This window comes from Coregonus lavaretus (assembly GCF_964263955.1).
Source record: "Coregonus lavaretus genome assembly, chromosome: 36".
Taxonomy (NCBI): Eukaryota; Metazoa; Chordata; class Actinopteri; order Salmoniformes; family Salmonidae; genus Coregonus; species Coregonus lavaretus.
The window spans coordinates 18,515,897-18,660,075 of NC_140023.1; the positions used below are offsets into that span (position 1 = coordinate 18,515,897).

Here is a 144,179-nt window from a genome sequence, read left to right on the forward strand (position 1 = left end):
GTTGCTTTAGCAGCTTAGGGTCATTGTCCTGCTGGAAGGTGAACCTCCGTCCCAGTCTCAAATCTCTGGAAGACTGAAACAGGTTTCCCTCAAGAATTTCCCTGTATTTAGCGCAATCCATCATTCCTTCAATTCTGACCAGTTTCCCAGTCCCTGCCAATGAAAAACATCCCCACAGCATGATGCTGCCACCATCATGCTTCACTGTGGGGATGGTGTTCTCAGGGTGATGAGAGGTGTTGGGTTTGCGCCAGACATACCGTTTTCCTTGATGGCCAAAAAGCTCAATTTTAGTCTCATCTGACCAGAGTACCTTGTGCCATATGTTTGGGGAGTCTCCCACATGCCTCTGTTTGCTTATTTCTTTCTTCAAGCAATGGATTTTTTCTGGCCACTCTTCCGTAAAGCCCTGTGGAGTGTACGGCTTAAAGTGGTCCTATGGACAGAAACTCCAATCTCCGCTGTGGAGCTTTGCAGCTCCTTCAGGGTTATCTTTGGTGTCTTTGTTGCCTCTCTGATTAAGGCCCTCATTGCCTGGTCCGTGAGTCTTGGTGGGTGGCCCTCTCTTGGCAGGTTTGTTGTGGTGCCATATTCTTTCAATTTTTTAATAATGGATTTAATGGTGCTTCGTGGGATGTTCAAATTTTCTGATATGTTTTTATAACCCAATCCTGATCTGTACTTTGTCCCTGACCTGTTTGGAGAGCTCCTTCGTCTTCATGGTGCCGCTTGCTTGGTGGTGCCCCTTGCTTAGTGGTGTTGCAGACTCTGGGGATTTTCAGAACAGGTGTATATATACTGAGATCATGTGACAGATCATGTGACACTTAGATTGCACACAGGTGGACTTTATTTAACTAATTATGTGACTTGTGAAGGTAATTGGTTGCACCAGATCTTATTTAGGGGCTTCATAGCAAAGGGGGTGAATACATATGCACGCACCACTTTTCCGTTCTTAATTTTTTTGTGTATGTCCATTACATGAAATCCAAATAAAAATCAATTTAAAATACAGGTTGTTATGCAACAAAATAGAAAAAACGCCAAGGGGGATGAATACTTTTGCAAGGCACTGTATATCTGCTACATGATTTATGTTAGATTGTTTTTTTGAGATGCGTCTCTCCAACAGCACACTGGAGAGGGGCGCTGGGAATGGACAAGCAAAATATTTTGCGCCCCTACCTTTGACAAAGTGGACACTGCTTATCAAAGGGCGGCATCAGCACTCACCTAAAAAGCCCATGTGCCACTGGTTGAGAGAAATTGTAATTGTTTTTGGCCAGAATTATGTGAGGTTTTATGTTTTGTTGTTGGAGGTGCGTCTTAGTCAGTTTAGCTCAGATAGATAGATCTATTGGGGCGGTATGCAAATTGGAGTGGGTCTCGGGTTTCTGAGATGATGGTGTTGATGTGAGCCATGACCAGCCTTTCAAAGCACTTCATGGCTACATACGTGAGTGCTACGGGCCGGTAGTCATTTAGGCAGGTTACCTTAGTGTTCTTGGGCACAGGGACTATGGTGGTATGCTTGAAACATGTTGGTATTACAGACTCAGTCAGGGACAGGTTGAAAATGTCAGTGAAGACACTTACCAGTTGGTCAGCGTATGCTCGGAGTACACGTCCTGGTAATCCGTCTGGCCCTGCGGCCTTGTGAATGTTGACCTGTTTAAAGGTCTTACTAACATCGGCTACGGAGAGCGTGATCACACAGTCGTCCGGAACAGCTAATGCTCTCATGCATGCTTCAGTGTTGCTTGCCTCGAAGCGAGCATAGAAGTAATTTAGCTCATCTGGTAGGCTCGTTTCACTTGGCAGCTCGCGGCTGTGCTTCCCTTTGTAGTCTGTAATAGTTTTCAGCTACGGAAAATATTGATAAAAACTCTTGGTAAATATTGTTGTATACAGCTTATCATGAGATACTCTACCTCAGACGAGCAAAACTCGAGACTTCCATAATATTAGATTTCGTTCACCAGCTGTTGTTTACAAATATACACAGACCGCCACCCCTTGTCTTACCGGAGGCCCTAAGCGAAGTTTGGTTGGGGGTATATTCTACTATTCTTACTCGCAATAGTAAGTTGAGAACCCGACTGAATTCCTTCAAAAAAAGGGGGCACTAAGCGAGCGCTTATGCCTGGAACCGACACTGCCTGCTGTTTCTCCCCTTGGGCTGTATAATGTCTAAAGAGTGAATAACATCAGCTTTCAATGCGGTCTTCAGCCATGACTAAATATAGATGACTCATGTTCATTGTACAGATAGACACTAGGCAGTGCACAGCGGGAGTAATGTATACACACACAGAGGAACATCCTGCACCCTGTTGGCCGCTACTATAGGGGTCTTGCGTCGACACCCGATCCATCCCCAACACCACAATGAGCACACTCCAAGCAGCATTATTAATACCTGCCAAGAGGTGATAAGAAAAGTGCTTCATGGAATAAAACCAATAAGCCGGTTGTACAGTGCTGAGAGCACCAATTAAGCATCCTGTTTTCATCTGCCCTGAGGCTGTGGGAGAGAACTCTGCCTTTTATCTGGATGATAATATGCCATGCTGCGTTGCTGCTGGTGCAAACAGGAGGAGCAGGGGGACCTCCTCACTCCCCGGCGGGGCAGAGGTTTTTCAACATGCTACGTGTGTCTCAGTCCACTACTACCCATAATTCAAAGGAAGTGAGATGGGTGCTGAGACAACAGAGAGAGGACTGTATCATGCCAATATCAACTGTATTCAAATGGCGATTATATACACTGGTTTGCAAGTTGAGTAGAGTCCGTAATAATATTAGATCCATAAAATGATTGTGCGTCCAAAGTTATATGTCGGCCTACATTTTTGACATTTTCAAATTATCTCTGATATGGTTATATTGTTAAAAGATTACACAGCACATGCATTTCAGATAAATGTTCTAACGTGCTTATTAGAGTTGAATTGTCTGTGCGGCTGCCACCAGACTGATCACCCAGGGCAACTGTTTTTTCCCCAACTGTGCTCTGTGAGTTTACGCAGTTATTAACATAACTGCAATGGTGTGCATTTAATGAGATTGGTTTCGCAAAAGATGCACACAGTTACTTCCTTCTCATTCAGGCATCACAGAGACCTGAGAGGCTAAGAGAGAACATTGCAGGTTACGGACCCTATTACGAACAGAGTTTAGCATTTCCATGTATTAATAGTCCTCCTTACAGAGAGGCTAATTGATTCCAGGAAGGACAAACAGGATAATTAATTGACAATTACTGGCCTTGAGCATGATGCATTGATGAGCTTCTTGGAAACGCAGCCATTCTCCTAATCTGTTTGCTGGTCTAAGCAGATATTCTGGGTTGGCTATCAAAGTCCACATTAGATATTCCAAACGCAGAACATACATGTTCAGTTTTGGTTTCTCCTCTTCAAAGGGGTTTCCCCTCCTTTTGTTCTCTCCATTTTGAAGGAGCATGTCCCATTTTATCCCACAATACTGAACGTTATCTGTAGTGTCATGGGAATTTCAGTTAGTGGCTTGATTTTAATAAAGTGTGAAGTCTAATCCCTGTGTTTGATGGTAGACCCTTTCTCTAATAATCTCCAGGCCTAACCCGGCCACTCTCTTTTATTAATTCTGAGGGAGATTTAGCAGGGCTGCCTGACTCTTAGCTGGAGCCAGTGGTTTGTACAAAGGATTATGGACCCTGATTGATTGTGTGAGGAGGTGAAATTAGTCTCTTTACTTTTTGTTACTTAAATCAGATGTTTTTTAAAATCTCCATAGACTGGCTATACAGTATATACAGTGAGCTCCAAAAGTATTGGGAGAGTGACATTTTTTTCGGCTCTGCACTCCAGCACTTTAGATTTGAAATGATACAATGACTATGAGGTTAAAGTGCAGACTGTCAGCTTTATTTTGAGGGTATTTTCACCCATATCGGGTGAACCGTTTAAATAATCATGAGTGAGAAAGTTACAGACGCACAAATATCATACCCCCCCAAAAATGCCAACCTCCCCTGTTATTATAATGGTGAGAGGTTAGCATGTCTTGGGGGTATGATATTTATGCGTCTGTAACCTTCTCACTCATCATTATTCACGATTCATTCAGGATTATCCGTAATCATGGTAGCATCCACATTAATGTAGAAGTGTTTCGAAATATATTCTATTCTTATTTACAATAAAAGTGACTCCAAAACGACACATTTTGGTCTTGGTCTAATGTCTGCGGTAATGGTGGCTGGGCAGAAGGGTTATAGTCGTTCATCATATACTGTACATCCCAAATGTTACTTTCCAATGACGGCTGAAGGAAGGTAAAATAATCAAGCAATATTATATGTCACTTTTAACACACTCTGTTGGTGCCATGCAAAATCAATACCTCAATAACTACGATACTGTAGACCATCACTTTATATGTTGATCGTAAATTCATATGAGGCAGATGCTACAGTATCTGTTCCAGGCCAGGGAGCATATGCAAGATAAACCCAAGACCAAGAGGTGAGTTACAGAACACATGTTATACAAACAACATGCAATAACCCTTAATAAAATGGCCCTTGGCATGGCATGCATACAAGCTTCCATTCCCACTGTCACAAGGGGATTTATGGCTGATTTAACATGAAATCGTCAACCCTGTTACGGTCAACCCTGTTACGGTCAACCCTGTTGCTTTATTTGGCACTTAAAAGGCACGTACTATAGTCTTCTTTTTTTTTTTACCTATTGAGATGGGAGAACATGTTTTTATTAAGTTGAACATGTTTTCTTTAGGACAGAATGTAAAAACATTGGTGAAATAACCAAGCTATACTTCTCAAAAGGCACCGATTTGGTGGAATGACCCAGCTGCTTAAAGGCCCAGTGCAGTCAAAAAGTGATTTTCCTGTGTTTTATATTTCCACACTATAAGGTTGGAATAATACTGTGAAATAGTGAAAATTATGATAATGCCCTTTTAGTGTAAGAGTTGTTTGAAAAGACTGCCTGAAATTTCTGCCTGTTTTGATGGGATGGAGTTTTGACCTGCAAGGTGGTAAATGAGTTAATAGACCAATAAGAAAGAGAGTTCCAAACCTCCTTTCCACTCAGGCCGCTCCTTGGGGGTATGATATTTGTGCATTTGTAACTTTCTCACTCATCATTATTCACGATTCATTCAGGATTATCCGTAATTATGGTAGCATCCACATTAATGTAGAAGTGTTTAGAAACATATTCTATTCTTATTTACAATAAAAGATACTCCAAAATTACACAATACATTATTTACCATTCATTTCTATTGGGCACAAAATAATCTGAAACACAACCAAAATCAAACAGCAAATGCATCCAACACATTTGTAGAGTCACAATCTTGATGTAGTCATTGCATGCTAGGGATATGGGACCAAATACTAAACTTTTTACTTCTTTAATACACATATGTGAATTTGTCCCAATACTTTTGGTCCCCTAAAATGGGGGGACTTTGTACAAAAAGTGCTGTCATTTCTAACTGTTTCACCCGATATGGATGAAAATACCCTAAAATTAAAGCTGACAGTCTGCACTTTAACCTCATAGTCATTGTATCATGTCAAATCCAAAGTGCTGGAGTACAAAGCCAAAACAACAACAAATGTGTCACCGTCCCAATACTTTTGGAGCTCACAATTATTGAATTGCTGTTATTCAGAGAAGGAGACAACTGTGCAGTGAATAAGAAGATGGATGTGAAACAGTGTCCAAGAAATAAAGATCTGGAAGTTGTACAGCATATACTTGCACTCATGTACAGTTGTGCATATGGGAGGTCTCCATTATAGTTGATGAATTTGATTTATTGCACATTGACAATGTTACATGAGGGACTGATTGGTAACTGAAAACAAATTATTAAGTGTTGGTTACAGATGTAGGATCTTAATTTGAGCCAGTGTGCTACAGCATGAAAATAATCCTGCAGCAACAAGAAATGTTAATTGTTATGTGGATTATAATGAATGGACATTTTGTAGGGGTTGATACATTTTTCATAAGGGAAATTCAAGTCTGACATTTGAAAGTGGAAATGAAAAACTTCAGAAGCCTTCTTAAACCTCAGATACACTAGACATGTTAAATGTCCTGCATTGATCAAATTAAGATCCTACATCTGTATTGACCGCTTTCCAGAAAACTATTCAATGCACTACCTTTGCCTAGAAGTGAAAACAGGTTCTCTTGGGGCCTAATGACTGATCATTCATTACTCAGCCTTTGCCCTCCAAATCTTAGTAATTGATAGAGGAGATCAGAGATTAGTACTATGTCAGTTAGGTTAGGAAGGTTGTGAGGGGAAGGTTGTGACAACTGGTGATCAATAATCCCAACAATGCAATAATTAATAACAATGTATTACTAGAAAGAAAAAAACATGATAAATAAGAAATATGAAATATACAATAAAGTAAGTAAGTAAGCCTACTAATTTATTTAAGGAAATATTTTTAAAAAGTCAGTTCCAATACCATATTTACATGTGCAGGGATACTGGAGTGATGGATGTAGATACTGTATGTATAGGGGTAATAGGACTAGGCAACAGGATGTAAGATAAACAGAGCAGCAGCAGCTTGCATGTGAGTGGATGTGCGGGTGTGTAGAGTCAGTATAAATGTATTTGCATATTATGTGCGAGTGAGCAAATGATGGAGTGAGTGTTTGTGTGTGTGTTGGAGTGACAGTGTGTGTGAGTGTGTAGGGCCCTGTGAGTGTGCATAGAGACAGTGCAAATACTGAAATAAAAGGTCAATAAAGATACAAGTTAAACTTGGTCCATGTAGCTATTTTGTTAGCTATTTATCAGTTGTATTGCTTGGGGATAGAAGCTGTTCAAGAGCCTGTTGGTGTCAGACTTGATGCACCAGCACAATCCCATGACATGACAATAGTTCGACGATGAGAAGAAAGTTACACCTATCTCATCTTACATCCTTAACTCACTGTTCCCCTTACAGAAGGGAACAATGGCCTACTACACTGATTGGACTGGAGAATGTGTTAGGCTTCATATAGGAGCAGGAGAGCGACAGGAGATACATCAAGTGTCTGGTTTCACACACTCCTGAGTGATGGCCACTTCAAACAAGAGAGAGCTGAGGGCTTTAAATGTGACTGGGAAGAGGATCCAGGACCTGTCTGTAAAAGAGTGTGTGACATGAACACCATAGTATGACATGAAAACCATGCCAAGGGTCATTGCGTGTTGTTTCTATATAACATGTGTTCTGTAACTCACCTCTTAGTCTTGGGTTTATCTTGCATATGCTCCCTGGCCTGGATCAGATAGCATCAGCCTCATATGAATTTACGATCAACTTATTAAGTGATGGTCTACGGCAGGGCTGCCCAACCCTCTTCCTGGAGATCTACCGTCCTGTGGGTTTTCAGTCCAACCCTAATTTAACACACCTGATTCTACTTATTAGCTGCTCAACAAGACCTTAACTAGCTGAATCAGATATGCTAAATTAGAGTTGTACTGAAAACCTACAGGACAGTAGATCTCCAGGAACAGGGTTGGGCAGCCCTGGTCTACGGTATCGTAGTTATTGAGGTATTGATTTTGCATGGCACCAACAGAGTGTGTTTAAAGTGACATACAATATTGCTTGATTATTACCTTCCTTCAGCTGTCACTGGAGAGTAACATTTGGTATGTACAGCATATAAGATGAGACACTATAACCCTTCTTTCCAGCCACCATTACCTCAGACATTAAACCAAGGCCGTTTTTCACAGAGATGCACTTGTCAGCCAGTTCACATGTCAGACCTCTGATGTTTCTCTTTATAAATACCCCTCCAGCTATTTAAAAGAAGTGCCAGATTTCAAGGTGGACGGAGCAGTGAGAGGTGCTGCTGTGCTTCTCATGCGTGTTTTCCTTTGACACCCCAGCAAGGAGCCTGCGTCACCATCAGAAGATGAGCTCCTTTAATATCTGGACACCTGATACACGACTTCTGAAGGAGGGGGCAAAGATACCTCGTAAGACTGGGTATCAATCATGTGGATGGTAAAGGCAAGGGCAGGGGGCCGAAAAGAGGGGATTTGGATGACTAAAGATGACACTTGATACACAGAACAGCAACCGGGTGAACTCTCCAGTTCCCTCAAAACCATATACAGTAGACAGCTAGATGATCGCTCTCACACTGATTAATACTATGAATTTAGGATATTTAATCCTAATTAATAAATTCAACCAACCTACTGTAGACAGGCTATACTTGTTTTAACAATAAATAAAAAATTGTGAAGCTTGTATTCAATTGCCACTCCCTGTTGCACACAAGCTTCCATTCCCCCTGTCACAAGGGGATTTATGGCTGATTTAACATGAAATCGTCAACCCTGTTATGGTCAACCCTGTTACTTTATTTGCCACTTAAAAGGCCCTTACTATAGCATTTTCTTTTATTTAACCTATTGAGTTTTTTATTAAGTTGAACATTTGCTCTTTATGACATCATTTTTTAAATATGTGAAAAAACCAAGTTACACTTCTCAAAAGACACCGAATTGGTGGAATGACCCAGCTGCTTAAAGGCCCAGTGCAGTCAAAAACGTGATTTTCCTGTGTTGCATATATATTTCCAAACTATGAGGTTGGAATAATACTGTGAAATTGTAAAAATTATGATAATGCCCTTTTAGTGTAACAGTTGTTTGAACAGACTGCCTGAAATTTCAGCCTGTTTTGATGGGATGGCGTTTTGGCCTGCTTGGTGACATCACCAAGCGGTGAATTAGTTAATAGACCAATAAAAAGAGAGTTCCAAACCTCCTCCCCACTCAGACCACTCCCAAATAGTACTAACAAAATTCTTGCTTGAGAAATTGCTCTTGCTAAGAAGCTATTTTTGACCATTTTTGATTGAAAACAATCACAAGTTATTTTTTTCATTTCACTTCACCAATTTGGACTATTTTGTGTATGTCCATTACATGAAATCCAAATTAAAATCCATTTAAATTACAGGTTGTAATGCAACAAAATAGGAAAAACCCCAAGGGGGATGAATACTTTTGCAAGGCACTGTATTGCATTCCATTTTTATAGATCTCTATATTCCGTCACCTAGATGTGGGACTGGTGTTGTGTTTTCCTGACATAGAGTTTGGCTCTTGCTCCTCACATTGTCTCATGAATCGGCTGCATTCTGCAGCAGGGGAGGCATCAGCTCAATCAGTTGATGAGATCTGTCACTATTTCAAGTCAGACTTTGAAGTCTGAACTTCCCTGAGATTACACTTCTACCCGCGCTGTAATCTTCTACCACTACACATGCAGCACCCAGCCCTAACCTACACCAAACTCAATGTAGGCTAAAACCCTAGTGTGCTGTTCCATCCTTAATATGAGCATTAGAAAGAAAACATGTCACGGTTTCGGCCGAGGCTGCTCCTCCTCCTTGTTCGGGCAGGTTTCGGCGGTCGTCGTCCCCGGAGTATTAGCTATCACCGTTTGATGTTTTCGATGTCTGTTTGGTTTTGTCTGATTGTGTACAGCTGTTTCCTGTTTGGTTAATTATGTCTCCTATAAGTTTCTCGTTTGGTTAGTCTTGTGTTGTGTGTTATTGTCTGCCTGTCGATAGGAGCGGCGTGTTTTCGCTCTGTTTGTTTTGTTTAGTGTTTTTACGCATGGTTTGCGTAATCGCTCGCCTCTGTTTGTTTTTGAGGCCGTGTATTGTATTTTTGCACTTTTGACTAGTAAAGTCTGTTGGACGAAGCCTCTGTGTCCTGCGCCTGACTCCTCCACCACATCCACATCAGTTATTTTGACAAAACAGCACTGCAGACAATCGAAAATAACAATGATGTAGAAACCATAATGACAAGAGCAGCTGCTAAAGTTGCGAGTCGTTGACTAAACTAATGCACATACTTGTCATAGCTCCCATTGCTCCAGAGAGCAGAGATGGGCTTTGGCATTGTTTCTGAAACAGCTGGGGTGAGGCTGGGGCTGGGCATTGTCTCTTCCTACACCAGAATAATGGACATAATCTATAGCCCACCTGGTGCTCCTCACAAACCAGCTGCCTCACAGCTGTAAAACCTTAATCAGACAGGACAATAAAGGGAAAATTAGGAGCAGATTGACGATTACTCCCCTATTAATGACCTATTAAGGGCAATTGTGTCCTCAGGGCAGTCAAATATGTTATTGCATGGTCTGTGGGGTGGAGGGGTTCTGAGGGTATGGCACTTTGGCACACTCAAGGGCATGTTGTTAAGAAGCCTCAAGATCCATGACTTCAACTGATCGTGAATAATGATGAGTGAGAAAGTTAGAGGGTCAAGGATCATACACCCAAGACATGCTAACCTCTCACCCTTACCAATAACGGGAGGTTAGCATGTCTTTAGGGTATGATCTTTGACCCTCCGTGACGTCTCACTCATCATTATTCATGATTCATTCAGGATTATCCATAATTATGGTAGCATCCACATTCATGTAGAAGTGTTTAGAAACATATTCTATTCTTATTTACAATAAAAGTGACTCCAAAATGACACAATACATTATGTAACATTAATTTATATTGGGCACAAGAGTGTGCAAAGATGTCATCAAGGCAAATGGTGGCTATTTGAATAATCTCACTTTTTTCATTACTATATGATTCCATGTGTTATTTCATAGTTTTGATGTCTTCACTATTATTCTACAATGTAAAAAATTGTAAAAATAAAGAAAAACCCTTGAATGAGTAGGTGTGTCCAAACTTTTGACTGGTAGTGTAAGTCTGTCTGAAGTGTATGAAAATAGATTATACAAGTGGTTAAGCATTTTCATTTCTTAAAAAGACTAGAAGAGTAGCAGTCAATTTCTCCTCAACCCACAACCATGAAAGACTATCATGCATCTTGTTGATGTTAGTTCTGTGTGCAGTTAAAGGCAAGGCATGCTGCTTTGTTTGGAGCCAGCTGCAGCTTTCCTAGGTCTTTCTTTGCTCCACCTTACCATATTATCGGACAGTAATCAAGATGGGACAAGATCAGAGCCTGAACAACTAGTACAGTTGATCTTTGGGTCAAAAACGTAGAACATATTTTCATAACAGACATACAGTGCCTTCAGAAAGTATTCATACCCCTTAACTTATTCCACATTTTGTTGTGTTACAGCCTGATCCCCATTAGCTGTTGCGAAAGCAGAAGCAACTCTTCCTGGGGTCCACACAAAACATGAAACATGACATAATATAGAACATTAATAGATAAGAACAGCTCAAGGACAGAACTACATCACTTTTTAAAAAGGCACACGTAGCCTACATCTCAATACATACACACAAACTACCTAGGTCAAATAGGGGAGAGGCGTTGTGCCGTGAGGTGTTGCTTTATTTTTTTTATGAAACCCGGTTTGCTGTTCATTTGAGCAATATGAGATGGAACGGAGTTCCATGCAATAATGGCTCTATTTAATACTGTATGCTTTCTTGAATTTGTTCTGGATTTGGGGACTGTGAAAAGACCCCTGGTGGCATGTCTGGTGGGGTAAGTGTGTGTGTGTCAGAGCTGTGTGTAAGTTGACAATGCAAACAATTTGGGATTTTCAACACATTAATGTTTCTTATAAAAAGAAGAAATGATGCAACTCTTAGCCAAGAGAGACTGGCATGCATAGTATTTATATTAGCCCTCTGATTACAATGAAGAGCAAGACGTGCCGCTCTGTTCTGGGCCAGCTGCAGCCGAACTTGGTCTTTCCTTGAAGCACTCGACCTCATGACTGGACAATAATCAAGATAAGACAAAACTAGAGCCTGCAGGACATGCTTTTTGGAGTGTGGTGTCAAAAAAGCAGAGCATCTCTTTATTACGGACAGACCTCTCCCCATCTTTACAGCCATTGACTCTATATGTTTTGACCATGACAGTTTACAATCTAAGGTAACACCAAGTAATTTAGTCTCCTCAACTTGTTCAACAGCCACACCATTCATTACCAGATTCAGCTGAGGTCTAGACCTTAGGGAATGATTTTGCTCTTAGTTTTAGAGATGTTCAGGACCAGTTTATTACTGGCCACCCATTCCAAAACAGACCGCAACTCTTTGTTACGGGTTTCAGTGACTTCATTAGCTGTAGTTGCTGATGCACATATGGTTTCAATTACTTCATTAGCTGAAGTTTCTCATCAGCATACATGCTTTGTATAATGCCAGTGACAGGTCATAAAAAAATAAAATAAAAAATAAAACAGAGTAGAGGGCCTAGAGAGCTGCCCTGCGGTACACCACACTTTACATGTTTGACATTATAGAAAATTCCATTAAGTTTGAGTTTTATTAGATAGATAGCTCTGAATCCACAATATGGCAGAGGTTGAAAAGCCATAACACATCTGTTTTCTCAACAACAAGTTATGGTCAATAATATCAAAGGCTGCACTGAAATCTAATGTACAGCTCCCACAATCTTCTTATTATCAATTTCTTTCAACCAATCATCAGTCATTTGTGTCAGTGCAGTATATGTTGAGTGCCCTTCTCTATAAGCATGCTGAAAGTCTGTTGTTAATTTGTTTACAGAGAAATAGCATTGTATTTGGTCAAACACTATTTTTTCCAACAGTTTGCTAAGAGCTGGCAGCAAGCTGATAGGTCTGCTGTTAGAACCAGTAAAGGCCGCTTTACCACTCTTGGGTAGTGGAATGACTTTGGCTTCTCTCCAGGCTCAGATTTAAGATATGACAGATAGGAGTGGCTATAGAGTCAGCTATCATCCTCAGTAGCTTTCCATCTAAGTTGTCAATGCCAGGAGGGTTGTAATTATTGATCGATAACAATTTTTCCACATCTCCAACAATAACTTTACAAAATTCTAACTTGCAATGCTTTTCTTTCATTATTAGTTGTTTTAATGCATGAGTAAGATGGCTCACTGTTCGTTGTTGGCATTTCCTGCCTAAGTTTTCCCACTTTGCCAATGAAGTAAAAATCATTAAAATAATTGGCAACATTGTGATCCTCTGTAGCTCAATTGGTAGAGCATGGCGCTTGTAACGCCAGGGTAGTGGGTTTGATCCCCGGGACCACCCATACGTAAAAATGTATGCACACATGACTGTAAGTCGCTTTGGATAAAAGTGTCTGCTAAATGGCATATTAAACATAAAATGGTTTGTGATGAATAAGCCATCTGATTAAATGAAAGTTGAATTTGTCTTTCTGCCCATAATTTCATTCAAAGTATTCCAAAGTTTTTTTATATCATTGATCTTGGCTTCATAATAAAGTTTCTTCTTCTTTTTTTGAGTTTAGTCACATAAAGTCAGCCAGTCAGACTTATTAGCCACTCCTTTTGCCCCATCTCTTTCAACCATACAGTTTTCCAATTCCTCATCAATCCATAGAGCCTTAACAGTTCTAACAGTCAGTTTCTTAACAGGTGCATGTTTATTAATAATTGGAAGAAGCAATTTCATAAATTCCTCAAGTGCAGCATTTGGATGCTCCTTATTAAATACATCGACCAACAAAATGTTTTAACATCATCCACATAAGAGTCACAGCAAAGTATTTTATATGATCTCTTATACACTATTTTAGGCCCAGCTTTTGGAACTTTGGCTTTCCTGGATATAGCTACTACACTACCAGTCAAAGATTTGGACACACCTACTCATTCAAGGGTTTTTCTTTATTTTTACATAATATAATAATAATAGTGAAGACATCAAAACTATGAAAGAACACATGGAATCATGTTGAAACCAAAAAAGTGTTAAACAAATCAAAATATATTTTGTATTTTATATTATTCAAATAGCCACCCTTTGCCTTGATGACAGTTTGCACACTCTTGGCATTCTCTCAACCAGCTTCAATTAACAGATGTGCCTTCTTAAAAGTTAATTTGTGGAATTTATTTCCTTCTTAATGCGTTTGAGCCAATCAGTTGTGTTGTGACAAGGTAGGGGTGATATACAGAAGATAGCCCTATTTGGTAAAACACCAAGTCCATATTATGGCAAGAACAGCTCAAATAAGCAAAGAGAAACGACAGTCCATCATTACTTTAAGACAGGAAGGACAGTCAATACGGAAAATTTCAAGAACTTTGAACGTTTCTTCATTAGAGTTACCAGCCTCAGAAATTGTCACAGACACATCTCAACATCAACTGTTCAGAGGGGACTGTGTGAATCAGGCCTTCATGGTTGAATTGCTGCAAAAAAATGACTACGAAAGGACACCAATAAGAAGAAGAGACTTGCTTGGGCTTAAGAAACGTGAGCAATGGTCATTAGACCGGTGGAAATGTGTCCTTTGGTCTGGATTCCAAATTTGAGATTTTTGGTTCTAACCGCTGTGTCTTTGTGAGACGTGGTGTGGGTGAACGGATGATCTCCGCATGTGTAGTTCCCACCGTGGAGGAGGAGATGTTATGGTGTGGGGGTGCTTTGCTGGTGACACTGTCTGTGATTTATTTAGAATTCAAGGAACACTTAACCAGCATGGGTACCACAGCATTCTGCAGCGATACGCCATCCCATCTGGTTTGGGATGCCAAGATTGTGTAAACCAGAGAATGCCAAGATTGTGTAAAAATGTCATCAAGGCAAAGGGTGGCTATTTGAAGAATCTCAAATATAAAATATATTTTGATTTGTTTAACACTTTTTTGGTTACTACATGATTCCATTTGTGTTATTTCATAGTTTTGATGTCTTCACTATTATTCTACAATGTAGAAAATAAAAAATTAAGAAAAACCCTTGAATGAGTAGGTGTGTCCAAACTTTTGACTGGTACTGTATATTGTGATCACTGCATCCAATGGGTACGGATACAGCTTTAGAACAAAGTTCTACAGTATTAGTAAAAATGTGATCAATAGATGTGGATGATATTGTTCCTGTAGTGTTTGTAAACACCCTGGTAGGTTGATTCATAACCTGAACCAGATTACAGGCACTGGTTACAGTGAGAAGCTTCCTCGAGCGGACAGCTTGATGAAAACCAGTCAATATTCAAGTCACCAAGAAAGTAGACCTCTCTGTTTACATACACTATCAAGCATTTCACACTATTATTTAGATACTGACTGTTAGCACTTGATGGCCTATAGCAACACCCCAAAAGAAAAGGCTTTAGATGTGCCAAATGAACCTGCAACCACACCACTTCAATAACACTTGACATAAGATCTTCTCTAAGCATTACAGGGATATGGCTCTGAATATATACAGCAACACCTACCCCATAAGCATTTCTGTCTCTTCTATAGATGTTATATCCTTGTATTGCTACTGCAGTATCATCAAATGAATTATCTAAGTGAGTCTCAGAAATGGATAATATATTAATGTTATCTGATGTTAGCAAGTTATTGATTTCATGAACCTTATTTCGAAGGCTACATATATTAATATGGGCTATTTTCAGCCCTTTCCTGGGTAGCTTATCAGAGATAGGCATAATATGGGAAAAAGCAAACAAAGCAAGAGAAAAAAATATACATTCAGCAGTCCATCAATCAGTTGGTGTGTGTAAGTGTGTGTGTGCTGCAGGGTTGAAGCTACGAACCCATAGCATTGGCTCTCATCCCTTCCAGGCTTTTTGGAGGGAGGGTGGACAATGAGCCTGTCATAGCAGATGTAAGCAATGTCCCCACACGCTCTGGGGACAGTTATTTCCTCTTCTGGCGCACAGCTTCAGGATAGTCCTCGTTGAGGAAGATATCCATTCCTCTCAAGTTCTTGTCTTTTTCCAGAACAGCTACCTTGTCCTTGAACCTCAGGAACTTGACCACTATCGGCCTGGGCCTGTCACCTGGGCCAGTGGTGGGTTTTCCAGTTCTGTGGGCGCGCTCCACCTCAATCTTCCTGTGGTCCATCTTCAGTTTCTCTGAGATCATTTCCTTCACTTTGTCCTCAGACTCCATCCAGGTCTCATGTGGAGATTCTGCAATTCGGGTGAACTATCTCTTTAAAATAGGTCTGGAAGAAAATCCTGCTTGCTCTCCAGAAGGCTTGGCCACCCCTGATCTATGTTTTCCATGTGCTGGGTTTTGAAAACCTTCAAGAAAAATCTAATGAATATCAATATTCAGGTGGTTTATGCCTACTAGTTGAAGATCCTTGCCATCATCTTACTCTACATAGAAAAAAGATGATGCCTTTATGAGTTGTGAGTCCCCCTACCTTCTCTGCAGAGCATGTGCATACTAAAATGTCAAAAATTATATTTGATTCCTGGAGCATTTAATATCCAATGCTTATATGTATGACTTATTAAAGACTGTCAATGCATGGCTGCAAAAATACATAGCGTCATATCATTCATTTTCAAAGACACAAGTAGGCATATCAGATTTCAAATATGTGATTACACTGGCAAAATTGGGAAGAAGTGGAATAATAAAATACATTTGGGGAATAACAGTAGTGTTCTTGCTGACAAGCACAGCAATTACCCTAGATTTTAGCCCATTGTTAAGAATGACAATTACCAAGTGGTAAATATAATGATCCAGTCCATTACACTTACATTTTACATTTTTTTTCACTTCAGTGTTGTGATGCAAAAATTCTAACAAAATGCTTAGCGCCTAGAATTAAAAAGGTATTGTCGAATATTATTCATCCTAATTAGACAGGTTTTTTACATGGACGATACATTGGAGATAATATATGACAAGTACTGGAAACAATAGAACACTAAGAAGAATCTGGGAAACTAGGCCTGGTATTCATAGCTGACTTTGAAAAGGCCTTTGATAAAGTACGACTATATAAATGCCTGGAATATTTCGATTTTGGAGAATCTCTTATAAAATGGGTTAACGTTATGTATAGTAACCCTAGGGGTAAATTAGTAAATAATGGCTACTTCTCAGAAAGTTTTAAACTGTCAAGAGGAGTAAAACAAGGTTGTCCACTATCGGCATATCTATTTACCTGGCGCTAACACTGCAGATAGCAATACTGGATGATTTGAAAAGTCATAGTCAATCGATCAATAATATAATAATACTTTTAGCAAAAATGTTTATCTTTAATTTACAATCTGTAGAAACTATGAGAATAGAAAGGTTCAGAACTTTTGTGAAGCATCACAGCACAGTTGAAAAAGATATGGCAAATAGAAATCCAATATGGATGGTGATGAGAGATAGATGGGAGGAGTGGAATGGAGCTGAAGGGTGGGATTAATAACAACAAGATAACAAATGTAAAATATACTGTGTCTGTAAAATGTATATAGGTTTAGAACGTTTGTGAAACAGCACAGTTAAAAATATATGGCAAATAGAAATCAAACTGGATGGACATCAGAAATAGATTGGAGAGGTTGAGGGTAGAGGAAGGACAGGACTAAAAACAAACAAAATAGAACTATTGTAAAATAGATTGTGTCCGTAAAATGTATATAGTGGGTATAAGCTGGAAGTAGAAGCCTAAGGGTTGTTGTTCATTAGTTTACTCCAATTAGGGGAGGGTTGGTAGGGTTAGGGGAAGATAATGAAGGAAAATGTATTTTAAAAAGTTATGTACAGTTGAAGTCGGATGTTTACATACACTTAGGTTGGAGTCATTAAAACTCGTTTTTCAACCGCCATTTCTTGTTAACAAACTATAGTTTTGGCAAGTCGGTTAGGACATCTACTTTGTGCATGACACAAGTAATTTTTCCAACAATTGTTTACAGACAGACAGATTATTATTCACTGTATCACAATTCCAGTGGGTCAGAAGTTTACATACACTAAGTTGACTGTGCCTTTAAACAGCTTGGAAAATTCCAGAAAATGATGTCATGGCTTTAGAAGCTTCTGATAGGCTAATTGACATCATGTGAGTCAATTGGAGGTGTACCTGTTAATGTATTTCAAGGCCTACCTTCAAACTCAGTGCCTCTTTGATATCATGGGAAAATCAAAATAAATCAGCCAAGACCTCAGACATTTTTTTTGTAGACCTCCACAAGTCTGGTTCATCCTTGGGAGCAATTTCCAAACGCCTGAAGGTACCACGTTCATCTGTACAAACAATAGTACGCAAGTATAAACACCATGGGACCACGCAGCCGTCATACCGCTCAGGAAGGAGACGCGTTCTGTCTCCTAGAGATGAACGTACTTTGGTGCGAAAAGTGAAAATCAATCCCAGAACAACAGCAAAGGACCTTGTGAAGATGCTGGAGGAAACAGGTACAAAAGTATCTATATCCACAGTAAAACAAGTCCTATATCGACATAACCTGAAAGGCCGCTCAGCAAGGAAGAAGCCACTGCTCCAAAACCCCATAAAAAAGCCAGACTACGGTTTGCAACTGCACATGGGGACGAAGAGCGTACATTTTGGAGAAATGTCCTCTGGTCTGATGAAACAAAAATATAACTGTTTGGCCATAATGACCATCGTTATGTTTGGAGGAAAAAGGGGGTCGCTTGCAAGCCGAAGAACACCATCCCAACCGCGAAGCACGGGGGTGGCAGCATCATGCTGTGGGGGTGCTTTGCTGCAGGAGGGACTGGTGCACATCACAAAATAGATGGCATCATGAGGAAGGAAAATTATGTGGATATATTGAAGCAACATCTCAAGACATCAGTCAGGAAGTTAAAGCTTGGTTGCAAATGGGTGTTCCAAATGGACAATGACCCCAAGCATACTTCCAAAGTTGTGGCAAAATGGCTTAAGGACAACAAAGTCAAGGTATTGGAGTGGCCATCACAAAGCCCTTACCTCAATCCTATAGAACATTTGTGGGCAGAACTGAAAAAGCGTGTGCGAGCAAGGAGGCCTACAAACCTGACTCAGTTACACCAGCTCTGTCAGGAGGAATGGGCCAAAATTCACCCAACTTATTGTGGGAAGCTTGTGGAAGGCTACCCGAAACGTTTGACCCAGATTAAATAATTTAAAGGCAATGCTACCAAATACTAATTGAGTGTATGTAAACTTCTGACCCACTGGGAATTTGATGAAAGAAATAAAAGCTTAAATAAATAATTCTCTCCACTATTATTCTGACAGTTCACATTCTTAAAAAAAGTGGTGATCCTAACTGACCTAAGACAGGGAATTTTTTACAAGGATTAAATGTCAGGAATTGGGAAAAACTGAGTTTAAATGTATTTGGCTAAGGTGTATGTAAACCTCCGACTTCAACTGTATATACAGTGGGGAGAACAAGTATTTGATACACTGCCGATTTTGCAGGTTTTCCTACTTACAAAGCATGTAGAGGTCTGTCATTCTTATCATAGGTACACTTCAACTGTGAGAGACGGAATCTAAAACAAAAATCCAGAAAATCACATTGTATGATTTTTAAGGAATTCATTTGCATTTTATTGCATGACATGAGTATTTGATACATCAGAAAATCAGAACTTAATATTTGGTACAGAAACCTTTGTTTGCAATTACAGAGATCATACGTTTCCTGTAGGTCTTGACCAGGTTTGCACACACTGCAGCAGGGATTTTGGCCCACTCCTCCATACAGACCTTCTCCAGATCCTTCAGGTTTCGGGGCTGTCGCTGAGCAATACGGACTTTCAGCTCCCTCCAAAGATTTTCTATTGGGATCAGGTCTGGAGACTGGCTAGGCAACTCCAGGACCTTGAGATGCTTCTTACGGAGCCACTCCTTAGTAGCCCTGGCTGTGTGTTTCGGGTCGTTGTCATGCTGCAAGATCCAGCCAATCTTCAATGCTCTTACTGAGGGAAGGAGGTTGTTGGCCAAGATCTCACGATACATGGCCCCATCCATCCTCCCCTCAATACGGTGCAGCCATCCTGTCCCCTTTGCAGAAAAGCATCCCCAAAGAATGATGTTTCCACCTCCATGCTTCACGGTTGGGATGGTGTTCTTGGGGTTGTACTCATCCTTCTTCTTCCTCCAAACACGGTGAGTGGAGTTTAGACCAAAAAGCTCTATTTTTGTCTCATCAGACCACATGACCTTCTCCCATTCCTCTCAAACGGGCCTGGACATGCGCTGGCTTGAGCAGGGGGACCTTGCGTGCGCTGCAGGATTTTAATCCATGACGGCGTAGTGTGTTACTAATGGTTTTCTTTGAGACTGTGGTCCCAGCTCTCTTCAGGTCATTGACCAGGTCCTGCCGTGTAGTTCTGGGCTGATCCCTCACCTTCCTCATGATCATTGATGCCCCACGAGGTGAGATCTTGCATGGAGCCCTAGACTGAGGGTGATTGACCGTCATCTTGAACTTCTTAAATTTTCTAATAATTGCGCCAACAGTTGTTGCCTTCTCACCAAGCTGCTTGCCTATTGTCCTGTAGCCCATCCCAGCCTTGTGCAGGTCTACAATTGTATCCCTGATGTCCTTACACAGCTCTCTGGTCTTGGCCATTGTGGAGAGGTTGGAGTCTGTTTGATTGAGTGTGTGGACAGGTGTCTTTTATACAGGTAACGAGTTCAAACAGGTGCAGTTAATACAGGTAATGAGTGGAGAACAGGAGGGCTTCTTAAAGAAAACCTAACAGGTCTGTGAGAGCCGGAATTTTTACTGGTTAGTAGGTGATCAAATACTTATGTCATGCAATAAAATGCAAATGAATTACTTAAAAATCATACAATGTGTTTTTCTGGATTTTTGTTTTAGATTCCGTCTCTCACAGTTGAAGTGTACCTATGATAAAAATGACAGACCTCTACATGCTTTGTAAGTAGGAAAACCTGCAAAATCGGCAGTCTATCAAATACTTGTTCTCCCCACTGTATATATATATATATATGTACAGTGGGGAAAAAAAGTATTTAGTCAGCCACCAATTGTGCAAGTTCTCCCACTTAAAAAGATAAGAGAGGCCTGTAATTTTCATCATTGGTACACGTCAACTATGACAGACAAAATGAGGGAAAAAAATCCAGAAAATCACATTGTAGGATTTTTTATGAATTTATTTGCAAATTATGGTGGAAAATAAGTATTTGGTCAATAACAAAAGTTTCTCAATACTTTGTTATATACCCTTTTTTGGCAATGACACAGGTCAAACGTTTTCTATAAGTCTTCACAAGGTTTTCACACACTGTTGCTGGTATTTTGGCCCATTCCTCCATGCAGATCTCCTCTAGAGCAGTGATGTTTTGGGGCTGTCGCTGGGCAACACGGACTTTCAACTCCCTCCAAAGATTTTCTATGGGGTTGAGATCTGGAGACTGGCTAGGCCACTCCAGGACCTTGAAATGCTTCTTACGAAGCCACTCCTTCGTTGCCCGGGCGGTGTGTTTGGGATCATTGTCATGCTGAAAGACCCAGCCACGTTTCATCTTCAATGCCCTTGCTGATGGAAGGAGGTTTTCACTCAAAATCTCACGATACATGGCCCCATTCATTCTTTCCTTTACACGGATCAGTCGTCCTGGTCCCTTTGCAGAAAAACAGCACCAAAGCATGATGTTTCCACCCCCATGCTTCACAGTAGGTATGGTGTTCTTTGGATGCAACTCAACATTCTTTGTCCTCCAAACACGACGAGTTGAGTTTTTACCAAAAAGTTATATTTTGGTTTCATCTGACCATATGACATTCTCCCAATTCTCTTCTGGATCATCCAAATGCACTCTAGCAAACTTCAGACGGGCCTGGACATGTACTGGCTTAAGCAGGGGGACACGTCTTGCACTGCAGGATTTGAGTCCCTGGTGGCGTAGTGTGTTACTGATGGTAGGCTTTGTTACTTTGGTCCCAGCTCTCTGCAGGTCATTCACTAGGTCCCCCCGTGTGGTTCTGGGATTTATGCTCACCGTTCTTGTGATCATTTTGACCCCACGGGGTGAGATCTTGCGTGGAGCCCCAGATCGAGGGAGATTATCAGTGGCCTTGTATGCCTTCCATTTCCTAATAATTGCTCCCACAGTTGATTTCTTCAAACCAAGCTGCTTACCTATTGCAGATTCAGTCTTCCCAGCCTGGTGCAGGTCTACAATTTTGTTTCTGGTGTCCTTTGACAGCTCTTTGGTCTTGGCCATAGTGGAGTTTGGAGTGTGACTGTTTGAGGTTGTGGACAGGTGTCTTTTATACTGATAACAAGTTCAAACAGGTGCCATTAATACAGGTAACGAGTGGAGGACAGAGGAGCCTCTTAAAGAAGAAGTTACAGGTCTGTGAGAGCCAGAAATCTTGCTTGTTTGTAGGTGACCAAATACTTATTTTCCACCATAATTTGCAAATAAATTCATAAAAAATCCTACAATGTGATTTTCTGGAGAAAAAAAATCTCAATTTGTCTGTCATAGTTGACGTGTACCTATGATGAAAATTACAGGCCTCTCTCATCTTTTTAAGTGGGAGAACTTGCACAATTGGTGGCTGACAATACTTTTTTCCCCCACTGTATATGTATGTGTATTTATGTGTATGTATGTATGTGTGTATGTATGTGTATTTATATATGTGGGTATGTACAGTACCAGTCAAAAGTTTGGACACACCTACTCATTCAAGGGTTTTTCTTTATTTTTACTATTTTCTACATTGTAGAATAATAGTGAAGACATCAAAACTAGGAAATAACACATATGGAATCATGTAGTAACCAAAAAAGTGTTAAACAAATCAAAATATATTTGAGATTTGAGATTCTTCAAAGTAGCCACCCTTTGCCTTGATGACAGCTTTGCACACTCGTGGCATTCTCTCAACCAGCTTCATGAGGTAGTCACATGGAATGCATTTCAATTAACAGGTGTGCCTTGTTAAAAGTTAATTTGTGGAATTTATTTCCTTCTTAATGCGTTTGAGCTAATCAGTTGTGTTGTGACAAGGTAGGGGTGGTATACAGAAGATTTACCTATTTGGTAAAACACCAAGTCCATATTATGGCAAGAACAGCTCAAATAAGCAATGAGAAACGACAGTCCATCATTACTTTAAGACATGAAGGTCAGTCAATCCAGAAAATTTCAAGAACTTTGAAAGTGCAGTCGCAAAAACCATCAAGCTCTATGATGAAACTGGCTCTCATGAGGACCGCCACAGGAAAGGAAGACCCAGAGTTACCTCTGCTGCAGAGGATAATTTCATTAGAGTTAACTGCACCTCAGATTGCAGCCCAAATAAATGCTTCACAGAGTTCAAGTAACAGACACATCACAACATCAACTGTTCAGAGGAGACTGCGTGAATCAGGCCTTCATGGTCGAATTGCTGCAAAGAAACCACTACTAAAGGACACCAATTAGAAGAAGATACTAGCTTGGGCCAAGAAACACGAGCAATGGTCATTAGACCGGTGGAAATCTGTCCTTTGGTCTGATGAGTCCAAATTAGAGATTTTTGGTTCCAACCACCATGTCTTTGTGAGACACAGTATAGGTGAACGGATGATCTCCGCATGTCATCTTCCTGTCCGGTTTGTCGTCCACTCGGGCTCGTGCAGTGGAGGAGATCTTCGTGGGCTATACTCAGCCTTGTCTCAGGTTAGTAGGTTGGTGGTCTGTTGATATCCCTAGGGTGGTGTGGGGGCTGTGCTTTGGCAAAGTGGGTGGGGTTTTATCCTGCCTCGTTGGCCCTGTCCGGGGGTATCATTGGACGGGCCCACAGTGAGGCTGGTCTGAATGGATCATCACTTCATTCATCTAGAAAACTATAATTCACATCGCTTCCTATCTCACTCATCATCATAGCAGGTATTTTATTGATACCACATCAACATAGCAGGTATTTATAAAGTAATGATTATAATGTTACCTCATAAGCATAGCAGGTATCCATGGTAGTGTTTATAATGGCACTTCATAAGCATAGCAGGTATCCATGGTAGTGTTTATAATGGCACTTCATAAGCATAGCAGGTATCCATGGTAGTGTTTATAATGGCACTTCATAAGCATAGCTGGTATCCATGGTAGTGTTTATAATGGCACTTCATAAGCATAGCAGGTATTGATATGGGAGTGTCCATGTTACCCCATCAGCAAAGCAGCTATTTTTATGGTAGTGTTAATAATGTTAACTCATCAGGATAGCGTCACATCTCTCCTCCTCTTTACCATTAGCAAGTGTGCGGAATGACATTCACCTATTCACTTCAGCCAAAGAGCATGGCACGCTAAGGCAATTCCACCACACTTGCTGATTAACATATGGGATAATTCGTACAATAATCACTTCCCTTTCTGTCAACCAATGGGCATAAATCTAGGGGAGAATTTATGTCAACTCACCCCCTTGTCTCTCACTTGATGTTTTGCAGCAACAGTCTTCCAACGACCTTCCTCCTCCCCACCACCACCAGCATAATAACCTGAAGGCCCTTCATCGGACTCCAAGCGGGGAGGTTTCGATGCCAGCTGTCCAGCATAGGGCAACCTGTCATCAGCATCTGGCTGTGAGGAACATTCCTCAGAGACAAGGCCTACCCCAAACTATTCAATAAAACTCGATGTTGTCATTCAGTTAAGCCTGTACTCAATTGAATTAGGTTAGTATTGTTGAGTAACTACAATGTTGTTGATCCGTCTTCAGTTTTCTATCACAGCCATTAAACTGTAACTGTTTTAAAGTCACCATTGGCCTCATGGTGAAATCCCTGCAACAGAGTTAGGAAGGACACCTGCATCTTTGTAGTGACTCGGTGTATTGATACACCATCCAAAGTGTAATTAATAACTTCACCATGCTGAAAGGGATATTCAATGTCTGCTTTTTTTATTTTTACCCATCTACCAATAGGTGCCGTTCTTTGCAAGGCATTGTAAAACCTCCCTGGTCTTTGTGGTTGAATCTGTGTTTGAAATTCACTGTTTGACTGAGGGACCTTATAGATAATTGTATGTGTGGGGTACAGAGATGAGGTAGTCATTCAAAAAGCATGTTAAACCCTATTGTTGCATACAGAGTAAGCAAATGTTTATTCCTGAACTTATATAGGCTTGCCATAACAATCCAATGTCAATCCACATTTTAAATGTAGGAGAATAATTAGAAACCCATAGTAGGAGAATACATTTCTTAGCTAAGTATGTGATAGTTTTAAACACATTTTCTCTGTCTGGATCAAGAACAAAGTCCTGCTGGGCATTAAGAAGATAGAGACACGGGGTCATATCAAACTGTACATCGAATGTTTTCTGTGCAGCAGTATGTATAGATTGCCAAAATCTGGTAATCTCTCTACAACTCCAAAATACATGCATATAGGTTCCACTTTCAGAGGTACATCTTTTACAATCAGGAGAAATGTCTGTATTCATTCTATGGAGTCTCACTGGGGTGTAATAAAATGTGTACAAAAATGTAATTACATTCTTTCATTTTTACATCAGTATACCCTGTCACAAACATCCGCCCATAACTCATCACTGATAGTCAGACAAAGGTCCTTTTCGCAGATTATTTTCAAAGGAGTAAAGGAGGAGCCCACATTCTCAGAAAGGAGTCTATAGATATAGAAGATTTTGCTTTTGATGGATTGTGCTGTAGCAAGAAGGGTCTCAACTTCATTCAGCTGAGCTCTAAACCTCACCTTGGAAGTGAATGAGGAAATTACGTGTCTAATTTGAATTAAAAAAATTATTGGCACATTGAATTCACTGCAGAGCTCTTGAAAGGATTTCAGTGTAGTTGTGTTCTGATGAAACAGATCTGAAAAGGTCCTGATCCCTAGAGTATGCCAAAGATTAAAGTTGGCATCACTCAGGGCTTTTGGCAAGTCTGGGTTGCATATTATAGGCGAGTGAGAGCATATCTGGGAGGAAATGTCAAGGTATTCCTTACAGTCCTTCTATGCTAGTAGGGTGCTGTAAATCACAAAGGTTTTGGCTATGTTGCCCACTTCACTAAAGTTATTAATGAATATAATTGAGCTTAGCGGCAATGAACCAAAGGATTGGGCCTCTATCTGAATCCACATTGAGTCTTGTCTGTTTGTGATCCATGTTAGCATGTTGCGGATTTGGGCAGACCAGTAGTACAATTGAAGGCAGGGAAGGGCAAGACCACCCTTAGATTCAGGTTTTGATAAAGTGGAGAACTTGATCCTAGGTTTTCTATTGCCCCATATACATTTTGTGATGCTTTGGTTGGTTGTTTTGAAAAATGAAACTGGGAGATAGCATGGGAGTATCTGAAATAAATAGTTCAATCTAGGGAGGCAGTTCATATGGATAACATTGATTCTTCCGACTAAGCTAATTGGGAGGGAGATCCAGGTTCGGAGATGTTTTATTTATATTTAATTTTTCTCCCCAATTTCGATCTTGTCTCATCGCTGCAACTCCCCAATGGGCTCGGGAGGCGAAAGTCGAGTCATGCATCCTCCGAAACATGACCCGCCAAACCGCGCTTCTTAACACCCGCCCGCTTAACCCTGAAGCCAGCCGCACCAATGTGTCGGAGGAAACACCATTCACCTGACGACCGAGGTCAGCCTGCAGGTGCCCGGCCCGCCACAAGGAGTCGCTAGAACGCAATTTGCCAAGTAAAGCCCCCCCTGGCCAAACCGTCCCCTAACCCAGACGATGCTGGGCCAATTGTGCGCCACCCTATGGGACTCCCGATCACGGCCGGTTGTGATACAGCCTGTGAACGAACCAGAGTCTATAGTGACGCCTCTAACACTGCGATGCAGTGCCTTAGACCGCTGTGCCACTCGGGAGCCCTCGGAGATCATTCTTGATTCAATCCAGGAGTGGGAGATCATTTTCCTTGAAAAGGCAATTCAGATTTGGTGTTACAAAGAGGTATGTGTCGTCCATTGGAGTGGACAGAGTGTCTTCATAGAGCTGGTGAGTGTAAGATTGAGAGGGCAAACAATGGATTAGTTCAACTGTATCTTATATTGAGTCTAAAAACCTCCCGAGTGGCGCAGTGGTCTAAGGCACTGCATCGCAGTGCTAGCTGTGCCACTAGAGATCCTGGTTAGAATCCAGGCTCTGGCGGCGCACAATTGGCCCAGTGTCGTCCAGGGTAGGGGAGGGAATGGCCGGCAGGGATGTAGCTCAGTTGGTAGAGCATGGTGTTTGCAACACCAGGGTTGTGGGTTTGATTCCCACAGGGGACCAGTATGAAGAAAATAACAAGTAATAATGTATGCACTCACTAACTGTAAGTCGCTCTGGATAAGAGTCTGCTAAATGACTTAAATGTAAAATGGGAGGGATTTCTCAGGGTTGGATATGTAGAGCAAGACATCATCCATGTAGAGCAAAATGTTATGCTGAAGGCCACCTGCAGAAACACCCATAATACATTTTACATTTACATTTTAGTCATTTAGCAGACGCTCTTATCCAGAGCGACTTACAGGAGCATACATGGATTGCTCCTTATCAACTCCGCCAAAGGTTCCGTCCCCAACAAGTAGAGCAGGGGGGACAGCGAGCATCCTTGTCTTCTCTTGTGCCACGTCCCAAAGGGAATCTGTCAGAATTCAGACCATTAGTTGTCCCCATGACATTTGGATGAGAATATAGGGACTTAATCCATTTAACAAAGTTTGGGCCCATATTTAACTTTTCTAAAACTGAGAACAGAAAGCTCCACTCCATCCTGTCGAACGCCTTCTCATCATCCAGTGAAGCCAGAAGGACAGGTGTCTTCTGTTCGTTTACTTGTTCTATAATATCATTGGCAAGATGGCACCGACAGACATGGCAACTCTGCTTCTAGCGCATAAGCAACTTTGCAGTATTTGCTTTTTTTGTGTGTTATTTCTTAGATTATTAGCCCAGAACGTTTTTTGTGTTATTACATACAGCCGGAAATAACTTATGGATATCAGAGCAGCGGTAACTCACCAACATTACGACCAGGAATACAACTTGGATCCTTTATTCGTACCCCCCAGGGCAATTGAACTTATCCCAGAGGCTAATCCAAGACACCGCTAGAAGAGGTATTCGGAGTGGACTTCTAGTCCGACTCAGGAGGTGTGCACACCATCCACCGCTTCCGAGTATATTACTCGCTAATGTTCAGTCTCTGGACAATAAAGTAGACGAGCTCAGGGCGAGGATCTCCTTCCAGAGAGACATCAGGGACTGTAGCATACTCTGTTTCACAGAATCATGGCTCTCTCGGGATATACTGTCCCCGTCCATACAGCCAGCTGGGTTCTCAGTACATCGCGCAGACAGGAATAAAGAACTCTCCGGGAAGAAGAAAGGCGGTGGTGTATGTTTAATGATTAACTACTTATGGTGTGATTGTGATAACATACAGAAACTCAAGTCCTTTTGTTTACTTGACCTAGAATACCTCACAATCAAAAGCCGACCGTATTACCTCCCAAGAGTATTCTCTTCGGTTATAGTCACAGCCGTGTATATTCCCCCTGAAGCCGATACCATGACGGCCCTCAAGGAACTACACTGGACTTTATGCAAACTGGAAACCACATATCCTGAGGCCGCATTTATTGTAGCTGGGGTTTTTAACAAAGCAAATTTGATGAAAACACTACCGAAGTTCTATCAACACATTACATTTAAGTCATTTAGCAGACGCTCTTATCCAGAGCGACTTACAGTTAGTGAGTGCATACATTATTATTTTTTTGATTTTATATACTGGCCCCCCGTGGGAATCGAACCCACAACCCTGGCGTTGCAAACGCCATGCTCTACCAACTCAGCTACCTCCCTGCCAGCCATTCCCTCCCCTACCCTGGGCCAATTGTGCGGCGCCCCATGGGTCTCCCGGTCGCGGCCGGCTACAACAGAGCCTGGATCCGAACCAGGATCTCTAGTGGCACAGCTAGCGCTGCGATGCAGTGCCTTAGACCACTGCGCCACTCGGGAGATTGACTGTAGTACTTGCTCTGGAAAAACACTTGACCACTGCTACTCCCCCTTTCGAGATGCCTACAAGGCCCTCCCCCGCCAAATCAGATCACGACACTATTTGCTCCTCCCAGAAACTCAAACAGGAAGTACCCATGCTAAGGTATATTCAACGCTGGTCTGACCAATCGGAACCCATGCTTCGAGATTGTTTTGATAATGCGGACTGGGATATGTTCCGGGTAGCCTCTGAGAAAAACATTGACGTATACACGGACACGGTGACTCAGTTCATCAGGAAGTGTATAGGGGATGTTGTTCCCACTGTGACTATTAAAACCTACCCTAACCAGAAACCGTGGATAGATGGCAGCATTCGCGCAAACCTGAAAGCGCGAACCACCTCATTTAACCATGGCAAGGTGACTGGGAACATGGTTGAATACAAACAGTGTAGTTATTCCCTCCGTAAGGCAATCAAACAGGCAAAACGTCAGTACAGAGACAAAGTGGAGTCGAAATTCGACGGCTCAGACACAAGACGTATGTGGCAGGGTCTACAGACAATCACGGATTACAAAGGGAAAACCAGCCACGTCGCTGACACCGACGTCTTGCTCCCAGACAAGCTAAACACCTTCTTCGCCCGCTTTGAGGATAACACAGTGCCACTGACGCTACCAGCTCCCAAGGACTGTGGGCTCTCGTTCTCCGTGGCCGACATGAGTAAGACATTTAAGCGTGTTAACCCTCGCAAGGCTGCCGGCTCAGACGGCATCCCTAGCCGCGTCCTCAGAGCATGCGCAGACCAGCTGGCTGGAGTGTTTACGGACATATTCAATCTCTCCCTATCCCAGTCTGCTGTCCCCACTTGCTTCAAGATGTCCACCATTGTTCCTGTACCCAAGAAAGCAAAGGTAACTGAACTAAATGACTATCGCCCCGCAGCACTCACTTCTGTCATCATGAAGTGCTTTGAGAGGCTAGTTAAGGATCATATCACCTCTAATTTACCTGACACCCTAGACCCACTTCAATTTGCTTACCGCCCCAATAGATCCACAGATGATCCAATCGCCATCACACTGCACACTGCCCTATCCCATCTGGACAAGAGGAATACCTACATAAGAATGCTGTTAATTGACTATAGCTCAGCCTTTAATACCATAGTACCCTCCAAGCTCATCATTAAGCTCAGGGCCCTGGGTCTGAACCCCACCCTGTGCAACTGGGTCCTGGACTTCCTCACGGGCCACCCCTAAGGGTGCGTACTCAGCCCCCTCCTGTACTCCCTGTTTACCCATGACTGCGTGGCCACGCACGCCTCCAACTCCATCATCAAGTTTGCAGACGACAAAACAGTAGTAGGCCTGAATACCAACAATGACGAGACAGCCTACAGGGAGGCGGTGAGGGCCCTGGCGGAGTGGTGCCAGGAAAACAACCTCTCACTCAACTTCAACAAAACAAAGGAGATGATCGTGGACTTCAGGAAACAGTAGAGGGAGCACGCCCCTATCCACATCGATGGGACCACAGTGGAGAAGGTGGAAAGCTTCAAGTTCCTTGGCGTACACATCACTGACAATCTGAAATGGTCCACCCACACAGACAGTGTGGTGAAGAAGGCACAATAGCGCCTTTTCAACCTCAGGAGGCTGAAGAAATTTGGCTTGGCACCTAAAACCCTCACAAACTTTTACAGATGCACAATTGAGAGCATCCTGTCGGGCTGTATCACCGCCTGGTACGGCAACTGCACGGCCCGCAACCGCAGGGCTCTCCAGAGGGTGGTGCGGTCTGCCCAACGCATCATCGGGGGCACACTGCCTGCCCTCCAGGACACCTACAGCACCCGATGTCACAGGAAGGCCAAAAAGATAATCAAGGACATCAACCACCTGAGCCACGGCCTGTTCACCCCGCTATTATCCAGAAGGCGAGGTCAGTACAGGTGCATCAAAGCTGGGACTGAGAGACTGAAAAACAGCTTCTATCTCAAGGCCATCAGACTGTTAAATAGCCATCACTAGCCGGCTACCACCCGGTTACTCAACCCTGCACCTTTGAGGCTGCTGCCCTATATACATAGACATGGAATCACTGGCCACTGTTATAATGGAACACTAGTCACTTTAATAACGTTTACATACTGCTTCATCTCATATGTATATACTGTATTCTATTCTACTGTATTTTAGTCAATGCCACTCCGACATTGCTCGTCCTAATATTTTACTTTTAGATTTGTGTGTATTGTTGTGAATTGTTAGGTACTACTGCACTGTTGGAGCTAGGAACACAAGCATTTCGCTAGTCCCGCAATAACATCTGCTAAATATGTGTATGTGACCAATAAAATTTGATTTGATTTGAAAGACGCCGAATGTTATCATAAGAGTACCTGTCTCTAATAAATCCAGTTTGGTCCGCTTTTATTATTTTGGGAAGAAGAGTGTTTAGTCTTTTGGCGAGCAATTTGGTAATTATTTATGGGCCGGAAGGACGAGCAGGATAGAGAGCCCTGTCTTTTTTTAGCAACACTGTAATGCGGGTTGTGTACATAGAGTCTGGGAGAGCTCTGTTATTGCAAAATTCATCCAGCATTGGCATGAAAATAGGGCTAAACTGGGGCAAAAAGCTTTGAAGAACTCTCTGGGAAATGCGTCTGGGCCTGGGGACTTGTTAGGTGGCATGGAGATAATTGCCTCTAGGACCTCCTCAGGAGTGAAGGGGGAGTTGAGATCTTCTTGGTCGATCTCTGATAGTTTTGGTAGGGAGATTCCCTCTAGGAAGGAATGGAGTACTGCATCCGTATGTTTTCTCTCAGATGTATATAAATTGCAGTAAAAATCATGAAAAGTTAAATTGATCTTATTTGGATCATATGTGACCTTGTCATCTGCTGTTCGGATGGCCATGATTGTACGCTCTGACTGCTCTTTTTTTCATGGTAAGCAATCTGCTAGGCCTATTGCTATACTCATGGTGTTTCTGTTTAGTAAAGAAAACTTTTTTTTTTATCTCCCGAGCATAGTCCAAGTTTGGCTTTGGCTGCTTTAAGTTGGCTCCAGGAGGCGCTGTCTGGGGATTGTTTATGTACTTTTTCGCAGCGTTCCAGCTCCCTCTCAAGATCTAACCTGTGTGCTTCCATTGCTTTTTTCTTTGAGGAAGCATATGCAATTAAATGACCTCTTGGTGTGGCTTTGGGAGCATCCTATATTGTGGCTGGAGAAACAGGAGAGTCTTTGTTGTCTTGTGTGTAGTTGTCTATCCATGTAGTAACCAATGTATGGAATGCTTCATTTGATAACATGGAGGTGTTGAATTTCCAGCTCTTTGACCTCGAGATGTTTGTACAGAGGTCAAAGCGGAGACAGACAAAGGCGTGATCTGAAAGTGCTATGGGTCCGATTGAACAAGTGGCAGAATTTATGAAAATCTTTGGGATAAAAATGTATTCTATACAAGAGTAGGTGTTATTGGAGTAGTATGTATAGTCCATAGATGAGCTATTAGTCTCTCTCCAGATATCTATCAGTCCCATCTCTTTAGTAAGAGAGTTCAACATCTTTGCCGATCTAGGGTTTGTGGGGGGGAGTTGAAATGATTTGTCCAGAGTTGAGTTGAGGGTACAATTAAAATCTCCAGCCAGCACTCCAAAGGAAACACAATGCTCATTGAACAGGGTTATCATTTTCGACATTAAAGCAGGAGTATCTGTGTTAGGGGAATATATATTTAAGATAGTAATTGGTTGCCCATTCAGTGACCCAGTTATCAGAATAAATCTCCCCTCCGGATCAGATATGTTTTTGTCAATTATGAATGGAACATGCTTATGGATAAGTATGGCTGTGCCTCTACTGTTTGATTTGAAAGATGAGAAATACACCTGTCCCACCCAAGGTCTGTGGAGTTTAGCATGTTCAGAATCACAGAGGTGTGTCTCTTGTAAAGCGCAACGTCTGCTTTTTCTTCTGTTTTATTGCATGACCTAGCCCATGGCAGTTCCATGTCAGTAGATTTAAGGTATTAGTCAACGGCATCGAACAGTAATCGAACTTTAGTGCAAGTCATCTCTGGGGATAGGTGGATAATAGTTACAGCTGCGATCACATAAATGAAAAAGAAACGGTGTACATAAAATAACAATCTCGGTTTGTGTGAAATTTGATGACTATCACCAAAGTTACAATCTAAAAACATATGGCTAAGCTTCCAACATTCTAATGTCAATGGCAGAATATGGGAGATTTTAAAACAATAGTTGTAGCTGGTGCTTTCAAAGTTGGTTACCATATATTATATATAATTGAAAGGTAATTTCATGACCTTTCAGAATCACATGTCAAACAAAGTTTAAAATGTAACAGTATTTCCTTTTTAAAGCAATTTAAACAGGTAATTCTGATATGTACCCTAGAGGTCAAAGGTCAAAGTTATGTTGATCTGAACATTCCAAAAATGTGTCTGATGGATAGGTGTGAATCTAAGCTTTCCAATGACATATGATTAAAGGGATATACGTGAGCAATAACTTGTTGTATACTCACAGTGTTTGTAATAGAGTAAAATCCCTATGGGAAGAATGAATGGGATGGAGGTATGAAAGAAAGAGTGGTAACCAGAGAAAGCTCCAGTTGCTGCACTGCTATCACACATTTTCCTCTAGGGACATAGACCTTCAAAAAAATCCCTAGGAGACATCGTCACTTCACCCTAAGTGAGCACGACCGAGCCCCCATGCTCATCGACTTTTCGGAGAGGAATCGCTGTTACCTATCCTCCCCTTGTGGTTATGTCTGGGAATGCTAGATATCGAGATAAGACAGTGAATTTCCTCTCATTTATTTGAAGGCTGCATACAACTGTTGTCTCATTTAATCCTATTAGAGATGTCCAGGAGTTACAAAGGGGTTACTTTCAATCACTCTTCTGTGCAATGTAATGTCTGGGAGCTCTAAAACCTCCATTCAACAAGCTATATAGCCAATCAGTCATTGCTTATGTCGGTGAATAACAATTCCTAACACTTAAAATGTTGAGAATTGTAAATAGTTGTTTAGTGGCCTTGCCACCACTTGAGCGGAACAGGCATGTCGGTTTTGTAAACCATAATGACACTCCATCAGAAGACAACAGGGGAAAGGATCTGGCAGGCTTTGTCACTCTGCCTTGCCCACATTAGTGACATGAAGCTCTGCCACACTACACTACAGCGGAAGAGGAGCAGATTTTCCCGCTGTGCCACGAATGGGTTTTCCAGCAACCCAGAACGCTCTCCAACCAAGGAAAACAAACATAGCCGGGGGCTGAACCTGCTGGTGTGAAAAGGGGAAGCGGTGGCTCTCTCAAGGTTCATGCTGCCTCTTCTTCAATAGAATATTAGAATCAAAACATGTTTATACTTTTATGTGTGGCACACTAATAGAACCCTTCCTATCTAGTTAACACAAGTAACCATCATTGCCTATTGTGGAATGGATTCTAGGTTAGGTTTGGTCTAGTTTGATTATAATTTGTATTCTCTTTTAAACATAAAGAAAAATATTTTAAAAAACAGAGATAAATCCCCATCTTAGCAGCTTAGTTTATTTACACATAATATGCTTTCATTCTCAATGTATCCAAAATGTTGTTGTAGTAAAAACCAGTGAATTAAAGTACTACTTAAGTAGTTTTTTGGGGTATATGTACTTTACTATTCATATATTTAAAAACGTTTACCTTTCTACATTCCTAAAGAAAATAATATACGTTTTCCCTGACACCCAAAAGTACTCATTACATTTTGAATGCTTAGCAGGACAGGAAAATTGTCCAATTCACGCACTTATCAAGAGAACATCCCTGGTAATCACTACTGCCTCTGATCTGGCGGACTCACTTAACACAAATGCTTCATTTGGAAATGATGTCTGAGTGTTGGAGTGTGCCCCTGGCTATCTGTAAAGTCTGGTTTGCTTAATATAAGGAATTTGATATGATTTATACTTTTACTATTGGTACTTACGTTTATTTTAGCAAATACATTTACTTTGATACTTAAGTATATTTAAAACCAAATACATGTAGATTTTTACTCAAGTAGTATTTTACTGGGTGACTTTCACTTTTATTTAAGTCATTTTCTATTAGGTATCTTTACTTTTACTCAAGTATGACAATTGTGTACTTTTTCCACCACCGGTAAAAACAAAGCCTGTGTGATGTACAAATCAAATCAAATCAAATGTTATTGGTCACATACACGTTTGTTTAGCAGATGTTATTGCGGGTGCTTCTAGCTCCGACAGTGCAGTAATATCTAACAAGTAATATCTAACAATTTCACACACAAATCTAAGTAAGGAATGAATTAAGAATATATACATATATGGATGAGCGATGTTAGAGCGGCATGGACTAAGATACAGTAGAATAGTATAGAATACAGTATATACATATGAGATGAGTAATGCAGATATGTAAACATTATTAAAGTGACAAAGATACCGTAGAATAGTATAGAATACAGTATATACATATGAGATGAGTAATGCAAGATATGTAAACATTATTAAAGTGGCTAGTGTTCCATTTATTAAAGTGGCCAGTGATTTCTAGTCTATGTCTATAGGCAGCAGCCTCTAATGTGCTAGTGATGGCTGTTTAACAGTCTGATGGCCTTGAGATAGAAGCTGTTTTTCAGTCTCTCGGTACCAGCTTTGATGCACCTGTACTGACCTTGCCTTCTGGATGATAGCGAGGTGAACAGGCAGTGGCTCGGGTGGTTGATGTCATTGATTATCTTTTTGGCCTTCCTGTGACATCAGGTGCTGTAGGTGTCCTGGAGGGCAGGTAGTTTGCCCCCGATAATGCGTTGTGCAGACCGCACCACCCTCTGGAGAGCCTTGCGGTTGTGGGCGGTGCAGTTGCCGTACCAGGCGGTGATACAGCCCGACAGGATGCTCTCAATTGTGCATCTGTAAAAGTTTTTGAGGGCTTTAGGTGCCAAGACACATTTCTTTAGCATCCTGAGGTTGAAGAGGCTCTATTGCGCCTTCTTCACCACACTGTCTGTGTGGGTGGTCCATTTCAGTTTGTCAGTGATGTGTACACCAAGGAACCTGAAGCTTTCCATGGTTTCCTCTGCTGTTTGTAACACAAAAAACGGAATTACCAAACTGCCGTTAATTACAGGCTGCAGTGTCACCAAAAGTTTGCTTTGACTGTGCGTTTATGTTTTCAGTAATACTTCTACAGAGATTTGTGAAACGCTTTCGGCATGTTCTACCATGAAATTGCATATTGTATTTTGAAAGCACTTACCTTTTCATGCAACTCTTCAAATTATTCCTAAATAAACTACAGTAATCCGCTTCTTTCTTCTGAGGATTTAGTTTGATGAGGAGACACACGGATCACAACGCTCTGGTTTGCTGGTTTTCACAGGTGTTGGGGGAAATTATTCATGATGACTCATTGTTTTTAATTAATTCGATTTTTTTCTAGCTCCTCCACCTAAAATGCAAATGACTCACTCCCCAGCCTGCTCTCTGTCATGATATGAGGCTTGCTGGAGTGCTGGGCCAGTGGACTCTGACCCCTATGGCGTGACACGTGTTCTCTACCTTCTGTTCTTAGGTCAGCTGTCTGCTCTTCTAACAGGCAGGTAAAGTATTAGTATGCAACCTCCTGCTGGGCCTGACAGGAAAGGGCCTCCTCACCTGGTGAAACCAAAAACAACCAGCACATTAGAATATAGAGAGATATGTAACTGTAGGAGCATCGTTTTGTGCTGTTGAAAGATGAATGCAGGTTAATTAATTGTCTTACTAGAGTGTATGGCAAGGTGCTGTTGACAACATTGTTTGAAATGTTGTAGAACTAGTGATTCTAAACAATTACTTCTGAGACAACCGTAAGTGGGGGGCCCTATATCATTTACCTACGTTAATCCTATATAATCCTAAAGTGGTTCATCGTTCTAAAACATTTTTATTTGTACAAATATAGCCTATGCCATTGCCAACCCCTGTGTAATAATTGAGTCAGTGTAAAATGGCAGGGTGCCTGGAGTGAGCAATCATTGATTAAGTTATCTGAACTGGTTTTCTGCTCTGAGGAGTGCTCATCTTTGCTCATGGAGCCACAGATGTGTCAACTAGGATCTGAGACTGCCACCTGCTGCTCAGCCTCTATCTGTAACACACCAGGAGCCCAGAGGACCCTGATACACTGCGTTAACACAGGCAGCCCAATTCTGAACTTATTTTCACTAATTGGCCTTTTGACCAATCAGATCAGCTCTGAAAAAGAGCTGATGTGATAAGGTCTGATGTGATTGGTCAAAAGACAAATTAGTGCAAAAAATATCAGAATTGGGCTGCCTCTTTTCTCCCAACGCTTTGTTCTAGCTCTCTGGCTCACTTTGCCCTGTAGGCTACATTTCAGATATTACTTGAAATATTTGGGGATTGCTCTGAGTATCCTAACCTGTGAATAAAATTATGAATTATTGTTTTGTCTTCCACTCGGGATCAATGGTGAAGATGAAATTCAGATATGATGCCATCGTTTCAGCACTATCCACAGAGTTTGTTTAACTACGGGGCGCAACATGGTTCAATGCACCAATAAATCAGCACAATCTACTTTTTAGTTTTTTCAAATTGCAGCCGTCTTGGAGCTAGAATTGGAATCATGTATACTGTGCTAATTCCCATACAAAAAAAGATTAAAGGAGAGCACTGTATAAAAATATAAACATGTTTTGATTCCAATATTCTGATGCACAATGTTCCAAAAATGCACAATGTTTTTTTAAAGAGGCAGCATGAACCTCAAGAGAGCCACCGTTTCCCTGTTCAAACCGGCAGATTCAGCCCCCTGCTATGTTTGTTTTCCTTGGTTGGAGAGTGTTCTGGGCTGCTTGAAAACCTTTATGCTCCTTCGCCATTGTTTTGGATGAGTAAACACTAGTAGATTGACATCTGAACAGGTTTGTTTAATGGCTGCACTTACACAGGCAGGCTAATTCTGATCTTTTTTTCACTCATTTGTATTTTGTGAATAGATCTTATGTGATTGGTCTAAAGACCAATTAGTGGAGAAAAAAATCAGAATTGGGCTGCTTGTGTAAACGCAGTTAGCATACCTATAGCAAATTATAAACTGGGTGGTTCGAGCCCTGAATGCTGATTGGCTGACAGCCGTAGTATATCAGACCAATATACCACGGCTAAGGGCTGTATCCAGGCACTCCGCGTTGAGTTGTGCTTAAGAACAGCCCTTAGCCGTGGTATATTGGCCATATACCACAAACCCTGAGGTGCCTTATTGCTATTATAAACTGGTTACCAACATAATTAGAGCAGTAAAAATAAATACTTTGTCAATAAGGTGCCTTATTGCTTAAAAAGCCTATATTGGGCAGTAGGCCTAATTTAATTGACATCATGAAGTAGACTATTGGGCACTTAATATAATATGCCATTTAGCAGACACTTTTAACCAAAGCGACTTACAGTCATGTGTGCATACATTTTTACATATGGGTGGTCTCGGGGATCGAACCCACTACACAACCCAAGTCACAAGCGCCATGCTCTACCAATTGAGCTACAGAGGACCACTTTGCTGTAAACGTTTAACATTTTAACCTTTAACCTTTTAGCCTACTGTTAAACTAATGCACTTCAATTGATATAAAAAATAGCACCTTCACTCATTATGTCTACCATGAAACTAGTTGCCTATGAAGTGCTGCAGCTAGCACAAAGTTGGAAGAGACCACCTGCCATCCCATTTCCAGAATATCATGAACGTCAGGACGTGGGGATTCCTAGGATTACCCAGTGTACCCTGCGGGTAAAGATGGCGATTGATGAAGCGGGTAGGAGATCAACTTTGGCCGGGAACAACCATAGCTGAATTTCGGTTTTAGAGAGAATAAACCGTTAGTTATCGATTGTCTAATTCCTTAATGTTTAGCCACCTATATCATTGTCATTCGTGAGTGTAAATTACGCAACGTGATCGAATAATTACAGTGCATGAGCTTCCTTCCTTGCGACCAAACTGCAGACAGTGTCCGTCCTGAGAAGAGCGGAGAAAGTTTATTACGGATCTGACACAGATTTGTGAGATTATTTGGTGTAACTAAAACAGCAGACATTAAACAGGTAAGATTTAAGTTTCGCTGTCTATATTTGTAATAATGTAAATAAGCAAACGTTTTGTATATATGTTATTTGTGAACAGAATTCGATAGAATACCTTTTGAAGCGGGCCAGAGAACCGAATTCGATGGGGATGGACTTTCGCTATCGCTTGACCGGTCAATCATGACAACAAATCGATGGCTTTAATTTTTTAGCTAAATTCTTAACATCGATATCGGAGATATTCTGCATTTGTTTTAACTGGCTAAGTCATTTGCATCGGCTGTAAATCATTGAGTCGGACATTACCGCAGGCTATGTTGTGTGTATAAGCCAGTATCGACAAAGAGGTGCCAGTTTGTATTTATAGCGTACTCTCAATGTTTTTATGATTTGATTTGACCTGACCGATAAATGCACCGTTTACTAATATTGATGGCACTGAACTAGGGGTAGATTATTTTCGTCTTGTATCAGAAAACGTTTACCGTTTTAAGAAACCAAACGAAAGCAAACAAAGTAAACGGAACGAAATGGGGAGGGACCTACTGAATTTGTCCAATAGAAACTCTCGTTTGCGTAGCAATGTAAACGGTTGACGAAACGTTTTGCAACAGAATCTGCTTAATGAATATGCCATAGGTGTCATGCCAGTATGATGTCAATGCATCACTATCTCGTTTTCTAAAGTAATATGGCCTCAGATTTGCTAACTCTGATTCGGCCATATCGTTTGATCTAAGCATCTGTCATTTTTCACTTTCAAGAAAACCTAATGAAATGCGAGGTCGGGAGACAATTCCTTCTTTAAATGTTGAAATCAAAACATGATATGGGTAGTTGACATGACGCCCATTTTTTAAATCCATGATGGTAAACACAAATGTAATTTAAATTGGCTGAAATTGTGAAACAATACTAAAAGCGTAAAAAAAAATAAAAAACTTGAATCATGTTTTCTTACAATGAACCAACTGTGACAATTGTCCAATGGTGTGACTGTCCAGGGTAAGGTTGTGAAACTTTTAACGTAAGTAAATGTATGAAAAAATGAATGTTAGTTATAACATAGAAGTTTATTTCAAGAAACAATAGTCTCCCGAGTGGCGCAGTGGTCTAAGGCCCTGCATCGCAGTGCTAGCTGTGCCACTAGAGATCCTGGTTCGAATCCAGGCTCGGCGCACAATTGGCCCAGCGTCGTCCAGGGTAGGGGAGTGAATGGCTGGCAGGGATGTAGCTCAGTTGGTAGAGCATGGCAACGCGTTTGCAACGCCAGGGTTGTGGGTTCGATTCCCACGGGGGGCCAGTATGAAAATATATATATATATATATATATATATATATATATATATATATATATATATTTTTTAAAAAATAATGTATGAACTCACTAACGGTAAGTCGCTCTGGATAAGAGCGTCTGCTAAATGATGTAAATGTAAATAGTCTCCCAGTCTATTCATGACATTTCCAAATAGTTCTGGTTGATAAAACGTTGGCCCTAAAAGCAATGTCCACTAGGTGTGACACAATTCTGTGATTAAACATCAAGCCAGCATTTGGGCACCATTGGGCTGGGCAGGATGCTTTTATAAGGAAGTACAGACATGGCTGGAGCACATGGCTTGAACAGATTGTAAGCTTTATCAGAAATATTTATCAAAATATTGCACTTCTCTGCCATTGCCATAAAAGGGGTCAGTTTCTTAGTCCTTTGGTGTGATGCCTTTTGAATTTATATATGAAAATAATAATAATTTTTACAATTCAAGTATAAAAAGCAATGAAAACATGTTGGGGAAAATCATATGGAAGGCTTACTGTTAACAATAAGGCCCACAAAAACTGTCCCAACAGTCTGATATTTCCAAAGGTGTGACAGCTTTTTTCCCTTAGTGTGTCATGAAGATGGTGTCACACCTGAGGAAATAGCTGTCACTCCAGGGGACTTAACCCATTAATAAACCTCTATAATGACATATTTTTTTATCAAATTACACTTATTTGCATCAGACCTATTTGTATTTTGTTGCAATTTTGATCATTTCTAAGTGGTTTTGAGTGCAATTTTATGTATTCATTCTCCCACGCCTGGTTTCTCACTCTCTGCAGGTGAACATTGCTTCGGCGTCCTCTGGGTCTGTCTCTGCCCTCTGGGGAGGGTCTAGTTCTTTTACCTGGCCCTAGTGATTGTGCATTTCAGATATTGGCGTCTGGCTGTAGTGCTTCCATTCCTGGTTCTCACTCCCTACATTAGATCATCCTCTCGGTCTGTCCTATCGGTTTCACTCCTCCTGACCAATTGGTAAACGTGATCCACCCTGGGAGGGCCCCCCATCAACCGTGCCTCTTTTAGAGACTGTTCCCTCTTGCTCTACCTGGTTGATCCTGCCATATTCTTGTCTCAAAGATGAAACCATGCAAGTCTTAGTACACATGGTCGGTACAGTGAATCTGTGAATGGCTCATTAAATCAGTTATGGTTCCATTGATTGCTCCAATGTTACTTGTATAGCTGTGGCAGTTCTAGTGCTAAGATATGCCAACAAGTGCTGACCTTCGGGGACATGCGCAATTATCAGACCCAAAACCCATACGGGGTGCTATCGGCTGCCCTGCCCACTTTTGGTGACCCTTCGCGGCACTGGCGTCTCATTCAAATGTCTGCCCTATCAACTGTTGATGTGCCTACCATGGTGACCAGGGAATCAGGGTTTGATTCCGGAGAGGCAGCCTGAAAAAATGGCTACCACATCAAAGGAAGGCAGCAGGCATGCAAATTATCCACTCCCGACTCGGGGAGGTAGTAACGAAAAATAACAATACAGGACTCTTTTGAGTCCCTGTAATTGGAATGAATACACTTTAAATCTTATTACTGATGTTTAAAAGCATTTTTACAGTGGTCAGTAACTTCTGAAATTGACATTGTTTTAGCCAATGATGGAGACAGGATCCAACGTAGCCCTTTATCATGACTCTCAGTTCCATTACATTACACATAAGAGTCATTGGCATCTTCTGTACGGTGAAGTTTTGTTAAGAGCCCCGACGCTCAATCTGAACATTAACATGCATACGATTTTGGAAGCATAAGGACCTTATCTTTCGTCAGTGAGAAAAAGAAAAGAGAAAAAAAAGAGAAAAAAAAGAGAAAAAATCCCACTTTTTAAATTGATACACACCTTGTTAGGATTAGTGTTCCCACACGGCTATATCTCCATGTTACAGCGCTTGTTTACGGAAGACGAGGCGACCACCTGTGCTAATTAGCTATCTAGCATGCTCCGAACACCTGTGTGTAAGCATAACTCGGGAAGGGTATTAGAAGTGTAGTTTTGTTGGATGGAGACACCCATAGCTGTATGGATCTGTGCAACACTGCTACAGTAAGTGTACATTTTTTATTTAAAGGATTCCTTCTCGCTGATGAAAGATAAGGGCCGTATGTTTCGAAAGCTGTATCGCAAGTGATGATTATTGATGTTTCTAAACGTTAAATCACAGCATTGGGATTGTATTTCAAATGAGGTAGTCGTGGGCGAAGCTAATGGCTGAAAACTGTAGGGAGAAGGCAGAATGCCACCTAGCGTTTTTGAGAGCTATACACAACTTAGCCTAACAAACCTTGATTGGTAAGCAATTAGGCTTCACTGTTGCCCCAGTTTTTCACTTTCTCTGATGTGTTCTTATGTCAACATGAAATTAACTATTTTAAGTGATTTTTTAAAAATGTTTCCTTATGAAATATTTGGGTAGTACATTTATTCAATCATGCATGTCTCTGTAGAGAGAGCAGTAGTCTAGCTCTAGCAGAAGTCTAGCGGTGCTTTTCCATTGAGACTTACCCACACACGTGGGCTGCCAGTGTTTTATGAGCAGCCTACTAGGGGTCAATGTATTTGTTGGCCAATCATTCATCAGATAGTCTATTTTAGCTCGAAGTAGTGTAACCAACTTGTAAATATTTGTGACATTCCACATTATCCCTGGAGAAATATAGTGTAGTGAAACTTCCAGGCAGTCAAATGTGTTCCCTGCTTCTGGTTTGTAGCCACACTCTCTTTGTCCTTCTTGTGTTTCTTGACTTGTGGTTTTTGCAGAGAACGTTACTTGAATTGTGGTCTAATCAGAATGCCATTGTCTGTATTGCAAAACATCTCAGGTCGTAATGAGAGTTACATTTCCCTGGAATTGATGCTTGGGAAAAGGCAAACCCAGCCTCCCCCACCACACTGATAACATTAGTTTACTGACTGAAAAACAGGGAAGACGCTGTGATAACATGGATGGGATGCACACTAGACGTTTTCACAGATCCAGCTGTACCCGAGACCCGATCCTGGACCCAGTATCCTAAATAATATCACGGGTCTGGGTCGGATCTGATGTGACTTGTCCGGAAGGGCCTGTACAGACCCGAACGCGACGGCTGCAGTAGAGAGAGAGAAAGAGAGAAATACATCATTTATGCTGCTGCTCTTGCTTTTCACGAGAGTGGAGAGTGTAGCTTGTTGTTGGCCTATTGTGAGTCATCAAAGCAGCAATAGGCTACAGTCATGGAGCCTCGCTCCATGTGTGGCAAAAAATAGGAGATATTTAATCAATGGAAAATTGAATTAAAAGAACCAACAGGTAGGGTGCTACTTCATATTATGAATAGAGTTGTTATTTGTAGGATTAGAAAGTGCATGCACTGCAGCCTCAGTCTAGCTAGCTAACATTAGCTAGCTTAACTAGCTTCTCCTGGTTTGATACAGCCAAGACCGGTACTACGTAATCATATGTGATGATTAATAGCTGCCATAGCTAGGTTATTTATCTACTATAGCGCAAGTCTTGGTTGGTTGCTGTCTCTCATCTCTCGCTCCCTCCTCCCTCGCAGTACGGCCCCTCCCCGCCTGCTAGAGCGGCACGTCTCTTCTTCCTCTTGCGCTTTATCAGCTCTGGTTAATAAAGTAGCTTAAAAATGGACTTTTCTGCTACTTCCCTCACTGCATCTGACCAGGTATATACGGGTCTAGTTGTCCTCGGGTCTGTTCGGAACAGGTCTCTATATTAAAACAATTAATTTATGTGTATCGGGTCTGGGTGGGAAAGCCCCAGGTCAAATTTTTGGGACCTGTGAAGACCTCTAATGCGTACTCCATGTGGTGTGCTGACGGATGTAGCTGAGAGAGTGTGATTTTTACTGGATAACTAGGCTAAGGCCATACACATTTTATTAAAGGGATAGTTTACCCAAATTTACAAAATGACACATTGGTTTCCTTACGCTATTTCCCTGGCACTGTTTCCAAATGATACTGTTTTAGCATTTGTGGCACAAATCCCATTCAAGTCATGGTACTGATATTAGCATTTTTCGCGCATCATGTCCAAATCATCAGAAAGTATCTCAAATTGATTATGAATCTCAACAAAGTCACTTATAGATTATTTGAACATGATGCACCAAAAATGCTAATAGCGGTACCATGACTTGAATGGGATTTGTGCCACAAATGCTAAAACGTTAGAATTTGGAAACAGTGCCAGGGAAACTAAACTAAAGTATGGATTCCTGTCGTACCAATATGTCATTTAGTAATTTGAGTAAACTATTCCATTCTATTTTTTGAAAAGTGAGAAGTGCAAGGCCCCCCCCCAAAAAAGTGGACCTTCTTGTTAAAATATTATAGCGAACTTGTATGGCCTAACAACTGACACTAGTATGAATGCAGTGTGGACAGCACTCTTCTGTTGTCCTATGTGTCTGCTCCAGGGAAGAGAGGAGGGGGGCCACGTCTACTACACCACTGGGGCAGCAGCCTCTAAAGAGCTAGGTCTATCAGCACCGCTCGTTGTCTCCCCTGAGAGGGAGCCACTGCCAGTAGTTCCAGAAAGTTCTCCTCACTCTGGGACCCACGTGGTAGGCACACACTCATGATGTTTGTGGGTGTAGTGGTGGAATGATGAGCTTGGCGTGGTAGTTTAGAGAGGGATAAATCCAGCTTCGAGAGAAAGTTAGTGGTTTTTTTAATCAGGATGAGTGTGTTTTGGTAATATGGAGCTCTGTTTGGGTTTTGTCAATTAGGAAAGAGACTGTGAGATGTTAGGATTTGTGGCAAGATTACACTTTCAAGTATTGGCTGCTGATGGAGTTTAGAGAGTGCGATTGCAAGTGAGATTGAATAAAGATGTTGTTGGAGCTTGTAAAATAAAATGGTTCACCAATCTGTGGAAATTAAATCTTTGTTGCACTTGTGTTTTAATGAGGAGAGCTGTGCTCATCACCATGATGCCACCTCTCCTTTTTTTAAATTGAATATTTGTTGCAGAAAAACAAGTCTGTGGGGGCAGGCTTTGCAATAAAGTCATGGGTTAGACCTGGTAATAAAACTTGAGACTGATTTAGTAGCTGAGATATTAATCATCCTCTGGACACAGCGGAACCGGAATATCTGGGGCAGTGGATTTGAGCTGAAATCGAGCCAGCCCGGCTACTGCGTTACTGTTCATTATCCCCGCCGCTGAGTATCCAGAAAGCTGCTGCTAGCGCTTGGAAGTGTCGAACACAGGACGGTCCCTACCATTTACCAGGGAGCTCAGCAGACAAGTGTTGATCTGTTGTGTGTGGAGGGGGAAGAGCCAGGGGGCTGGTGAAAGGGAGGCTGCTCTCTGTGAAATTCGTAGCCGTGTGGCGTGAGCTGCCCCTCAGTGCCCCCATTTTGGTGGAATGCACTTCAGAAAGCAACAGCCAGGCGATTCTTATGCAAATGTACCCTTCAGCCACATGCTCCCATTGTCAGCCTGTCAGGACTCTCTTTCTGTTTGTTTAGTTGGTGGAATCCAATTATCTGTGACCCGCCACATACTTCCCGGTTGGTCTCAGACAGAGGTGGATATAAACAACCTGCACTGTTTGTTTGCCGGCAGTTCAAGACAAATCGTCTCTCTAAGTGATTGAATCTGCAACTGAACTCCACCAAAGCTTATTTCATACGCTTGAAAAGCAACAGCGACTGCTTCTAGAAGTCTCTACGCCAGATGTTTGACCATCTCTTACTTATCCAGCTAATTGTTTTCTCCATGCTTTTTTATTGTTCTCCGTGATCTGTATTGTTATTTTATCTGTTAGCCCCCTCTCCCTACCTCATTCACATCTTAAATGCTTCTCAGGGATTGTTGAAAGTTAATGAAGTGACTTGTTTCCTCATTATAACCTGTTCAAATGTCTAAGTGAAAGGTCATCGCTTCAGAGAAGAGGCAGTGGACTGTTGTCTTTTTATTAAAGTGCACACTCCATCTCTCTTAAAAAGCAATCTAGCCTAACCTAACTAGTATCATTCAACAGAAGCACATTCAGAGTGTTCATTCAATGTTTTGAAAAGGGGAGGAATGACACTGAGTGACAGTGAATTGATTAGGCTACATTTTGAGGCATTAATGAAACCAATCATCATGACATGTCAGGTGCATGCTTGGTACGTCACACCAAACAATTCAGTTGAACATTAGCTACCACTGGGCTTTTAATAAGCATATGCCTATATATATTTTTGGAGGGTTTTATAACTCCGTTAACTCAAAAGTAAAACAATTCTGAGGCCATAGTCTTTTTAGTCGATTTCTCCTCACTACATTTTACTGGTAAGAAGAACTGAACTAGGCTATACACCCATCAGTTTGAAAAGTAACCTTGGGAGAAGTCGCACAGTCCCTTTTGTGTCCTCCAACACAAACGCACACTCTCTCTTAATCTCTTGATTCCCAGTAAATCCAGTTTATGTTTTCAAACGGAATGATTTATCTAGGTGTTTTGCACATTTTGTGAGTATTTATAATGAATTGTCGCCTGTGACAGCCTGCTGCGGTATTTTTACAATGACATACAACCACAGCCATTCAAAACGCCCCTCCCTCCCTACCCCCTCCATCAATCCTTCTTTCTCCTTCCCTCTCTTATTCCTGTCGCTTCCCTTCCCTTGTTAGACCTGGCTCGCGGTATCTCAGTCAGTCAGAGGCTGGGAAGCCGTAATCCTCGAAACACACAGTCGCCCAGGCAGGCCGTAGCTAGCTAGGCTAAAGACGTCCGCAGGCATCCTATGCGAAACGGTTCGGAACAGTTTGTGCATATATTATGACGATTTTGTTCATATTGGTCTTCGGCAAGGGTTTTTTCATCTGTTCGTGGACAATAAATTTTTTCTTGAGGCAAGCTGAAGTTCGCTAGCCGAAGTCTACCACCCTTTCGTCTGTGATTGTTCAACAGTAGGGATTCTTCAATGAAGTGGTTGTTGTCATTCAACGAGAGGCTTCTCGTTTTCATGCTAATTACTTAAAGTTGCGCGACCTAAGACCTCCTCGGCAAAAACGTCAATTAATTACAGATTTCTTGATTCTGACTATTTTGAGGAAGTGGCTACGGCGTCTCAAGAGGGACAAACGGTACTATTGCCGCTTTCTTTTCGTTTTTCAAGTGAAGGTCTTTTAAGGGACATTCACTTTGCCTAGCCAAGTTCTGCTAGGAGCAAACCGAACCTAGTATGCAGACACCTTAACAGGCTACCTCTCTGTGCCTGCCTGCCAGCCACTGCTACCAGCTCTGCTGGCTGGGGCTTAACTCCCTGCATCCTGGGATTCTCCATGTGTGACCTGCCTGCTACTGGAGTAGTGGCAGCAACCCACGGATGAAGAGCGTAGCCTCATTACAGAGCTGCTGACTGGCCTGGCTCATTAGGCTATAGGCCTCTCTGCTGCTCTCTGGCCGGCACTACAGGCCTCTCACCCTGGCTGCCACTAGAACTACTTCTTTGCCTACACCCTCCACTGCTTTTCATTCACCTCTTATCCTAGCCCCTTTTCCTTCCACTACAGCCTGTCTTTTTTCAGGAAGAAGAAATACCGTATGACTTCTTAATGTTAATGGTGTTCTTGTTTTTGAAGGTGAAAGCTTTTGCATTCGGGATTCTCATGTGTAATTTGGTCAGATGCTTATTTTCTAGTGGATCTGGTGTTGTCCTTTTAGTTGAGGATCATCTGCAGTCACACTCGTCATGACTGTCCTCCAAGCTCATGCCAGGACATTCTTGACTCCTTTCCCAGGCGCTCTCACTCTCTCCCTGTCTCTTCCTCTTTTCACTCGTTCACCTCCTCCTCCCACTCTGTCGTTCTTGCGTCAGTGGCTGTCCTTGCCTGTGATTTTCAAGCAAACTTTTGGACACACTGTTCCAGATATGGTGAACAGGGCCCTACTATTGTCCTCTGTTTTTGGCATCATGGGTCTGGTCATTTTCAATCCTCCTTTGACATCCAGGCAAACAAGTGGTCACAGTATTTATTATTCTTAAAACAGGAATGTTTTCAAGCTCTCCTCTGAAGGTAGAATCTATTTCTGCCATTCATTCATACATATGCTGTATGCACTCATATTACACATCCCTTTGTGGTAAGTGTGGAATGTGTCCTGTGAATGAGTTAGAGACACTGATGAAAAATGTCATCAAGGTCTGAACCTGGCTCTGACATTACTACCTATAGGCTACTCATAAAATAAATGATGACGCAAAACCCATATAACCAGTCGTGCTTTGGCTGAACAATTATTCTTTTTTTTACTGTTGCTTGTTTTGGAAAGAAGTGTTACTGAACAATGTCCAAAGCACGCAGCACATCTGCATTTCTAATGTCACTGTTTTGTCTCTTCTGTTATCTGAAGATTTCAGGAGCGCTCCCAAGGTTGCGCCATGCTTGAGTGATTGCAGTGATTGCGCCGATTGCACATTATCGTCTCCACCCCCGCATGCCCAGTAAACCACTAGGGCTAAAACGGCCACATCAGCATTGTACTGACCTCTCATGGATCCGGTGCATTAAAGCAGAGGTCAGTCATTCTAAAAGAAACTTAAAGTGATTACTGCTCACTCTCAAGTGTATAGCGATGGTTTTCGTGCAGGTACACACACACACACACACACACACACACACACACACGTCAGGGAATGTCTCTGTTTCCATAGTGAATATACTTCCTCTCCTGTTTCATTCAGTCGCCTCCAGCAGTTGTTGGCCTTACAGGGAGAGAATGAGAATTGACACTCCTCCCTTGAGACAGTGCAGTCTTTTCCTGAGTCCATCTCTTCCTCTACTACAGCCCTGAATCCTGGCACTGTGGCCTCCGCTAGTATTATTCAGACAAAAAGGACAGACATCCTTACAGCTGCTACCACTAATATGGCTGAATCATTTATAGCTCAATATTTTATGAATATGATTGGCCAGGTCCACCTTTATTTTCCCTGCTACACACGTTGCTTTAACGATTTCCAGCTCCCTAGAGTGTGTGTGTGGGAGCACTTTGTGTGCAAACTGGTATTTTATTATGTATAGAGGGCGAGATGGCCAACATTAACTTAGAATGAAAGACTCCGCATGTGTTTGTTTTTGTTGAGCCTGCCTTGTAATGAAAAAGAATACCACAATTAGAGGATGTTATTTTTATCCTCCTTTTTAGGTCAGTTGGCAGCTATTACCCTTGATGATTTAACCAGAATGTTTACTGTTCAGTGTTTACTCCCTTGCCTTTTATCGCCTAGTAACGTGTGTGACTTGTTTTGTTGATTAATTGCCTGTGATGGGCAAAGCATGGGATCTGACTCCGGGTTAGAAAAATAAAAGGAAATCAACTGCAAAGCAATAAAAGCAACAGCCTTAGCGCTTTGCTCTGGATTAGAAGTGTCGATGTCCAATATTCTTGGTGGCCTCCAAGGGGTTTTCAGACCCCTACATCCTATATGAAGTGGCGGTAAAGCCTTTATGCCTCCTGGGGGTTTGCCTATGATATTGGACTACTAATGAAAGGAGCTCAGTCTTGTACTGCACAGGTGGCTTTGTATGGGGAGTCTGGACTGGCATGTCTCAACAAAGCCCCATTCCGATGGCACCATGGGATAGTTTCAGCTCGAGGGAAAGAGTCAGAGAGAGAAACTGCCAGTAGCTGTCTTTGTCTGCTCTTCCACTATTTTGTCCCCTGCAGCAGCTGTGAATTAGTCCAGTCTCCTGACTGAGTCCAGGACAGAGGTTCGAAGTTTCTCTTGGGTTGTGGAATTCTGTCAAACGTTTATTTGGAAGAGCAGAGGCTCTGTGTCGTTTGAGTCCTTCCCCGAACTTCCTTGATTCGTCTCCTCCTAAGATGCATCAAAGCACAGATTAATCCCAAGCCTTGTCCTCGAGGAAATCCCAAACGGATTAAAACCCGTTGAATGGTACAGGTTTTTTTTATTTGATTCAGAGATGGATAAAAAGGTTTGAAGGAGGAAAAACATTTGCATCCAGATTCCATTCCCTGATAATAATATGAATAACCTTATTTTGAAAGAGATGTTTATAGGCCTACATACCTAAATAACCAAACAAACGTGTGTGTGCAACAGCAGGGGTTTGGCAGGCACAGCAAGCTGTCTGACAATGTTGTATTTTAGTGTGTAGTTTGCACTCTACAGTGTGTCAAAGTAAACAATGCCTACTCTGTTGTCTCCGCCCACAGTATTCACGCCCCTACAATCTTTCTCCCTCAATCTGTTATATTCAATTTTTCCACATGCCCAAAATGCAGTCTACGCCTAATCATTTTGTCAGAGCATTCACTCATTTTACATTATGTTAGTCATTTAGCAGACACTCTGATCCAGAGCGACTTACAGGAACAATTAGTGTTACGTGCCTTGCTCAAGGGCACATGGACAGATTTTTCACCTAGTCGGTGCTGGGATTCGAACTAGGGATTGGCGATATGGCCTAAAAATTTAATCACGATATATCTATAAAATAAAATAAACATTGCTTTGTTGCATGATTAAAAGGTCAATAGACCGCATTGAAACACTTGGGAATAATCTAATGAATTCAGGACTTGTAAAATTATACTTAGGCTAAATATAAGCCTTCAACCATAAGACCCACTAATAATTTCATTATTTTATCAAAATAGTTTAACCTGCTTTTTTGCAATAATCACTGACTTTCAAGTCTGTCTATGAAAACGCCCTTTTTGTTACAAATTTAACCAGAACCATGCATGCACAATGCACATTCACTAATAATAACCTACTTCTGGTAGCAGGCATTATAGAAAATAAACACAGGTCATAAACAATCTCTCAAGCACAAGCTCACCTGCTAGTGAGTAGCCAGCTAATCTTTATACACTGAACAAAAATATTTACGCAACAATTTAAAAGATTTTACTCAATTACAGTTCATATAAGGAAATCAGAAATTCATTAGGCCATAATCTATGGATTTCACATGACTGGGAATACAGATATGCATCTGTTGGTCATAGATACCTTAAAAAAAAAAGGTAGGGGCGTGGATCAGAAAACCAGTCAGTATCTGGTGTGACCTCCATTTGCCTCATGCAGTGCGACACATCTCCTTCCCATAGAGTTGATCTGGCTGTTGATTGTGGACTGTGGAAAGTTGTCCCACTCCTCTTCAATGGCTGTGCAAAGTTGCTGGATGTTGGCGGGAACTGGAACAAGCTGTCGTACACGTGATGGCGGCGGATGAATGGCATGACAATGGGCCTCTGGATCTCGTCACGGTATCTCTGTGCATTGAAAATGTCATCAATAAAATACAATTGTAGCTTATGCCTGCCCATACCATAACTCCACCGCCACCATGGGGCACTCTGTTCACAACGTTGACATCAGCAAACCGCCATACGCGTGGTCTGCGGTTGTGAGGCCGGTTGGACATACTGCCAAATTCTCTAAAACAACATTGGAGGTGGCTTATGGTAGAGAAATGAACATTTTAATTTCTCTGGCAACAGCTCTGGTGGACATTCCTGTATTCAGCATGCCAATTGCATGATCCATCAACTTGAGACATCTGTGGAATTGTGTAGTGTGACAAAACTGCACCTTTTAGAGTGGCCTTTTATTGTCCCCAGCACAAGGTGCACCTGTGTAATGATCATGCTGTTTAATCAGCTTCTTGATATGCCACGCCTGTCAGATGGATGGATTATCGTGGCAAAGGAGAAATGCTCACAAACAGGGATGTAAACAAATGTGTTCACAAAATTGTAGAGAAATAACCTTTTTGTGCCTATGGAACATTTTCTGGAATCTTTTTTATTTCAGCTCTTGAAACATGGGACTTTTGTTCAGTGTATTTAAAGTCTAGCCAACTTGGATCTATTTGCTTGCTTACAAGTTAGAACTGTTTAACTGTTATGAATACACCTTCCTGTCAGTCTCCAACTGTTTGAACAACAGCCTGTTCACTTTGTTTCGATGTTGAAATCAAGTGGCCTACCTGGATAAGACTCTTATTTCTCAGAATGAGAACGAGTTGCCAATTCCTTATATAAATGTGTATTTTTATGGTCATTGCACATTTATAAAACATCGACTAGACAGCTAGCACATAAGTCTGGCTAAAATACTGCTAGCGCAATGCAGCGTGTGACAAACTGAGCATTGATTTTCCACATAAATGTTCATTGATACTCCCGTAAGACTGCTCTGTTCTACAAGACATAAAAAGGGTATCGTTACAAAGGTTACGTTCTCCTCTATTACAGTAAAATAATGTCTCAGTTTGTTTCAGTGTCCAGATGACCGATGATTTTGGACCAAACTTCAAATGCAAATAGCGAGTTGAAACGGCTTGTCAGAGAGGAAGAAGATCTTTCGTAGTTTTTTATGTGAGTGGCGGGGAGAGGGGCTTGGTGTCTTTGCGAGAAGAAGGAGCGAGTGAGAGGAGACCAAAAAGACCAACACTCATAAAAACGATACAAGCATTTGGAACATTGAGCTAAAACATTAATTAATTCGAACCAGCGACCTTTCGGTTACTGGTCCAACGCCCTTAACTGCTAGGCTACCTGCTCCCATTTCCCATCATGTTCTCACTTGTACCATTTAGTATGCATCGTTTTTTGTTGGCCCTGGTTGGTAGGCCTATTTGAATATGGCAGGGGTGTGGTCTGCTGCTGATTTTCTTTCTCTAAGGAAATGAGGTGATTTGTCTGGCTCTCTCCTCACGCATTGAGCCATAGCCTATAGGCTAGACTGACTGATGTTTCTCCTTTTGATTCTAACCTTTTTTTTTTTTTTTACTTTTCAACCAGTCTTTCTGTTTCTCTCTTATCCTGTGTCTCACTTTCTCTCATTCTTCTTCTTTGTTCTATAACTTGATATTTTTTGCCACTTTCCATCTGAATCCAAATGTATCATTTCCAAAATATGAGTGTCTCTTTTAGACTTTTTAACATCTGCTGAATGTCTTGAGGAAAACACCCTCCTTGCTCAGAGCAGACACTGAAGTTCCTCCAGTTCTTTATTTTTATTTCACCTTTATTTAACCAGGTAAGCCAGTTGAGAACAAGTTCTCATTTACAACTGTTCTCACTAAAGATTTAAGGAGAGGCACTAGAAAGGACAAGACGAGACGGTGGGAGAGAAGTAGAGACCGAACTCAACATCCTGTATGTAGGCCTAGCCTAATTGAGCTGAAGGCAGTGTGTGGGTGTGGTGTTTTTAGTGTGTGGTGTGTAATTAAAAAGGTACTGTGAGTACTTGTGTGTATGCCTCCACACTATTTCTCGATAATTGGCATGAGCCAGTGCCGGTAGGCAGAGTGTGTGTGTGTTGTTCACATGCATACGTGTTTGTTTGTTTGCTCATTCAGTGTTGGGTAATAAAAGAGAAACACGAGGTCTCGCCTGGATGAGAGTCACCATCTGTCCTCTGGCTTTGGGTAACATTGCTCAGCTAAGCAGGTAGATCGGCTTCCCTCCACTGCCTTTCTGAAAAGTGATACAGCCGCTTCGTCTTCTCCTCCTTTTCTCCCCCACTGCATTCCAGCAGCAGGGTTCCTCTGGGCTGGTTGCTGCTGCTGTAATATCCCTAGAAATGTGTACTGTTCCATGCCATAATTGGTTTATTTTTTCTCCCTCTTCACAGACCACCACGTTCACCAGGCTCTGATAGCCTTTGTTTATTGCTTAAAGACGTCCTCCAGCTAATTTAGAACTTTTACTGTTGAAAAGCGATATCCCAAGTATAAATACAGTAAAGTACACGCTCTATCTTCAAGGAGTAGGGCATTCATGGAGTTGGTCTGATGGGAAACTGGGATGTCATTGGCCTCCCCCCTTGCTTGAGGAACAATAGAGGACAAAATATGAAAGTCCCCCCGCTTGTGGTATGTCATTACGTTTACATTTTAGTCATTTAGCAGATGCTCTTATCCAGAGCGACTTAGTTAGTGAGTACATACATTTTTTCATACTGTCATGACTTACCTGGACGTACCTGCCACGACCCTGCCAAGCCGCACTGCTTCTTGATACACTGCTCCCTTAACCCGGAAGCCAGCCGCACCAATGTGTCGGAGGAAACACCGTCCAACTGGCAACCCGCCACAGGAGTCGCTAGAGTGCGATGGGACAAGGACATCCCGGCCGGCCAGACCCTCCCCTAACCCGGACGATGCTTGGCCAATTGTGCGCCGTCCCCCGGGATCGAACCCGGATCTGTATGGACGCCTCTAGCACTGCGATGCAGTGCCTTAGACCGCTGCGCCACTCGCCCTGACATTTCTAATATTTCTGTCTCTGGTGACAGGCAGACTAAGTTAGTGAAACGTACGCCACTGTGCGTGCCCGTCTAGCTCTGAGGGGTTATTTGGCTGGCATATCGAATGAGATGGAGTGACAGCCATGCATGGTATTAGGCTACACTCATGCCCTTTTTAGAACGTATATTTATTTATTTTTAAATTCTCCAACCTTTTTATATCATGGTCTCACTGTGTTAGTACTCACAGGTAATGACAAGGAGGGAGGTTTTTTTAATTATTGACTCTGACATTTATGTACTTCATATTATTTCTGTCAATGACAGGGCACTTCATTCGGGTGGATGATGGATTGCACGCCAGGCTGGCGCTGGCGTCTCAGACATTTCTTTTTTCCTTCCTGCAAGTCTTATCCTCCCTCAACCTAGGTTATGTGGTTAGCAGTTTACTGACACAGGACATAGACTGGCAGCCTTACAGTAAACTAAGAGAATTTCATTCAAATGTCAAAGATGGAGAATAACCCCCTTTTGGATGACGACTAAATCAGAATGGTAGACAGTGTCTGTTTAACAGCTCCTTCTGGTTGCCTGTGCTGCCCATGACCCGTTAGAATGTTCTGTCTTTGCCCAAAGGAGACAGGGGAGCAGAGGAGAGATGAACAGAGGGTGTTACTGATTTTAATTAGGACTGCTCTCTTTTATTAGCTGTCACAAACTTGAGAGATGAATTACCATGCATGCACTTAAGCACTGCTTGTGGAAATTGCCCTGTGACCGAGTGTCACTTGTTTGTGAGTCTGCAGTGTAGTCGGGTTGGGCGGTATCCAGATTGTCATACCGTTTCTGTATCATACCGGGGTATACAATATTACCAGAAGTGCACACAAGGGGCGCTATTTATAAAAATTGCTAATGTTTCTTGGCCCAAGCAAGTCTCTTCTTATTGGTGTCCTTTAGTAGTGGTTTCTTTGCAGCAATTCGACCATGAAGGCCTGATTCACGCAGTCTCCTCTGAACAGTTGATGTTGAGATGTGTCTGTTAATTGAACTCTGTGAAGCATTTATCTGGGCTGCTATTTCGGAGGCTGGTAACTCTAATGAAATTATCCTCTGCAGCAGAGGTAACTCTGGGTTTTCCATTCCTGTGGGGGTCCTCATGAGTGCCAGTTTCATCATAGCACTTGATGTTTTTTGCGACTGCACCTGAAGAAACTTTCAAAGTTCTTGAAATGTTCCGTATTGACTGACCATCATGTCTTAAAGTAATGATGGACTGTCGTTTCTCATTGCTTATTTGAGCTGTTCTTGCCATAGTATGGACTTGGTCTTTTACCAAATAGGGCTGTCTTCTGTATACCCCCCTACCTTGTCACAACACAACTGATTGGCTCAAACGCATTAAGAAGGAAATATTTGTATTTCTTCTCCCATGCATTTCAGTACAAGTCTGCTGTTATCCAAGCTGTGCCATTATAACCCCTTTTTAGACTGTCCATTTTGACTTTTTGAGTTGTGGAGATTGAGCACTATATTGGGATGGAAATGGCCCTCTGGCAAACCCTGGATCTAGTTGGGGAGGAGAAAAAAGTAGATTGTCAGTAGTGACGTCCGCCTTTCCTCGGGTTCCGTCTCACTCTCCATTGACCTTTAATGGAAGGATTGCGAATAATTTAGCAGTCTCTGATTCAGAAGTTATATGTGATAACTGTTAATCCCAAGTTGAAGTGCTGCTGATAATTTGTGTGAGAGTTTACTGGGCTCTACAGGTGTGAGGAGTTCCACATTCTCATTAAAAATAATGAGCAATGGAAGCAGCGGTGGCAGCAGCAGACCAAAGCAGAGGGAGCCGCAGGATTCATAGGCAGCCAGACCAAAGCAGAGGGAGCCGCAGGATTCCTAGGCAGCCAGACCTAAGCCAGAAACACCAAATGCTGGCTTTATTGTTTAATAGTGGTATTCCTTCAGAACATGATAGTTTTGTAGAGATTGAAAATCAGTCATTTTGATAATGTCTGAAATGCAATCTTTCAGAAAGAATGAAACTACTGGGCCTAAGCATTAGGTTGTCCAAGAGGGGATGAATCACCTGGCCTTTGTGGCCAACCTGCATTGAGCCAGTTAGATACCTTGAACCCCTGCCGGAATCCGTGGAATGGTACAATCAGATTCACGCTGTGTGGCTACAGCAATTATGGAGTGTCTAACTTTGTATGAATTCGTATTATTCATGATTAAAGGATGGTACAAAAGTATGTGGACACCTGCTCGTTGAACATCTCATTCCAAAATCATGGGCATTAATATGGAGTTGGTCCCCCCCTTTGCTGCTATAACAGCCTCCACTCTTCTGGGACTTGCTTCCATTCAGCCACAAGCATTAGTGAGGTCGGGCACTGATGATGGGCAATTAGGCCTGACTCGCTGTCTAGGTTCCAATTAATCTCAAAGGTGTTCGATGGGGTTGAGGTCAGGGCTCTGTGCAGGCCAGTCAAGTTCTTCCACACCGATCTTGACAAACCATTTCTGTATGTATCTCGCTTTGTGCACGGGGGCATTGTCATGCTGAAACAGGAAAGGGCCTTCCCCAAACTGTTGCCATAAAGTTAGAAGCACAGAATCATCTAGAATGTCATTGTATGCTGTAGTGTTAAGAATTCCCTTCACTGGAACTAAGGGGACCGAACCATGAAAAACAGCCCCAGACCATTATTACTTTTTATGCACAACGCGCTTCAGCACTCGGCTGTCCCGTTCTGGGAGCTTGTGTGGCCTACCACTTCGCGGCTGAGCTGTTGTTGCTCCTAGATGTTTCAACTTCACAATAACAGCACTTATAGTTGACCAGGGTAGTTCTAGCAGGGCAGAAATTTGACAAACTGACTTGTTGGAAAGGTGGCATCCTATGATGGTGCCACTGAGCTCTTCGGTATGGCCATACTACTGCCAATGTTTGTCTATAGAGATTGCATGACTGTGTGCTCGACTTTATACACCTGTCAGCAACGGGTGTAGCTGAAATAGCAGAGTCCACTAATTTGAAGGGATGTCCAACTTACTTTTGTGTATATATACAGTGGATTTGGAAAGTATTCAGACTCCTTCCCTTTTCCACATTACAGCCTTATTCTAAAATTGATTAAATATGGATTAAAAACCAAAACAGGTTTGTAGAAATGTTTGCAAATTTATTAAAAATAAAAAACAGATACCTTATTTACATAAGTATTCAGACCCTTTGCTATGAGACTCGAAATTGAGCTCAGGTGAATCCTGTTTCCATTGATCATCCTTGAGATGTTTCTACAACTTGATTGGAGTCCACCTGTGGTAAATTCAATTGATTTGGACATGATTTGGAAAGGCACATACCTGTCTATGTAAGGTCCCACAGTTGACAGTGCATGTCAGAGCAAAAACCAAGCCATGAGATTGAAGGAATTGTCCGTAGAGCTTTGAGACAGGATTGTGTCAGCACAGATCTGGGGAAGGGTACCAAAACATTTCTGCAGCATTGAAGGTCCTCAAGAACACAGTGGCTTCCAATCTTAAATGGAAGAAGTTTGGAACCACCAAGACTCTGCCAAACTGAGCAATTGGGGGAGAAGGGCCTTGGTAGGGGAGGTGACCAAGAACCCGATGGTCATTCTGACAGAGCTCCAGAGTTCCTCTGTGGAGATGGGAGAACCTTCCAGAAGGACAACCATCTCTGCAGCACTCCACCAATCAGGCCTTTATAGTAGAGTGGCCAGATGGAAGCCACTCCTCAGTAAAAGGCACATGACAGCCAGCTTGGAGTTTGCCTAAAGGTACCTAAAGGACTCTCAGACCATGAGAAACAAGATTCTCTGATCTGATGAAACCAAGATTGAACTCTTTGGCCTGAATGCCAAGCGTTACGTCTGGAGGAATCCTGGCACCAGCCCTACGGTGAAGCATGGTGGTGGCAGCATCATGCTGTGGGGATGTTTTTCAGCTGAAGGGACTGGGAGAATAGTCAGGATTGAGGGTAAGATGAACGGAACAAAGTACAGAGAGATCCTTGATGAAAACCTACTCCAGAGCGCTCAGGACCTCAAACTGGGGCGAAGGTTCACCTTCCAACAGGACAACGACCCTAGGCACACAGCCAAGACAACGCAGGAGTGGCTTCGGGACAAGTCTCTGAATGTCCTTGAGTGGCCCAGCCAGAGCCCGGACTTGAACCCAATCGAACATCTCTGGAGAGACCTGAAAATAGCTGTGCAGCGACACTCCCCATCCAACCTGACAGAGCTTGAGAGGATTTGCAGAGAAGAATGGGAGAAACTCCCCAAATACAGGTGTGCCAATCTTGTAACGTCATAACCAAGAAGACTCAAGGCTGTAATCGCTGCCAAAGGTGCTTCAACAAAGTACTGAGTAAAGTGTCTGAATACTTATATAAATGTAATATTTCCATTCTTTTTATTTTTAATACATTTTCAAAAATGTTTTTGTATAGATTGATGAGGGGGAAAAAACTATTTAATACATTTTAGAATAAGGCTGTAACGTAACAAAATGTGGAAAGGTCAAGGGGTCTGAATATTTTCCGAATGCATTGTAGTATATTTTCACTGGATGAAAGCGCCAGCATCTGATTGAGCTTCACAGACAAAGCTTTGAGTTGATAGACTTGTTCAACTGTCCATTTGGAGTGGTAGCTTTTAAGATTCTGCTGGTCCTTAATCGTAATGGAGTAGCAATGCTAACATTTTCACAAATGTATGTGATCAGATGGCTCAATCTGTAGTGAGTGGGCTCCTGAGTAGAATATTGAAATGTGAAGCGTTTGTATTTGAACAAACTCAATCCAATTTTGAAGAATAGCCTAATTTTAAATCTAGCTATAAATATACTGTACATTGACAGATCTGTTATTCTGTATAAGACATGTTTTCTTTGTAAACTCGTCCTGCATTAGTGTTCAATCTTTTAGGAGGAATGATTGTTTGAGACGTTACCGTGAAATGGTTTGCACAATGTGGATGTATACCTGCAGATTGTTTCAGCTTTTGTTAAGGCACTTAGAGTGTAATATCCATCTCGATTAATTTGACACTTCATTTTGGTACATTATTGACTTGACTATGAACATTGTTTTGCAGAACACTTCTACTTGTGGGCTACATTATACAATGTTCCCTGGTCAAGAATGTTTCATAATTGTATATGTTGCTTAGCTTCATTCTAAGGCATTGTTAGTCAAGTCTTATCGTGAGAAAGTTAAAGGGGCAATCTGCAGTTACTACATCAATTTTTGGACTTATAAATGAATACAATACGCTTTAGGGCAGGGGTCGCGTTAACGCAGGATTCTGCATTTTGTCACACAGAGAAGGAAAGATAAAACACAGAATTTTTTTCTTGCTGTGTTTTGTGAACAATTCTTATTGTAAATTGTGCTCGGCTTAAGTCAGGGTTCGCTCCAAATCATGAATGTAAAAGAAGTAATTTCATGCTTCAGTTGCACTTCTCCACTCGGATGAAATATATTTGCTCTCGTCATTGGATCACAGGTTTAGTTTTTCCTCCGGTAGCAAGTTAAAATGCAAGATTAACTTCAAGCAAAACATTAGGATATGTAGCTGGCTACTTTCTTTCTATGATAAACATTAGAAATATGATGGCCATGCATAATTTTTGCAAAAAAATACATTGCTTTTTCATTGAAAGCTAATTTACTTGTGTGGCTGCTAGCCAAATAGCGTTGCATTTTTGTCTGTCATCTGATGAAAACGAGTTTCTGCCGAATGTGTTGCACTAATGTATTTTGTGTGATGAAAAACGATAGTTGCACGCCCCTCTATTGAAGAAAAAAAACACAGTTAAGTTTCAATATAAAACACAGGTGAAATGGTTTAGAACGCAGATGTTTTGATGGTCTGTGTTTTTTGATTTCTGAAATCTAATGCGACCCCTGTTAGGGATGTTAATCGGTTAGCCGCCAAAAATATTTGACCAGTCATGCTTATCGGTCTGTAGGTGAATTTGCATAATTTAGTGGTATTAAATTGGTGCATATGTACAGTGCCTACACACTACCCCATAATATAAAAGTGGAATTCTGTTTTTAGAAATGTTTACAAATAAAAATGATAAGCTGAAATGTCTTGAGTCCATAAGTGTTCAACCCTTTTCTTATGGCAAGACTAAATGGACATTGACATGTTTTTTTTTTCAGGAGTAAAAATGTGCTTAACAAGTGGCATAATAAGTTGCATGGACTCTCTTTGTGCAATAATAGTGTTTAACATGCATTTTGAATGACTACCTTATCTCTTTACCTCACACATACAATGATATGTAAGGTCCCTCAGTCTAGCAATGAATTTCAAACACAGATTCAACCACAAAGACCAGGGAGGTTTTCTAATGCCTCGCAAAGAAGGGCTCCTATTGGTAGATGAGTGCAGTTATTAATTACACTTTGGATGGTGTATCAATGCACCCAGTCACTACAAAGATACAGGTGCCCTTCCTAACTCAGTTGCCGGAGAGGAACGAAACCGCTCAGGGATTTCACCATGAGGCCAATGGTGATTTAAAAACGGTTACAGAGTTTAATGGCTGTGATAGGAGAAAACTGAGGATGGATTACATTTACATTTACATTTAAGTCATTTAGCAGACGCTCTTATCCAGAGCGACTTACAAATTGTGGATCAACAACATTGTAGTTACTCCACAATACTAACATAAATGACAGAGTGAAAATAAGGAAGCCTGTACAGAATACAAATATTCCAAAACATGCATCCTGTTTGCAATAAGGCACTAAAGTAATACTGCAAAACATTTGGCAAATAAATTATGTTTTTGTCCTGAGTACAAAGTGTTATGTTTGCAACAAATCCAACACATCATTTAGTACCACTCTTCATATTTTCTTCATGTTTTAGGTATGCTTAGCATCAGCAAGGACTAGGGAGTTTTTTTTGGATAAAGTAGAGCTAAGCACAGGCAAAATCATAGAGGAAAACCTGGTTCAGTCTGCTTTCCAACAGACACTAGGAGACAAATTCACCTTTCAGCAGGACAATTACCTACAACACAAGGCCAAATATACACTGGAGTCGCTTACCAAGATGACATTGAATGTTCCGAAGTGGCCTAGTTTTGGCTTGAAAATCTATGGCAAGACTTAAATGTCTGAATGGCAATGATCAACAACCAACTTGACAGATCTGGAAGAATTAAAAAAAAGAATGGGCAAGGATTGTACAAGCCAGTGTGCAAAGCTCTTAGAGACATACCCAGAAAGACTCATAGCTGTAATCATTGGCAAAAGTGATTCTAACATTGATTCAGGGGGTTGAATACTTATCTAAACAAGATATATTAGTGTTTTATTTTCCATTAATAGCCTATCACCCTGTTAGACAGCACAAGAGCTGCTCCTCAAAAAGCTGGTACTGGGGCCTCCCGAGTGGTGCAGCGGTCTAAGGCACTGCATCGCATCGATAGAGGCGTTACTGCAGACCCGGGTTCATTCCCGGGCTGTGCCACAACAGGCCGTGGCCGGGAGTCCCATAGGACGGCACACAATTGTCCCAGCATCGTTAGGGGAGGGTTTGGCCGGGTGGGCTTTACTTTGCTCATTGTGGCGGGCCGGGTGCCTGCAGGCTGACCCCGGTCTTCAGTTGAACGGTCTTCCGGGTTAAGCTGGCAGGTGTTAAGGAGCGCGGTTAGGCGGGTTATGTTTCGGAGGACACATGACTCCACCTTCGTCTCTCCCGAGCCCGTTGGGGAGTTGCAGCGATGAGACAAGATCGAAATTGGGGAGAAAAAAATGGTACTGGAGTGAAACGTGCTTCTGTAAGCCCAGTCATTGCACAACAAATAACAATTCTAAATGCAATTGCGTGTTAACTGTTTTGATGGCCATGATTTAAAAGGACCTATTTTTATTCATAAATCTCAACTCGAAATGAAAGCGCGCCTCCCATTCGCCATTCTAGTGCATAGGCCAGGGGTCTCAAACAGGTCGATCAAGAGTTACAGTTCATATAAGAAAATCAGTCAATTGAAATAAATTCATTAGGCCCTAATCTATGGATTTCACATGACTGAGAATACAGATATGCATCTGTTGGTCACAGATACCCCCAAAAAATAAAGATAAGGGTGTGGATCAGAAAACCAGTCAGTATCTGGTGTGACCACCATTTGACTCATGCAGTGCGGCACATCTCCTTCGCATAGAGTTGATCAGGCTGTTGATTGTTGCCTGTGGAATGTTGTCCCAGTCCTCTTCAATGGCTGTGCAAAGTTGCTGGATATTGGTGGGAACTGGAACACGCTGTCGTACAAGTCGATCACCCACACAACGTCATACACGTTGTTTGCGGTTGTGAGGCCGGTTGGACGTACTGCCAAATTCTCTAAAATGAAGTTGGAGACGGCTTATAGTAGAGAAATTAACATTAAATTGTCTGGCAACAGCTTTGGTGGACATTCCTGCAGTCATAATGCCAATTGCACGCTCCCTCAAAACTTAAGACATCTGTGGCATTGTGTTGTGTGACAGAACTGCACATTTTAGAGTGACCTTTTATTGTCCCCAGCATAAGGTGCACATGTGTAACGATCATGCTGTTTAATCAGCTTCTTGATATGCCACACCTGTCAGGTGGATGGATTATCTTGGCAAATGAGAAATGCTCACTAACAGGGATGTTAACACGTTTGTGTACAAAATCTGAGAGAAAGCTTTTTGTGCGTATGGAACATTTCTAACTAATCAATGCAACATTGACATTATCTCACCCCTGGTTAGCTTAGCCACTATTGGCTTAAAAAGCCAAACCTAACACAATATCTGCCAATTAATTTCCAGAAATATTGCCTCTGTGTGGTGCGTGCATTTGTCGATCGCTCTGTGTGTAGCCAGTTGATGTGATAACCCTCTTGTGGGTTGACAGAAATACTTCCCCCAAAACCTTCTCAATTAAATGTTAACTGCAAAGTAGGCTTACCTGGCAGTAGTATATCATGATTAAGTATTTCATTTGTATCTATTATTTGTTATTTGCTAACTTTGCCATGAAGTGAGCTGCAGCAGTACAGAACCATCTCTAGACCGGCACATTAGATGGCACATTCCTCACTTGCTAGATGCTCAATTAAAGGGCCAGATGCGCTATTAAAGGGCAATTACATAAAAAAAAAAAAAAAATCAGTTTTCTTCCAGACGTAATATATATATGTTTTTTCAGATATGATTTAAGCATTGACAGACTCAGAACATCCAATTTCGTTGTTTCTTAATGAACAAAACAAAACAAATCTAAAACCATGAAAAATAAAACTGAACATAATTTTGGGAAAGAAATCACAGAATTCATAAGGCCCCCTAAGAGTTGTTTATGAACCCATTATTGACAGAAAACATAGTGTACAAGAGAAAGTAGTGCACTAATGACCCGGGGAAGAGTTGCAAGGGAGAGGCGAATAATTAGCCTAATTTGAAAGCTAGAAAAAAATGAGTAGCTCGCAAATTGTTTATTTCTTTTAAAGTCGCTCTCATGCTAGAAAAGGTTGGAGACCCCTGGCATAGGCTATAGTCAACGGTAGGCTATCAGCGCATCACCCACCACTTTGCAATGTGAGCTTGAGGCAGTATAATTGTTTGAAACCTGAACATTTTACTTGACTTCAAATAATGAGGCATTACCTTGTTTCAAAGTAGCCTTGCCAAAATCCATCCATAGAAACGTAAATGCAATTGCAAGACTTCCTCATGCCATTAACCAGCATTTCTCTCCTGTTCTATTGATTTTTATATTAACTTTATTTTGTTGTCCAGAAGCCAAAGGCACAATCGTCGTCATATTAGCAACCCATCCTAGTTGTTACTATTAGATTCCCCCTCTTTCTAAGTTTCTTACTAAGATTTTAATCTGTCACAAATGGAACTGGTCGCATTAGGTGCGCCGTTAAGAACGGTGTCCCGCAAATTGCATTTTGGCAATTGAAAATGTTTTACTAGCTGCTTCATTACATGAGTTGCATGTTCAATAATAGGCTATAGCATTTTGACTGTAAGACTGTAGGCTGGCAATTGTTGCATGTTTCCATTAAGCTCCTAATGAAAAATGCCTCTCCCTTATATGCAGGCAAAGTATTTTCTGTTGTTCAAGTCATTTTACTGTTTGGAAAAAATGTAACCGTTTGTTGACCGGTTAATGAGGGTCGGTTAGTCGGCAGCAAAAGTTTTGCATCTGTAAGAATATAACTTATAAATGCCGCATGAGCTTAGTTCAACTGTCGTACCCCATCAGAACCCAAAATATAAGCTTGTTTTACTCCAATGTTTGTAAACAAAGTAAATGTAAACATGGTTAAAACTATAATGTTAATGTCATGGATGGTCAATTCTTGCATCCATAGCTCTGTCTATGAATTTGAGAGTGAGTACATTTCTCCAGGCCCATCCCGAAGCTTTTTACCAAAACAGAGACGGGGAAAGTACTTTGTTATCGTTTCAATTGCGGATTGCCCTTTTAAGCTTCAATGTAATAGGCAAAGGAAAATAATTACCATAGTTCAAAGCTGCAAACTGCATTAAAGTTTCCTCCAACCAGCGTCAGCGCAGCAGTAATTAAACACATCTGTCAGCCTCTTGGTAATTGTTTCCCTGGTAAGCAGCGTTTTGATTCATTGTTCTCGTTTTGTGTTTTTATATATGTTATTTTCATTTCCTACAAATGGCACAAATGATTTAGAAGTTGATTTGAATCTCAAAAATCACATTTTTATCTGTACAGAGTTGATTGCATGGTGGTTGTGAACAGAATATGAATTCCAAGGTCATTAGAGACATTACATTATTGTCAAATACAATTAAATAATAGTTACATTCTTCCAGCATGTAGGCATGTACTAAGGATGATGCTCTGTAGAAATGTGCTGTACAGTCAGTCAATCAGTCAGCCAGTTACTCACTCAGTCAGCCCAGTGACTCAGCTCTCTGCCACTGTGTAGTTCCTGCGAGGAGCTGCCTGGTGCCATATGCTCCGTGGGGAGACAGGAAGCCGTGACCTGAGAGTGAGGAGGCTGCCACACATTGATCTGACAGCTCCCAGACCCAGCCGGACGCTCCATCTGCACCGCAGCCCTCAGGCCCCCATAACTCAAACATGTCCTGAGCCCTGGCCGAGGAACTAATGTCACTATAGTATGGGAGACTGTCACAGTCACCTCTCAGGGGTGTGTCCACTGTCTCCGTCCAGGCCGGTCTGTCCATCTGTGTGAGCCTGTGATGTTCTACGAAGGGCAGGAGTGGAAAGATGATGGGATTAAACGTCACACGGTTTAGCACGGACAGAGCGGGATTGTAGGTAGGGATGTGTTATAGGGCTGGGGTCAGGTGAGGCAATATGGTGCATTCAGGAGGAAGAGCCCCATGGCAGCTCTCACTGACAGGCCCCATTTAAGTGGCTGCTGACTTCTCTCTGCAGTCTCCCAAAGAGCAGTCAGAAAAAATTACAACACTGTTTGTTGATGCAGATTGATCCATTTCGATGCAGATTGATCCATCACACAATTCCTCTTCATGTCTCATATAAAGCAACAAGAATTAACTAGATCCAATCCTCCTGCTCAGTTCTTAGGCTTACATCCAATATGACTGAAATGCATTTTGTTTTCTCTTGTGGTGTCTTGTTGATGGTACTTTAAGGGATTTACATATTTTCTTGTCACTCCCCCACATGCATAACACTACAATTCATTCACACCCCCGCTCACTTTTGTATGATAATCTGTGATTTATCCATTTAGGCCTACATGTAGGACTAATGTGAACAGAGCAGTGTCTCCCAGTCAGAAGACAGCTGCTGACATTTTAACTGACATTCCACCTGATGCTTTTAATTATATCCTAGCTTTGGATGTATTTGATTTATTAGGATCCCCATTAGCCGACGCCAATGGCGACAGATAGTCTTACTGGGGTCCGACACACAATAAATACATTACAGACAAAATACTTTACATATATTTAAAAACATGAACGTGTGTGTGTGCGCACATCTATCAGTTACACATACAGTGCATTCGGAAAGTATTCAGACCCCTTGACTTTTTCCACATTTTGTTACATTACAGCCTTATTCTAAAATGGATTAAATAGTTTTTTCCCCCTCATCAATCTACACACAATACCCCATAATGACAAATCAAAAACAGGTTTTTATACATTTTTGCAAATGTATAAAATAAAATAAACTGATATCACATTTACATAAGTATTCCGACCCTTTACTCAGTACTTTGTTGAAGCACCTTTGGCAGCAATTACAGCCTTGAGTCTTCTTGGGTATGACGCTACAAGCTTGGCACACCTGTATTTGGGGAGTTTCTCCCATTCTTCTCAGCAGATCCTCTCAAGCTCTGTCAGGTTGGATGGGGAGCGTCACTGCACAGCTATTTTCAGGTATTTTCAGATCTGTTAGATCGGGTTCAAGTCCAGTCTCTGGCTGGGCCACTCAAGGATGTTCAGAGACTTGTCCCGAAGCCACTCCTGCGTTGTCTTGGCTGTGTACTTAGGGTTGATGTCCTGTTGGAAGGTGAACCTTAACACCAGTCTGAGGTCCTGAGCGCTCTGGAGCAGGTTTTCATCAAGGATCTCTCTGTACTTTGCTCCATTCATCTTTCCCTTGATCCTGACTAGTCTCCCAGTCCCTGCCGCTGAAAAACATCCCTACAGCATGATGCTGCCACCACCATGCTTCACCGTAGGGATGGTGCCAGGTTTCCTCCAGACGTGACGCTTGGCATTCAGGACAAAGAGTTCAATCTTGGTTTCATCAGACTAGAGAATCTTGTTTCTCATGGTCTGAGTCCTTTTTAGGTGCCTTTTAGCAAACTCCAAGCGGGCTGTCATGTGCCTTTTACTGTGGAGTGGCTTCCGTCTGGCCACTCTACCATAAACGCCTGATTGGTGGAGTGCTGCAGAGATGGTTGTCCTTCTGAAATGTTTTCCTATCTCCAAAGAGGAACTCTGGAGCTCTTTCAGAGTGACCATCGGGTTCTAGGTCACCTCCCTGACCAAGGCCCTTCTCCCCCGATTGCTCAGTTTGGCCGAGTGGCCAGCTCTAGGAAGTCTTGGTGGTTCTAAACATCTTCCATTTAACCTTTTCACACGTACCAACAAAAGGGTGTGATCATTCGTCAGTGGTCCCTGCCGCATACGCTCAAACTGGTGTGATTAGAACGCTTATTTAGAACGTCCAGTTTCGATTGACGCAACAGTCAGCATTTCAGCTAGCCACACTGTTTTTTCACAAACATTTTGCACAAGCACAGTCCTTACAAAGTTATGTCCTGAATGTGACCAGTTTATTTTTGGATACAATGTTCAAACAGTCACAGAAGTAGCGACAGCATGTAGGCTACATTAGTCCTAGCGCTAACTGAGGAAAGATTGACGTAACACAAGCCGTCATTTTTAGATAACTCTCGGCTGACAGAAACCACAATATGAATTAGCTAATAGCAATTATTATTTATAATTCATCACATCACGGGTGAGCTCACCATTTATATAAATAATTGAGTTAAACACTTTCTAGAAAACTAAAGTAATCCGACAATGGGTAGTTTGTGCGCGCCGCCATGTTTGTTTTTTTCGCATCAACCAATAGAGGAGACAAGATGAGTTTGGTCTGTTTGCACTGTGCATGTTGAAGGGGGTGTGTCGTCTACAATCATTCACGTCCCTTCCTTCACTTCCGGAGGTTTACTTGAAAGATGAGTGAACCATTCCTTCACCTCATTATATCATCTTTGGTCAGACAGACGTTTACGTGACACCCAGAATGCATTGTATAATGTCAACAAATATGGCGCCACACATAGCTTGCAAATAGCTTAGCATTAGCTCACTATAATCAGTACAACCTTCAAAAAAGTATTTTACACACATCATAGGTTGCTATTACAATCTATGCAATAATCGGAATGCATTATTTGTCACCAGTACTTGAAAACGTGAATGAAACCGTAAATACATTATGCTCCATACATACATACATACATACATACTGTATGCTACAGTAGAAACGACAACACGATATACAGAAAATAAGGCACTTACTTTGATAGGAACGCACACATGTCCAAAGTTATTATTTGTAAGGAAAACAACAATGAAGGCAATGCGAGCGCCAGCCAGAAAATGTGCCAGTTCGTGCAAGACTGCGCAAATGTCTGCAAACTTGATCTGCGGAAACACTGGGGAAGTGCTTGGGCTCTCCTCGAAGAGAGAAGTTTGTCCGGCTCAGTAAAGACTCAAATATAAATTGTCCGCAACACTGAAATGGGCTACTTCTATGTGAATTAATGACGAGGTGGAACACACCTCAATTATTTTTGTTCATGACTTGAGCATAAAGCAAAATATGGCATTGAGGTAACCAGTGGGCTACAGTATTTATTTTAATCTACGCAGCAACGAAGGTACTGTGAACCTTGTCCAATCTGCAGTAGCACACATTTTAACCCTGGAAAGCTTTTTTTTTTTCTTCATAGCTTTGTCTCATTGACTCTGATTGGCAGAGACATGTCAGTAAGTTAGCCCTGATTTGCCAGAGCAGAGCTGTAAACTCTCGTCTCCAGGCAACAAATGTGTCGAGGGTCATCGGCTACTCTCTATTTCATTTATTTTATTCAAATGAAGGATTCAAAATCCCAGTATATCCTAGGTAAGTCTTAATAAATTGGAGGTGAGAAATTGAGTCAGGTTTACTGTATCTATTGGGCTGTGCCCGGGGTATTAGTCACTCTCTTGACAGGGCGGTTTGGCTCCTGTGACCTTACTTTGAACAAATTAGTTTACCCACTCAACTGCAGGGCTCATCCAAGGAAACAAAGTAGCCTGAATGTATAAAACCTGCCCTGCATGCTGACGTTATGCAAACGTCACCCATTCATTTCAAGTCAAAAAGAAAAGGGCAGGAAAAAGTAAAGGACTTTTGGTAGTCTAATTATGTACCGTATTATTTACTGTCAAAATGTAGAGCTTTGATAATATTTCTAAAGGTTGTGTCACTTAATCATGCTCACATCAGAAACACTGGATTGCTGTTTGAAAAGGACTACGGTCTCTCTTCCAGACAGATTGTTCAATACAAACAGAAATGTATTATCAAGGCCTTTTTGATTCGGATTCTGAGAATCACTTTGAGAATGCACAGTGGCTGTCTAAAACACCATGCTTAGAAGAGGGAGCTAGTGTGTGGCAGCAGTCATTCAGACAGTGTGGGAGTGAATGTCAAGGACAAGGAATGAAACCGACTCCTGGATGAGGCTTGCCTCGCACCCTGTCCCCTGGCTTGTTCCATATGCGAAGAGTCGGGAGATTGACACCTGAGGTACTGACACGACCGTGTTTTTCCATCCACCTACTTTTGTTTCAGGTTATCATTAGCCCAGAGGTTCACATGCCAAGAAAGCGAGGAGGAGGAGGGGCAGGAAGTGGAGCCAGAGGGGACACACTCAGGGCAATCGGTCTGGAACACGCAGCATACGCTCTTAAAGGTGAGTGGCTGTTCGTACACCGTTCTCTATCATCCTGATTTTACCGCCTTGTCTCTCTCTTGCTCGCTCTTCCCCCTCACAGACACGCAACACACACACAAAGTATGCTTTTAATCCATTACTCTCTGTCCTTGGTTTCCATTTGTCTTGTGTATGAAAAATGCACAAAATCACTCCTATTATAGTATGGAAATACACATTCATTTCTCCTCTGCACATTGTGGCCTTACTGTTTAGTGAATTGCTTGTAAGTTAAGTTTAGCATGGCACACTGGACCTCCTGCTGTTTGGAGATTCTCCAATGGTTTCCTCAGGGAAGAATGCTTTTCACTCATAGGCTTGAAATAGAGCCTGGTTAAACATGTTTATTTATTCATTGATACAAGAGGTTTATGTAATGTCATGGTTTTCTGTTGACTAAATGTAAATGAGGCAGAAGAGCCACAATATTTGTAGTAAATGTCTAGTCTTTTGTAGTTGTGTTAGTACAGTACCACCAGCCTCATAATACATGCCTCCATAATGGGGGCGAAGGAGAGCCAGCCACCTAGGTTCCACCAAGTGAAAAGCCCTGAGTGTAACATAGTGACTCAGGTTCTTATTCTCTCTCCCATACTCAATGTCCCTGGAAAATAAATACTTTTTTTCCACGGGCTCAGTTACATGAACCATAGCTTTCTCTACCGCCGTTAAATTATTCAAGCTTAGCCCAAACAAGACTGAACATGGCCCTGTGGAGCACACCATCGCCCAGTCCAGGTGCTTGTTAATAACAGAGCACTGCCCTTCCCTCACCTCAGTGGAAACATTCGTTCATTTGTTTTTTTTGCAAACAACCCTCGCTAGGCTCGCTTTATATGCAGCTGCTTTTTCATTGGACCAATTCAAGTGACCTTGAGTACACCAGCTGTGTGCCTCCATCTCACCCCTAAAACCACCCATTTACAGCCTCGGCACCAACAGCTGCTCTAATTGGTCGCTATATTGGATTGATGAGACAAAAATTGCAGTACAATCAATCAATCAAACTTTGTTAGTCTAACACACTTTTCACAAAGTAATTTGTTACAGAAAGTTCAACAAAGCCCAGGTAGCTGGATGCTGGACATTGAGTAAAGAGGCATCTAGAGAGCCACATTAGCACATAATGAGAGCAGGGGGAGCATAGATTAGGAGCAATATGAACATCCCAGCAGTTATTAACTATGGCACAGAGTGCTACCAGGGCAGAGGCAAGAGAAAACCATCACAATAAGGGGTGCTCTTAAACCAACCCACTGTTCAGGAGTGACCGTAAGGATGGCTCTTAAAATATAAATTATATTTCTATGGCTCCTAACATAAAGCTCTATGGTCAAGCTCTTCCCATAGCTGTGCCCTTATGCTATAAGCCACAGGCTTAAAAGGGTTCTAATTCAGACTTTTATCTAATTCCCTTATTGTTGACTGGCTTGTTCCATAGTAAATGAGCCCTATAACAGTGTCCAAAACACTGTGGGTGACCTCGGCGAGGAAGACTCTGTTCCAATATATTCTCCATGGCTTTAATCAACATGATTTTCAATTAGGTGAAATATCAAACAGTGCTGAGCCTGTTTGAAGTGTGTGTGTGCGTACGTGTTTGGACTTGTGTGTGCAGGTTTTTTCTGCATAGAAAAGTCTTGGGCCTAAGTGTTTATTCGGACCGCCAATTTCCAAACAGTAAAAAAAAATATTGGGATGGAAAAACGTTTTCAGTGTAACATATAAAGTATGTAGGAAAAATAATGGACCTATATATTTTTTAATATCATCTTTGAGAACGAACAATCACTAAAATAAAAGCTAGACAGTCAGGGAGAATCTAAAATTCAAAATATTATGCATTCAGGAGTATTTTTGTCATGGCAGGAGGCCCCCATTGATTTGGTTATACTATTTGAATCACTCCGATAGCGTAAGCCATGGCAAGATGTGTAGAACTACTGGAAATTAGCTTTCCAATTAGCAAGGGTCATCAAAATGATGTAAAAAAAAAAAAGAATGCAACAGTTGGACAATGAATGAAAATACTCCAAACTTTTTGAAATGTTATAACCCATCAGATATTGACTGAAATTATAGCACATAAACCATTTTACTGGTACAGACAAATTAATGAGATTTTGGTGCGAAGTCAGGTATTTAATTTATTGTGAAATGTAAAAAAAAAAGGCACTCACATTTTCTTGTTGTATCAGGTTTTCTAAAAATATTTTGTGTTAAAATAGAAACGTATGTGCCTCATTTGCATAAATACACAGTGTATTTACATATATTATAACACTAACATAAATGGGTGGAACAGGGCTGCAACCACCAAACACTTGCTCGGTCTACTCTACCTGCACTCAATCACCTGCACTGTCTAGACTGCCTCATTAATTACTGTTGTTGTAACGTTCTCTTGCATAATTCAACAAGTTTGTCAATAGCAGGATACCCTTGGATTAAAAATCAACACGATTTGCTCTAGATTACACCCATCTAAACATACTTTACATTGTTTGCGAGATCAGACATATCATTATAATCCGAGTATTCATTTTCGGGAGTTGCTTTCATTTCAGCACATCTAATTTGTCAAAATGGCAACTGTATTAAATGTATAACTTGTTTCAATTCCACAAAAAATAAACACCCATAAAAAAATAAAGTTATCTTTCTTGTGATTTAAGTGTTGAGACAGTGCGTTAAATCCCAGCAAAGCTTCAGCGTGCTTATAGATCCAACAGAAAAACACTTGTATTCCATTGAGCCCATTTCAAACACAGGAAGATGGCTGAAAAAGACAGGGGCATGCACGTTGCTATTAAAACTGCTTAATTGTACAGTGAGGGAAAAAGGTATTTGACCCCCTGCTGATTTTGTACGTTTTCCCACTGACAAAGACATGATCAGTCTATAATTTTAATGGTAGGTTTATTTGAACAGTGAGAGACAGAATAACAACAAAAAAATCCAGAAAAACGCATGTCAAAAATGTTATAAATTGATTTGCATTTTAATGAGGGAAATAAGTATTTGACCCCTCTGCAAAACATGACTTAGTACTTGGTGGCAAAACCCTTGTTGGCAATCAAAGAGGTCAGACGTTTCTTGTAGTTGGCCACCAGGTTTGCACGCATCTCAGGAGGGATTTTGTTCCACTCCTCTTTGCAGATCTTCTCCAAGTCATTAAGGTTTCGAGGCTGACGTTTGGCAACTCGAACCTTCAGCTCCCTCCACAGATTTTCTATGGGATTAAGGTCTGGAGACTGGCTAGGCCACTCCAGGACCTTAATGTGCTTCTTCTTGAGCCACTCCTTTGTTGCCTTGGCCGTGTGTTTTGGGTCATTGTCATGCTGGAATACCCATCCACGACCCATTTTCAATGCCCTGGCTGAGGGAAGGAGGTTCTCACCCAAGGTTTGACGGTACATGGCCCCGTCCATCGTCCCTTTGATGCGTTGAAGTTGTCCTGTCCCCTTAGCAGAAAAACACCCCCAAAGCATAATCTTTCCACCTCCATGTTTGAAGGTGGGGATGGTGTTCTTGGGGTTATAGGCAGCATTCCTCCTCCTCCAAACACGGCGAGTTGAGTTGATGCCAAAGAGCTCGATTTTGGTCTCATCTGACCACAACACTTTCACCCAGTTCTCCTCTGAATCATTCAGATGTTCATTGGCAAACTTCAGATGGCCCTGTATACAGTGGGGAAAAAAAGTATTTAGTCAGCCACCAATTGTGCAAGTTCTCCCACTTAAAAAGATGAGAGAGGCCTGTAATTTTCATCATAGGTACACGTCAACTATGACAGACAAAATGAGAAAAAGAAATCCAGAAAATCACATTGTAGGATTTTTAATGAATTTATTTGCAAATTATGGTGGAAAATAAGTATTTGGTCAATAACAAAAGTTTCTCAATACTTTGTTATATACCCTTTGTTGGCAATGACACAGGTCAAACGTTTTCACACACTGTTGCTGGTATTTTGGCCCATTCCTCCATGCAGATCTCCTCTAGAGCAGTGATGTTTTGGGGCTGTCGCTGGGCAACACAGACTTTCAACTCCCTCCAAAGATTTTCTATGGGGTTGAGATCTGGAGACTGGCTAGGCCACTCCAGGACCTTGAAATGCTTCTTACGAAGCCACTCCTTCGTTGCCCGGGCGGTGTGTTTGGGATCATTGTCATGCTGAAAGACCCAGCCACATTTCATCTTCAATGCCCTTGCTGATGGAAGGAGGTTTTCACTCAAAATCTCACGATACATGGCCCCGTTCATTCTTTCCTTTACACGGATCAGTCGTCCTGGTCCCTTTGCAGAAAAACAGCCCCAAAGCATGATGTTTCCACCCCCATGCTTCACAGTAGGTATGGTGTTCTTTGGATGCAACTCAGCATTCTTTGTCCTCCAAACACGACAAGTTGAGTTTTTACCAAAAAGTTATATTTTGGTTTCATCTGACCATATGACATTCTCCCAATCCTCTTCTGGATCATCCAAATGCACTCTAGCAAACTTCAGACGGGCCTGGACATGTACTGGCTTAAGCAGGGGGACACGTCTGGCACTGCAGGGTTTGAATCCCTGGTGGCGTAGTGTGTTACTGATGGTAGGCTTTGTTACCCTTGGTCCCAGCTCTCTGCAGGTCATTCACTAGGTCCCCCCGTGTGGTTCTGGGATTTTTGCTCACCGTTCTTGTGATCATTTTGACCGCACGGGGTGAGATCTTGCGTGGAGCCCCAGATCGAGGGAGATTATCAGTGGTGTTGTATGTCTTCCATTTCCTAATAATTGCTCCCACAGTTGATTTCTTCAAACCAAGCTGCTTACCTATTGCAGATTCAGTCTTCCCAGCCTGGTGCAGGTCTACAATTTTGTTTCTGGTGTCCTTTGACAGCTCTTTGGTCTTGGCCATAGTGGAGTTTGGAGTGTGACTGTTTGAGGTTGTGGACAGGTCTTTTATACTGATAACAAGTTCAAACAGGTTCCATTAATACAGGTAACGAGTGGAGGACAGAGGAGCCTCTTAAAGAAGAAGTTACAGGTCTGTGAGAGCCAGAAATCTTGCTTGTTTGTAGGTGACCAAATACTTATTTTCCACCATAATTTGCTAATAAATTCATTAAAAATCCTACAATGTGATTTTCTGGATTTTTTTTCTCAATTTGTCTGTCATAGTTGACGTGTACCTACGATGAAAATTACAGGCCTCTCATCTTTTTAAGTGGAAGAACTTGCACAATTGGTGGCTGACTAAATACTTTTTTTCCCCACTGTATGTGCTTTCTTGAGCAGGGGGACCTTGCGGGCGCTGCAGGATTTCAGTCCTTCACGGCGTAGTGTGTTACCAATTGTATTCTTGGTTACTATGGTTCCAGCTGCCTTGAGATCATTGACAAGATCCTCCCGTGTAGTTCTGGGCTGATTCTTCACTGTTCTCATGATCATTGCAACTCCACGAGGTGAGATCTTGCATGGAGTCCCATGCCGAGGGAGATTGACAGTTATTTTGTGTTTCTTCCATTTGCGAATAATCGCACCAACTGTTGTCACCTTCTCACCAAGCTGCTTGGCGATGGTCTTGTAGCCCATTCCAACCTTGTGTAGGTCTACAATCTTGTCCCTGACATCCTTGGAGAGCCCTTTGGTCTTGGCCATGGTGGAGAGTTTGGAATCTGATTGATTGATTTGCTTGTGTGGACAGGTGTCTTTTATACAGGTAACAAGCTGAGATTAGGAGTACTCCCTTTAAGAGTGTGCTCCTAATCTCAGCTCGTTACCTGTATAAAAGACACCTGGGAGCCAGAAATCTTTCTGATTGAGAGGGGGTCAAATACTTATTTCCCTCATTAAAATGCAAATCAATTTAAACATTTTTGACATGCGTTTTTCTGGATTTATTTGTTGTTATTCTGTCTCTCACTGTTCAAATAAACCTACCATTAAAATTATAGACTGATCATTTCTTTGTCAGTGGACAAATGTACACAATCAGCATGGGATCAAATACTTTTTTCCCTCACTGTATCTGGGTAGAATTGCTGGAAATGAGCTTTAAAACAGCTATATTTTGTCACTGCGGCCAACAGGAGTGCCTAAAAAATGTGGTCAGCTAACGCACCATTGGCCACTCCAATGGCCACACCCCTGCCACGCCCACCACCTAAGCCCCATGTTGATCCAGAAAAAACCCTGGTGTGTGTCTGTACATGCGTGTGTGTGAGTGAGAGGCTGTAATCCAGGGCCCCAACAGCTGATTGTCACGCATTGCTGGTGGCCACAGCACAAGCGTTCACATTTGTTATTCTCTTCCACATCTTCCTGTAAGGCTTGCTTATCCACGGCCCTGAGCAGCACAAAAAAATACCACTTTTACACTGAATAATATTGTGTGTGATCAGCTCAAGGCAGATAAACACTCAGAGAGAAAACAGAGGTAAACTTTTAGCTGGAAACCTGAAAGCTGTATTAGCTAATTTAAGGATAATTTATTTAGAAAATATACATATCCTTCAAGAGTTCTTAGAGGAAGTTACAGGAATATCAAACACTCACTGTGTTAATTTACAGTTTGGGGTGTGTAAAAAGTTCCCAGATTTTCAGTGATCTATTTTTGAAACCTGTTATCATTGTGAGTTATGTCACTCAAATCCCAGTGGACATCATTAGGTAACTGGGTGTGATAAAGAAGTGGTTCCACACACAATGTTTGTAGGGTTGTCTCAGGTTAGTGAGTCCCCTGGTGTATCACGATTCTGGAGGAGGGAACCCAGCATAGCAGCACATGCAATGAATCCTTTCTATCACGCGTGTGAAATGAAGTCACTAGCTAATAGCTACTTTATTGGAACCCTTTGAATAAAATTCAACCTGCTCCTTTGTGTGTTTCAGATGCCTGTGACTTAAGAACCTGTGGATGAGGACATCGCTGGAATACCTCAGAATTTGGGTATGGTGGCTATTTTCATAGAAATAGATTATATTTATAATAACAATGATATACCTAGGGTTGTTTCAGTACAGTATACTGCTATGTTTATGTGTGTGGGTTTACCATGGGGAAGTGTTGCTGGTATAATTAGCCAACAGAAATACCTAGTAATAGCGGAGGTGCATAAAGGTGGCGGCCCCCATGCACTTATCACAAACTCCTCCTTTTGATAAATTCACCGTATTGTACATTGCGCTCTGCTTTTCTTTTTTTTGTATGGTCATTAGCAGAGCATACATGATCCAAATGTTAGCTTCAACTCGCCGGCAATTTGAAAAAGTAGATTGTGCTAATTTTATTGGCGCATTGAACCATATCGCGTGCCGTAGTTTAAAAACTTGGTGGATAGTGCTAAAACAATGGTGTCATCTGAATTCTGCCATCTTTATGCACGTTTGCCATTGGGGAACCACATAGCTCCACTCATATCCCCTGTGAAGTACATACAGAAGAAGACTCTAGAAGACACTGTATGTTCTTCATGCTACTGATTGCAGAAAGCGTCGGATATTGGCCCTATGGATATGCATATGCTCCTGTGTGATTATTTTGAGGTGGAAGAGCTGTACGGTTTCCCATAATGAAAGATAGCGTTTGTTTTTTAAAGTAGGTTTAGGAACTGGGATCGTGTGGTGTGATAATTGTATCGAAAATATAATGACATTGGATTGTGCCATTACATTACGAGATATTTTAGGCCTTCTTGCAGCATATCATTGTTCATGTCAGTATCATCATGTATCAGCTCAGAATAGCTTATTAGATTTCATGTCATGTACAGTGCCTTGCAAAAGTATTCATCCCCCTTGGCGTTTTTCCTATTTTGTTGCATTACAACCTGTAATTTAAATTGATTTTTATTTGGATTTCATGTAATGGACATACACAAAATAGTCCAAATTGGTGAAGTGAAATGAAAAAAATAACTTGTTTCAGAAAATTCTACAAAATAAATAATGGAAAAGTGGTGTGTGCATATGTATTCACCCCCTTTGCTATGAAGCCCCTAAATAAGATCTGGTGCAACCAATTACCTTCAGAAGTCACATAATTAGTTAAATAAAGTCCACCTGTGTGCAATCTAAGTGTCACATGATCTGTCACATGATCTCAGTATATATACACCTGTTCTGAAAGGCCCCAGGATTACTGTTATACTATTCCAGGTATTCCTTAAAGAGGTAGGGTTTCAAGTGTCTCCGGAAGGTGGTCAGTGACTCCGCTGTCCTGGCGGAGCTTGTTCCACCATTGGGGTGCCAGGGCAGCGAATAGCTTTGACTGGGCTGAGCGGGAACTGTGCTTCCGTAGAGGTAGGGGGGCTAGCAGGCCAGAGGTGGATGAACGTAGTGCCCTTGTTTGGGTGTAGGGTCTGATCAGAGCCTGAAGGTAAGGCGGTGCCGTTCCCCTCACAGCTCCATAGGCAAGCACCATGGTTTTGTAGTAGATGCGAGCTTCAGCTGGAAGCCACGGAGCACCATTAAATCCATTATTTAAAAAAATGAAAGAATATGGCACCACAACAAACCTGCTAAGAGTGGGCCGCCCACCAAAACTCACAGACTAGGCAAGGAGGGCATTAATCAGAGAGGCAACAAAGAGACCAAAGATAACCCTGAAGGAGCTGCAAAGCTCCACAGCGGAGATTGTATCTGTCCATAGGACCACTTTAAGCCGTACACTCCACAGAACTGGGCTTTACGGAAGAGTGGCCAGAAAAAAGCCATTGCTTGAAGAAAGAAATAAGCAAACACATTTGGTGTTTGCCAAAAGCCATGTGGGAGACTCCCCAAACATTTGGAAGAAGGTACTCTGGTCAGATGAGACTAAAATTGAGCTTTTTGGCCATCAAGGAAAACGCTATGTCTGGCGCAAACCCTACACCTTTCATCACCTCGAGAACACCATCCCCACAGTGAAGCATAGTGGTGGCAGCATCATGCTGTGGGGATGTTTTCATCGGCAGGGACTGGGAAACTGGTCAGAATTGAAGGAATGATGGATGGCGCTAAATACAGGGAAATTCTTGAGGGAAACCTGTTTCAGTCTTCCAGAGATTTGAGACTGGGACGGAGGTTCACCTTCCAGCAGGACAATGACCCTAAGCATACTGCTAAAGCAACACTCAATTGGTTTAAGAGGAAACATTTAAATGTCTTGGAATGGCCTAGTCAAAGCCTGACCTCAATCCAATTGAGAATCTGTGGTATGACTTAAAGATTGCTGTACACCAGCGGAACCCATCCAACTTGAAGGAGCTGGGGCAGTTTTGACTTGAAGAATGGGCAAAAATCCCAGTGGCTAGATGTGCCAAGCTTATAGAGACATCCCCCAAGAGACTTGCAGCTGTATTTGCTGCAAAAGGTGGCTCTACAAAGTATTGACTTTGGGGGGGGTGAATAGTTATGCACGCTCAAGTTTTCTGTTTTTTTGTCTTATTTCTTGTTTGTTTCACAAGAAAAAATATTTTGCATCTTCAAAGTGGTAGGCAAATGACTCAGGTGTAAATCAAATGACACAAACCCCCAAAAAATCCAGTTTAATTCCAGGTTGTTAAGGCAACAATTATAGGAAAAATAGTTATGCACGCTCAAGTTTTCTGTTTTTTTTGTCTTATTTCTTGTTTGAAGATGCAAAATATTTTTTATTGTGAAACAAAGTGGTAGGCAAATGACACAGGTGTAAATCAAATGACACAAACCCCCCAAAAATCCAGTTTAATTCCAGGTTGTAAGGCAACAAAATAGGAAAAATGCCAAGGGGGGTGAATACTTTCACATGCCACTGTACACAAAAGTATAGCTAAGTCAGTGACTAAGCTTTGCTATGCTATAGTATGCTATAGTCAATTTTGCTCTGTTCTAAATACTGCTGTACCCACTAGCAATCTATACTGAACAAATATATAAACACAACATGTAAAGTGTTGGTTCCATGTTTCATGAGCTGAAATCAAAGATCCCAGAAATATTCCATATGCACAAAAAGCTTATTTCTATAAAATGTTGTGCACAAATTTGTTTACATTCCTTTTATTAAGCATTTCTCCTTTGCCAAGATAATCCATCCACCTGACAGGCGTGGCATATCAAGAAGCTGATTAAACAGCATCATCATTACACAGGTGCACCTTGTGCATGGGACAATAAAAGGCCACTCTAAAATGTGAATTTTTGTCACACAACACAATGCCACAGATGTCTCAAATTGAGGGAGCGTGCAATTGGCATGCTGACTGCAGGGATGTCCACCTGAGCTGTTGCCAGATAATTGAATGTTAATTTCTCTACCATAAGCCGCCTCCGTCGTTTTAGAGAATTTGTCAGTATGTCCGCAGGCCATTTGTAATCACGCCTACCCAGGACCTCCACATCCGGCTTCTTCACCTGGGGGAGGGGGTGCTGAGGAGTATTTCTGTCTGTAATAAAGCCCTTTTGTGGGGAAAAACTCATTCTGATTAGCTGGGCCTGGCTCCCAAGTGGGTGGGCCTATGCCCACCCAGGCCCAACCATGGCTGCGCCCCTGCCCAGTCATGTGAAATACATAGATTAGGGCCTAATACTGATTTCCTTCTATGATCTGTAACTCAGTAAAATCTTAGAAATTGTTGCATGTTGCGTTTTTATATTTTTGTTCAGTATAGTATTGAGATGTCCGCCTCCTTTACCTCAGATTGCCTAATCAGAATCCCTTCATTTGATGTGCTGTAATTTCAGACATGTATTTTATTTTTTATTTAACCTTTATTTAACCTGGTAAGCCAGTTGAGAACAAGTTCTCATTTAGAACTGCGACCTGGCCAAGATAAAGCAAAGCAGTGTGATTTAAAAACAACAACAACACAGAGTTACATATGGAATAAACAAAACGTACAGTCAATAACACAATAGAAAATCTATATACAGTGTGTGCAAATGTAGTAAGTTATGGAGGTAAGGCAATAAATAGGCCATAGTGCAAAATAATTACAATTTAGTATTAACGCTGGAGTGATAGATGTGCAGAAGATGATGTGCAAATAGAGATACTGGGGTGCAAATGAGCAAAATAAATAACAATGTAAATAACAATATGGGGATGAGGTAGTTGGATGGGCTAATTACAGATGGGCTGTGTACAGGTGCAGTGATCGGTAAGCTGCTCTGACAACTGATGCTTAAAGTTAGTGAGGGAGATAAGTGTCTCCAGCTTCAGAGATTTTTGCAGTTCGTTCCAGTCAATTGCAGCAGAGAACTGGAAGGAATGGCGGCCAAAGGAGGTGTTTGCTTTGGGGATGACCAGTAAGTACCTGCTGGAACGGGTGGGTGTTGCTGTGGTGACCAATCTAAGATAAGGCAGGGATTTGCCTAGAAGTGATTTATAGATGACCTGGAGCCAGTGGGACGAATATGTAGTGAAGGCCAGCCAACGAGAGCGTACAGGTCACAATAGTGGGTAGTATATGGGGCTTTGGTGACAAAACGGATGGCACTGTGATAGAGCGTCTGCTAAATGACTAAAATATAAATGTGATAGACTACATCCAATTTGCTGAGTAGACTGTTGGATAAGACATACACTCAAGGTTCCTCTACCTGAATGTCTCTGTGCTGTAATTGCGTCTTATCATTCATTCCAAGGCTGATTAACTCACTCTCATTTACCAAGACCCCTGGTGGCTCATTCAAATACACTGTCAGGAGGTAAATGGCATTCCAACACTTTCATGTTTCAAGCGAGGGCTGTCACAACTGATTCACAATAAGTGACTCCATCATTCTGATGAGCTGAAGTCAGGGTTTTTTCTTGATCAAAAAGGGGCTTAGGTGGTGGGCGTAGCAGGGGGTGCGGTCGGCCCGTTGGCGTGGCTGTATTTTAGAGAAAATGTGAGGCCCCCCTTCTTGGTGGTGTAGAGAAATTTCCTGCAATTCAAAAAATTTCTCAAATTTTTGCAGTTTTAAAGCAGATTTCCTGCAATTGTACAAATTTTGCCATGCAGCTGAGAGAAAATGTTTGCAGTTTAAAGCTAATTTCCTGCAATTCTATGCATTTTGCCATGGCTAATGCGGTGTTCTTTTGCTCACACATAATAACAAAATATATACTGCTAAATTCATTGGTTTTGGAATTTTCAATTCTCCCTGACTGTCTAGCTTTTATTTAGGTGATTGTTAGTTATCAAAGATTGTATTATTTTAAAAAAATATTACATTTACATTTTAGTAATTTAGCGGACGCTGTTATCCAGAGCGACTTACATGAGCAATTAGTGTTAAGCGCCTTGCTCAAGGGCACATCAACAGATTTTTCACCTAGTCGGATCGGGGATTCTACCAGCGACCTTTCGGTTACTGGTCCAACGCTCTTAACCGCTAGGCTACCTGCTGCCCATATCTAGGTCCATTATCTTTCCTACATACTTTATATCTGGTTTTAGTCGATTAAGTTTACACTGAAAGCGTTATTTATGTATGCTACACTGTTAGGACTTGGGCAACCTGAAAAAACACATACTATAGGTGGCTCACCCAAGGATTTCAATGGCAGAAAAGTCCTTGACTGAAGTTTGACTTCCTTTATAAGATATCATAAACTGGGCTGTAGTCAGTTATAATAATGCTGTTTTTCAGGCAACGCTTTAAGACACATCTGACATATGACGAAAAGGACACGGCAGGGAAAACCATTAGGGAAGATCATTAAATGGGACTTGTTGCCTGCGCATTTAAAAATGCCACAAACTAATGCTTCTAACTGCCGGAACATTTGAAAAGACCCCTCCCCTCCTCCCGTCTGTGAGTGCAGCTGAGAACTGAGAGTGGACCGCGGAGTAGAAACCAATCCTTTCATGACTGATGGAACACAACATGCCACCCCCTCGTGCTGCTGCTTAAATCCCAAGCAAACGTCAAATCCCGACAATCACTATGCTATTTGCCACTGCGCTGTTATTGAGAAATGCTGCCACAAAGCTGTAAAGGGTATTTCTGTAAAGAGCCGCAGTGCTTTAAAGTGACAGAAATCCAGCCTTAATTGGCTTTCTTAACGGAGGTTGATTTCACAGAGCCACACGCAGGCAGAGACGGAGATGAGGGACGAAAACACAGCTGAGACGTGGGGACAAGAGATTGCTATTGGTAAAACATAGGCAGAGCATTTATACAGGCAGGACATCCATGTGGTGTTTCATTGATCTGGTTATTTTAGTGACCAGGGACAAATTGGCCGACATTTTATATATCTTCTAACTTTATTTGAACCCAGCAGCTTATGCAACAGCTCAAAAAAACGTTTAACTGCCGTTCAAAAGTTTGGGGTCACTTAGAAATGTCCTTGTTTTCGAAAGAAAAGCAATTTTTTTGACCATTACAATAACATCAAATTGATCAGAAATACAGTGTAGACATTGTTAATGTTGTAAAAGGCTATTGTAGCTAGAAACGGCTGATTTTTTTTTATGGAATATCTACATAGGCCCATTATCAGCAACCATCAGTCCTGTGTTCCAATGGCACGTTGTGTTTGCTAATCCAAGTTTATCATTTTAAAAGGCTAATTGATCATTAGAAAACCCTTTAGCAATTATCTTAGCACAGCTGAAAACTGTTGTGCTGATTAAAGAAGCAATAAAACTGGCCAATTGCATCAGCAATTGTGGGTTCGATTACAGGCTCAAAAAAATAACTTTCTTCTGAAACTTGTCAGTCTATTCTTGTTCTGAGAAATGTAGGCTATTCCATGCGAGAATTGCCAAGAAACTGAAGATCTCGTACAACGCTGTGTACTACTACCTTCACAGAACAGCGCAAATTGGCTCTAACCAGAATAGAAAGAGGAGTGGGAGGCCCCGGTGCACAACTGAGCAAGAGGACAAATATATTAGAATGTCTAGTTTGAGAAACATGCGCCTCACAGGTCCTCAACTGGCAGCTTCATTAAATAGTACCTACAAAACACCAGTCTTAACGTCAACAGTGAAGAGGCGACTCTGGAATGCTGACCTTCTAGGCAGAGTTGCAAAGAAAAAGCCATATCTCAGACTGGCCAATAAAAATAAAAGATTAAGATGGGCAGTCTGAGAGATCGGTTTTTCTCTGGTTTTATTGCTTCTTTAATCAGCACAACCGTTTTCAGCTGTGCTAACATAATTGTAAAATGGTTTTCTAATGATCAATTAGCCTTTTAAAATTATAAACTTGGATTAGCAAACACAACGTGCCATTGGAACACAGGACTGATGGTTGCTGATAATGGGTCTCTGTACGCCTATGTAGATATTCCATAAAAAATCAGCCGTTTCCAGCTACAATAGCCATTTACAACATTAACAATGTCACACTGTATCTCTGATCAATTTGATGTTATTTTAATGGACAAAAAAATAGCTTTTCTTTCGAAAACAAGGACATTTCTAAGTGACCCAAACTTTTGAACGGTAGTGTAAATATTAGTCAGGCCAATAGGTGCACATTCTTATGCAGCTGGTTAAGCAGACCAGGTGGCAAAGACCTGTTTTGAGTACAGGCACCCTTCCTTTCCAGTGCAGGGGTTGCCATGCCTTGCGTGACATGGGGACTTGTAGGGGAGGCCATCACTCTAGGCTTTATGACTCAAATGTAAAGAAGAAGCACACAAAACATCGATGTTTTCCAGACTCGAAACATGCTTTTTTTCTTCCCTTTTCTTTCCTGTTATAACTGAATGAGTGAGGTCTGAGTCACTGACTACACAATGCATGAGAAATTCAGTGTGGCAAGGAAATAGAGTTCTTGAGAATGAGTCAAACCGTTACGTAGTACAGGGATTTAACATCTCATGTTATGTCCAAATTCCTTCCTTTCCACCATACTGTAAAGTCTCTCGCAATCTAGATTAGATAGAGGATAGATAAACCACAGAAAAAGGATGAATAGAACAGACTTGGAACCTCTAATGGGGATGCCCGTTCTATTCATTCTTTCTATGAGATAAACACTGAAATGTAAATGGTAAGAAAAGCATCAGTTAAGTGGGTGTTGCAGTTGCCAAGGACAAAGGTAATATTTTGTGTCTAGTTGATGCAGGCTATAGAATTTCGAGAATGTTTTAGTGTCGGATGCGAAGGATTTACTGCTGATACCGGACCAGCCCCAAATCCCTGTCATTCGCATTAAGAGGAGACGCCGATACAGGGGATGCAGATCCGCGTGCCTTGTGAGAATTCGTCAGCGAATGGGTAACCCGCCTCTACCATCCGTCTTATTGGCCAACGTGCAATCATTGGAGAATAAACTGGATGAGCTCCGTTCGAGACTATCCTACGAACGGAACGTTAACTGTAATGTCTTATGTTTCACTGAGTCGTGGCTGAACAACGACATGGATGATATACAGTTGGCTGGGTTTTCTGTGCATCGGCAAGACCGAACAGCTACCACCGGTAAGACTAGGGGTGGTGGTCTGTGTCTAATTGTCAATAACAGCTGGTGCGCGAAATCTAATATTAAAGAAGTCTCAAGGTTTTGCTCGCCTGAGGAAGAGTATCTCATGATAAGCTGTAGACCACGCTATTTACCCAGAGAGTTTTAATCTATATTTTTTGTAGCTGTCTATTTACCACCACAAACCGATGCTGGCACTAAGACCGCACTCAACTAGCTGTATAAGGCCATAAGCAAACAAGAAAATGCTCATCCAGAAGCGGCGCTCCTAGTGGCTGGGGACTTTAATACAGGAAAACTTCAATCCGTTTTACCTCATTTCTACCAGCATGTCATGTGTAACCAGAGGGGGGGGAAACTCTAGACCACCTTTACTCCACACACAGAGATGCGTACAAAGCAACAACAGATCCACAGATTACGCAATCTCTATTGCATTCCACACTGCCCTTTCCCACCTGGACAAAAGGAACACCTACGTGAGAATGCTGTTCATTGACTACAGCTCCGCGTTCAACACCATAGTGCCCTCAAAGCTCATCAGTAAGCTAAGGATCCTGGGACTAAACACCTCCGTCTGCAACTGGATCCTGGACTTCCTGACGGGCCACCCCCAGGTGGTAAGGGTAGGCAACAACACATCTGCCACACTGATCCTCAACACGGGGGCCCCTCAGGGCTGCGTGCTTAGTCCCCTCCTGTACTCCCTGTTCACTCACGACTGCGTGGCCAAGCACGACTCCAACACCATCATTAAGTTTGCCGACGACACAACAGTGGTAGGCCTGATCACCAACAACGATGAGACAGCCTATAGGGAAGAGGTCAGAGACCTGGCAGTATGCTGCCAGGACAACAACCTCTCCCTCAACGTGATCAAGACAAAGGAGATGATCGTGCACTACAGGAAAAGGGGGGCCGAGCACGCCCCCATTCTCATCGACGAGGCTGTAGTGGAGCAGGTCGAGAGCGTCAAGTTCCTTGGTGTCCACATCACCAACAAACTATCATGGTCCAAACACACCAAGACAGTCGTGAAGAGCGCATGACAACACCTATTCCCTCTCAGGAGACTCAAAAGATTTGGCATGGGTCCTCAGATCCTCAAACAGTTCTACAGCTACACCATCGAGAGCATCCTGACTGGTTGCATCACCACCTGTTATGGCAACTGCTCGGCATCTGACCGCAAGGCCCTACAGAGGATAGTGCGTATGGCCCAGTACATAAATAGGGCCAAGCCTCCTGTCATCCACAACCTCTGTACCAGGCGGTATCAGAGGAAGGCCCTAAAAATTGCCAAAGAGTCCAGCAAACCGAGTCATAGACTGTTCTCTCTGCTACCGCACGGTAAGCGGTACCGGAGAGCCAAGTCTAGGTCCAAAAGGTTCCTTAACAGCTTCTACCCCCAAGCCATAAGACTGCTGAACAGTTCATCAAATGGCTACCCGGACACTGATGCTACTCGCTGTTTATTATTTACAGGTGGATGAACGCAATGCCCTCGTTTGGGTGTAGGGACTGATCAGAGCCTGAAGGTACAGAGGTGCCGTTCCCTTCACAGCTCCATAGGCAAGCACCATGGTCTTGTAACAGATGCGAGCTTCAACTGGAAGCCAGTGGAGTGTGCGGAGGAGCAGGGTGACGTGAGAGAACTTGGGAAGGTTGAACACCAGACGGGCTGCGGCATTCTGGATGAGTTGTAGGGGTTTAATGGCACAGGCAGGGAGCCCAGCCAACAGCGAGTTGCAGTAATCCAGACGGGAGATGACAAGTGCCTGGATTAGGACCTGTGCCGCTTCCTGTGTAAGGCAGGGTCGTACTCTCCGAATGTTGTAGAGCATGAACCTGCAGGATCGGGTCACCGCCTTGATGTTAGCGGAGAACGACAGGGTGTTGTCCAGGGTCACGCCAAGGCTCTTCGCACTCTGGGAGGAGGACACAACGGAGTTGTCAACCGTGATGGCGAGATCATGGAACGGGCAGTCCTTCCCCGGGAGGAAGAGCAGCTCCGTCTTGCCAAGGTTCAGCTTGAGGTGGTGATCCGTCATCCATACTGATATGTCTGCCAGACATGCAGAGATGCGATTCACGACCTGGTTATCAGAAGGGGGAAAGGAGAAGATTAGTTGTGTATCGTCAGCGTAGCAATGATAGGAGAGGCCATGTGAGGATATGACAGAGCCAAGTGACTTGGTGTATAGGGAGAATAGGAGAGGTCCTAGAACTGAGCCCTGGGGGACACCAGTGGTGAGAGCACGTGGTGCGGAGACAGCTTCTCGCCACGCCACTTGGTAGGAGCGACCGGTCAGGTAGGACGCAATCCAGGAGTGAGCCGCGCCGGAGATGCCCAGCTCGGAGAGGGTGGAGAGGAGGATCTGATGGTTCACAGTATCAAAGGCAGCAGACAGGTCTAGAAGGACAAGAGCAGAGGAGAGAGAGTTAGCTTTAGCAGTACGGAGAGCCTCCGTGACACAGAGAAGAGCAGTGCATAGTCACTTTACCCCTCCCTACCTACCCAAAACTTTCGACCGGTAGTGTACATATTACTTCAATTAGCTCGACTAACCTGTAACCCCGCACATTTGACTCGGTACCGGTACCCCCTGTATATAGCCTCGTTATTGTTATTTTATTGTGTAATTATTATTTTATTTTTAATTTTTTTAACTTTAGTTTATTTAGTAAATATTTTCTTAACTCTATTTTTTCTTAACTGCATTGTTGGTTAAGGGCTTGTAAGTAAGCATTTCACGGTAAGGTCTACACCTTTTTTATTTGGCGCATGTGACATTTGATTTGATTGGCACTCTGCTCTGACGTCGCATACACTAGTTCTGACCATGTGGCCCCACCCCACCCCACCGCACTGCACAAGCTGCTGTCATGTCACAGTGAAGCTCATCGACCTTTCATTGGAATTCCGCTGTGACACACCAGCCTTTCGCTCCCTTTATTTTCCCATTTAACCAGTTAGAGCGGATCACACACTGTAAAAATAACAACATGATGAACACCTCTGTGCTGCTGGGGTATGTATGGACATGAGAGAGAACAGGGGCATCCGTGACCCAGGAAGTGGTGGACTGATCAATGGCTGATGTTCATTGGTCCCCCCAGGGCATAATCCAGTTGTGCAATTATGCACTATTCTTAATGAAGGGAATCTTTGAGCAAAGCTAGAGGTGGTGCTTAGACCTTCTTTTTATTCCTCAATAACGTTTTCCTAATCATTCACATTTTATCTCAGAATGCTCTCCTCAGGGATACAAAGCAAAGTGCTGATGGGGACTCCCTAAAACCACTTCGATACAGCTACGACCGAAAGTGACGTAGCAGGTTAGGAGAGCATTTTTTGCTAACCCTTTTCCTAACCTTAACATAATTCTCCTAACCTGCTATGTTAATTTTCCTAAACATCTTTGTAAATTCTCCTAACCTGTCACGGAAAGTCACTTCTGGTCTTAGCTGTATTGAAGTGGCATGTTTTTATGGAATCTCAAGTGCTGACCTTCAATCTAGTTTATTGTATCTGAACCTCTTAAAATAGGATTTCTATGGGTTAAGGCGTCGGCATGCTTCAGTTCGGCTGGCGAATATGTGCTCGCATACTCCCTTAAAAGACCTTCGCTAGAAAAACAAGAAGAAAGCTGCAATAGTACGGATAATCCATTTTGAGACGCAGTAGCTATTCCTCCAAATAGTCCAAATTAATCTAAGATAACTCAAGAAATCTGTCATAAATGTTACGTTTTTGCTGAGGAGCTCTTAGTCGCGCAATTCTACATCCAACTAAGATGTTTGGTGCAGTGAAAAAAATTGCATCAACGATTCGTCTCTCATTGAAGACAAACACTTCATTAAATAATCCCTAATGTTGACTAATCACCGATGAAGGGGCGTAGACTTCAGCTACCAACTTCAGCTTGCCTCAAAAAAATGTGTGCACGGACAACCGGGAAAAAAAACTTGCCAAAGATCAAAACAAACAAAAAACGTCACCAAATGTCGTCATTAATATATGCACAAACTCTTCCGAACTGTTTCAGCTGGAAAGCATGCGGATGCCTTTACAGTGCAATGAGTGCATCAGACTGGGGCATAAGTAACATGTATAATAGATATAGAGAGGACTACATTATCGTTATTTGTGCTGCAGGAAGGATAGACAGCTCTGGTGTTTCTCCACTGACTGTGGCAATTGGATCCACAGGGCTACAGAGTGACCCAGCAGAAGCCAAGTCATCAATCAGAATAGAGATAGTGACAGGCTCTTCTGTTCAGATTTTTTGTCATTTACGGCCACTAGTGTGGGTGTGCCTGTGAGTGCCTTCCGGTGCGTCAGTGTGTGTGTGGTCCATGTTTTCGATTTTGATAGGGGGTGTGGCTTCTTTTCCTAACGTATGTACCTAGTTTTTACATTCTAAACTTAGCCCACTAAGCCCATAATGCTGCCAGTCAGTGGACTGTAGTTTAACTTCCTCTATTGGAAACACACTTCTGCTTGTAATCAATTGTAGGCTTGAGGGCATGCTCAGATTTTCCTCTCTCTCATTCTATTCCACATACACGTATGCACACACATACTCTGCAGGCAGAATTCTGAGAGCAGATATTAAAAAAAACCTCCATCACGACACTTGAATTGTGTTTGATGTTTATTTGAAGTGGCATCCCATACCCTACCTCCACTCTCCGCTACTGACAGTTTGCACCAGGCAGCCGTTTCTATTACTGCCCAGTGCTGCTGCTCTCATCAAAGCCTATTGATTCAAACCACTTTTTTGTTGCAGCCGCTTTAGGAGAGAGGGAGAGTGGAGAGAGCCAGGGAGAGAGTATGCATGCTCGGAAGGGAGGGAGAGAAAGGGAGGGGAACTGGACAGACTTTTACAGCTGGCTTTTTGCACAGGGAAAGGCTCAGGGCTGGTGGTGCTTCCATCACATCTAATGCTTGTCTCCTGGCAGGAATAACCAAACGGACAGTACGGACAGACGCTGAGCACCAAGGATGACGAGCGCTGCCCCGGCCAGGAAGCCGTACCGCAAGGCTCCGCCTCAGCACCGCGAGACGCGCAACAGCTTGCCCTCGTTCCTAGAGGACCTTAGTGGGAGCACGCCACCTGCGCCTGCCCACACCGCTGGCCCCAACCCTCCTGACTCCTGCCAGGTAATTCGCATTCCAAACCATACTCCAGGTTTTCAGCAAACAACGTTCACAGACCCCTCCCCGAAATGCCAAGTTAGTCCTGAGAGCTGCAATATATTTTCCTCCTCCTGTTCTCTGTTCTCGGACAGTGAGCTGGACGTCTCCAGCCTGTCCAGCCTGGATCTTACCGTCCTGCCTCCACCCCGCATCTTCAGCCATGGAGGCATCACAGTGGGCGTTACAGCCAACCAGGCTGCCAGGGACTTGCAGGGGATGAGACGCTTCTTGAGCCGCAGTGAGGGCCTACTCGCTCTCTCTGAAGACGAAGACCTCCGCTCAGATGACTCCCAGCGAGGTGGCTACTCTACCTCTCCAGCCCAGTCCAGTCGCAGCCTGGACCGCTCGCTGGTCTTCAAGAACAATGCAGAGATCCTGGTGCCCAGAGGAGGTCAGCACCACCAGCAGACTTCCTTCCAGAGACTGGCCCTCCCTCCTAAGGGGATCCTAAAGCAGCCCAACCAGCTGGGCGTCCACTTCTCAGACCTCAGGAAGTCCAAGTCTGCCGAGATGCTAGGCCAGAGCCGAGGTCGGAAGCCCCAGAGAAAGTCTCTGGGCAAGACCTCCTCAACCAGACAGGTTTCCCCATCCTCCACCGCACCCTCAGAAAGAAAGATCCAATTCCTAGAAAATAAGCTGAAGTTCTCCAACTTCCTGGATGATGTCACCACCAGGGTCATCAGCCCTGCCAGAATGCAAATGCTGGGTGGAAAACAGCAAGAGGACACAATACCAGTTAAGGGAAACCAGCCTCAGCACCAGGCACAGAATTCCCCCCTGACTCCCAAAGCGAAGAAGAAGCGAGGAACTGAGAGAAAGTCTGCGAAGAACCGGCCGTGGGATGAGTGGTCCTCAGCGCTGGACAGGGACAGGCCTTCCAGGAAGGAAAAAGAGGGCCGGCCAAAGACCTGGCACCCCCCCCAGAAGAAGAACATCCCTGACCAGGATGCAGAGAAGCATAGGGCAGAACCCCTTAAGGAGGGAGCAAGGCCCAAAGCTGAGGGGCCCATCTACAGCCGTGTGGGGGGTGGCGGGGACTCCAGCTCTCGACGCAGCAGTGAGACGGATTGGGAGGACAAGAGTCGGCAGGGAGACCATCACCAGCAACAACGGCACCAGCCCTCTCAGCTGGACATCAGGACACAGCACAAGGACGCTATGGATGAACCCACAGCTAAATACGTGCCCCAGCCGCCGCACTCTGAGAGGGAACAAGTGACAAAAGTATCACAACACTGCTCTTTTTCTGTTTTATCACAGGTCAAGGTATGTGAGGAGAAGTTATTTCTTTCCCCCCTCCACTGTATGCCTTCCAGAAAAATAATTGGAAGCCTTCTCAACAAATATCTGTGTATTGTGTCGAGCGGATTCAACCTGCGAGTTGCTTAGCTACAACTCTTGTCATATTATAAATTGAAATTACATTTGCCAATAACTGAAGGTATGTCATTTCCCTAGATGGCTTGAAAGAGTAGAAACGTACTGTACAAACAATCAAGTGGCATTCACTAGCCAGCTTTCTAGTCCAATCCAAACTGAAAAGGTCAGTGTTGTGCAGCTGTGTCATGTTAGTTCATCCTTTTACTTGTAGATCTTTTTATTTTAATGCACTGTATTCTGCTATAGCGCTACACTGAGTGTACAAAACATTAAGAAGACCTTCCTAATATTGATTTGTCTCCAGGCTTAAAACAACCTTTAACCTGTCTCCTCCCCTTCATCTACACTGATTTGAAGTGGATTTAAAAGTGACATCAATAAGGGATCATAGGATTCACCTGGTCAGTCTGTCATGGAAAGATCTTGACAATGTTTTGTACACTCAGTGTATATCCATTGTTGATACTGGCCATTATGTCATAACGATATTCTTGATTAATACTGTGCAATTATTCTACAGAGATGAGACTACAATATTCATAAATATAGTGCTGATAACTAGCCTCTTAAGTGCCATAGATGTGCAGGCTGCTCCTCTGTAAATTACAGGGGCTGTCAAATTGATTTCATAGCTCCATGAGGCGTGTACGTATGGACCTGTGGTGCTATGAGACATCATGTACAATTCTGCCCTGGCTGCTCATCTCTGTTACCCTTTGGCTTCAACAGAAATGTGGCTAACACTGAAAACTACCAAGGAATCTGAATTCTGCGCAGTGCGAAATTGGTTATTATAAATGTAGAAGCATTTGTACAATCTCTGCTTAGTTCAGTCCTTGAAAGCCTGTGAGTGTTTTGAAATGAGTGCATCTCAAATGTTTCCTAGGTCTGTTCACTGCCTGCCTAGCTCAATGCCTCAAGGTTGTATATGGATAGCCTTTTTAAAAGAAATGACCAATGTTTCCCCCATATGGCAGAGTTTGCCAGGGCAGCTGGGATTTCATGTGCATGTTGTTTTCTTTACATTTACATTACATTTACATTTAAGTCATTTAGCAGACGCTCTTATCCAGAGCGACTTACAGTTAGTGCATACATTATTTTTTATACCCCCCGTGGGAATCGAACCCACAACCCTGGCGTTGCAAACGCCATGCTCTACAAACTGAGCTACATCCCCTGCCGGCCATTCCCTCCCCTACCCTAGACGACGCTGGGCCAATTGTGCGCCGCCCCATGGGTCTCCCGGTCGCGGCCGGCTACGACAGAGCCTGGATTCGAACCAGGATCTCTAGTGGCACAGCTAGGACTGCGATGATGTGCCTTAGACCACTGCGCCACTCGGGAGACACGAGTGCTTTACGATGCTTTATTCTCAGGAAATGACAGCCAGTAATGATTGCCAGTCTATTTTGTTGCAAACATATCTACAATGGCCAAACTAATAGGGTGTTTATGTTGTTGCAGGACTCCTTATCAGATGCAGACAGGATCAAGTAAGTGGTTATTTTATAATCTCCTTATGCTTACTTTGACAAATATATGCTGTATTTTCTGTGAGATGTGAGAAATGCTTCAGCCACAGAATTGAAAATACCAACATTTGACTTACAGTTTAAACAAACAGAAAACAGTGAACCTCAGCATGACTTGGTACGCATCTTTGGCGACGGGTTTCTGTGTCTATTTGCCTGCCTCACTTTGAGCACAGTGTTGACACCTCCTCAGTCTGTACTGTATAGATCAGTCTTTACTGTGTGGGAAGCTGTTGCCCAGGGTGGCGTGACCTGATTGACAGTGGGTAGATAGGCTGCTTATAGGAGATGGCCAGGTTGGCACCAAGCCATAGCCACAGCCAGCCCTGCCCAGGAGCCCCAGCTGCTCCCGTCTAGACACCTCCTGGGGAGAGGGAGCCAGGCAGGCCACACTCAGACTTCTAGCCTCTGCATCAGTAGCACTGAGATGGAGGGGGGGAGGGTTCATAGAGACATGAGTGATCCCAGATGGTGCCATGATGACTAGGCCCTTCGGTGTGGTGGGATGGGTGATGCACAGGTGGGCGAGCGAGAGTGGAAGAGGAGCAGGTTGCTGTTAGCACCAACATCCGTCACCCACACCCCCCTCCCTCCCAACCCTCCTCGCTCTCCTCCTCCCACCCCAGATTGGGCTCAAAGTGAATCTGTGTGATCAGTGGCATCTCCCTGCTGGACCCCCACCCCCCAGCTGGGAAAACTCCACACCTGCTGCTGCCACACAGCTAATGATGAGAGAAAGCAGCTCTGAGTGTGTGGGGGAGTCCATTACCACCAGCCGTGCAGGATTGACCACTAGTACAGAGACAGACCACTAGTTGTAATTACAGCTAGAACTTTCACCTCCATCAGTCCTGCTGTCCTCCTCCGCTCCACTTCCTCTCCCAAAAGAATCCATATACTCAGCTAATTACTACTAAATCTATCAAGTGTGTGTGTGACAGTGCATGTTTGATGGTTCATTTTAGCCTCTCGCAGTAAAGTCTAGCCTAGCGCTGTCTCTATGGTACGCTACAGTGAAGTACCCTTTGGTGTCATTGAACGAGATGTGAAGCGAGCAAGGGTATATATTGTCAGGCCACTATCCACATGTATGGGCCTCATCAGGCAGCAATGCTTAATGAATTGCTGCTGACGTAGCTGCTGTTGGATCCTCCCTCCCTTTCTCTTCCCAGTAGTGGTAAATGCTGATAAGCTGCTTTGTGGCACACAAGCAATGTAATTGATTGGCCTAGATGCCCCTGTGCTGGTGTGGGATGGTGAATGGTTCTGTGGGAGATTACCTGTGTCTGACTAACTGAATACAACCGGACCTGAGCTGAGTGCCGCTGTTAATGATTACCGCCCAGTCACCCACTCTTGCCCTGGAATTCCTCAAGGCACCAAGCCTCCACAGAGGCCAGAGCTTGGTATGTCTCTATGTGGTAGTGGAGTTTTGTCATGCTGTTCTATAGAATCTTGGCTGTTTGTCTACTGCGTATGCTGCGGAGGACTGTGAGGAGCAAATTTCCCAACATGTTTCTCAGATGAATGGGGTTACCAATACATCGATTGACAGACGATATCTTCCTTCTCTCTCCCTCCCCCTATTTCCACCATACTCTTCCGAATGGGAAAAGGTCAGAAAAGTCCAACTCAGCGGCAGCAGTTTTGTCAGAAATTGTTTCCCATTCTCCACTATACCTAGCCGTGCCTCACTGAGTTTTAAGCGGCCTCAACCAAACATGCTCAACCATGCTCATTGCATTTTAGCTGTTGTTTTTGTTTACCCCTCTTCCCATATGCCGTGTCTGACTGTCTGTATGGTTGACTAGACATAACACACAGACGCATCCTTCCAGCCTTTATCTCCAGACGTCTACCTGTTGTACACTGTCACTCAGTGTCAGGTTGTGACTACCATGGGATGGCCCCTATGAAAGACAGATGTCACTTGATGTCATGGCCACAGTGATAAAATGACTGACCATGTTGTTGCCATGAAGCCATCAGGGAAATAGACGTCGGAGGCCTAGGGAAGGCTGTCTTTTTTTATTCGAATTGTTCTCTTCTTCACCTTACTATGATGCGCACACCTACTTCTGTCAACTCTCGAAAATCACAAGAACAAAGTCTAATGCTGGGATCAAAAGCTAGTTTTTTTCTTTTCTTGAACGGATGGTCAGGGGGCCGGAACATAATTACAAATCATTCGTAGACTGCAAATTGACCTCAAGATGCCCAAACAGATATAATATTTGACTAAAACAATCACTTCAAACCTTGCTTACATTTGGATACACTGAGTGTACAAAACATTAAGGATACCTGCTCTTTCCATGACATAGACTGACCAGGGGAATCCAGGGGAAAGCTATGATCCCTTATTGATGTCACTTGTTTAATCCACTTCAATCAGTGTAGATGAAGGGGAGGAGACAGGTTAAAGAAGGATTTTTAAGCCTCGAGACAATTTGAGACATGGATTGTGTATGTGTGCCATTCAGAGGGTGAATGGGCAAGACAAAATATTTAAGTGCCTTTGAATGGGGTTTGGTAGTAGGTGCCAGGCGCACCAGTTTGTGTCAAGAACTGCACCGCTGCTGGGTTTGTCACGCTCAACAGTTTCCCATGTGTATCAAGAATGGTCCACCACCCAAAGGATGTCCAGCCAACTTGACACAACTGTGGAAAGCATTGGAGTCAACATGTGCCAGCATCCCTGTGGAACGCTTTCGATACTGAGGTCAAAATGGCAACTCCATATTAGAAAGATGTTCTTAATGTTTTGTACAATCAGTGTATATCTCTCTACTATGCGTGGGAATACCTTTGGTGTTTTTACAGTCTTTTATGTCCAACAATTTAAAACAAGAAAGGAAAAAAAGAAGTTGGTTAGAAAACTTGGCGGCACGCGGGCCGCGAGTTGGGAAACCCTTGTCTGATGCAGGCAAAACCCCTGAACCTCTGAGAATGTGTTTTACAAGTGAAAGACAGCTTTCCAATCCCAGTCTTTCAAATTACTTTCTGAAAGCTTGGGAATATCTATTTTCTCTTATCACAGTTACTTTCCCAATGTGCCTTATTTTACCACTCTCCTCCACCTCCTCTCTGGCTCCCGGGGAGCATCTCAATGTGCAAGGCTGTTAGAGGTGTTTGTAAGAGGCTAAAAAGTACCCTAACCACTGTGCACTCAGGTTCTGGGTAGTCTCTAATTGCAAGACCCCTTTATGCTGTGACATGCTCATTTTGCTTTGCTGTTGTAATGTAATGCTCAATCATCCAGGCTAGATCTATTGGTACTGATGCCTTGCTTTTATACACACTGTGCATTGGTTAGCAGCAGTTGTTCTGTGGAAGCTTGTATTGTACTGTATAATTCATGTAGCATTTTCCTCACTGCTTACATTTACAGCACAGTAGAGTGGATTACGCTATTTTTACATAAGGCATAAGCTTGGCTTCTTATACACACCTACTCTTCGTAATCTGAACAGGCTCTGAGCTCATGTTCCTCATGCCACAATCAGCATAAACATACGTGTTGTGTGGATGCGTACACATACTTAGCTCAAGTAAACGTGTACAGGGTTACAGGGTTGTACCCACAGACTGTGCCGAAGACCCATTTTCTGCCTTTTACTCAAACCCGTGCCTTGAAAGAGCCAAAACAGAACTGAACCGTGAAGAAACAGTGAAATCCTGTATGTAATTCTAGAATAAAACATTGGCTGCCACCCCACCAACCGTAACATACCATGAATCATTGATGTTCTCTTTTCTTGAGCCGCTCTGGTTCTAGTTGACAAGTGTCTCTGCACGTGTAGGCTACACGTGTGCATTTTCCTTCCTTCCCCTCTCGAGCAGTCAGCTTACTTTTTAATTTTTTATTTAACCTTTATTTAACTAGGCAAGTCAGTTAAGAACAAATTCTTATTTACAATTACTGCCAAACCCGGACGATGCTGGGCCAATTGTGCGCTGCCCTATGGGACTCCCAATCACGGCCGGATTGTGATATAGCCTGGAATCGAACCAGGGTCTGTAGTGACGCCTCTAGCACTGAGATGCAGTGCCTTAGACCGCTGCGCCACTCGGGAGCCCCGACTTAGTGAAGAGGACTCCCCTCTTGCTCTGGAAGTTGGGACGGGAGCTCGTGTCGATTTAAAGATTTAGTGTCTGCCAGCTGTTAGGTGGGAAAATGTCCCATTTGATCTTTGCAGACGCGGCACGTGGAACAGATAGCGGTGAGAGGGCTAATTTAATTCCACACTGTCACACCCAATCACACCCTGTCACTGGGTAATGCACCTGGATGCTCCTGTTGTGGTCCCCTGTCTGCCCATCCATTTCCTGGCTCTCACAACCTAATCTGAGCCCACTGGAAGTTTTAGCTTAAACGTACGTCAGTGGACTTTATTTAGGAGCTTTTTTGCTGCTATCCGCTGTCATGCAGTAGAACGGTCCTCTAGGTATGGGGGTCTGTCTGAGCCAGTAGGACAGAGACTCTGAAAACAGTGGTTTTAATCGGAGTGTGCAGCCAGCAGCAAGTGGGTGGCTGGATGCTGCATGGTGCGACACGCGGTGTGGTGACAGGATTGGGGACAGTGGGTTATGGCAGATGTGTCCTGTCCCATGGCAGCAGCTCCCTCCCCTCCCGTCCCCCCAGCATCCTGACAGCTGCTCCCATTAGACTCCACAGACACACTAGGACAACGGAACCTAGGCACAGGCAGGCAGCCACCCGAGACACAGGCTACTCGCGTGCCCGCTGCAGACAGACAGACAGACGCACACACACGAGTGCTGCGGACAACCATGTGTTCGCTCTCTCTCATCACACACAGAGAAAATACACACACACTCTGTCATAAATATGCACTCACTCATATGCATGGACCTGCAAAACCAATAACTATTTCTTTCACATATGCCAATTTTCCCTCATTATGTTAATCATAGTTGTTAATTATGAATTTTCTCTATTCCCATTGTGACATTTTTCTATTTTAAATAAACTGTGAATATACTGTGTCCCTGAATTTTGGTTGGTCTGTGGCTGGTCCGGGCATGGCTCTCTGTTTGTCTTGTCAGTCTAGTCACTATGTGTAATACAATACTGTCTGTGAGTAATTCCACTGCACCTGGGCTGACTGCCCCCCCCCCCCCCCCCCCCCCCTCTACCTTCACCTCTCCACCACTCCCTCTCCCCTCCAGGATCCTGCAGCAGCAGAATGAAGACCTTCGCCGGCGGCTCTCCCACACCACCCACAAGATGGAGGCCATGGAGACGGAGTTTGAGACCAGTCGCCACTACATGCAGGGGGAGATGGGTCGCACGCGCGACGACCTGGAGAAGATGAGAGACAAATTCCGCAGGTGATGAGTTCAACCTACCTCGTTTCCTGAGCCCATTGTCAATGATATGGGAAGCACTCTTGCTATCTCGTGACACAGATAATATTCCGTTACACTGCACACCGTGCTCACTCACTTCCTCTCCCAACCACACTTTTTTTGACACAGAAAGATGAAATGAATACCTTCCCTGGCAATCCATTTTTAATGAATCTGATCAAAGCTGTTGAATTAATGAGAGCTTAGCCGTCTGATTAATTCCTTCAAACTCCGGGCATGTTGGATTGTCTATTTGAGGGTGGGATGGGGGGGTTGGGGGGAGTTTTGTTAAGTTTCTGCCACATGGAAAAAAATGTGATGCCAGGAAGTCTATACCGTTTTATCTATGATGTATCTATCTATATTTCATAACGTTGTTGTTCAATGGGAGGATGTTACCCTAGGGCTCTTCAGCACCCCACCACACTTCCTCTGTCAGCCCTAGTTAGTGACAACATCAGGCCTTCCTCAAAGAGCCTGAATGTTGAACCAGAACTACGTTTGAGTTGTTTCTGTTATTTATTTTGTTCTATACCACATGATGGGCACACAACCATGGTTCTTCTATCATTTGTCTTTCCTTCAATCTTTCCGGTGTTTCAGAAGCTCTTAATTAAAAGCGAATGCTTCTCCTGCTTTCCCTGGCAATACACCTGCAACCCACCTCCCAGCTTTTGATTAAGAAATCAATCTCTACACATCTGCTTGTCAATCAAGTTAATTCTGAAGAAAAAGGCAGGCCCAGTCCCATCTGTGTACAACTTGTAGCTTGTTAAATAAAGATTTAAAATGTTCACAGTTTACAGATAACTTAAAAAGCTTATTAACAGAAGTTGGTCTTGAAAAGCCTGATAATGCAGTCTTTGATTCCTAAAAACTATTTTAAATGGATTTAAGAAAATGTTTTGTTTAAGTGCAGGTTAAAAAAGAGGGAAATGACACCCGCGTAATGGTCGGGGTATGCATAATCCACCTTTTAATGAGACAAGAAACTCTCTCAGGTTAATGAGATTGTAAAGCTAATGTTATTATGAAGTGGCATGGTAATGATCAATGAGGTTCCTACCACCACACTGAGGAAACTAAAACTCCTCCAGAGGGAGTACACAGGTCTGCAGCTAAAGCTGGTAAACGGGACTTGGCGGCAACACATTTTCCCACTATCTGCTTTCGGGTGATAATGGTTGCCATTTTTGTCTTTTAATCATTAAATATGTTGCCTGCATTTGAATTATTTTCTAATACATTTCCAATAGCTTTATATGTAAATGTCCCATTTCATTTTTATCTCGCTGTCAACATGTACAGTACTACTCAAAGGTTTGGACACACCTACTCATTCAAGGGTTTTTATTTTATGTTTTCTTTATTCTTTTTTTACATTGTAGAATAATAGCGAAGACATCAAAACTATGAAATAACACATATGGAATCATGTAGTAACCAAAAAAGTGTTAAACAAATCAAAATGTATGTTACATTTGAGAATCTTCAAATAGCCACCCTTTGCCTTGATGACAGCTTTGCACACTCTTGGCATTCTCTCAACTAGCTTCACCTGGAATGCTTTTCCAACAGTCTTGAAGGAGTTCCCACATATGCTGAGCACTTGTTGGCTGCTTTTCCTTCACTCTGCCGTCCGACTCATCCCAAACCATCTCAATTGGGTTGAGGTCTGGGGATTGTTGAGGCCAGGTCATCTGATGCAGCACTCCATCACTCTCCTTCTTGGTAAAATAGCCCTTACACCACCTGGAGGTGTGTTGGGTCATTGTCCTGTTGAAATACGAATGATAGTCCCACTAAGCCCAAACCAGATGCGATGGCGTATCGCTGCAGAATGCTGCGGTAGCCATGCTGGTTAAGTGTGCCTTGAATTCTAAATAAATCAAAGACCGTGTCACCAGCAAAGCACCCCCACACCATAACTCCTCCTCCATGCTTTACGGTTGGAACTACTCATGCGGAGATAATCCGTTCACCCACACCGCGTCTCACAAAGACACGGTGGTTTGAACCAAAAATCTCAAATTTGGACTCCAGACCAAAGGACAAATTTCCACCGGTCTTATGTCCATTGCTCGTGTTTCTTGGCCCAAGCAGGTCTCTTCTTTTTATTGGTGTCCTTTAGTAGTGGTTTCTTTGCAGCAATTCGACCATGAAGGCCTAATTCACATAGTCCCCTCTGAACAGTTGATGTTGAGATGTGTCTGTTACTTGAACTCTAAAACATTTATTTGGACTGCAATTTCTGAGGCTGGTAACTCTGGGTCTTCCATTCCTGTGGTGGTCCTCATGAGAGCCAGTTTCATCATAGCGCTTGATGGTTTTTGCGACTGCACTTGAAGAAACTTTCAAAGTTCTTGAAATGTTCCATATTGACTGACCTTCATGTCTTTAAAGTAATGATGGACTGTCGTTTCTCTTTGCTTATTATAGCTGTTTTTGCCATAATACGGACCTGGTCTTATACCAAATAGGGCTATCTTCTGTATAACCCCCTACCTTTTCACAACACAACTGATTTGGCTAAAACTGAAATAAATTCCACAAATTAACTTTTAAGAAGGCACACCTGTTAATTGAAATGCATTCCAGGTGACTACCTCATGAAGCTGGTTGAGAGAATGCCAAGAGTGTGCAAAGCTGTCATCAAGGCAAAGGGTGGCTACTTTGAAGAATCTCAAATATAAAATATATTTAGATTTGTTTAACACTTTTTTGGTTACTACATGATTCCATGTGTGTTATTTCATAGTTTTGATGTCTTCACTATTATTCTACAATGTAAAAATAAAGAAAAACCCTTGAATGAGTAGGTGTGTCCAAACTTTTGACTGGTAGTGTATGTGGAGAAACAGATTTTCACATTTACTGTTACAAATGGTTTGGCTCTGGGTTGCGGTAATGTGAAAATGCACGTTTTAAGTCAAGATTCCAGGGAAAACCACATGGCTGCTCATTTCAAATCCCCTGTGTGTTTGTCGAATTCAAAAGCAATCATCCCAGTTTATCTCCAATCAAGAGGCATCTTCCTGTTTTTCGCGGTGAGCAGCCAGTCACTTTCAATTATCCCTGCAGTGTTTCCATCAATAAATCACAGAATGAGACTACATGCCTATGCGGGATGCGATGGTACATCTGCATTTCCGTATTAGATGGTCACACATTTCAATGCAGCCTCAGCAAAGATAATGGTTCAATTGGATTACCATTAGTTAACGAGTGTGCTCCACTCGTACAGTGAGGGAAAAAAGTATTTGATCCCCTGCTGATTTTGTACGTTTGCCCACTGACAAAGAAATGATCAGTCTATAATTTTAATGGTAGGTTTATTTGAACAGTGAGAGACAGAATAACAACAACAAAAATCCAGAAAAACGCATGTCAAAAATGTTATAAATTGATTTGCATTTTAATGAGGGAAATAAGTATTTCACCCCTCTGCAAAACATGACTTAGTACTTGGTGGCAAAACCCTTGTTGGCAATCACAGAGGTCAGACGTTTCTTGTAGTTGGCCACCAGGTTTGCACACATCTCAGGAGGGATTTTGTTCCACTCCACTGCAGATCTTCTCCAAGTCATTAAGGTTTCGAGGCTGACGTTTGGCAACTCGAACCTTCAGCTCCCTCCACAGATTTTCTATGGGATTAAGGTCTGGAGACTGGCTAGGCCACTCCAGGACCTTAATGTGCTTCTTCTTGAGCCACTCCTTTGTTGCCTTGGCCGTGTGTTTTGGGTCATTGTCATGCTGGAATACCCATCCACGACCCATTGTCAATGCCCTGGCTGAGGGAAGGAGGTTTTCACCCAAGATTTGACGGTACATGGCCCGTCCATCGTCCCTTTGATGCGGTGAAGTTGTCCTGTCCCCTTAGCAGAAAAACACCCCCAAAGCATAATGTTTCCACCTCCATGTTTGACAGTGGGGATGGTGTTCTTGGGGTCATAGGCAGCGTTCCTCCTCCTCCAAACACGGCGAGTTGAGTTGATGCCAAAGAGCTCGATTTTGGTCTCATCTGACCACAACACTTTCACCCAGTTCTCCTCTGAATCATTCAGATGTTCATTAGCAAACTTCAGACGGCCCTGTATATGTGCTTTCTTGAGCAGGGGGACCTTGCGGGCGCTGCAGGATTTCAGTTCTTCACAGTGTAGTGTGTTACCAATTGTTTTCTTGGTGACTATGGTCCCAGCTGCCTTGAGATCATTGACAAGATCCTCCCGTGTAGTTCTGGGCTGATTCCTCACCGTTCTCATGATCATTGCAACTCCACGAGGTGAGATCTTGGCCGAGGGAGCCCAAGGCCGAGGGAGATTGACAGTTCTTTTGTGTTTCTTCCATTTGCGAATAATCGCACCAACTGTTGTCACCTTCTCACCAAGCTGCTTGGCGATGGTCTTGTAGCCCATTCCAGCCTTGTGTAGGTCTACAATCTTGTCCCTGACATCCTTGTAGAGCTCTTTGGTCTTGGTCATGGTGGAGAGTTTGGAATCTGATTGATTGATTGATTGATTGCTTCTGTGGACAGGTGTCTTTTATACAGGTAACAAACTGAGATTAGGAGCACTCCCTTTAAGAGTGTGCTCCTAATCTCAGCTCGTTACCTGTATAAAAGACACCTGGGAGCCAGAAATCTTTCTGATTGAGAGGGGGTAAAATACTTATTTCCCTCATTAAAATGCAAATCAATTAATAACATTTTTGACATGCGTTTTTCTGGATTTTTTTGTTGTTATTCTGTCTCTCACTGTTTAAATAAACCTACCATTAAAATGATAGACTGATCATGTCTTTGTCAGTGGGCAAACGTACAGAATCAGCAGGGGATCAATTAAGTTTTTCCTCTCACTGTTTGTCCTATCTGATTATCACCGGGCAGCACCGTTACACAGATGCTTTCAGAGATCACACTCTGCATGGGGAAAAAGCTCTGGGAATGAAAAGCAAATTGTTGTAATTACGACTACAATTTTTTATTTAGTTTACCAGACCCAGGAGCAGCATTCACATGTAACTCTCTGAGGACTTGATTTGATTAGTTTACGGCTGCCAGACTATTCAATCTGACTTCTTTGTGGAGCCATCAGGCGACTGTAATTGCACTGCCCAATTTGAATTCCATCAGCACAAAGTCAGATGAATCTCGATCCTCTGAACACTGAAATGCAGCGGGAGTGTTAAAGTATGGACTCAATACTGTACGTCACTCTGGATACGAGCGTCTGCTAAATTACTTGAATGTCAAATGTAAATGTGTACCACGGTGGGAATCGGTGAGCTTTGCTCAAATGTTTATTAACTTTTGATTGGGACAAAGACAGTGAAAATCATTGGCGGTGAAGCCTTTTTGATTAGTGAGGAATGAGAAGGATGTGCCAGAGGGTAATAAGAGATGCTGGTGTTATTGGGAAGGACAGCCCTTTGGGAAATATGTCGTAAAAAGCCAGAGGTTTTGTAGAATGAATCCCATTGATACACACTGGTACCGCTGATACACCCTGGACACGGCAATGGCTTTAGTGTCATTGCATTGGAGTTGTAATCAGGGTAAGGTTACACCAGTGCGTGTGTCCATATGCAATATTGTTCGATCTATTAATCAATCACTTGGCCAGTTGGCCCGGGGACGGCAGTTATTGTAACATGTTCCCATCTGCGTGGTCAAATGAGCACACCGTATGGCTCAGGGCAGAGAGCGAAGATGAGACTAACCGGCTAGAGCATGGCCCTAGTGCAGACCTCACTACCATGGAGAGGATCACAAGCTGCTAGACTGGCCTTGTAATCCGCTCTCAATGGAAAGGGTGACCGGTGGAGTGCATTGTGAGCATCATTGGTGTGCTTTTTAGACTTCTATTGGATTTCAGATGTTGGATTTTCAGTCAGTCCTGAATCATATGCTCTGGAGTTTCTGTGAGATGGGGTTTGAACCATACAAATGTTAACAAAGGCAACATTTGTAAAATAACAATGGACAGAGAAGTGATTAGACCTTTCAAATACTGATTTTCTAACATCTGTTTCTTTGGGTTTCTTTGTTCAAAAAGTCTCACAGGGAGTTGACTTGCACATAATTTATCATGATTCACACTTACTGAAAAGATTATACTGAAAGATTAAGGTGCGGTGTGCTTTAGTGCCCTGAACTTCCTGACTCCCACACCTCTTTTACTGTTGCTCACCATTACACATTGTGGGTGTGACAGATGATGATTATGATAATGAAGGTGGTGCACAATCAGGGGTTGGAGGCTATTTCTATACAACAGGAACATCAATACCTATTCAGTACATAACTGCAGGGCCCATCTCAGCCTGCAAAGCTATGTGGAAAATCACTATATTGCCATTTTAACCCTTTGAATTTCCTCCATCATAATTGCATTCCATGAAATACACAACCTCTCATTTTTTTAGAGGAATTTATCTAGCCAATTTAGGAGGCAGTGGATAGTGGGAAAGTAATTGCTATTGGCCCTATTGAAATGAGTTTCGTTCAGACTCCTCTCTCCCCTTTCCTCCCATCTCTCGTAATTTGTTCCGAATGTCTAACCTGTTGAAAAACGGCGCGAGCAAACTCTGATGGCTTCATTAAGTGCTCTGAGAGGATTCATACCGCACTGCTGTTGAGTAGAAATGGAAATAAAGTGATCTAAATGTATATGGATGTGACTGCCAAAAGAACAGCATGCATACTTCTACTGCAGGATGTACCCATTTTCTGGTGCCTCATATGGCAATTGTATTTATTTATTTGACAACCAGACAAGACGCACAAGAAAAGACAACCGCATAATCTGAACTATGATGGGAGGTGATTGCACTGAAAGACAAAACAATATGATGTGGTTGAGTTGTTCTGTTACTGCAGTGCTACGTTCTGTACCAGTGGCCTCATCTCAGGCTCTGCAGCGTAGCATCTGTGGATTTCCAATAACTTTTCTATCTGGATGGGCTCAGCTCTGTAGACACTGCACTATTAACTGAGACACATTCTGTCCTCCACAGACTGCAGAACAGCTACACTGCCTCCCAGAGGGCCAACCAGGACTTGGAGGAGAAGCTTCATTCCCTGGTAACCTTTCACCTTTCAACTCTCCCACCTGCCCTCTTTGCTTATCTATAGGTGTTCATTGGACTTAAACATTTGATGTACTTTACATTTACATTACATTTACGTCATTTAGCAGACGCTCTTATCCAGAGTGACTTACAGTTAGTGAGTGCATACATTTTTATTTTTTATACTGGAATCGAACCCACAACCCAGGCGTTGCAAATGCCATGCTCTACCAACTGAGCTACATCCCTGCCGGCCATTCCCTCCCCTACCCTGGACGATGCTGGGCCAATTGTGCGCCGCCCCACGGGTCTCCCGGTCGTGGCCGGCTACGACAGAGCCTGGATTCGAACCAGGATCTCTAGTGCCACAGCTAGCACTGCGATGCAGTGCCTTAGACCACTGCGCCACTCGGGAGGGAGTGTGACTACCTTTGAAAGGAAACCTTGACACATAACTTAACCTTCACTCCATTTCCCAAAATACTACTTGTCCTTTTGACCTTTCTCTGGTCAAAAGTATTGTAGATTTGCAAACACTACAACATCCAAAGGTTTCTATGTCATGGAGTTTCCCAGCATGCCAGGTCAGTGGAGTTATTCTGTATTGGGGAAGAGGCTCTCCCATACAGCGGTGTGTTTTTTCTAAAGAGCACTCTCATTATGCCATTATCCCACACCTGTCAGCTAATTATGTCGCAGGATCTCTTTTGGAAGGTTCTGTGGTACAGAGTGCTGCAAGGGATTAGCACAGAGGGAATTGACTTCATTAAAAGGCCAAATCATTCTATCACCTATGTCTCTGCTAGCCCCTCTGGGAGATGGGAAGGTCCACAGCTCTGCTATTCCCCCGGGCAGCACGCCAGGCAAACCTGTGTGTGTGTGTGTGTGTGTGTGCTTACACACTCTCCCGAACTACCCCAAGTGACAACCAGGGAATTTATGTGCAAAGAGACACTTACATATTCCCGCAATGGCAAATCCCAGACTGTCCCTTTAAAACACAGCTTACTACGTTATGATGCTATAGGTTTATTGGATGATTACAATATGACTTGTCAACCATACAACATAACAACCATGAATGAATAGCATTGACCGTTTCTCCACTATCATCATCCATCATATATTATGTATCAGGACATAAAGAATGCATCTATGTTAGATGTTTTCTATATGAATGCTGCTGTGTCTGATGGTTGTTTGATTAGTGTGTGTGTGTGTGTGTGTTGGTGGTATGTGTATGCGTGTGCATGCTGTATGTCTATTCTTTCTAATCCAATCACATTTAGTCAAAGCAAACGTGCCCACTGGCCAAATTTTTATTTCCCATAAAAATGTAGATTGACTAATGTCGAAATAGTTAGCTATGATCCTTTGCTGGTGGCTGTGGTACGGTCCCCTGCCCTCTGTGATAGCTGTGTGACAAAATCAAAGTCAAGCTGCTCTGTTTTACACTGACAAGGACAGACATTATGTTGCTTTGTGTGCTGTGTAACTGCCAACTCTCCGCATGGCAAGTGATCTGAGCACAACTACAAGCAGTCTCCCTTGACTGTCCATTACCCACAGGCTAGCCCTCCCAGACTAGATTCACACCACAGATTTACTGTGGAATGATCTACAAACATTCTACTGTCTGATTCTGATTTCAGTCCAGCCCGGTTAATTGTCAGTGTAGAGGAGGTAGCTGATCGAGGACTGATGGGCCGGTTGGAGCTTTGTGGTTGGGACAGGTGATTTGTTTGTGTGTGTGTGTGTGGGGCTGGCCTTGATGTGAGGTAATCTCTTTGCAATTGCCAGAGGATTACTCTGCCCAAAACATGCTCTGATCCCACATTCACCTTGTCAAAGGTGGCCTTTAAACATGCACAGTAGGGATGGGCATTTAAAAGAATGTCTGTGTTTGAGTACTCTCATTAAAAAAATGTTTGAGTGCTCGCATGTTACGTGAAGCGGGGCTGAACTCAAAATGTTTGTGGTATGACATCTAGTGTTCCAAATACTGGTTGTTCTAATACACAACGGAAAACAAAACTTTTTGTATTAAATTATTAGTAAACGAATTACAAACCTTGAATCGAATACTCGAATACCCTAATACACAGCTCTCAAATCCTCCTTCCTCATCCTTGTGGATCCCATTATTTTTGTGTTAAACCTAAATTGATGCGATTTCCCAGTTCTCTTTTAGAATTCTATTGATGGTGTGACCCCTGTCTAACAGTCGAGGCTTAAATGACATGAATGTTTCAACCTGTTCTGACGTGTTCCGTTAGAGGAGTACACAATCAGAAACCTTATTAGCCGATGACGCACTGGAGACCATGCCAAATGTACAAAAGAAGAGACCAAAATATTCTGTGTTCTCACCATCCGTCTTTTTTTCTTTCTGTCTGTTTCTCTCATTCTCTCCCCCTCTCTCATGCTGCTGCTTCGTGACGTGCTGTCTCATCGTCATCAGGCTGCTATCAGTCAAACCTGGGTCTACGCAGTTGCGTTATCATTCTTTTTCTCTCCTGTCTTCCTCCCCCTCTTCCCCCTCTGAGCATTTATTACAGTTGTAATTTTCATTACTGCTCTGCTTGTCGTCTCTGAACTAGGAAGTCTCTCCATCCTCTTGTCTTGTCCTGGCAAACTGCTCTAGATGTCCTGCAGTAGATCATCCTGTCTGTGTAGCTCTGCTTTGGCCCTATGCATGGGGGTTGGGGTTGGGCATGAGGGGCTGGGGGAATAGAATGTGTTTCTCTAGGTGTGCCCAGTGATTCAAACTTTAGTTTTCTAGTCAAGTCCCCCACCTCTCTATACACTGAGTGTACAAAACATTAGGAACTCCTGCTCTTCCCATGACATAGACTGACCAAGTGAATCTAGGTGAAAGCTATGAACCTTATTGTCACTTGTTAAATCCACTTCAATCAGTGTAGATGAAGGGGGGGAGACAGGTTAAATAAGGATTTTTAAGCCTTGAGACAATTGAGACATGGATTGCGTATGTGTGCCATTCAGCGAGCAAGACAAAATATTTAAGTGCCTTTGAACAGGATATGGTAGTACGTGCCAGGCGCACCAGTTTGTGTCAAAAACTGCAACGCTGCTGGGTTTTTCACGCTCAACAGTTTCCTGTGTGTATCAAGAATGGTCCACCACCCAAAGGACATCCAGCCAACTTGACACAACTGTGGGAAGCATTGGAGTCAACATGGGCCAGCATTCCTGTGGAACGAGTCGAATTGAGGCTGTTCTGAGGGCAAAAGGTGGTGCAACTCAATATTAGGAAGGTGTTCCTAATGTTTTGTACACTGTATATCCCCTTTACCATAGGCGTGTTACATCATTGACATGGCAACCAATGGAGCAGGAGATACAGTCTGGGTCTCATTCTGTCTATATGTCTCTCAGTAACTCTCTTTCTCACTGATTCTCTATGGACAGATAAATGATGGTTCCTCTTTTCTACCAAGTGGTGGTGACTATACCATATCCCTCTGTGAGGATTGGATCTTGCTATTTTCATAGTCCAATCATGTTGCGTGATCGATCACGACCACTAAAACAACTGGACAGAGCTGCTCAGTGCTCACTACCGTGCAGGCTTCAGCTAACATCTAGTAAATGGACAATGTCAGATATAAAATACAGGGAGGGCCCCCCGAAGTAAGACATTGTACTTGGTGTGTTAACCAATAATGACGTTGATATTGTGTTGGCAGACGTTCAGAACTGCAGCCTTGGTCCAGGCTGCTCACAGGGTGTCAGTGCAGGTCCAAGCCCACACAGTGGGCTCACTGGAGGCTCTAATGAGCCTGTGGTGAATATTAATGCAAGGATCTGGGCCTGCGCTTGCTCGCTAGCTAACACACACACAGAGGAGTCACAGCATCTGGATCCGCCCGCACTATTAATTGGTTTGGATGTTCTCCAGCTCAGGGGTTTAGGGATTATTTGCTGCGAGAGAACGTACCGAAGCCCAGAGAACCGGCATTCGTTGTTTTTTGTTAACTCAACTTGAGAAATATTGCACGTATAGTGTGAGGTCCCTACTGTAGCAAGACCAATTTGTTGGCTAAGTCTTGGTTACTTAAAAAATACTCACCATAGCCACTCAGGACCACAAGCTATTCCTGTGGTACCTCTGAAATCAGAGATATCTTGTTAAATTAGAGAATCCCTTTAATCCTGATATAATAATACATCAGATAATATTAGTGCTGAAGCTACAGAGTATTTGATCAATTGTTGCCTATTATAGACTTTGCATAATCTACCTGTCATGTTGTTAAAGTGTCACTCACATAGCTAGATGTTAACTGAAGCGATTCACTGGCTCTTTTAAAGATACAACAGCATGTCACCTGCCCAGCTGTTTGACTGAAGTTATAGGTTATTGTATTCCCCAAACATATGTCATGAGTGAGTGCGAGAGGGAGTAACCGCATTATTAGGGTGACTCGGCACAGACTCAGACCCAGAGTCCTTTGAGCTCACACTTTGTCACTTCATAATGTGCCATCGATCTGTTTATGTAGGACATGTCCTGCGCCTGTACTTTTTTGGTTTCTCTCTCAACACACCGCTGAGTGGATAGCAACAGCCTCTGTCTCTGTGCTGCTGTGTCAGCTAGCGGAGAGGCTGGAGGAGGAGACAGGCTTTAGCTGTAATCAATGAGGAAATCACTCTGTGTGCTTACGTAAACATAGAGTCCTGCAGCTAGTGCACCCCTATACTGGCTATGGTTATCCCTACGTGAGTGATGCATGACGCTGCTTTCTAACATTATGCATCCCACCACCATTATCCGTCTACAGCTCCGTAAGGTGGAGAGGGACAAGAAGACCATGGACCAGGAGATAGTGGAGCTCACCAACAAACTCCTGGACGCCAAGAACACCATTGACAAGCTGGAGGAGTTGAACGTGGGTGTTGTCACACTGTCCCTCTTTGAGTTATCACATACCAGATATGAAGTTAGATGTATAATATAGAACCACAGTTTGGGGTAAGATTGAGACCTTGAACAGATCAACCACACCATTCAGAGAATCAAGTCCAAGTGCTTTGTGAGAAATGGACGTTTCCAGTATACCTCTAACATTGAGTATTTGATCCTTTTCTCTCTCCATACCCCTACCCTTTCACCCCTTGTTCTGTTCTCCTCCCTGACAGGAGCGCTATCGGCAAGATTGCAATTTGGCCGTGCAGCTTTTGAAGTGCAATAAGTCCCATTTCAGAAACCACAAGTTTGCAGATGTAAGTACAGCTCTGATCGTATGATGTGAATGATTACGGCTCATATATAAAAGGCCTTCCACTTGTCACGGTGGCACTGTTAGATCTGTGTGTGTTTTGCACTCCGCAGTGACACTCTTGGACATGGGAGAGAGAGAGAGGGAGAAAGAGGGGGAGAGAGCGGTCGCCTGGGTGACTTTTAATAAAGGCTGTGGAGCTCTTCACTGGTTTTGTCTGACCCTGGCGTCAGAGAGGACTAGGCAAAGAGAGAAACAAAGAGAATAGAAAGAGGGAGAGGTTTAAAAAAAAAAAAAAGGTTTGCCTGGCCGCTTTATCACAGCTCCTGGCCTTTGAGTGTGTTTGAGTGTGGAGCAATCAACTCTAAGGTGGACGATATACAGTACCAGAAATAGTTTCTTAGTTTAGACCTGCCGTTGACTTCAATGAAAACTTGAAGCACCTTTTGTCACTGTTCTCACCTCTAGGTGAGAACTTCAGACCATATTCTGGCCCATAATGTGATCAGTGATGTCTCTCCACTAAATGAAGAGCCACTGAGTTCAATACTGGCTTCATCAGAGCTATCAAACCACAGACTGCTGGGTAATCCACACATCAGCTAACAACGGAATTGAAGTCAGTATGATTAAACAAATCCATCTAAATCAAAGTGTTGTGCTATGAATCTCTCTTAGATTAAATGTTTTTCTCAAGTGTAAAATCCATTAGATTACTATTTTGCACCTTAATTTCACTCCCTAAGACTCTTGAATAAATAAAACATTTAGCTACATGCTAAATGTTTTGAACTATGACATTATGAAGGAAGAGGCTCCTCTGTGCATCCCTTCCATAACCAACCAATGTTAAACACTGAACTGTCAATACTGTCAGGTTGATTGTAAGAAATGAACAACTGGTGCTTATTTCTGGAGACACTTGTTTTGTAATCAAGTTTTGAATTAAACTTGCTCAAATGAAACAATTTACAGATGGTTTACTTTTATGTTTTGTTCAGCTGAATGATAAATAAACTGGTAGATGCCTAATATGAGCAGCTTCTCTTTTAGTGCCAAAGTCCAACACTACCTGTGCTCTAACAATCCAATCCCTTATTAAATGAGAGACAGTGTTTGGAGGTGCGGCTTGGCTATTTTCTCCAGTCCATTGATGTGTAGGGCTTTGCTGCTCCAACACCTTCAGTTAGTTTATTAATCGACAGTGCTGTCTTAATTCCTGATACTCTGGTCTCCAGAGGACTATTACTGCCGATGCGCCAGCCAGGTTGTCGCCGCAGGGCTGTGACTGGCATCCAGGAGCCAGGGCTATTTTTAGGAGATGTATAATTCATCTGAGCAGAATTATCTCCCAGTCCTGCAGTAATTCATTACTGGACGTGTGGCAGCCAGTATTACTGCTAGGAAACCTAACAATCTGCCTCAAGCTGCAGATCTGTTCGCACACCTCATTTTATTCCCTTGTTTTATGATCAGCTTATTTGTGCTCTGAGGGAACCATTTTGTGCTCTCTATATTTGTCAAGTGTTAATTGAAAGAATGTTTTGCTTACCTGGTGGTTCTACACCAAAGGCAACTTTTGTACTTAAACACACATTTTACATATCTTGTTTAAACTGCTCAAGTATTCAAAGGCATCCAGGTTATGCAGCTAGTTCAAACACTTGCTGATTGCATGGACTCATGCCCTTATACATTCAACAAGTGAGCCAGCAATTTCCCCCCACATTTTATCTGAGCTTGCGAGACTGATTTTATGGATTTATATGCCACATAGCAGACGCTCCCCCCTCTTACCAACTAAGCTACTAAGGACCTAGAGAAGAACCTAGTGGGCAGAACGTGGTAGTTCTTGTACTGGGTCTACCGACTGAGATCTAAGTCCAATTGTTGCAGCAAGCTCTTTTTCGCAATACAAAACAAGTGAAGTGCCTTAAAGATGAGGACACATTTTCGAAAATCAAAGCATTGACCATTAGGCAACATCCCCTTGACAGTCATCGTCCATTAGGAGAGAATCAGAAAGGAAGGAGGAAGCATGACATCAGCAGCAGCAGAGAAAAGCACACCAAAGGGCAACATGGATAACCATGGTTACAGCATCCTCCTGGGAGAAGATCCGGCAGTATGGACAAGGACAGGCAAGCAGACAGACAGGAGGGCAGACAGACAAACAGGCTGACAGAAAGGGGGCAGACAGCATTGAGTCATCCTGTGTCCAGATGAGCTACTCCCTGGGTGGGGGTTGGAAACGAAGCTGTGTATACAAATCATCTTATCAGGCGGGCAGCAGCCATCTGTGGGAGATTTAATGAATTCTGAAGATTGCCTAAGGAAACAAGTCAATTATACAGCATGGCAGGAGTTGCCCAGCAGCCCAGTTCTGAGGCTACTCACTAGTGGTTTGGCTGTCTGTGAGCACCAATTCACACTGCTGCACATGTGATTGTTCTATGAAAAAGCTCAGCTTTTGTCTCCCCAGGCATTATGCCATATTTAGTATGCCCACTTTGCCTCAAACTGGCCATCTATTGATGAGTTTATGCTAATTGATAACATTTTCAGCGTGCAAGCAGTTAGTACAATAGCATGGAAAATGACCATGACTGTGGCCATCAATGGACCCATGCAGATTTACATCACGGTGATTGCCTGCAGTGCCTATAATAATACAGCCAGTGTTCTATAGGAAAGAATGGTGCTAAAAAGGTCTCTCACTCAATGAAGAATTAAATACTTTTTGCTACAGCTATTGTGTGTCTTTAGTTAAGGCTCTAAAACACAGTACCTTTGTGTGCACATGGATGTGATACATAGCTGCTTGTTAGCTCATCATGAGTCATGACCAATGATGTATATAAACCTTGGATTGCTGATACTATGTATTGGCCAATGAGGCTTTGACGCCACCGGTCGGCCATATTGTCTTTCCCCAGAAGGAGCAGCATAGGAATTAATGTAATTCTACAGTATTTCAATTAAATGTTTCAAAGACAAACTATGGAAAAAGTCAAGGGATCTGAATACTTTCCCGAATGCACTGTATTTTTTTATTTGTATGTTTAGCTCACAAACTATAATTTAAAAGTATGCATTAATGTGTTTGTATTAGAATACATTTGTAAGTCGCTCTGGATAAGAGCGTCTGCTAAATGACTTAAATGTAAAATAAATGTGCCAAAAACAAATGTAGACATTAATAAATGCATTTATAAAGCTTCCAAAATAATTTTTTTCCAAATGTGAGTGCCAAGATGGAGGCACGGTGGCTTCAAAACACCGCTCCTTGTCAGTCATCTAGTGTATATATAAATCATTGGTTATGACCTGTAACTCTTGGCAGCCTGTTAGCTCTCTATACGTAATTGGACAGAAGTCAGGGGTATGTCATCCTGGCAGCCCTGTAATGTTTCATTGATCCGGCCATGTCCCGCTGACCAGAGGAAGTGAACGGGACGCGGGCGGGCGGATCATTGCTCACCAGGATTGTTAGGGCATCAGGCAGCGGGTGCTGTGGAATCGACTCTTCTCTCTACCCATTTTCCACAAATCAATATCTCTGCCCTGCCTCTTCACACCCAGTATTACCGTGATAGAAGGGCCCTAGATGCCTGCCTTTTTTCTCTTTACTCTCTACTCACTTTCTCTTTCTTTCTCGCCACCCTTCAGTTATCTCATTAGAGGTGAGACATTTATTTTTATTTTTTCTCGCTCTTTCTGTTCCTGTGAATGGGGAGTCGGGGACAAGGAGACATTTGGTGGCCAGGGAAGAAAGGCAGCAGGAGACGGTCTCCTTCACAGCGCTGATTGAGGTTGAGATAGTCCTCTCTGAAGGCAACCCACCAGATAGATCCCAGTGTTCTCTTCCATTCACATATCTAGCATCAGACAGCCCAGTGATGTGTCTGATCTGGCTGCCATGTGTTAGTGTCACTCACTGCTTTTACACAGGGGGGCTGATCCACTACAGGATCATAGCAGCTCTTTTAGAAATTATCTGGAACTGTTACTGACAATCCTGACTCCACTTGTATCCCACTGAGATGTGCTGCTTTCTAATTTGGATCGGAGCACAGTCCCTGCATAGGAGCGATATGAGTGCTAAGTTTTTGCTACTCGGTTATTAGGGAAAGTTTAAAGCTTCTTGCATTTGACATGAGGTTGTAAATACTCCCACTGCGAGCTATACAGGCTGTTTTAAAAGCGCAAGTCAAGAAAGATTTGTCAGCCCTTGTGAGATACAGGTTTTTAAAGTTGTTCCACTTAATGGAGGGAATTGGGAGATACTGCAGTTAGGGGAGTTATCATTATTTGGTAACATGTTTTTTATACAAGTTACGTCTGTAATATTTAGTACTTTAGTGTACCACGGGACTCTAGTTTTAAAATAGCCTTAAAGTTTAAAAAGTCACTCAGAGTTTATGACAAGCCTGTGACTTTTGATTTTGACATTATCTTTTTTGCCTGTCTGTGAAACATGTCACGTTTTATGTTTGTCTCCTCTGTCTTCCAGCTGCCCTATGAGCTGCAGGACATGGTGAACAAGCACATGAAGGCCAGTCTGCCAGATAAGAGTTCCCAGGGGGCCCAGGGCCAGGACTCCGACACCATGAGCCTGACGCCTGCCGACGTGGTGCCCACCTCAGTCATCGCCCGCGTACTGGAGAAGCCTGAGCCTCTGGTGCTCAACTCTGCCCAGTCCAGCAGCAGCGCAGGCCGGCCCCAGGCAGAGGACGTGTTTGTGCATGTGGACATGACGGGGCCCCAGGCCGAGGCAGGAAGAGGGGGTAGAGAGAATGGGGGTCCCCGCCACAGCAGCAGAGCCCCAGCCCAAAGCAGCCAGGCCCAGGAGCTCCTCCAGCAGAACGGCATGTGTCGGAGCCAGAGCAGCCTGTCTGCAGATGGCCAGCCAGTAGAGGAGGGTGGTGGGGCCTTCGAGAAGCTCAACCCCTACCCAGCCCCCCCTCCGCCCCACCCCCTCTACCCCGGCCGCAAGGTGATCGAGTTCTCTTCGGACGACAAGGTGAAGATCCCCAAGAACAGCCCCCTGCCCAACTGCACCTACGCAACGCGCCAGGCCATCTCCCTCAGCCTGGTGCAGAACGACGAGGAGAATGAGCGCCAGCGCACTGTGCCCAACAGCCCCGCCGTGTCGGACGGGGGCTGGCGCTCTGGGGCTTCCTCCTCCTCAGGGGGAGGGGGGCAGCGTGACCCCTGCCGCACGCCTACTCAGCTGGACACAGCAGACCCCATTTCCAGTCAGTCCAGCCCCTTCAGCAGCCCCCCTCAGCCCCCCAGTGCCTTCGCCAGCTCAGGCAGCTCCGAAGAGGACCTGCTGGCCAACTGGCAGCGCATGTTTGTGGAAAAGATGGCACCATCCTCTGAGGGCACCCTGGTCAACCGCACCTCCTTCAGTAGCGAGACGGTCAAGGACCTGGAGAGGACCCAGACCAGCAAGCCAGGTGGCGGGGGGTCCCACAGGGGGGTGCTACGGGGAGCCTACTCGGATGGGGAGGAGGGGTCCTCCACTCGCAGCTGGACAGCTAGCCAAGAGTCCAGCCTGGACACTGACACCAGCAGCATGGCTGACCTCCGCAACAGGAGGGGGCATTACGGAGCAGACGTCTCAACAGAGGAGAGCGAGCAGCTGCTGTTGGCCCTGGACAACGACCAAGATGACGCCAGTGGCAACACCGTGTCAACGGCCATCACTGTGGAGACCAGCCTGGCGGAGGCCAAGAGGAATGCGTTTGTGGAGGAGACGGGGTCTGTAGGCAGCTCTGCAGAGGAGAGAGACATCCTGCCACATGACTTCCCTGTCATAGTCCCCAGGGTCCTGGCAGGGCTAGAGGACTACACAGAGAACACCCCTCCCCTCCCCGGCAACTCCTCCGCTTCCACCCCCGGCCGACCCCTGAAGAGCCCAAAGAGGATGGGAGTCCACCACCTGCACCGCAAAGACAGCCTGACCCGGGCACAGGAGCATGGTAACCTGCTGGACTGAGACTAGGGGACTTTCTCCTCTCACTTCATCTGTCGTCTGACAGACTAACTCTTCTCTGCTCTGTGGACTCTTTATCTTACCAACAAGGAAGGTTGATTCGAGTCGACCAACATACCTACGTGTTGGTCCTACCTTTGTCCGTGCTGCTGTCTATCATGAGTTTAGTCAGGAAATACACACATTCTCTACTAACCACGTTCAAGAGCTGATTCTTTGAAGATATGTGCAATGCCTGGCTGCCAGTTGAAAGGCAAAGTTCACAGCGTTCCTTCTCTTGCCACTGTGAACTGTGAGCTGCAAACCCCTCCAGTAGCAGAACAAAGGGTCCTACAGGAGATTTGTTTTCTCTGTCTCTCAAACACTCCGAACTGTTGCGGGAGGAGAAGGGCGACTCCAGGATATAGCCATACCGTGTCATTTCCTGTGTGTAAACCTCCAGCCAGTGTGTGTTTTCATGGAACAGCCCAGATGGAGCAATGATTCAGCTCATCACTTGAGATGATCGTCGATATGCAGGACAGGAAAACAGACAATATGGATGGAGCCGTTGCCTTCTCCCTCCTTTGTTCTCTTTTGCCCTGAATTTTTGTTCCCCCCTAGAGAAATGATATGTCATGCAGGCATCTGATAACATGATAACTTTTCCTCCATCGATGAATGGGGGAGAGGATGAGCACTTGCAAGTGCATGCTGTTGTCTGGGGTGGATGGTGGACCGGACCCCCACACAGACTCTCAGTGCCTATCCCTCTCTGTCTGAGGGGGTTTCTAACCCCCCAATGCCCAGAAAGGATCTGTTCTGATCCCTCTCTGAAGCTCCTGCAGTGTGCGTGCACTGGTTTGTTGAGCACCCACTCTAAAGGGCTCTCTTCTCCAAAATTGGTCCACCACGGGCACCCTTGATTCCAGAAATTCTAGATCTCACTCCAAAGTTTATTTTCTAGATAACAAAAATACAGTTTTCATAGATTTTTAATTGTTTGATTTTATTTTGTAATTCTATTATCCTAAGTGTTCACTTTGATTATTTCTTCAATCACTTCTTCATTCAAATAATTTAAATGTTGGCCTTTTTATTTTCAAGCGACCATTTTATGGCAGAGGTCTTAATTAAACTATTTATAGAGGAATTATGACAATGATAATCTAGAACAGTCAAAGTATTTATATTCTCTGAGCTATAGTAACCTACTAGTGGTGTAACGGTACACGTATTTGTACCGGACCGGTTGGTACGGGGACCTCGGTTTGATCCGCACTGTGTACCCAAATGAATACATTAAAAATATATATATATACAAAATAAAAACACTAGGCTATGCCTACACTGCGTTGTATGCCTCTTGAGTAAATCTGAGCTGTAAAAACATGGCTATTCCGTTAAAACAACTAGAGCCCATGCGAACGTTGTAATCAAAATTCAAATCTTAATTAGCGCATTTCAAACCGTCCGTTTGTGAGGCGCAGCCGGGAACTAGTTCTGTACGATGGCGAGTTGGGGGGTCGATAAACCAGGAGGATTCTCCATCATCGTTTAAATCTCCAGTTTTGGAAAATGTTTGCTTCTTAGTAGATTACATTGGCGATGGACAGAGAGTATATCGCTACTGCTCAACGAGAATAGCCTATGCAGCTGCCAACACCTCAAACATGTTGACACATTTATGCCAACATCACCCCAGCATTCTTACCACCGCAGCATGACGGAAACGCAAAAAAAAAAAAATACTTCGTCTCCACTCTGCATTCAAGAAACCCTTCACAGCTGATTCTGACAGGACAAAGAAATTACACGAGCGATCGGCATGTTTATAGCCGTGGATATACGGCCATTTTCGGTGTTTGAGAAAATTAGGGGGGTTCAGCACCTCGTGAAAGTGCTCGAGCAACGTTACGGTCTTCGCCCTCTCGCACCCATTTCAGCAAACAGGTAGTTAGTACCCGCTCTATATAAGCAAGCTAAAGCCGAAGTTGTCAATGAATTGGCCAATCCACCCTGTGTTGCGCTTACTACAGATGGATCGACCTCCAGGGCTACAGAGCCCTACTTAAGTGACAGCCCATCACATTACCCCAGAGTGGGAAATGAGAAGTACCGTGCTACAGACAGGCCCCCTTTGAGAGTCACACAAGTGTGCATGTTTTTCTCTTTGTAAGAAAACCTTATAGCATAGGCCTATACAATGTCTGAGCCAAGTTTACATATTGATTTTACATGCATATTGCACTTTATTTTAGTGTTGTTGATGAGTAATCGTGTGTTTTCATTTAAGAAAATACAAAGTGTTATTCCTGATTTGTGCTTTCATCAGGCATTATATGACTCATGATCATATATGGAATCAGGAAGACAACACTTTGTATTTTCTTAAATAAACAACAATTTCATTTCCCTGCTGTACCGAAACCGAACCATGACCCCAAAACGGCGATACGTACCAAACAAGGTTTGGTGAACCGTTACACCCCTATAACCTACAGCTCTGTATTCAGAGTGCAACGTCTGTCATTGTTGTGTGTAACTATCATTTCCATAACTAGATATGGAGATGTAACATTGACTCTATAATTGAAGATCATTTCACTTTTGTTCTGTTATTGATCTGTCATTGGATTTGGTCATCACTGTATTTTTTTTTCAAGAAACAAACAGGCTGATAGTACTATTGTTAACTCTACTGTACATGGGGTATTACAAAGAAAGACCCATATGGCATGAAACATGGTGTCAGTATTTTTCGGCAGAACCAAGCCATCCATCTCCAGGCATTTTTGTGGACCTGTTTTTTAAGTATTCACTGGGCTCTGGGTGAAAGTGATTCTCTTTGAAGATGCCTTCATTTCTCATTGTGTACCACTTCTGTTGGCAATGTATTTGTATCTCATACAGCAACACACTACTGTAACAGCAACAGTATGTGTCCAGAACATCTAAGTGACAAGGAATAATCGAAGGCAAAAGGTCTGTATGGTATGATGGCTGGTTGATGATGAGATTTGTGGTATTTTTACAGTTGACAATATCCTAATCAGGAAAGTATTTTGATTGGTTTATTACTCAGTCTCAGTTGTGGGGGTTCACAGAGGATGTCATACTTGTAACTGTGTGAAGAGGAGAAGGATTTGATATATTTTCCTCTGTGTACAGCCAACCTTGTATTTCATCAGTTTGCTTATCAGATGTCCTCACTCCTAAATGTTCTGGTCTAGAGAGTTCAGATCAATTGACAAAATCCAAAGTTGTTTTAATATTTGGACCTTTAATAATTATAACACCTAATAGGGAATGTAATCATGGCTTGCAGTATGTAGCGTTTATTTTCACTGTAGATCCTTTTTTTCATCCACATGCTTTTATATGGATAGGGAATATTTATTCATTCATTAAGAGATTATTATTTTTGATTTTATGGATTGATTTTTGATTTTGTGTGTACCTTTTTGGATTTTTCATTTGGTCCATTATATTCAATTGACTTAGCGTTCTGTATTCAGCCATATTGATTTGATGTGTTAATTGTAATTACATTTGTTCAGCATCAGACACTCCACTATGTAGCGTTAGTACATAATAAGGATGATTTACTAATGAAAATAAGTGATTTATTTTTGTTGGCCTTTCTAACAGCTCTTTGATTGTGTGGTTATGAAGTCTCTGATACAGTCCTACTGTTTTATTGATCCTAGATTGACTGCTCATAGTGGGAGCTCTGCAGTTGCTTTCATTATAAGGCAGTAATCCAGGATAAAGTCGCACGCCTCATGCAGTGTTCTCAACCCTCAGACATGCTCGTGTCCACATGGTGTCAGTCAGATTCGAATCCCTCTGGTATTATTTGTTCATGCCACCCTCTATGGGCTGATGACTGTGTAATATCATTTCAAGTCCATTGCCAGACAGTGCATGCTGGAACACAGAAACCACCGGGAAAAAGATTCCTCCTTGATGTCCCTGTACATGTAGATGTGGGTTTCAGTCCCCCCTGTTAAAATCTCTATTCTTAGAACAACAAGTACAAGACACATATCAAGGAACTGGAAACATTGTTCCATTAAGTACTGTGCCACAGCCAGTTACTGGGGTCATATTTGAGAAGTGTATTCCCTCCTGAGAGAGATGAGTCACCATATCTCGGTATAAAAGGCTCTCCACATACTGTATCCATGTTGGAGGCTTTCTGCTGCACTCCTGGACCCTGAATAATTCAACTCCATTTTCTTGTGTGACGGGCCGGGACGTGGGACTGAGGACGTCACTCCACCCTTTTACAGCCTCACACTTTTTTTTAACCGATTTTATTTTGCTTACAGTCTGCTTATTGGTCTTTCCATTATGTCTAGATGTGCTGTTAATAGACCATAATTAATAGAGTTGTAACAACCCTTGGCTAAATTATTCATGTTTTATTACACTCAGAAATAGGTCTCTAATACTTCAAAAAGAGAAAGGAGGAATGGTAGTCTGTCATGGGCTTGAAACTGGAAATGTACATTTTTAATATTTAATGGGCTCATCAGATGTACTGTAGACAAGGTTTTGTGCAAATACAAAAATCGAAATGGGCAAAAAAATAGGATAAAATTACTTAGCATTATAAATAGGCCTTTACATCTGGTCTCCTGCAACTTTAATGACTCCTCTTTCAAGAATATAATCTCCGCCCGACACATCGCTTCTTTGATCCAAGGTCACCTTCCCAGGATGCTCCACTCATGTGGAGCTTTTCAAATTTAGTCTGAAATGTTGAAAAATGTCAGCTTCGTCACTCCTTTTATCTGATGCGGTGGAATAAACACACTGGTCATGATGATAATCCCTCTGTGACGGTGACCTTTAACAGGTAGCTCAGTTACTTTTAATGTGTAGGTTTTAGTCTGAGTGTGACTTAAACAGCCAGTCACAGTTGTTCATAGGAGCCTTGTCTCCAATACAGTATTTACACAGTGCCAGGGATTTATTGGAAGTATTGATATTTGACTAACTGGAGCGTAAATTATGACATTATGCAATTAGAAAACCCTGGCTCTACATATGAATACAGAGGCAGGTTTTATAGTGTAATATCCCACACAGGCGGTGTAATCATACATTCTGAGCTTGGAGTTGCATTTGTGCTGTGTCTCAGCATGCATTTCTGCCAGGTGACAGCCAGTCCCTGCCCAAGGGCGGTGTTATTGCAATGAGATGGTTCAGGAATACTAATATAGATGCTGTCACTGTCTTGTCACATCAATGTATGCATCCTTTTATGGTGTTCAGTTGTTGAATTATCCCATGTTATATACTCTCAAATACACATGCCTAATTCAGCACTTTTATTTGGCTGCAGGTGCAATTTTAAAGTATATGAAATGATGTCTCCAGTGTTAGTGTGATTGTGCTTAGTGGGGATTAATACTGTTATACCTATAATTTGGAAATTTGATTCTAGGGGACACACTGCAGTCTGTGGTACCTGATGTTTGCCATTACGAGGAGGCTGTTGGTCCCAAGTCCAGGCTATTGACTCACCCTGACCCTGAAGCCAGTTATGTTGCTAGGTTCATTCACACAAACCCTGTCTACCAGTATTGCATGGAGTTAAGTGGCAATCAGATTATTCTCTCATCCTGAGAAAAGTGTGCTCCGTTATGTTTTATTTGGTTGCATATTCATCACTCTCCTGATGCAGTGTCTGTTCATTCATAGCTTTTCTAGATTTCCTTTCATTTGTGTGTAAGCGTAAGCTTCCATAGTCATGTAGTTGTCATGTGCATTCTTTTTTTCTCTGTAAAAAAATTACTTAAAAAATACAAAATTATACAGAAGACTGTTAAAACGGAACTCTTTTTCTCTGAATTTAACTGATGTATATTTTAAAATAAATACAATATTTTAAACTTAATTTTTGTGGTCTGGTTATGTACGAGGGATGTAGCCATGTTTATGTTAATTTAAGCAATGTTACCTCAACATTTTTACTTGGTTTGTTTCTTTAAAGAGCGACTGCCCCTAAAATGCAACTTATATATTGTTTTGAAAACGGCCTATATGGCATCGATATGAGTCAGAAACATTTATTCTAGTGACAAAATTGACTAAGTGTAAATAGGATCATCTTGGTCATAAAGGCAGTCTCATCCAAAACTGAGATTTGCGAGATGATTGGAAAAAATGGTACGAAACGTTGTCAATAAAGAGGTGAATTGGGAGCTTTAACAGTGTGCGGGCCTTCTTGTTCTATACTAGGAAAAAATGGTACGTCATTGAATGAAGGGTACCATAACAGTTTTCCTTGGGTTGGGTTGATTTCAATCCATGCTCAAAGCTGGCAGCACCCAAGTAATCATCAATTCAGAGTGCAGCTGCACGCGATCCAATCTGGTTTGACATTTGATATCCCAATGGGGCTAGTTAGGGACCATCAGTAAATTGCACAATGTACATGGGACAATACTTTACAATGTCTATGGACTGGTTAGTTGACAACGTCACAAACGATGCACACGCTTCAATGGGGCAGAAGTCTGTGTGTTGTTGTGATTCTGGATGGCCAGATAGCTAGCAACAATGTCAAGAAGCTGCCATGTGGGGAATCGTAGGTGGCTCCTTTCAGCTAGTTTTATTCTTGATACCATGTCTCGTTTTGAGGTGTTTTGATTGATGTCACATCTATGCTAATATGGTTAACATTTGCTAGCTAGCTAACCAACAACTGTAACATTGTATTTGTGAAACAAGTGCTCATTGGGCAAATGTTTTTGTTTTCAATAAACATTGGAGACTAAGTATCGTTTAAGCCAACCCCATCTGTTACGCTCCATAGTTGCACACGCGTTGGTTTTGTTGCTAAACGACCAACCCATCTACAGCTCCAAACTTCAATGACTTAAAAACCTCAAACCAACTATCAATTGTAGAAATTCATATACTAATATTAAAAGTAATGAGACAACTTAAAGATGTGCAACATGAAAAGTGTCCCATTTACATTGTGTAATTTATTGTCGGTCCCTAACTAGGCCCAGAGAGAGGCTATTTAATGTCAAACCAACTTTGCCCCCCAAAGACAATTCTCGTTTGGCTTCAGTCAAGGCTGCTGCATTTCTTAATGAACAAGCCGAAAAACGAGGCCAAATTGGAAAGTTCAGCCTCCCTTAACATTCAGCCAGGATATGACCTGCCACATTTCCCTTGGAAGATTAGAACAGTAACTCTTACCTAAGGGTTCCCTCTACTGATAATGACTGTCATCCTGGACTTGCAGTTAAGGATCACTTTCAAAGTGTTAGTCCAGCTGGAGGTTGTTTTCCCCTCCAATGATTAACTGATCTGAATACAAACAGAAAAGCCTAAATACTTTACCCTCCTGTTATACATTTGTGAATGATTTAATGTATTATTTGGTGGACACTTGCCTAAATTGACAATCATTAAAAAAATTGCACTACATGAAAGTACTTTTCCATGACCTTGTATATGAGGTATGCACAATTCCTGCTTTTCAATATCACACCCTCCAAAATGTTCACAGAATAGTAACACCTAGGAGATTAGAGCTCATTCGAAGGATCTTGTTGCAGCTCAAATTAGATTTCCATGGCTGAAATTATGCCTTCATTGCCTGAGAGAGAAAGGGGACTGTGATTAAAAAGGAACCCTAATTGAATTAGATGCCGGTATTAGAGAGGAGATTCTCCACGTCACCGAGGCATCCGATTGCATAGCAGACAAGATGTTAGCATTGCCAGCAATGCAGCGTTCTTGTTTGGCATGGTCCAGCAGTGAACTAGCCTGCCGCCCTGTGGGCATTCCATTCTCCTCCTCCTTCTTGTGTGGCATCCAATGATAACTGCAACAGGGTCAGCAATCTGCTTATGAAAAATAAGTGTGCAAGTAGCTTACTTACAGTTGCCGTCACAATGATATGATAATTAACATTAATATAATAATCAACATTGAAACAAATGACTGTGCCCAAATAACTATTTTATCATGCCACCAGGTGTTGGGCCCTCATAGCATATATCCAGCAAGGGGTTCAAGTGTAACAGGAGTAGATACATTAGAGGTAGGAGACGGTGATACACTGAAAAACAGGCTTCTGTTTGTCCCTGTCACTTAGCAACTCGGGAGATTGATCGCAATATCCATCTCTAGTTCCACTCATTATTTAGCTGTCCTATGGGAATGGAGAACTGAAAGGGGGTAACAGTCCCTAAATGATGTCTGTTTTCATTTATGCTCCCCAACATCAGAAACCTGCCTCACTGGATTACTCAGTAGATCAGTGATAGATAAGATATTATGGTCTCCTTGGGAACTGATTACCAACGAAACTGAATGTGAATTGTAAGAGGGTGATTGGTTTATGCTTACAGTACATGAGAATGTGCTGGTCTGGAATGTGAATTGCAATTAATGGCCTGTAATTCCTGCTCTATTTTTCTTCAGTGACTTGTCATGCAAAGATTCTGTATCTTCGAAGTCTTTGTGCCTTAACGTTGGCGTGTTGTACCCTCAATCCACAACATCACAAAGAAAACAGAGGCGTTAAGACAAGGTTAGAAAGAATCTTCTATAGAATGTCATAATAATATGGATAATGTTGAGGTTAGTACTCTGTCCATAACATCCCTAAGCACACTGGAGAGAGGTGTTAAAATGTATTGATGTCAAGGTTCGTAAAAATTCTCAATAGAATGTCATAACATGGAGATATCGACCAGTTAGAAATGCATTTAGGCACAAAGGCTCAAACAAGGGGATTTGATGGGGATGATGTCTTTCCTTCATAGTAAGCACCACTTTATCAGCTTTGACTGGGGGTTGTGGGGGTAGGGCTCACTGTATACAGGGTGATCGGTGATGAATGATGAAACATAACACTGCTGCATTGTCATGGTGTGATGATGCTGAATTACCACATGCTCGTTACATTCAATTCAGATAATGTTGTATGTGACATTTAAGTGCTGACCACAGAAACATCCTGTGGCTATTACTACAATTTCAAAATAATGTTCATATGAGGTATTAGTATCGCATTTAGTGGAGAGAAAAGGACATTAAGGTCAAAGGAAAACAGTTTTCAGTGAGCTGTTGTTCAGTATTATACAATAATTGCCAATTAGTTTTTTGCATGAATAAGTAGGCTATTCCAATCAGGAAACACTAGAATCCAAACATTTTTAAGAAGATGTAAACAGATTTATTCTGACATCAGACCATCACAACAATCCTAGATAGTCGATCCATCATATCAGAGCATACAGACTTGTATTGGTTACATAACCTTTAAATAGGAACTATAAATAGACTGTGCATGTTTAAAATAAATAATTCACTATTGCCTATAAGTCACTTGGTGTGTGTGTGTGTTAAGGGTTTTGTGCCTGCTCCAAAACGTATTCTGTTATGTAAAAGTGCAACAGATCATGCAAAAAGTGTAATTGGTTGCACGCTACTAGGTGATCTTGGAAACTCAATTATGTGCAGACTAGCAAAAAGAAAAGAGGTAAAAACCAAAAAGTTAGGAAGGCTGTGGAATCACATCTCAGTCTCAGCCAGTAGGCTCTCACCTAGACCTGACGTCAGCAGGACCATCTGGGGGTGGGAGTCTGCAAGGGGCAGAGACAACGGAAACGGGTTTAGGACTTCTATAACTCCACAGCTAGCCTGGTCGCCACATCTGTAGGGTACTTTAGCCTTGTACGGAAAGACAACAAACAAGTTGGCCAAAGCACAAACAGATCTGACTACCAGTCTACTCTAAAGCACTCCGGAAATGGGAACAGGCCTCATTCTTAAGCAAACGGGTTAGTTAGTTTGTAGAGAGTTATTTATTTTAGGTCATCACTTTTACAGATGTTTCAGGTTTATAGCAGCTAATTATACAAAACGATTTATTTTCAATCTGCAAGACTCCAGAACAGAACACCCCAGTGGAACTGTCCTGTCTAGACTATGACTAAGAAGGGACAGGGAAGGAGAGTGTTTTGGTTGGCCAGGTCAGCCCTTACTGCTGTGGGGGACCCAGGTGGTTTTCTCCCTGGTGGGGATGGCAGCGCTGCCTCGTGCCTCGCCCTCTTTGTCGTCCTCCTCTTCTCCCTCGGAGAGCAGGTCTGAGATCTGCTGCTGCAGCTCGGGGTTGATGGCGTTCTCTGCCAGGACCAGCACGCGCAGACAGGTGGGGTAGTTCTCCACCATGTCCAGGAAGACCTGAGGGCACAGGGGAGGGAGACTCTGTCATGGAGCACCGATAGGCTACAGTAGGGGTTGATAAGAGGACTTTGTAGGTAGAGTTCTGCATGCCAGTGGGCATTTTTATTCGAGGTTGTGAACTTACATTTACACTAACCAAAAATATAAATGCAACATGTAAAGTGTTAGTCCCAATTTTCATTTGCTGAAATAAAAGATCCCAAAGAAGCTTATTTCTCTCAAATCTTGTGCACAAATTTGTTTACATCCCTATTAGTGAGCATTTCTCCTTTGCAAAGATAATCCATCCACCTGACAGGCGTGGCATATCAAGAAGCTGATTAAACAGCATGATCATTACACAGGTGCACCTTGTGCTGGGGACAAACGGCCACTCTAAAATGTGCAGTTTTGTCACACAACACAATGCCACAGATGTCTCAAATTGAGGGAGCGTGCAATTGGCATGCTGACTGCAGAAACATCACCAGAGCTGTTGCCAAAGAACTGATTGTTCATTTCTCTACCATAAGCCACCTCCAACATCGTTTTAGAGAATTTGGCAGTACGTCCAACCGGCCTTGCAACCGCAGACCATGTGTATGGCGTCGTGTGGGCGAGCGGTTTGCTGAGCGGTGGGGTTATGGTATTGGAAGGCATAAGCTACGGACAACGAACACAATTGCATTTTATTGTTGGCAATTTGAATGCAGAGATACCGTGACGAGATCCTGAGGCCCATTGTTGTGCCATTCATCCACCGCCATCACCTTATGTTTCAGCATGATCATGCACAGCCCCGTGTCGCAAGGATCTGCACACCATTCCTGGAAGCTGAAAAGGTCCCAGTTCTTCCATGGCCATCATACTCACCAGACGTCACCCATTGAGCATGTTTGGGATGCTCTGGATCGACATGTATGACAGCGTGTTCCAGTTCCCGCCAATATCCAGCAACTTCGCACAATCAACAGCCTGATCAACTCTATGTGAGAGATGTGTCGGGCTGCATGAGGCAAATGGTGGTCACACCAGATACTGACTGATTTTCTGATCCATGCCCCTTACTTTAAGGTATCTGTGACTAACAGATGCATATCTGTATTCCCAGCCATGTGAAATCCATAGATTTCCTTATATGAACTGTAACTCAGTAAAATCTTTGAAATTGTTGCGTTTATATTTTTGTCCAGTATATGTGGTTTGTTCGTCTTGAATTACTTCGGCACGTAACAAGTCACTTCAATGTCAAAATGTGTATTTATTTGTTTGCTCAGATAGTTGTTCAGATTCATAGTATCCGTCTCAAAAGCAGTGACGTTTTTTCTTAGTGTGAAGTACATGTCAAGGCTAGTCTCTTTATAAATCAGCTAGCTTTAGACTGGAGAGAGACATAGTAGCTAGACAATTTATTGAAAGTCTGTTGAAATTGATAAGTTGTCCATAAGCCTTGAGCACTTCTCATTTGCACTTGCCAGTGAACAGGCCACAGCTGGCGAAGTGTTTTGTGAGAGAAGAGTATCGGAGTGTGGTAAGCACATCTTCACAGCAAATTAGATTCAGGGTTATGGGTCAATACCAGTGAGGGTGTGGGAGGGAGACTAAGAAGGAGCTGCCTGTCTAGATGAAGTTTACTTTGATCAAAGACTGAGGAGGCCTCGCAGCCACCAGACGGTGACTTTGGTATGCTAGCCCAAGGCTCTGTTCAGCACTCCCACCCCTGTTGTTCCACACTCATCTGCATGCACATGAAAGCCCCTTTTTCATCTCCTACGAAAGCGGACTGACTTTGAAATTAGACCATGAGAGGAACAGGGCTTTGCTATGATGACCGTTAAATTGGGCGATTTGATATGCAGCAGCCCCACCTAGTGGATATAACTACAGAATCAAATTTACTATCAACAGAATAGGTGGGATTGCAAAAGAACAAAATGTTCACATTCACATTAAAGGTAATTAAATGTCATGAAACCATAAGAGGGGAGGTGAAAAGCTACCTCCATAACATTAATGAAAATAAATGAAAGTTAATTAGCTTATTTATACTTTTTCAATTGATGATTGGCATTAGTAAAAATGGCCACCACATTTGAGAAGAGGCATGGAAGTTTTAAACGACCACACCAGGTTGTACGAGATCTTCAGTTTCTTGGCAATTTCTCGCATGGAATAGCCTTCATTTCTCAGAACAAGAATAGACTGACGAGTTTCAGAAGAAAGTTATTTGTTTCTCGCCATTTTGAGCCTGTAATCGAACCCACAATTGCTGATGCTCCAGATACTCAACTAGTCTCAAGAAGGCCAGTTTTATTGCTTCTTTAAATCAGCGCAACAGTTTTCAGCTGTGCTAACATAATTGCAAAAGGGTTTTCTAATGATCAATTAGCCTTTTAAAATGATAAACTTGGATTAGCAAACACAACGTGCCATTGGAACGCAGTTGCTGATAATGGACCTCTGTACGCATATGTAGATATTCCATTAAAAATCAGCCGTTTCCAGCTACAATAGCCATTTACAACATTAATGTCTACACTGTATTTCTGATCAATTAGATGTTATTTTAATGGACAAAAAAATTGCTTTTCTTTCGAAAACAAGGACATTTCTAAGTGACCCCAAACTTTTGAACGGTAGTATATAAAATCAGCAAAAAAAGAAAATGTCCCTTTTTCAGGACCCTGTCTTTCAAAGATAATTCGTAGAAATCCAAATAACTTCACAGATCTTCATTGTAAAAGGCTTTAAACACTGTTTCCCATGCTTGTTCAATGAACCATAAACAATTAATGAACATGCACCTGTGGAACGGTCGTTAAGACACTAACAGCTTACAGACGGTAGGCAATTAAGGTCACAGTTATGAAAACTTAGGACACTAAAGAGGCCTTTCTACTGACACTGAAAAACACCAAAAGAAAGATGCCCAGGGTCCCTGCTCATCTGCGTGAACGTGCCTTAGGCATGCTGCAAGGAGGCATGAGGACTGCAGATGTGGCCAGGGCAATAAATTGCAATGTCAGTACTGTGAGACGCCTAAGACAGCGCTACAGGGAGACAGGACGGACAGCTGATCATCCTCGCAGTGGCAGACCACGTGTAACAACACCTGCACAGGATCGGTACATCCGAACATCACACCTGCGGGACAAGTACAGGATGGCAACAACAACTGCCCGAGTAACACCAGGAACACACAATCCCTCCATCAGTGCTCAGACTGTCCACAATAGGCTGAGAGAGGCTGGACTGAGGGCTTGTAGGCCTGTTGTAAGGCAGGTCCTCACCAGACATCACCGGCAACAACGTTGCCTATGGGCACAAACCCACTGTCGCTGGACCAGACAGGACTAGCAAAAAGTGCTCTTCACTGACGAGTCGCGGTTTTGTTTCACCAGGGGTGATGGTCGGATTCGTGTTTATCGTCGAAGGAATGAGCGTTTATATTTGAGATTCTTCAAATAGCCACCCTTTGCCTTGATGACAGCTTTGCACACGCTTGGCATCCTCTCAACCAGCTTCACCTGGAATGCTTTTCCAACAGTCTTGAAGGAGTTCCCACATATGCTGAGCACTTGTTGGCTGCTTTTCCTTCACTCTGCCGTCCGACTCATCCCAAACCATCTCAATTGGGTTGAGGTCGGGGGATTGTGGAGGCCAGGTCATCTGATGCAGCACTCCATCACTCTCCTTCTTGGTAAAATAGCCCTTACACAGCCTGGAGGTGTGTTGGGTCATTGTCCTGTTGAAAAACAAATGATAGTCCCACTAAGCCCAAATCAGATGGAAGGATGGCACATCGCTGCAGAATGCTGTGGTAGCCATGCTGGTTAAGTGAGCCTTGAATTCTAAATAAATCACAGACAGTGTCACCAGCAAAGCACCCCCACACCATAACACCTCCTCCTCCATGCTGGAACTACACATGCGGAGATCATCCATTCACCCACACCGCGTCTCACAAAGACACAGCGGTTGGAACCAAAAATCTCAAATTTGGACCAGACCAAAGGACACATTTCCACTGGTCTAATGTCAATTGCTCGTGTTTCTTGGCCCAAGCAGGTCTCTTCTTATTATTGGTGTCCTTTAGTAGTGGTTTCTTTGCAGCAATTCGACCAAGAAGGCCTGATTCACACAGTCCCCTCTGAACAGTGGATGTTGAGATGTGTCTGCGACTTGAACTCTGTGAAGCCTTTATTTGGGCTATACTGAACAAAAATAAGCGCAACTATTTTATTTTAGTTACAGTTCATATAAGGAAATCAGTCAATTGAAATAAATTAATTAGGCTAATCTATGGATTTTACATGACTGGGCAGGGGAGCAGCCATGGGTGGGCCTGGGAGGGCATAGGCCCACCCACTGGGGAGCCAGGCCCAGCCAATCAGAATGAGTTTTTCCAAACATTACAGATAGAAATACTCCTCAGTTTCATCATCTGTCCCGGGTGGCTGGTCTCCGACCATCCCGCAGGTGAAGAAGCCGGATGTGGAGGTCCTGCTGGCATGGTTACACGTGGTCTGCGGTTGTGAGGCAGGTTGGACGTACTGCCAAATTCTCTAAAATGATGTTGGAGGTGGCTTATGGTAGAGAAATTAACATTAAATTATCTGGCAATAGCTCTGGTGGACATTCCTGCATCCAGACATCTGTAGCATTGTGTTGTGTGACAAAACTGCACATTTTAGAGTGGCCTTTCATTGTCCCCAGCACAAGGAGCACCTGTGTAATGATCATGCTGTTTAATCAGCTTCTTGATATGGCACACCTGTCAGGTGGATGGATTATCTTGGCAAAGGAGAAATGCTCACTAACAGCAACTTAAATACATTTGTGCACAAAATTTGAGAGAAATAAGTTTTCATTTCAGCTCATGAACCCAACACTTTACATGTTGCGTTCTATATTTTTGTTCAGTATACATCAGATTTCTTCTCACTTTCTTTGTAATGTTTTTCCACACACTCAGTGGTGCAGATGACTATGCTCTAGTGGTGATGTTGGTGACGCTACAGACCTGGGCTGACTGGTTTGTGAGTCCTGTTCCCTCCAGATCCAACACCTCCAGAGTTCTGCTGGATGCCACAGCCACTGCTAGCATACCAGCAATCTGGTCCCCTGGAATCCCAACACAACCAAAACATGAGTGAGTTCAGAAGGTGAGTTTGTCATTTGAGCATTACAGAAAGCTGATTGATGTGATTGGTGCCATTGACCCAGAACAACAGATTTTGACCACACACAGGTTAGTATTTGCATAAATAGTTAATTTATTCCAACAGCATAAAGCTGATATACAGTTAATTAGGTACACCACCCCGTTCATGAAAATGGCTGGCTCCTACAGACAGTAGGTCATGTGGCCATGGCTTGCTATATAAAGCAGGCAAACAGGCATCCAGTTACTGTTCGATAGAATGTTAGAATGGGCAAAACGAGTGACCTAAGCAACTTTTAGCGTGGTATGACCGTGGGTGCCAGACGCGCTAGTTCCAGTATCTCAGAAATGGCCTGCCTCCTGGGCTTTCACGCATGACCGTGTCTAGGCTTTACAGAGAATGGTGTGACAAAGAAGAAAACATCTAGTCAGCGGCAGTCCTGTTGGCGAAAACAGCTTGTTGATGAGCGAGGTCGAATGAGAATGGCAAGAATCGTGCAAGCTAACAGGAGGGCTACAAACAGGCAAATAATGGTGCAGTACTACAGTGGTGTGTAGAACGGCATCTCGGAACGCACAACTCGTCGGTCCTTGTCACGGATGGGCTATTGCAGCAGACGACCACACCGGGTTCCACTCCTATCAGCTAAAAACCAGAAGAAGTGGCTCCAGCAGGCACGCGATCACCAACACTGGACAATTGAGGAGTGGAAAAACATTGCCTGGTCCGACGAATCCCGGTTCCTGTTGCGTCATGCTGATGGCAGAGTCAGGATTTGGCTTAAGCAGCATGAGTCCATGGCCCCATCCTGCCTGGTGTCAACAGTATAGGCTGGTGGCAGTAGTTTAATGGTGTGGAGAATGTTTTCCTGGCACACGTTAGGTCCCTTGATACCAATTGAGCAACATTTGAATGCCACAGCGTATCTGAACATTGTTGCTGACCAGGTGCATCCCTTCATGGCTACAGGGGGATGCGACCCAGTACTAGATGGGCGTACCTTATAAACTGGCCACTGAGTGTACATTTCGGCTTTCACCTTCATCAGGCGTATGCACATCTTTTCAACAGTATAAGTATTGTAGTGACCTTAACCCAACACCTAGCGACCTCATCAAGGGGATTGGATCTCTTGTCGTAACAGCTGGACCCGGGTTCAAGTCCCAGTTGGGGCTACCCACGGTGTTCGATACATTGGTGTCAGAAGTGGGATGGCGCCCGTGAGGCCATTGGAGGGGCAGTTCAAATGAGGGACTTGGTATAGTGTAACCACCTTAAGCCAACACCTAGTGACCTCGTCAAGGGATTCGGATCTCTTGGCGTAACAGCTAAGGTGTTGGGTTGACAGTTACTGAACCCGGGTTCGAGTCCTGGTCTGGGCTACTCCCAGAATTTGCTACAGTATGATAAAGGCACATGCATGTGCCAGTCATTAGAAGTGTCATTGATCCCCATAATTCAGGTGGATGAAATGGAACCCAAATGTTTTACCCTGTATACTTGCCCCAAAATGACCATAGCCCTATAATTGAGTATCAAGCAGGCCTATGCCCTCTAAAATGTAATTTTAACATAACTTGGGACATTATGTTCTTCAGATGACCTCTTTTCCTATTTCTCTTTCTCTCTAGTGCAAGCAGCCAGGTCGTTGTCATGGAGATAAAAAATATTATTGGGTAATGCAGGAGGCAACTGGCCCATAAAGTGGACATCATAGGTAACTCAAGATTGCGTCACCTCTGAAATGGGCCCATTACACATGATAACACATTAATGTTGTTCCAAGACTTGAAGTTCACAGTAGTTCATATTGATTAAGTATTTTTATGGCAACACTTGTGGTTGAGTGTAATATTCCTTTAAAATGTTAATAAGAACCTGATTCCATACAAGCAGATTCCATATAAAGAAATTCACTGATATAAAGTACAGTAATTGGTTTTGTGTCCTGGTGATTGGTTCTTACCCAGGGGGTTGTAGTCCAGGTTGAGGACTCGGAGCTGGGAGCTATGGGCCACAGCGATGGCCAAGCGGGCCCAGCCCTTTGTGGTGATGCTGGGGTTTGCACTCAGAGTCAGCTCCCTAAGACCTGTGGGACAGGCAGTCTATCACCATCAAATGACCAACTAACTATAGCCAGAGTCGAATATAACCATATATTAAAGGCTCTGACTATACACAGTGTATGTTTTACTCTATTAGCATGTAAAATGAGTCTAATTGTAAACATAATGCCTTCATAAAGCCCTTTATAGGGCCTATAAAAGATGCTTCCGAAATCACTCATAAGCACGTCATGCTACATAAAGGATGGAAAAAATATTGTGACGGAGCTATGTAGTGTTAACAACAACTTGATGAATGCTCTATAAAGCCTATACAAGTTGCAATTTGTCTGGACTGTATTTTCTATACTAAAATATGTGTTTCAATTTCTGCTTCCATTTTCCCTACACACACTAACAAGAGAGGGCCTCTACACTAGCCTATTGTTTCCAGCCCCTCAGCCGGCAAGCAGGTTCAGAGTCCGATACCTCAGTATAAATGAGGGCAGTGTTGCGTGCCTCTACCTGATTTGGCCCCATCCGGAGGCAGCATGCCACAGATTAGCCGCAGTGCCTCGTCCCCCAGCATACAGTCCCCCAGGTCCAGAGACACCAGTAAAGGGTGAGTGGAAAGAGCAGTGTTAAGTGTGACCAATCCTGCATCGAGGAGGGGGCTTCCATGGAGACTGTGGCATATGAGAGATGGGAGGAGAGAATGAGAGAAATGTGGAATATCATTCAATACAAAAGTTCCAGTGAAGACCATCCAATTAATTCACTCATGTTTACACACACAGCCTGACATGAGTTCATGCTCATCCTCATGGTAATTAGGGTCAGGTCCCACATGTGATGCCATGGCGACAACATGCAACAGCTTTTACTGGATCCCAAATTGAGGGACCCATGCTGATTACAATGAGTGAATAGACGACAGTAGCCATATCATTATCAACAACTGAGACCAATAAATCATTCAATCAAACAGACAACTTATTAATTGTGATCTACTACTTACAAAAGGGTCTGGATCGATCTGTTGGTCTTGAGTGCATCGGCGAGATGCTTGGTTCGGTTGATGGTCGAGACCACACCGAGGTTTAGGTTGAGTTGCGTCAGTGAGTGGGACTCCGTCACACCGCGACACACCCGTCCGAAGTCTCGGTCTGAAAGCTGACATCCCCTGATAGACAGAAGCCTCACACTGTTATCTTTCAGGCTTTCACAAATATCCTTGATCTCAGCTCCCGACAGTGCTTCTCCCGTTATTTGAATAGAACCTGGTAGCATTTTGGTAAATGTTTGTCTACATTACATTCAAGGTTTGTGCCCAGCTGAGATGGACATGGATTTTAGGCATACAATTATCCAACGTCGGTAGGCTGTTAGATTACATTTAAAAGTCAATAAGCTATTTACAATATCCGATATTTGCAAGGCTCTCTGTATTGTGGCTGGTTGAATTGACCATTTCTTATCAGGCTATGTTTAGGAAAAGAGCACACGAGGTAGGTGTTCTGAAGTTAAATCGTTCCTAAACCCCCATGCGCTGTTTCAAGCGCTGACATAACGTCCTGCTACAATGTAGCTTGCTAAATCCTTAGTGATTCTTCTTCCGCAGGCCATGGATGGATACATTCGTCGATACATATTAGCCAGGCTCAAATAGAATCGAAGGTTGTGCAGTTTTCCAGGTCCTCATGCAGCACAAACGGGTTGCATTACTGTCATGTTTTGAGCTTGGCACTGAAGCAAAGGCGATCGTTTGTTTGCCTCTGTTGCAGCAGGTATCGGTTACTATGGACACACTCTTCTCGATGTCATCAGAAACATCATTGCAATCAGTCCTTTTCTGACTGTCACATGTTGCTCTCTAATTAGCTTACTAATGCTAGTCTTCCTCAGTCGTCAAGGGCACGTGCAGCCTCCTCAAAGCGTCTGTGTAGCTGTAGACCTCGGGAAATATTGCAGGTCTGTGCAAATGTTTCTTCAGGAGAAAAATGCAAGTCGAGGCAACACTGTAAATGGCTGTGGTCTCAGTACAAAGTAGGTTATTGCTATTGATCACGTGCAGTGCTGGTGTTGGTCTGACCGGTGCTGTGCTGTGCTGTTCTAGCCCTGCCCAAATACATCACCTGACCTGTCTATACCACACCCATAGACAGATAGGCCTTTGGCTTTACATTTTTTCCCCTCAAATTAATGTAAGTGCATAATGTAACATGATCACCAAATAGATAGACCTGTTATATAACTATTCCCTATAAAAAAGTTTTTAAATAAAAAGTATCATAATCAATAGGCATAGAATAAACTCTCATGAGAACCTTAACCTTCCCATTGCACTGTTCTCTGGGTCAAACACACTATTATGGAAGCTCGTTCCCGCCACCTAAACAATAAAGGCTGACTACGAGTTATGAGATAGTAAAATCATTATTATTAGATAGTAAGTCATTATTATGAGATATGTTTAGGCGATCTGTATCACATGAATCACGTGTGTGTGTGTGTGTGTTTGTTTGTTTGTGTGTGCGTGTGTGGGTGTGTGTGAGAGAGAGATGGGAGAGAGTTTGTGTTGATATTGTTCTCTATTAATGGATTGGAGAGTTTTGTTGATGTGAGTTGGTGCCTGTTTGATGACATCTGGCTGACATCAGATGTAATTAATTCAATTAAATCCATTAAAGGGCAATCTGGGACTGGAACATCCATTTTGGGACTTTTTAATTATTCATATATAGCCATTGATTCTTGAAGAATGTAACTTAGAAATGCCTCATGAGCAACTGTCTGACCCCATCAGAACCCAAAATAAAAGTCTGTTTTACTCCATTGTTTGTAGACAATGTAATTGTAAACAAACACTGTATAGCTTCAAAACATGGTTAAAACTATCATTTTTATCTCATGGATGGTCATATCTTGCATCCATGTGAGAGTCCTTCCAACTATGTATTTGAGAGTGGTTACATTTCTCCTGCCCCATTCCTCAGCTGTTTATCAAATAAAGTGGCGGGGAAAACGCTTTGTTAATGTTTGAATCCCAGATTGCCCCTCTAAAAGGGGTTAACCTGCAGGACTATTCAATGTCCATGATCCAGACTTACGATCTCATAATTATGACTTACTATCTCATAATAATGGCTTTACTATCTCATATTTTTAGGGGTGGTGTGAACGGGCTTCCATACACAATGGCCCCTTAAATAATGTATATTCAATGGCTTACTGAATAGCCATAGCCTCCAGAACATTGGTAGTCACCCAGGTTGAGGGTGTGACAGCTGAGTATCCTTCCACTGTGTCTATCTCATGTCTCGTTGCAGACTGCTGAGCCACATCCCATAGCTCCCCTAGTGAGTGGAGAGTGAAAGGAGAGAACTAGTGGAGGGCTATGCTGCGTCCAAGTCTCCATTGTTCAGTTCAATATTGGAAATGCTTCACCTTGCCATTACCCGGCAAGGTTACATTTAGATCCATAAGTATGGATTATACTCACATTCTACAGTCAAACACAGAATTGTATTTCTCCTCTGACAAAGTATGGTAAAACACATGGACTGGGCAGTGTTTCTTAAAAAAAAAAAGTCCTTTATTCAAATGAGATGGCCACTGCTGTGAAGAAGCTCAGTATTCCCAACTTATTTGACCTGGGCCCGGTTTCCCTATAACGATTAAGTTTGCTGATGACACAACAGTGGTAGGCCTGATCACCGACAACGACGAGACAGCCTATAGGGAGGAGGTCAGAGACTTGGCCGTGTGGTGCCAGGACAACAACCTCTCCCTCAACGTGATCAAGACAAAGGAGATGATTGTGGACAACAGGAAAAAGAAGAGGACCGAGCACACCCCCATTCTTATCAACGGGGCTGTAGTGGAGCAGGTTGAGAGCTTCAAGTTCCTTGGTGTCCACATCACCAACAAACTAACATAGTCCAAGCACACCAAGACAGTCGTGAAGAGGGCACGACAAAACCTATTCCCCCTAAGTAGACTGAAAAGATTTGGCATGGGTCCTCAGATCTTCAAAAGGTTCTACAGCTGCACCATCGAGAGCATCCTGACTGGTTGCATCACTGCCTGGTATGGCAACTGCTCGGCCTCCGACCGCAAGGCACTACAGAGGGTAGTGCGTACGGCCCAGTACATCACTGGGACCAAGCTTCCTGCCATCCAGGACCTGTATACCAGGCAGTGTCAGAAGAAGGACCTAAAAATTGTCAAAGACTCCAGCCACCCTAGTCATAGACTGTTCTCTCTGCTACCGCACGGCAAGCGGTAACGGAGCGCCAAGTCTAGGTCCAAGAGGCTTCTAAACAGCTTCTACCCCCAAGCCATAAGACTCCTGAACATCTAATCAAATGGCTACCCAGACTATTTTCATTTACGCTGCTACTACTCTCTGTTTATTATCTATGCATAGTCACTTTAATAACTCTCCCTACATGTACATATTACATCAATTACCTTGACTAACCAGTGACCCCGCACATTGACTCGGTACCAGTATCCCCTGTATATAGCCTCGCTATTGTTATTTTAACTGCTGCTCTTTAATTATTTGTTACTTTTATTTCGTATTATTTTATATTTTATTTGTTTGTGTGATTTTCTTTGGTATTCTTTCTTAAAACTGCATTGTTGGTTAAGGGCTTGTAAGTAAGCACTTCACTGTAAGGTCTACACCTGTTGAATGCGGCGCATGTGACAAAAAACATTTGATTTGATTTGATATCATCAAATATATTGACACAAATTAGACAGTAGCCTACAAGTAGCAAAATAGAACTCAATTGATTGAACATTAAATGTATTTCAATATGATTGAAATAGGTCTATAGCCTGCTGTTTAAATGTTAATGCAGTCATCTCGGTTTTCATTTGAAGCATCTTATACATCGCTTTCCACTGGGAACGAACTGGTTGAATCAATGTTGTTTCAATGTAATTTGTCAACGTATTGTGACGTGGAATTTATGTGGAAAATACATTGGATTTGAAAAAAGTCATCAACATAAACGGTTGTTTTTAGGGTAAAATTTCAACCACAGGATTATGTCATCATGGTAGCCAAATTTCAACATGGACGAACCTTGTATAAAATATGTTGAATTTGTACCTTTAAAACAACATTAGCTCCACTATCAGAAAAAAATACAAAAGGCTGGGCAGCAGGGTTTTAGATAGGCCCAGCCCTGCTTAGCTATGATATTTATCACTGACTATTACCAATGTGCTATCGTGAGAATGATTGTTGAGCAATCTCCACTTAAAAACGAAATAGATTTACTGATGCTATCAAAGCCATTCCAAAGTGTAGGTTTAACAGAGCAAATTAAATGTGACCATACTTTATCATTCATGTATCATCAATTACGCTATTTAGGACAACAGTATAAAGCATTTGCAAAGTCATCAACAGCTGTTGTTTCAATTCAACAAAAAATTGAGAATATATTCTGCTTGGATAGTTCCATCTGTGCCACTGAATTAGTCTGGCTTTAATTCCAGTTTGTCTTTAAATTAATAATTGATATGTTGGATTCACGTCTCCATCTCAACCAAAAATCTAAGTTAAAGAATAGGACTAAATCAAATCAAACTGTATTTAAAGTGCATTTGATTTAGTTCTATTCTTTAAATTAGATTTTTGGTTGGTTTTAATTAATTTGTAAACAAACTGGAATTAAAGCCAGACAGCGGCAAAGATGGAACTATCCAAGCAGAAGATAAATCTCCTTCAAATGTTGATATTTGGTTGCGTTGACAACCAAACACAATTCAATATCACTTTTAAAATACAATAAATAGCTTATTAACTTGTTGACAAGTTAACAAATTATGTTGGATTCACATGTTCAACTCAACCCAAAATAGAAATTAAAGAATGGATTAAGCCAGTTGCTCAGATGGAAGTATATAAGCAGTAGATACATCTCGTTTAAATGTTAATATTTGTTTGCGTTGCCAACCAAACACAGTACAATATTACTTTTGTAATACAGTAAATAGCCTAAAGTTAAGGCTATCTTATGAACTAATTTAACATTCAACCTTAAAATGAGAAACACATCCATGGTCACATTTAGATTCTTATGTAATCATAATTTGGTTCCAACCGCCATGTCTTTGTGAGACGCGGTGTGGATGAACGGATGATCTCCGCATGTGTATTTCCCACCGTACAGCATGGAGGAGGTGGTGTTATGGTGTGGGGGTGCTTTGCTGGTGACACGGTCTGTGATTTATTTAGAATTCAAGGCACACTTAACTAGCATGACTACCAAAGCATTCTACAGCAATACGCCATCCCATCTGGTTTGGGCTTGGTGGGACTATCATTTGTTTTTCAACAGGACAATGACCCAACACACCTCCAGGCTGTGTAAGGGCTATTTTACCAAGAAGGAGAGTGATGGAGTGCTGCATCAGATGACCTGGCCTCCACAATCCCCTGACCTCAACCCAATTGAGATGGTTTGGGATGTGTCGGACCGCAGAGTGTAGGAAAAGCAGCCAACAAGTGCTCAGCATGTGGGAACTCATTCAAGACTGTTGGAAAAGCATTCCAGGTGAAGCTGGTTGAGAGAATGTCAAGAGTGTGCAAAGCTGTCATCAAGGCAAAGGGTGGCTATTTGAAGAATCTCAAAAATAAAATATATTTTTATTTGTTTTATCACTTTTTTGTTTACTACATGATTCCATATGTGTTATTACATAGTTTTGATGTCTTCACTATTATTCTACAATGTAAAAAATAAAGAAAAACCCTTGAATGAGTAGGTGTGTTCAAACTTTTGACTGGTAGTGTATATAACAAGTATGTGGACACCCCTTCAAATTGGTGGATTCGGCTATTTCAGCCACACCCGTTGCTGACAGGTGTATACAATCGAGCACATAGCCATGCAATCTCCATAGACAAACATTGGCAGTAGAATGGCCTTACTGAAGAGCTCAGTGACTATGCATAGATATTAAACAGCGAGTAGCAGCAGGGTAAAAAAAAGGGGCGGGTCAATGCAAATAGTCCAGGTAGCCATTTGATTAGCTGTTCAGCAGTCTTATGGCTTGGGGGTAGAAGCTGTTAAGAAGCCTTTTGGACCTAGACTTGGTGCTCCGGTACCGCTTGCCGTGCGGTAGCAGAGAGAACAGTCTATGATTCAGGTGGCTGGAGTCTTTGGCAATTTCTAGGGCCTTCCTCTGACACTGCCTGGTATAGAGGTGCTGGATGGCAGGAAGCTTGGCCCCTGTGATGTACTGGGCCGTAGACACTACCCTCTGTAGCGCTTTGCGGTCGGAGGCCGAGCAGTTGCCATACCAGGCGGTGATGCAATCATTCAGGATGCTCTCGATGTTGCAACTGTATAACTTTTTGAAGATCTGAGGACCCATGACAAATCTTTTCAGTCTCCTGAGGGGGAATAGGTGTTGTCGTGCCCTCTTCACGACTGTCTTGGTGTGTTTGGACCATGATAAGTTTGTTGGTGATGTGGACACCAAGGAACTTGAATGGCGACATGCTCTGCCCTCTTTTTCCTGTAGTCCACGATCAATTAAGCCCTAATCTATGGATTTCACATGACTGGACAAGTGTGCAGCCATGAGTGGGCCTGGGAGGGTAGAGGCCCACCCACTTGGGAGTCAGGCCCACCCACTGGAAATTCTCAGTTTGTGCAAACCCACAGTTTCATCTGATGTCCAGGTGGCTGGTCTCAGACAATCCCGCAGGTGAAGAAGCTGGATGTGGAGGTCCTGGGCTGGTGTGGTAACACGTGGTCTGCAGTTGTGAGGCCGGTTGGACATCCTGCAAAATAATCTAAAACGACATTGGATGTGGCTTATGGTAGAGATCTGAACATTCAATTCTCTGGCAACAGCTCTGGTGGACATTCCTGCAGTCAGCATGCCAACTGCATGCTCCCTCAACTTGAGACATCTGTGGCATTGTGTTGTGACAAAACTTCACATTTTAGAGTGGCCTTTTATTGCGCCTGTGTAATGATCATGCTGTTTAATCAGCTTCTTGATATGCCACACCTGTCAGGTGGATTGATAATCTTGGCAAAGGATAAATGCTCACTAACATTGATGTAAAGAAATGTGTGCAAAAAATTTGAGCGAATTAAGCTTTTTGGGAGTATGGAACATTTCTGGGATCTTTTATTTCAGCTCATGAAACATGGGACCAACACTTTACACGTTGCATTTACATTTTTGTTCAGTATAATTTGAGTGTCTCGGATTTACGTTTACTATGTTGTGTCTAGTCTGAGACCTGGCTGGGCGAATAATTGTGGCCTTCATGAAGAATGATTTAGATGCCTATCAGAGGAGCAGGGTCTTCTGGTTTAGACTGCAATGTTTGGCCAAGAAGGATCACTGGCACAGTGCCTGGAACGGAGCTCTCCATTCAATCTTATCTTAATACTGACAACGGATCAGCTCCTAGAGAGATATTATCACCTGTGGCTGCAAATATTGAGGTGGCTTATTCTAAGGCTTCCCCTATAATAATACACTAAATCAAGATTTGGCACATCATTGCGAACGTTAGGCTACACATTATTAAATATATTGAGGCAAAAATTACAGACAGTAGTAATAATACAGTGGGGAAAAAAAGTATTTAGTCAGCCACCAATTGTGCAAGTTCTCCCACTTAAAAAGAGGAGAGAGGCCTGTAATTTTCATCGTAGGTACACGTCAACTATGACAGACAAAATGAGAAAAACATTTCCAGAAAATCACATTGTAGGATTTTTTATGAATTTATTTGCAAATTATGGTGGAAAATAAGTATTTGGTCAATAACAAAAGTTTCTCAATACTTTGTTATATACCCTTTGTTGGCAATGACACAGGTCAAATGTTTTCTGTAAGTCTTCACAAGGTTTTCACACACTGTTGCTGGTATTTTGGTCCATTCCTCCATGCAGATCTCCTCTAGAGCAGTGATGTTTTGGGGCTGTCGCTGGGCAACACAGACTTTCAACTCCCTCCAAAGATTTTCTATGGGGTTGAGATCTGGAGACTGGCTAGGCCACTCCAGGACCTTGAAATGCTTCTTACGAAGCCACTCCTTCGTTGCCCGGGCGGTGTGTTTGGGATCATTGTCATGCTGAAAGACCCAGCAACGTTTCATCTTCAATGCCCTTGCTGATGGAAGGAGGTTTTCACTCAAAATCTCATGATACCTGGCCCCATTCATTCTTTCCTTTACACGGATTAGTCGTCCTGGTCCCTTTGCAGAAAAACAGCCCCAAAGCATGATGTTTCCACCCCCATGCTTCACAGTAGGTATGGTGTTCTTTGGATGCAACTCAGAATTATTTGTCCTCCAAACACGACGAGTTGAGTTTTTACCAAAAAGTTATATTTTGGTTTCATCTGACCATATGACATTCTCCCAATCCTCTTCTGGATCATCCAAATGCACTCTAGCAAACTTCAGACGTGCCAGGACATGTACTGGCTTAACCAGGGGGACACGTCTGGCACTGCAGGATTTGAGTCCCTGGCGG

General features: G+C 42.8%; 2 protein-coding genes across 3 annotated transcripts; one reads left to right on the forward strand and one right to left on the reverse strand.

The window, feature by feature from the left end:
* Positions 1-38,619: 38,619 nt before the first annotated feature.
* On the forward strand, positions 38,620-118,537 carry LOC311110569 (tight junction-associated protein 1-like). 2 transcript variants are annotated; one of them, XM_084153076.1, is made up of 11 exons: positions 38,620-38,937; positions 69,935-70,055; positions 76,956-77,013; positions 90,417-90,618; positions 93,502-93,530; positions 98,763-98,924; positions 105,957-106,023; positions 108,472-108,501; positions 110,816-110,923; positions 111,174-111,257; positions 115,767-118,531. In XM_084153076.1, the coding sequence occupies exons 4-11, from the start codon at positions 90,460-90,462 to the stop codon at positions 117,255-117,257; spliced, it is 2,130 nt and encodes a 709-aa protein (XP_084009202.1). In that variant the 5' UTR covers positions 38,620-38,937; positions 69,935-70,055; positions 76,956-77,013; positions 90,417-90,459; the 3' UTR covers positions 117,258-118,531. The 2 variants fall into 2 exon arrangements, with proteins under 2 accessions (XP_084009202.1, XP_084009203.1); XM_084153077.1 differs by lacking the exon at positions 108,472-108,501 and having other exon boundaries at positions 115,767-118,537.
* A 7,892-nt stretch (positions 118,538-126,429) lies between these two features.
* Positions 126,430-136,738, reverse strand: LOC311110607 (leucine-rich repeat-containing protein 73-like). The gene is made up of 6 exons (XM_084153126.1): positions 135,668-136,738; positions 135,175-135,335; positions 134,571-134,693; positions 132,463-132,563; positions 127,259-127,457; positions 126,430-126,856 (listed from the first exon to the last, which is right to left on the reverse strand). The coding sequence occupies exons 1-6, from the start codon at positions 135,937-135,939 to the stop codon at positions 126,786-126,788; spliced, it is 927 nt and encodes a 308-aa protein (XP_084009252.1). The 5' UTR covers positions 135,940-136,738; the 3' UTR covers positions 126,430-126,785.
* Between the last annotated feature and the right edge of the window lie 7,441 nt (positions 136,739-144,179).

Excerpts from the sequence above, each read along its gene's own strand:
- LOC311110569 (XM_084153076.1), top strand. The coding sequence starts at position 90,460 with ATGACGAGCGCTGCCCCGGCCAGGAAGCCGTACCGCAAGGCTCCGCCT. Across the intron at positions 93,531-98,762 it reads TCAGATGCAGACAGGATCAA|GATCCTGCAGCAGCAGAATG; the intron begins GTAAGTGGTTAT and ends TCTCCCCTCCAG. Across the intron at positions 110,924-111,173 it reads ACAAGCTGGAGGAGTTGAAC|GAGCGCTATCGGCAAGATTG; the intron begins GTGGGTGTTGTC and ends CCTCCCTGACAG.
- LOC311110607 (XM_084153126.1), bottom strand. The coding sequence starts at position 135,939 with ATGCTACCAGGTTCTATTCAAATAACGGGAGAAGCACTGTCGGGAGCT. Across the intron at positions 134,694-135,174 it reads TCCGGATGGGGCCAAATCAG|GTCTTAGGGAGCTGACTCTG; the intron begins GTAGAGGCACGC and ends CCTGTCCCACAG. Across the intron at positions 127,458-132,462 it reads TCACAAACCAGTCAGCCCAG|GTCTTCCTGGACATGGTGGA; the intron begins GTCTGTAGCGTC and ends CTGTGCCCTCAG.